Source organism: Phacochoerus africanus, chromosome 5, assembly GCF_016906955.1.
Source record: "Phacochoerus africanus isolate WHEZ1 chromosome 5, ROS_Pafr_v1, whole genome shotgun sequence".
NCBI lineage: Eukaryota > Metazoa > Chordata > Mammalia > Artiodactyla > Suidae > Phacochoerus > Phacochoerus africanus.
Genome location: NC_062548.1, coordinates 25,732,157 through 25,871,939, shown reverse-complemented (window position 1 = coordinate 25,871,939; position 139,783 = coordinate 25,732,157). Strand labels below are relative to the sequence as shown.

Below are 139,783 nucleotides of genomic sequence, written 5' to 3'. Positions count from 1 at the left end.
CTTTCTTTCTTTCTTTCTTTCTTTCTTTCTTTCTTTCTTTTTCTCTCTTTCTCTCTCTCTCTTTCTTTCTCAAAACATGTCCATGGTATTGCCATTTTTTCATGCTTGAACTGAGCTCAAGGAGTTTAGTTGTCTGGAGGCATCCAGCTAGCTACAGCAAGACTCGGCATTTGTTGGAGTTCCCATAGTGACTCAGTGGTTAACAAATCCTACTAGAAACCATGGGGTTGTGGGTTCGATTCATGGCCTTGCTCAGTGGGTTAAGGACCCCGGTATTGCTATGAGATGTGGTGTGGGTTGCAGACGCAGCTCGGATCCTGTGTTGCTGTGGCACTGGCGTAGGCTGGTGGCTACAGCTCTGATTTGACCCCTAGCCTGGGAACCTTCATATGTCACAGGAGTGGCCTAAGAAATGGCAAAAAGACAAAAAAAAAAAAAAAAGACTGGGCATTTGTTGATTCACAGAATTAACTTGTGTTGATTGTGCTCCTATAACATGCCACACATCATGCAGGGCCCTGGAGGCACTGGGAAAAGACTGATGAGGTTCCTGCCCCCAGACTCCAGTGTGGCAGACAGGTGATAAGAAAACAAACAAGCAGGTAAACAAATAACAGCCCTGCTGATTGTGATCAGTGCTGTGAGAAAAATAGTGATGGGACTGGTTGTAATGAAAGCTCTGCCTTCAGACCCTCTGAGGACTGTGGCCTTTGAGGGATATGATGTGAGAGCTATGCCATGTGATTCTGGAAGAGGAGTGTCCCGAGTGGCAGAAACTTCGAGAGGAAAGCTAGAGTGACGGGAAGGATTTGACCCAGTCAAGAAAGAAACAAAAAAGGAGGCCAAGTGAAGGAGAGAAAATAGAGTAAGAGATGAGGGCAGGAATTTCCCTTTGTGGATCAGCGGTAACAAGCCCAACTAGTATCCATGAGGATGCAAGTTTGATCCCTGGTCTCGCCCAGTGTTAAGGGTCTGGCATTGCTATGAGCTGTGGTGTAGGTCACAGATGCGGCTCAGATCCCATGTTGCTGTGACTATGGGGTAGGCGGGCTGCTGCAGCTCTGGTTCATCCCAGGTTAGCCTGGGAATCTCCATGTGCCATAGGTGTGGCCCTAAAAAGAAACAAAGAAAAGAAAAAAAAGAAGAAAAAAAGAAGATGAGGGCAAAGAGAGAGGTGAGGCCAGACAGCTCATGGCCTTATTGGCCAAGGTAAGGAATGTGGGTCCAGGAGTTTCCTGGTGGCCTAGTGGTTTAAGGATCTGGTGTGGTCACTGCTTCGGCTCAGGTCACTGCTGTGGTGAGGGTTCAATCCCTGGCCTGGGAACTTTTGCATGTTGTGGGCGTGCCCCCTTCCCCCCGCCCCCCAGAAAAGAATGTTAGTCTATACTAAGAAAAATGGGAAATTTGGAAGATTAAAAAAAAAAATAGCATAGTGACATGATCTGGTCAACTTAAAAAATATCACTTCTGACTGTTCCATGGACCAAACCAAGGAGGAGATGGTTGGACTGGGAGATTCTACTCCTTGTTGGCTGAGGTTACAGAGCTGAAGCACATAACCCTGAGCTAAACTGGACATCAATCCCCCACAAGATCCAGGATTGGAACCTCTTGGCCTGACCAGAGCATGATCCATCCAGAGTGCCTGAGTCTCTATTCCAGCAACTGGAGGAAAAGACAGTACACAGAAGAGCCTGAAGAATAAGATTCAGAATTTGGGAAGAGAGGGTGGGGCAGGGGCATATGGAAAGGAGTGGGCTGCCCTAATGGTTCCTATGAAATGAAAAAAGAGAGAAAAATTTCATGAAGTAAGCATCCAATTCAAGAGGTTGGGGGGGGGAATTCCCGTCGTGGTGCAGTGGTTAACGAATCTGACTAGGAACCGTGAGGTTGCAGGTTCGATCCCTGGCCTTGCTCAGTGGGTTAAGGATCCAGCATTGCCATGAGCTGTGGTGTGGGTCGCAGACGTGGCTCGGATCCCGCGTTGCTATGGCTGTGGTACAGGCCGGTGGTAGAGCTCTGATTTGACCCCTAGCCTGGGAACCTCCATGTGCTGTGGGAGCGGCCCTAGAAAAGGCAAAAAGGCAAAAACACAAAAAAAAAAAAAAAGGAAGTTGGGGGTAAAAGCAAAAGTATAATGTAAAATTCTATGCTGGCAAACTGGAAAATCTTGACGAAAGTCATGCTTTTCTGGAAAATAATTAGCAAAACTCCTTATAGAATATAAAATATTATGACATATTATAAGTATAAAGAGTTCCCATCGTGGCACCAACTTGGAACCATGAGGTTGCAGGTTTGATCCCTGGCCTTGCTCCGTAGGTTAAGGATCCGGCATTGCCATGAGCTGTGGTATAAGTCAAAGACAAGGCTTGGATCTGGTGTTGCTGCGGCTGTGGTGTAGGCTGGCAGCTGTAGCTCTGATTCAACCCCGAGCCTGGGAACCTCCATATGATGTGGGTGCGTCCCTAAAAAGAAAAAAAAAAGATGTAAGTATAATATAACCTTTAGAATATACTAAAATCTTAACATTTTAAATAAAGTAGCATCATGTTGAAGGATGCATATTCTGGTGCAAGATGGATGTGGATGCAAATCCAGTCTCCATCAATTACCAGCTGTGTGACCTTGGGCACCACTCAATTTCTTTACTTCTTTTTTTCCCCTTATTTTTTTATTAAATTTTTTTATTGAAGTGTATCTGATTTACGATGTTTCAGATGTACAGCAAATTGACTCATTCTTTTTCAGATTCTTCTCCATTATAAGTTATTACAAGATATTGGATATAGTTCCCTAGGCTATACAATAAGTCCTTGTTTATCTATTTTATATATAGTAATGTGTATCAGTAAATCTTAAATTCCCAGTTTATCCTTCCCCCGCCCTTTCCCCTTTAAGTTTATTTTCCATGTCTGTGTGTCTATTTCTATTTTATAGATAAAGTCATTTGCATCATTTTTTTAGATTTCCAGACATAAGTGGTACCATATGATATTTGTCTTTCTCTGTCTGGCTTATTTCACCTAGTATGATAATCTCTAGGTCCAGCCATATTGCTACAAATAGCATTTTTTCCTTCTTTTTCATGGCTGCATTCTTTGCTTCTAAAATGGGGATTAAAAACAGTCCTTGCCTAGAAATAAATGTAGCTAGGAGTGTGCAGAATGTGTATAAAGACATAACAAAAGTTCAGCAAGGGTATTTGAAGCAAGATCAGATGCACAGACTTAAAGAATTATTTAATCATGTCAGTTCTTCTTAAATATATAGGTTTGATGCAATTTTAATAAACATCCCCGTCTTTTTTTATAATTACTTTTATATTTGTTTTCCTTTGATGAGAAAGGGGAAAATTTGACAAAGTGACTCTAGCATTCAACCAGAAGAATGAATGGGCAAAATAGCCAAGAGCAATTTGAAAGCGAAGAATAATTAGGGAACACGCTGAATACAGATATTAAAATGGACTATAAAATTCCAAAGATTAAAATAGCATAGTGCATAAATATTGAAACATAGATCAATGGAATAGAGCAGGTAGCCCTGAGACTATCTTTCATGTACCTGATTTTATTGGATAATAAAAATGGCCATCCAAGATTATGGAGAAAGAAGAAATATTCAATAATGACACTAGGACAATTGATTAATATTGAGGGGGTAAATAAAGCAAAATTAAATCTTCACCCCACTAGACATTAATGGAAATTCCAGATTGATTAAAGAGTATAAAGTAATTTAAAAGTTAATTGAAACGAATAAAAAATCTAGGCATAGTTTTGGGTAACAAGACAACTTGATCACTTGATCATAGGAATCTAATACCTACCTACTCCTTTCTCCCAGATTCTCTTGTTTAAAAAAATAATACATGTACAGATGTTACATATTTTTTATATTATTACTTTTTTAAAAAATTAAACTGCAGTTGATTTACAATGTTTTTTTAATTTTTTGTCTTTTTCTAGGGCCACACCTGGGTCCAATCAGAGCTGTTGCCACCAGCCTACACCACAGCCACAGCAACGTGGGATCCGAGCCACGTCTGTGACCTACACCTTCAGCTCAGGGAAATGCCGAATCCTTAACTGAGCCAGGCCAGAGATGGAACCCACAACCTCATGGTTCCTAGTCAGATTCCTCAACCACTGAGCCATGACAGGAACCCCTACAATGTTTTTTAAAGAATGGGGCAAAGCCTCATCTGTGCTGACAGTTATGGCAGGCTGCCTTTCGTATATTTGAAAGTTTAAAATATTTATACGCCAAAATGATATGGATGGGACAAAATTTACACATGGATCTTTGGTGATGTTGGGGGTCAATAAAAAAGAAATAAATCTTTGGAGTTCCCTGGTAGTCTAGAAGTTAAGGATCCAATGTTGTTACTGCTGTGGCTTGGGTCACTGCTGCAATGCATGTTCAATCCCTGGCCTGTGAACTTTCATATGCTGCATGCACAGCAAAAAAAAAAAAAAATTTATCAATCTGATCAAGGAGAGAAAGAGAGACAAGCACCATTAAGAGAGAATTACAGTTCAGGAAAATAAATTTAAAATGAAGAATTATGGAATTCCTGTTGTGGCTCAGCAGTAACTAACCCAACTAGTGTCCATGAGGCTGCAGGTTCAACCCCTGGCCTCTCAGTGGGTTAAGGATCCAGCACTGCCATGAGCCATGGTGTAGGTTGAAGATGCAGCTCAGATCCCATGTTGCAGTGGCTGAAGGCTGGCAATTGCAGATCCTATTCGACCCCAGCCTGGGAACGTCCATATGCTGCAGGTGTGGCCCTGAAAAAAAAATTAAAAATAAAATGCAGAAGATATTATGTATAACTTCATCTTGATCAATTAGAAAATTTTGATGAACTAGATTATATTATAGAAAAACATATACAATGGCCAAAAACTTGATTCCAAAAGGAGAATTAAAAGGTCTAAGTAAAATAAAAAATCAAAGTGAGAAGTGAAAAATGAGTTAAAGAATGACAATTGGTCCAGTTGGTTTCATAGAAGAGATCATACATTTAAACAAACTGAAAGGAGTTGGCAGAACCTATACCTCTATGTGTTTTATTTTATGCTAAGGGTCCTGCTGGAGCCAGGCAGGCGACTTAGGAGGACCCTAAGGAGGACGGGAGACTGTGGTAAAATTATGCAGTTATGCCTCATTGAAGGGGCCAGATGCTACTCTCCTCCAACCCGTGGCTGCAGGCACGTGGGCCCATAATTTAATTCAGGGCAAAGCAAATTGTAAAACTAGGTGAGTATAGGAAAACAGCAACAGAGTGAGCAGAGCCAGTGAGCTACCTGTTTGCAAGTTCTCCTGGAAAGGCTATAAATACATAGGATTTAGAAAGAGATGACTCCGTAACATGGTCTGGAATCATTTTGAAAACTGTTTCTCAGAAAAGACACTTACCCCAATCAGTCCTTCAAGGGGGGATGTTTTGCTGAGTAACTCTGGGTCAGCACCAAGGCAAGCCAATTGAATAAAAGAAATATTTCATCTTTTGCCTCAGTCTGAGCACCTCTCAGATTGTGATAGAGGAGGGCTGGCTGATTCTGGAAGACTAATTTATTCATTTAATCAACAAATATGTATCAAGTACCAACTATGTGTTGGGTGCTATCACGCATGTGGGGATAGAGCAGTGAATGAAATAGAAACACTCTCTGCCCTCAATGAACTTTATGTCCTAGAGATTGTAAAAATAAACAATGAGCAGAACTCAGGGTCTTCTGGTCAGTTTCAACGTGAAGAACCTTAGTTTTGTAACAAGGACTCACCTGCAGGCATTCAGAAGCCCAATCCATATCTGGGACTTGCTTCAAAATAATTCAGTGGGGAGGGGCATATGAGACATAGAGATGAAAGAGGGTTGGTCATGGGTCAATGACTTGCAGTTGGGAATGGTACCAGGGCAGTCATCCATTCATTCTACTCCCCCCCTCCCCACTTTTATACATGTTTGAACATTTGCATGATGAAAATCCTTTTAAAGTCCAATTCAGTTGAAATCAAAATGTGAACCTCCTTCAATTCAAAGTCTTTCCTTCTCTCTGGTCCCAGCCTGACCATGAGTGGAGGGCCTCTGTGTGGGAGGGGGAGGGGGTTGGGATGTCCTTCTCTCCTACTCTCTTCTCTTGTTCCTGGCTCCTCTGGGGCTGAGGAGGGGAAGAAGGGCAGATGGGGAGGGATGAGTTGAAATTCTTACTTAGAGGGTGCCATCCATGGGTCTTTTTTGGCTTCTGATGCCCTCTGCATTGTTAGGATTCATATGCTGTTCTCTCGTGAGTATGGTCCCATGGAGAGAGTTTGAGCTCGGTTAATTTCCTCAGTCTCCACCTGTACCCAGTACATCTTTGCAACACCAAACCCTAGGAGTCAAGGCTGCCTTCCTGATGCCCTTTCTCCTCACCCAGCTAGCCTTTTGCCTTCACAGTTCTCCAGGCAGGAATCAGGTAGTAGCCTCTATGTTCATGTGTTCAAGCAAGTCCAAACACCTGACAACACATGTCGATTTCTCTCAAGTGCTCCTCCTGGTGCTGGGTTCCAGCACAGGCTGTGTTCCAGGTGCCAGCCTAGAGCCTCCACGTGGGAAAGCACTCACCAGGGAGTGAGGCATCTTTTTTCCTTCTTGCAAGTCCCTCTTGCCATCAATGGCTGGATTGGACCTCTTCTTCCTTGGCTTGATGGGGAGGATCAGATGAAAAGAGCCAAAGCACTTTCCTCTCCCAGGCTCATGGCTCCTTGTTTCCCCAACTCACTGAACTCCAGTCTTCAGTCCATATAATCTGGAGAGAGGTCATCAGAGGCAAGACTGCAGGACCTGTCTAGCCAGCTCTTCATGAGCCCTGGAGAGTCATTTGGCAGCTCTTGGACTCTGGATGTGGGAATATTTCATGCTTATTGTTTTCAGCTTTGGGGCTTTGGCCAATGTTCCAAGCCAACAGGAAAAGCCCTAAACCACATCCTGTTCTACTGATTTTAGGAAGGTTTCCAAAGTGGTTTTAAGCCTCTTAGTTATCTGTTGAGGTGTTTATCTCACCTCTCAATAAAGACACCTTTTGAATCTCCAACTGCCTCTTGGGTCATTTTGTTTTCCTGATGCTCAAGTCTCATGGAAAGTGATTAACCACGTAATAGTCAGCTGTTTGTTATTCTGAAGGAGGCAGATTACAACAAATCTCATTAAGAGAGCTGGCTTCTTTGGCATCATTGTTTTATTTATAGCTGCATTTGACATTTATTAAGGACTTGTATGTGCCAGGCACTGTTAAGCACTTATGTGTATTATCATATGTAATCCTCACTATACAATAAGGAGGTCTTATTGACTTTAGAAATAGGTCCTATTGTTTTATTTATGAGGAAATAGAAGCACAGAGGGATTAAGTAATTTTCTCAAGGTCACACAGCAAGTGATGCAAGTAGGACTTGAATCCAGGTTTCACTGACTCCAAACTCCATACGCTCTACCAATACTTATTGCCACGCACCAAGTACAGAACCTTATATCTCTTCTGTAGATACAAGGTTCTGTCTCCCAAACCTGTTAGGGATTAGAAAAGAACAAAGTCTCTTTCTCCAAGTTCTCTGGTTATGTTTGTCTGGGACCCCACTGGGGAGTCTCTACCTTGAGTTTGACCTCCTTATTTAGGTCTTGGAGAGAGAGAGGTGCTCCCCTCCCTCATACCTGGACCAGGAAGGTAGAAGGAAAGCAGATGCCCTGGGGAGGTTTGGGGCCAAAGACTCTGTGATTTTCTTGTCATCTGACAACAAACACCTGACAACACATGTCGATTCCATGGAGCAGAACCAAAGCTCTGATATATCCCTAAAATTCTACAAACCTCATCTTGTCACTTCCTGCTAAAACTTCACACGGTTTCTCATGACCTTTGGGGAAAAGGCATATTCCTTAACCATCTCTAGCCCAAGTTAATGCAACAGCCTCCTGATTTGTCTCCTGGTTTTCACTCTTGCCCCAATAGAGTCAAACCACTCGTGACTAGAGTGAAATTTCCAAAGTGAAATTTCAGATCACGTCCCTCCCCTGCTTAACTTGTGCAATGGCCTTACATTGTTAAGGAAGACCCAACCTGTTTACCCACTCCCTCTGTGTAATCTGGCTCCAGCCCACCTCCTTGATCTCTTTGGCTATGATTTTTCCTTGTGCTTATGAGAACCTCACCACCCTATCCTTTCTTTCCTTCAACAAGCCATTTCCTTCATCCTCATTTCACTTGATGCTTCTGCTGGGGATATTTTCCCCAGATCTTCTTCTGGCTGACTCCCCCTCCATAATTGACTTTTCTCAACTCAAATTCACCCTCCTTGACCATGCTCCTTAAAGCAGTCCTTCTTCTACTGCCCATACTACCCCATTGCATTACCTTATTTTATTCACAGTATTGATCACAAATTGCATTTTTTGTCTGTGTTCACTGGCTGTCTCCCTCACCTAGAATGCAAGTTCCTTAGGTGCAAGGAGTCTGTGTTGCTCACTAGTGCATCCTACAGCAGGGCCTGGTTAACAAGGGAGTCTTTTGTTTGTTTGTTTGTTTGTTTTGTTTTGCCTGCCCTGTAGCATATGGAAATTCCCTGGCCAAGGATTAGATCTGAGCTCTTGCAACCTATGCTGCAGCTGTGGCAATGCCAGATCCTTTAACCTACTATGTGGGCAAGGGATCAAACCTATGTCCTGACACTGCAGAGACACCAAACAAGTGGGAACGTCAACAAGTGAATCTTGATAGATATGTATTGAATGATCCAGCCTGGCTAAAGTGTCCTGTGTGACCTGACACCTACCTGTCTGCAGCGCACAGTGGATATTATTTTTTCCTTCCTTTTTCTGGTAATAGCACCTTCAAATTCCTCAAAGAATCACCCCTTTACCTACAATCAGTCCACATGGATTAAGATGAGGCTGATCTTCCTCCCAATGTGTCCAGAGATAGAATAAGAGCACAGACCTGAAAAATCAGTGAATCCCATTTCCTGGCCACTAAGATTGATTCAAGTGGGTCTGAACCAAATGGGTCAATGAGAAACCATCCCCAAGACATTTGTTCTAATGGTTGATGGAGATGTGTACTCTTTCTCCTGCTAGGATGCAAGCCAGAACTTCTCGGTAATTGATAAGAGAGCCAGGGTGAGAATGGAGACAGTGGTGAGGGAGATAGGGCTGAGATGGAGAGGCAGATCCATTGTTTGAAGCCCTGGATCCAGTAGCTCTTGAGCTCATCTACTTTTACACTTTTAAGCCACAGATACTGATTGATTGCTTTTGCTTGTTTTACACACCGTGAGTTGGGCTGTTGTCAGCTCCGATTAGAAGTTCCATGATTAGTAGATTACCTCTCTATTCCACTTCTCTTCATCTGCGTGATTTAGGAATTACCATTGATCCTAAAACAACATGGGTTTGATCTGCACCAGTCTACTTACATGGTTTTTTTTTTTTAATCAATAGTAAACCCTACAGTACTATACAATCCAAAGTTGGTTGAATTTTTAGGAGTTCCCATTGTGGTACAGCAGAAATGAATCCGCTAGTATCCATGAGGATGCAGGTTCAATCCCTGGCCTTGCTCAGTGGGTCAGGGATCTGGCGTTGCTATGAGCTGTGGTGTAGGTCACAGACATGGCTCAGATCCTGCTTTGCTGTGGCTGAGGTGTAGGCCAGCAGCTGTGGCTCTGATTCGACCCCTAGCCTGGGAACTTCTATATGTCTTGGGTTCAGCCCTAAAAAAGCAATAACAAACAAACAGAAAAAAAAAAAACAAAGTTGGTTGAATTTTCAGATGCAAAACTGGAAACTTGGATACAAAGGAACTGCATCTGTGTACAGGAGGGCGGAATGAAAGTTATTCATGGATTTTTGACTGAGCGGAGTGGTGGTACCCCTAATCCTTCCATTGTTTGAGGATATGTTCATCTGCTAAAATTGAAAAGGAGTGAAATAAATTAAGGAATCTATTTTTGTCATATAATTTTGGAGATAAGCAGTCCTGGCCTTGGATGATGGTTCGCATAATGCTATTGGAAATTCAGTCTTCTCCAAGTTTATTTAATTTCCAGCCATCTTAAACATGGGCTTTTCACCTTAGGTCAGCTGGTCGACCTAGGGCATGCGTTCCAGTTCCAGGTAGGAAGAAAGAGAAGGATAAGAGCAACACACTGTGGGTTAGCAAAGTATGACCACCAGTTCCCTTGAAGGAGATTTTACAGACTACATTTAAAAAACAGTGGTGGGATTTCCCATTGTGGCTCAGTGGTTAATGAATCCAACTAAGAACCATGAGGTTGCGGGGTTCAATCCCCGACCTTGCTCAGTGGGTTAAGGATCAGGTGTTGCTGTGAGCTGTGGTGTAGGTTGCAGACTCGGCTTGGATCTCACATTGCTGTGGCTCTGGCATAGGCCAGTGGCTACAGCTCCAATTCGACTCCTAGCCTGGGAACCTCCGTATGCTGTGAGAGTGGCCCAAGAAATGGCAAAAAGACAAAAACAAACAAATAAACAAGCAAAAACCAGTGGTGGACTCCCACTGTGGTGGAGGGGTTTAAGGATCCAGTGTTAAGGCAGCTGGGGTCGTAGCTGTGGCTCAGATTCAATTCCTGGCCTGGAAATTCCCATATGCCATGGGTGTAGCCAGAAAAAAAAATTGTGGTAAAATATATGTAACATAAAATTTGCCATTTTAAGTGTACAATTTAGTGGCACTAATTACATCCACGATGTTAGGTAACCATCACCACTATTTCTAAAACTTCTCATCACATGAAACAGTTCCTTAATCTTTAATCAATAACTCCCCATTACCCTCTCCTCTTAGCCCTGATAACCTCTAATCTACTTTTTTCCTCTACAGATTTGCCTGTTCTAGGTACTTATTATAAATGAAAGATATATTTGTCCTTTGTGCCTGGCTTATTTCACTAAGCATAATGTCTTCATTATGTCATCATGTCTTCAAGGTTCAATCATGTTGTAGCTATCCAAACTTCACGTTTTTTATATGGCTGAATAATATTCCATTGTATGTATAGAACACATATGTTTATCCACTTGTCAGGTGATAGACACTTGGGTTGTTTCCACCTTTGGGGTAATTTCCCACAAAACAACTTTTAATTTATGTTTTATTTGTCAGAGTTTTGTTGCGGGGCCACCCTTCTCTTCAAGGAAGACTGATAAATATGACTTTCTTTCAAGTAGACAAAGAGCATCCCCAAACACAGCCGGAATTTTATCAATTAAAATGAAATGCAGAAAGGCCATTAGGGAAGTAACTAGCATCCTCAGCAACAGTCCACCCCTTTGCCAGAAAATGCCTTTCCATACATAGAACACACTCACATTTTCCCAAAGGAGACAAACTCAAGACTCGTCCACCAAAATGGTAGGATCTTTGGACTATGTGTAGTCCTCTTCAGCAGGTCTGAGTGTATCTTCTCTTGTCTAAACGAAAATATAACATACTTGCTACAAGCACAACCATTATTCTATTGCACAGATGGACCCGGATAACCACTAAGAGCTTCTTTTATTTCTTTTTAAGATAGAATATGGACAGAGTTTCACATGTTTCCAAAAGGCCAAACAGAATGAAGTTCATACAATGGCAATTGGATCTGGTAATTAGGAGGCCTGTGGTGACCTTGAAGAAAATGTTTTCAATACAGTGTTGAGTTTAGAACCAAAATAAAACTTTTAGTCAGAGTTTTTGGTTTCCATTTAGACAGGCATCATCAATAAAAAGCGAAAAAGGGTGAAAGAAGGTGTAGTACTTTTCTATTGTCGTGAAGAGCTTCTTTTAAATGCAGAGATTGAGGTGCACAGAGCCGCCACGGGTTCATAGAAATTATCAAACCCAACAGAGCGGGAATAACAAAATAACAAAGTTTCCTAGATAGCAAGAAGGAACTCCCTTATCTATTACTTTCCTTCACCTTCTCTCTGCCCTCTGGAAGATTATTCTCTGTCCATTTCTCTCCCTGGACTCCTCTGAGGTAGAGTTTGGGGAGAACAAGCTTCCTATTGGGCTCAAGGATCTTTTAGGGATTTATCGGTTTAGAGGTGTAAGAGTCACAGGTTGCTAACCCAAGCTTGGGAAATATTTGGCAAAATAGTTTTTCCAAAAAGCTAATAAGCTTCTAATATTTTCTGGAAGCATATTCATGGTCAAACATCTCATCTGTACATAATACTCAACACAAAGAGTCTGCCACACTAACCCCACGTGACACTGCAGCCACATTCAACCCCTTAATTCCCTCAAGCCCATAATGCATCCTGAATTTTCCCATGAAAGTTCAGCTGCCTGGAACAGAGTTTTCCCTGATCCTCACTTGGCTACTCATCCTTGAGGCGTCGGTTTAAATGCAGCTTCCTCTGTGAAGCCTTTTTCAATGACCCCCCCCTCAGTGAGAAGAATTGTCCCTTACCTGCACTTCCCTTAGCAAGAGTGCTTACCAGCCCTCACTGATGTTTGAGGTAGAGTTTCCTAGAAGCCAGAGCCCAAGGCAGGGATTCAGAAGGAGTGCTCTTTAGGAGACATTTGTAAGGGAGAATGGAAGCTGGCATAAGGAGGGGCAGTGATCCTCCATTTTTGAGAACCACAGCAGAAGGGACAAAGTCTATTAGGGATGTGGTATTAGGTATTAGCTTCATCCACGGAGGACTCTGGAGCATTAATTGCACCTGCCTCTGGCAAGAAGGCAGGTTTTTTTGCATTCTGGACTCTAGGCTGTCCCTGTTGGGTGAGGCAGCTTCTTTAAGCTGAGAGCAATTCTCCCAAGAAGGGGCAAACCAAGGGCTGACCGAGGGGGTGGGGAGGTCCACGTTGGAGCTTCAAATGCACCAACTATGGAGTAGTATTCACAGCATCTACTCAATTGTCGTGGTTCAATTATCTCTGTGCTCTCTATTAGACTGAGAGTTCCAGATGATCAAGAGCAATGTCTTTTTGCTTATTTACTTACCAGTTCTAATGCAGTGTGTGAAATATAACAATTATTTATTTGGTTACTTGATTAATCAAAAGCTTATTGAGTGCCTACTATACCCTGGTGCTGATGCAGGGTCTTGTAATTTATTTTTAAAATTTTATTGGAGCGTAGTTGACTTACAATGTTGTATTAGTTCCAGGTGCACACCAAATTGAATCAATTATACATATACATATAAGGATTTTTTCAGGTTCTTTTCCCATATAGGTTTTGCAGAATATTGAGTAGTTTTGTCTGTGCTATACAGTAGGTCCTTGTTAGTTTTCAGGGTCTTGTAATTTAGATGTGAATTTTTTGCTCCAGTATGGAGGTGACAATAACACACAAACACATATACATATATATGTACATATATGCACATGTACATGGGACAATGTCAGATACTGATAAAGCTACAGAGAAAAACAAAGCAGAGAGGACAGGGAGAAGAATGAGGTATTATTTTAGAGCAATTAAAGAAAGACTGAGAAAGTGACATTTGAGCTGAGATATGAATGAAGTGAGGGGATGAGCCATGAGAAAGAACATCTGGTGGCAGCCACTTCTATGTAAATTCAAAATTGTTTCAAAATAAATGTTTTCTTATAAGAAGGATCTCTCCGAGGAGAGCATTCCAGGCACAGGGAATAGAGGGATGAATCACAGGAAACACCTGGCATTGCTATACTGATAAAGCAGGAGGGGGCTGGGAGAGATGGACAGGTGGCAAGCTTCTTACTGTTTTCATTTACTTTTTAATTGACTTTAAACATTTATCAACGTGTACATGCACAAGATTTTAAAAAATCAAATAGAATCAAAAAGGGCAGCTCCTGGTCCCACTCCAGCCCCTCTCTCCAAGGGGGTTACCACAGTTAGCCATTTCTGTCTTAGTTTAACTTACTTCACCCCAAATATCGTTGTTGAAAATGGTTCCTCTATTGGCTATCTTTGTAACTTCCAGTGACATAATCCAACCTCTGGTTCTTCCATCAACAATAGACAATATATCGTGGCTGTTCTCTGTGTAATATCAGGATGTGGCATCCTTACCATTCCCCCCATTACCTTCAACCATTCAACTCCTATCACTGTTGTAGACAGTAGGAACAGAACTTGCAAGTATTTAGGTATGATAGAGAGTATTTTGGTTACTAGAGAATAAGGCTAAAATTTAAGCATTAGGGAGTTCCCGTCGTGGCGCAGTGGTTAACGAATCCGACTAGGAACCATGAGGTTGCGGGTTCGGTCCCTGCCCTTGCTCAGTGGGTTAACGATCCGGCGTTGCCGTGAGCTGTGGTGTAGGTTGCAGACGCAGCTCGGATCCCGCGTTGCTGTGGCTGTGGTGTAGGCCGGTGGCTACAGCTCCAATTTGGCCCCTAGCCTGGGAACCTCCATATGCCATGGGAGCAGCCCAAGAAATAGCAACAACAACAAAAGACAAAAAAAAATAAGTATTAATATGAGAGTGTGTTTTATAACCATATTTCATTTTCAATGCTTTTTCTATAAAGTTGAATTTAAAAATGGAAAACTAATAGCACCAACACCAAGGGGGAGGTACAGGATGGCAGACGGTACACCATCAGTCCACATCTGCTTGGTTTTCATCATGTCAGCTCACACTCATGTGGATGATTTTATTGCAGAGTTTTTCTCTTTTAACTTACGTTTCTTGGAAGAAGGGCATAGACAAAGGTAAAGCTGGTTGGTACCACTGGAACCCAGCCCAGTTCTGCCTCTAGCAGAGGCTCCAGTGTCTTCAGAGGCCCTACATCCTGCCATGTTGCTGTCTCATTCATGACCATGTTTTACTGCTGAGTCCCTGGGCATCAACAGAATGGCTCCGAAAGTGAATCACATGGACCCTTTGTAGTAGTCTTTTGAGATGTCTCAAAAATTCCTCCTATCCGAGAATTGTTCTTCCCTCCCCAACTCACAGTGGCTGGTCCCAAAAACCACGTCTATACTACATGATCCTGTCTCTTTGACCATAGCCAGTTGGGCCAGGAAGCAGCACATAACACAGTCAGTTTGCCTCCCCTGGAGGAATTTTTTTTTCCCCCAGAAACTTTAAATTGAGACTAAAACTTCTCAGATGGGTTTGGGTGGATCTCTTGGATAGAGGAGACATAAAAACTCAAAATCGAGCTTCCATCTTGTGGCTCAAAGAGTAAAGAAGGAAAAACACTTTTTTTCAGTTAAAAATATGGAAAGAGGCAGAGATGAAAGATGGAGTGACTGTCGAGGCTCCTGATGGCTTTTATTCCCTGCTTTGGGCTCCTTGCTGAGGCCTGATAGTGTCTTTTCTTAAAGGTTTCTTGAAATAGCACCATATCTTCATAACAAATCCTCCAATTTTTTAAACAAGCTCCAGTGAATTTCCGCCATTTACGGTCAAAATGTACTAACAAAATATCCTCTATTATGTAATGGGCTCTTTGGGGAAGTAGGAGCCATATCTTTGTATTTTCCAAACTGCTAAGCAGAATGCCTTGTACACAGTAGGCCCACACGAAGCATTTATTGAGTTGAATCAGCTATTAGTACTCCTTCCTAAATGACACAACCACGATGAGGGGCACTTGACCTCTACTGAGGTGAAGGTAATTCTGACGTATGAGAGAATGAACAGAAAAAAAGCACAGATGAGCTTTGTTAGCTATGCTACTAGCTCAGAGTCGATGGCTGAGGGTGGGGGAGGGGAAGAAGCATTAATAACAGAATCAAATATCAGTTTCAAACTGTCTGAGTGCCTCCCAGTCTCCTGCCACATTAGTAGCATCAGAGAAGTTCATCACTAAACACAGAGAAAGAGCCTGGCTTCCTCACTCTAAGGAAAGATAGGGTTTGGAATCTCTTGGGTCCCTGATTGATCTGGTGAAAGAGTCCTCTAGTGGTAAAAATGAGCAATTACATCTAGGCGCTGACACTGATTCTACACACCCATGTACACACACCTACACATTCAATTGAATGAAAGGATGAGGTCACCCCCTAGTAAGTGGGGAGGCATCGCTGGGAACTAACTGCTGGCCTCCCTGCCTCTGCACTCCCACTTCAGTCAGGTGTTCTGACTCGCTCCAAATGCAGGTTCAGGACTTCCCATATTCTGTGATCAGCTTTGACCCTGAGCAGAAGTGGCAAAGGATAACTCTGCTTCATCAAGCCAAAGGCTCAGTATGAAGTTCCATTCTTATTATGTTGATCCTTTTCTCTCCTTCAGAAAAATTGTCGACATCCTGACCCATGACTATCACCTTCATCTGCCTGAGCATCTGACCCTTCTCCCCAACCCTGTACTATCTACCTGGATAATTAATTCCTTTTGGGGAACCACACCTTGCCTGTCTAGGCTTATACTACAGAGCCTAGGAAGTAGAGCTGGGGCTGCTTTTGTTTTATGGTGGATCTGGTGAATGAAGTAATCAGAGCACGTTCTCCCAGAGCCCAAAGCCCATCGACCTTCCAATCACATGATCTTGCTTTGGGAAAAGAACTTTCTCACTTCTATCAGAGGAAGGGAAGAAACAAACAGATCTTGGAATAGCTGCTTTAGTCATTGCTATTTCACATTATTTAAGTTTCTGAGATAGGGGAAAGAAAATTTCACTAATTTGGTAACCCTTCTCAGGTTTACTTTACCTCCATGTTATATATGGCTTTTTCCTTTAAAAAAACAAAGAAATACACTTTGCTGAGAGGAAAATTTTCTTTTCAGGAAGGCAAAAACCATAAGTAACTCATAGAAGGCCTTGCACATCTTTCCCCATTATTTCCTATCATTCTTCTGGGGTACAGCTAGCTGTGGTCTTGGCCCCAAGTTTATATGTTCCATTTTCATTTCATGGCAAATTTTCAAAATTTCAACCTCCTGCCTACAAATCAGTGTTTGTATTCCATGAGACCTACATATGTAAGTAAGTGCACACACATGCACAAACCTGCAGTATACCTACACTTAGGCATATACACCCACAAATGCACACAGGTATGCAATGGCAGCAAACAAAGCCTGTGACACCAAAAGCAGGTACAGTTACATATTTACACACCAGCTTTACTTCTACAACAAATTCCCAGGCACTCAGAACTCATAACTAAATTGAACACAGCACAGGTAAACATTCAAACATAATCACACAATGACCATATATTCAAACTTACACATGCATGTGCAGGAATATTGAACACCAAGAATGAAGCCTTTGAGTGAACTTAAGACCAAAAACAAATGAAGAAGAAGGAGGAGGAAGAGGAGAAGGGGAAGGAAGAAGAAGGAAGAAGGAAAAAGACGAAGAAGGAGGAGGAGCAGAAGAGGAAGGAGGAGGAGAAGGGGAAGGAAGAAGAAAGAAGAAGAGGAAGAAGAAGGAGAAGAAGCAGCAGCAGAAGGGGAAGAAGAAGGAGAAGCAAAGTCACCCAGAAGTTGTGAGCTGCACTTGAGAATTCTTCCATGCATTGCTGCTACTCAGTCATCTGGATAGATTCTCTCAGATGAAGAGCAAGAGATGACACCAGGGGACTGCATGTATCTGTGATTACCTACCATTATATTTTTGTCCAGTTAAATAACATTCAAATGTGACAGTTAGTTATGGACACATCTCAGGGACTGCAGAAACAACCCACTGCCTCAATTCAAAACACCCAACCTCTGGGTATCTGACTCATTATGGCATAGGTAAAAATAACGAGGGCATTCTGTGGATTGTTCTACTCAGTGTATGCTCAAGTATATCCCAGAATACATAGTAATAAGAGGCTGGTTAAATTAAATGCTAACCCTTTGCAAATTGACTATTTTCATGGAAGAATCTCACTAGCTTTCAGGTATACAATGATATGTGCCCTTTGGACTAACAAGGAAAGTAGACCTAACTTCATCTGTCTCCTGGTCTTAGACAGAAATGTTAACAAATGAACATCCCAGGGACATTTGGAGAGAATCTGACATTTTCAGCGACTCTCCTACATTGAGTCCATCACCACCACAACCACCCCCAAAAACGTAGGATTGTTAAAATGTGTAAGTGTATTCAGAGACCAATATCTCCCACCCTTGCCCCAAATCCCTGATTTTTATACAATAGAGTGTACATACTTCCAGCTTCGTTTGTCTTTTAGGAATGCATGTTCATTTGTATATGAACAGTTCCGGGTCTGATCTGAGCACGCTGTCTCCGGTGTAAACCAGGGCTCCAGAGAAAGGAGGGTAGACATATTGGTTTGTTTTCTGGGGAACCAAATTGAGGCAGACTCTACACAGATGTGCCTGTGACAACACTTTTTGCCCGCCCAAGCGAGCCATAGAACCATCGCCCAGAGTCGCTGGCCCCTTTAAGAAGACTCGGTCTTCCCCAATGGGCTCCAGCTGCGCCCGCAGCAAAAGGCAAACTTGCCTGGCTCATTGGTGAGGGGGGGAAATGCCGCGTTGGGTGGGAGCGGAGAGAGTGCCAGAGTGCGCTGCGGGCTCCTCTCCCCTACCCCTTTCCTTAACCCTTCCGAGAGCGGGAGCGGAGGAACAGGGTCGTGCTGCAGCACTAAGGAGCCGGGGCGCTGACTGCCCTGGGCTCCCGAAACTTTGCGCGGAGCGTGGGTTTGACTAGGCAGAGCCCAGACAGCTGCGTGGCCTGGGAAGGGACGGGGGAAGGGCGAGGGACAAGATCGACCCTTCAGCACCCCAGGTCTCTAGCCCCAGCGCCAGAAAGGCGGGGGTGCAGCAGCAGCGGAGGAGCTGTCCCTTCAGCACCACGGACCTACAGCTCGGGCTTTGGGAAGGCGGAGGCGGGGCAACAGGCGGGGAGCTGTCCCTTCAGCACCGCGGACCTTTGCCCTCCGCTGAAACCTCCGGTCCCCGCCCCAGGACTGTCTTTTCTCCAGTTTGAGCGGGGGTGTCAGGAGCAGGCGGAGAGCTTTCCTGGGAGGCTGGGGAAGCAATGAACACTCTTCTCAGCGACTCGCCTCCCAGCAGTGCTATTTTTTGCCATCCGCCCTCACCCCCAGCACACGCGCTCGCACACACACGCACGCACGCACACACACACACACATAGACCTCACTGGATTTCTTTGCCTTGAGTCTCCCGGGGCTGTGAAGAGCCAGGCGCATCTCCAACCGAGCTGGCAGCTCCAGGCTCCAGAGCCATGCCCTGCACGGACCCTCATCCTTACCAAGCTCCCGAGGAATGAAAGGGACCCAGGGACCTTCAGAAGGCAGCAGTGATGTGGACCAACCCCCTGGAGCCTGCACCCTTTGGAGGGCCATAGGAGACCCAGGGAACTGGCGAGAGCTCCAGACAGGAAACCTCAGCTTTCCCAAAGTCCCTGTGGATGCCGACAAAAGGAGATCCGAATTTTTGGAAGAGCCTGTCCTAGGTTATCCAGCTGCAGAGTGATTTTTCCCCTCTGGCATTGCACCTCCCTCTCCAACCCCCAGCCGTCCAGAGTACCATGAAGAATTATGAGGATGTGTGACAGAGGAATCCAGATGTTGATCACCACTGTGGGAGCCTTCGCAGCTTTTAGTCTAATGACCATTGCAGTGGGCACGGACTACTGGTTATATTCCAGAGGTGTGTGCAGGACTAAATCTACAAGTGATAATGAAACCAGCAGGAAGAATGAAGAAGTAATGACCCATTCGGGGCTGTGGAGGACCTGCTGCCTAGAAGGTATTTACAAATTCCTCTCAACGGTCCCAAATAATACAGTTTCTGACATTCTGCTATTCCAGTGTGTGGTTGGGGTGAGGGAGGCAGTGATGGGGAAAGAGGTATAGTTCAAATTATTGCTGAGAATGTGCAGATGTCCAGACTGTTCTAAGCAAGAATGAGCTGTATGGGATGAGGGGTCGAGTCTTGTTGATTGTTTTTGGTTAAGCTTCATGAAATGAAATTTTGTGGCACTCTAGGCAGCTTCTGCAGTTGAGAAAAGTCTTCAAATCTAAAATCCCTAGGCATATTGTGAACTGCTTTGATCTCTGGCTTGAGATGGGGTCTTTGGCTCTGCTTAAATTGCATTTCAGTGGGGGAAGGGTAAAGGAAGGGGGAGGGAGGGAAGGAGGGGGAGGGAGAAAGAGAGAGAGAGAGAGGTTGATTCTGACCTAGACTGGTGCACTCTGAGCTATTTCCTTATTTCTCAACATAGTCTTAGCAGTTTCTTCTGAGTTTGGTCTAACTAGATATTTTAATGAATATTGCCAACCAGTTTAAGACTAATATACAGGAAACTCTACACACACACACACATTTTAAAGAAAACTTAATCATGTTTCTCCACTTGGGTTCAAAGCAAAACTGAAGTCTTGGTATTTGATATCCACCTGTCTTCTTTCCTAAACATCTGAAAACCCAACAAATACATTTCTATGACATTTGCATAGGATTGGTTCTCCAAGAACTGCAGCATATCACTTCTAAATAAAAAAAATTAAGGATTCATTTTATTATAATGAAGAGATAGAGAAATTTTAGAATGCCAAGCCCTTGGGTAGCCTGCCTCACTATTCAACTTGCTTTCAGTATACCAGCAGTCACTCTCAACATCATTGGGCCATGCCTCGATGTCAGCAGGAGTGAACAGAAACATAACATGAGGAAATTAAAGCTCTTTAGAGTCTATATGCCTGAGGGAAGGCACTGGATTAGAGGGGAAGAAGGGAGTTTTCTCAGGCTTCTGAGGAATCTGTGAAGCTTGTCACATTGATGAGCAAGGAAATCTGGGTTTCCTACGTGCTATCTTGCCCTGCTTGCCATTGGTTCTTCATGCCTGCATTTTCACTGGCTGGCATTTGTCAGGGCTTCTTGAGAACTTGCATTTATGTAAATTGCTTAGGAAATCATGCTATGACATCACTTGCTAGTGTAATATTGCATCATTCCCTGGCCTTCCTCCCATGTCCTGACACTCTGAACAACTGCTCCTCTGACTGTAGCACTACTAGAGTGGATTCTGTTTCCAATGCAAATTTGCAACTAGTGGAAAGCCCGGATAGGAGAGGACTACTTTAAATGCAACAAGGATTACTTACTTGAAGTCTGAAGACCTGGGTAATGCTGCAAACTATTTGTGTGACCTTGGCAAAGACATTTACCCATCCCTCAGTATATTAATCTGTTAAATGATTGATTTGAAATAGGGGGGCCATGAATTAGCACTACACAATGCTCTTAGTGTATCCAATGAACTCATGGACATTCTCTCCTAAATACTGACAAAAATCTAATATCTAGGATTATTTGTGATCAAATGTGAAGTCATTAAGGAAATTCCAGAATTCACTTTCCTGTGTTGACAAGAAGGAATTGAGTCATCTTTTATAAAGCTGTGATTTGGTGGCTATTTTGATGCCTACAATGGTTCTAGGGATGGCATTAAAAAATCTGAGGCCCCTCCCAAGCCAAAAAATGGTACACATGTAGACCATGTTTCAGTTATTTCCAATTCTTCTGCTTCTTTGATGTAAACCTGGGAATTCGCCATTAAACTCAATTTGGCTTCCCCCATTAGGGCCTGAAATTCCTGAATCCTTGCTCAGAATTTCTCAACTGATGGTTTCTCTTTTCTCCAACATCATGTCCTACACCCACAGTTTGTATAATGCATTGGAACCCCACCCAGGCATTCTGTGTGCTTAGTGGGAGAAGTGAGAATTTGAATCAAGAAGGAACTGGATGACTCTAAGATTTGTTCTTAGTCAGGTGAATTCTTCTGAGAAAATTTCCTGCGGTGTCCATGCAATTTGGCCCAGCTATTTTTTTTAAACATTTTGAAGTATTAATACAGTAAGATGAGTACATTTTAATGAGCTACAATAAATTTTAGCTATGTGTCCACTCATATAATGAACACCTAGACAGGTCTGGCTGAAATCTGAAACCAAGATTTTCTTTCATGTACTAAACCTATTAAATGTTCAAGGAATTTGCAGGAGCCTCTGATTTCTGCATGGGAAGACACATGCAGTAGGCAGCATCTGTCCTTTGCTGGAATAAAAGTGTATAGCCATCTCCTGTTCAGTATCACCTGTCTTCCAAAGCCTCAGCATCCTCATTTTTCTGGTCCTTTAAGTGTCAAAAGATAATAAGGAGGGGGCATCCATACTTTTTAAGAGTCATGAGAGAATGTGGCTATTTCATCCAAAAGAAGAGACTGCTCCAGAGGGACATGACAGCTGTCTGCAAATATCTGATGGGCTGTCATATGGAAAAGAGATTTGAAATGTTCTATGTGGCCTCAAGGGATTAGAAGTAGGAGCTAGAAGAAAACAGGTTTTACCTCCATATAAGTAACTATCCAATATGGCATGGAAAACTTTCAGAGGTTATGAGTTGCTACCACCAAAGATATTCGAGTATAAGAAAACTACATCAGTGGTGTCCCAACTTAACTAGTCATCAGAATCACATGGGGAGCTTTAAAAAATAGATTATTAGGCCCCACAAGTAGGTTCTTTGCCTCCATAGGTCTGTGGTGGACCACTTGGAACCTTAATTTTCTCAAAGTCTTCCAAGCGATACAATATTAAAGCCAACACATATTGACTCTTTACTGGGAATGACCACATGTGTTAAGGAAGGATCAGGTCTCTCAAGTGATGAGAAGAGATGTTTCCAGCTTTCATTTCTACAAGTCACCAGAATGTCATTTATAGGTAGCCCTCGAGGTGCTAGGATTGTGCTAAGAATTTTAAAAAATTAACTCTTTCATCTTCAAAGGCACTCAATGATGTTGGAAAAGCAGTATACTTACTCATAGATGAGGAAACTGAGGCTGGGAGAAGTTACGTAACTTGCCCAAGGTCACAAACCTAAATTCAGCAGACACTACTTCACCTAAGCCATGTTGCTTCACCGAGCATTTGCTAGAGGACATTAATTCATGCTCTGCTGGATAGGTTGCTACTGGTACAAACATCAGCTGTGAGAATGCCCAGACACATGGGTTTTTCCATTCAGAAGCCCCAGATCCCAGAACACTCAGCATGCCTGTGCAGTGTCTGCAGGGGTGCAGGAACCACCAGACAGGCAAAAACTCAGAGGCAGAAAAGGACATCCTTTGAATGAAAAAGCAATCGACCTATGTAGAGACACCCACACTGAGAAACCCGAACAAATGCCTGACTCAATAGCTGGAAAGCACGCAAGGCATTCACAGAGCAGCACCGCAACCTGCTGTGTGCTTTCAATGGCAGCATGTGAATTTGAATGAGAACATGTTCGATACGTGATTCTCCCATTAAGAAACCTCTTAAAGTCCTAAATATAATTCAAGTGATGTATTTAGATAGTGGAAAGACCACGGGGCTAGTAGTAAGGAACCCTGAGTGCTACTCACATTTCTGTCTCCAACAGCTCTGTGAACTGTGCATGTTAGTTCTTCCTTTGAACCTCAGGTTACCTGGTTCTAAAATGAGAGCTTCAGATAACATTAGGAAATATCAAATCCAAATGTCCATGTGAACTCGGCTGGTAACATGTGAAACATACATTTCACAGTCCTCTTAACTCAGTTGTATTGGTTGGGGGTGGGGGGGTAATAGTGCGTTTGAGAAGATACATGGTAACCAAAACTTGGTCTCAATATGGGGGCAACAGGGAGTGGTGGGGACTGTGGCAAGTTGGAAACAATTACTATATGGCTTAATTTTTACTCTGGGGAAATGTGTACTAAGCCTGACCAAATATTCTGATTTTTAAAAAGCCAAATGAAGTGCCCCTGTGGTGCAGTGGGTTAAGGATCTGGCATTGTTGCAGCTGTGGTGCAGGTCCCAACTGCACCACAGGTTTGATCCCTGGGCCTGGAACATTCACATGCTACAAGTGCTGCCAAAAATAAAAAAATTAAAAAAAATTTTTAAGCCAGATGAGTTTAAAAACATATGCAACTAATTTTACTTAAAAAAAAAAAAACACAGTTCCAGCCAAACTTAACTCACCTTATAACTGAATCTGACCCATGGACTGCCAGTTTTGAGCCCTGGAAATTATCTAAAGGGCCCTTCAGATCCAAATTTCTGATATTTTTCATTTTGTATTACTACATTACTCTTTATTAGTTAATAATCACTTTTTCAATTCATTAAAAAAATTCCTACTAGAAAAGAAAGCCCACTTAAGATTTTAGGACCTGGAACTTAAAATTATGGAAAACAGGTTCAATAAACTGCTATTTCTGCTACAGATGGGCCTGGATGACATCAAACATCTGGCTAAAAAACTGAAAAAAAAAATTAGCCAGTCATTAGAAGTTCTCCCATATTTCCAAATCTCCAGATGGTTGACTTTTTCGGCCAGATGGGGTTCCAGCTTTATTTATGTGCTCAGAAGCCTTCGGGGAAGCTTCAATGATGTGGCTGAGGACAGGGGTGGGAGAAGGACATAAGTATTTCCTAGGGGCCAAGCCAGGGCTAGGTGCTTTTATATATATTAGCACATACTTTTCATATCTCCTATCTGCCCCCAGAAGAATAGAGACTCCATAAGGACAGGATTTTTTTTTGTCTGTCGGGGGCACTACTGTATCCCTAGAGAAACAGTACCAAGTAGTCACCTTCTGGTCTTCCTGTTCTAGACTTAGTGCTCCCTCTTCTCTTAGATGCGGGTACAGAATACATTAGAACTCTCCAACTCTCTTCCTACTCCTAACCTTCTCTTTGTTCCTTTCCCACCATTCTTATTCCTTGATCCTAAAGCCCAAGAGGCAGATAGAAGAGAGAAATGGGCTGGAGTTTTGAGGCAGGATGGGCAAGAGTGGCCATGACAGTGTTTGGGGTGGGGGAGGGTCAGGACTCGGAAGGTCCAGAGGTTGAGGTGTGAGCATGACTAACATTTAGCCAGAACACGTTTGTATAGACATACCCATTGTTAAAATGAAATACTTCCCTACCTCTTGGTTAACAGCCTCCAGTCCACGTCCCTTGCCAAACCCCTGCATTAGCCCTAGCCCTTCATGGAACCTCCCAAACAGCCACAAGATCCACCAAGTAAAAGGTTGAATCCTGGCTCAGCAGAGCCATCACAATCCTGTTTTAGCCCAAGGGAGGCATCCGTTCTAATGGGCTGGTCTTTGTCCTATTGGTGGTTAAATATATTTCAGCCGTACTCTTAGGTGTGTCATCCTTGATGGAAAGGACTTACTCGTCTTTTTTTTTTTCTGCTTCACATGTAGCCTTCCTCCTTCCAGTTCTAGGATTCTACTCATTTCATCCTTTGAAATTTTATCTCTGGACTGCAATAAAGGCAGCCACGGTTGGCTGACCAATATGGGTTGTTAGCATGGATGACTAGTGTGGGTTATCAGCATGCATCAAGAAAAACTAAAACTGGGTGTTCCCTTCATGGCTCAGCAGTTAACGAACCTGACTAGGATCCATGAGGATGTGGGTTCGATCACTGGCCTTGCTTAGTGGGTTAAGAATCCGGCATTGCCGTGAGCTGTGGTGTAGGTTGCAGATGTGGCTTGGATCTTGCATTGCTGTAGCTGTGGTATAGACTGGCAGCGTAGCTCTGATTCAACCCCTAACCTGGGAACTACCATATGCTGTGGGTGCTGCCCCTAAAAATCAAAAAGAAAAAAGAAAAAGAAAAACTAAAACAAGAAAAAAGGCAGAAAGATGAACGTATCCTTTTAATATTTAACGTCATAGAGCAGTGTCTAACGAGCTTACCCAAGTGGTCATCTAATTAGCTGGGGGAACGTAACTTTGTTTGCCTTAGCTTTTATTATAAATCCAGGCCCAGTTGTACAGTTAGATGTTTACTTGTTAAAAAACTTGGGAAGATGCACATATATTTTTTTGTTTGGTAGAAGTACAAACAATTACTGTTCACTAGAGGATTTAAACCCAAATCTTGTGGACTATTGCCCACCCTCTAGAGCATTAATCAGTTTTACGTATAACTTAACAATCTTAGTTCAGATTTTTTTTATTGAAAAAAACATACAACATCTTCCTTGGAATTAGCTTTGTCATTCTGCCGGTTCCCTCACTGATGCATTGACTAAAGTTTAACATGAGCTCACTGTGTATGTTAGAGGAAATTATTATTTTAACAATTTGAACATTATATTCTGACATGTGGAAGTACTCCCAATGAAACCAATGTTTCTGAGACTAAAGAGAAGCCTAAAGGTTGTTTTTCTTTCCCTCCACCCCACAACTCTGCCAGAACCCCCCCCCCCCCACTTTTCTTTTTTGCTTTTATTTTTGTTACGGCCGCATATGGAAGTTCCAAGGCTAGCGTCGAATCTGAGCTACAGAGAGACAGCCACACAGGATCCAAGTGGAGTCTGCAACCTAGACCACAGCTCACAGGCCATGCCGGATCCCCAACCCCCTGAGCGAAGCCAGGGATTGGACCCCCATCCTCATGGATACTAGTCGGATTTGTTTCCACTGCACCACAATGAGAACTCCCCAGAGCCCACTTTTTTAAATGGAAGAGCAAATGGGCCTTTCATAATTTATGGGAGACTACAGAGAATATCAGACAAGAGCAGGGGCTTTGAGGTCAGGTGCACCTTACCTTAATCCTGCCATTTACTGGCTATGAGACTCTGGAAATTGCTAAATTCCAGCACGAGTTTTCTTACCAGTATAAGGAAGGAGCAAAAATAGGAAGTGCTTTCATTTGTTTCTGTCTTACATCTTAGTTTTTCTTGTGATTCCTTCGTACCTCTAAATGACCTATTGACCAGTAGCCCTTGATTCATGCATTTTAGACATTTTACACATGGCTAAGACAAGTAGGTGTGTTTTTTTTACTTTTTAGCTTTTTAGGGCCACTCCTGTGGCATATGGAAGTTCCCAGGCTAAGGGTCGAACTGGAGCTGCAGCTGCCAGCCTACGCCACAGCCACAGGAGTGCCAGATCCAAGCCATGTCTGTGACCTACACCACAGCTCATGGCAACTCTGGATCCTTAACCCATTGAGCAAGGCCAGGGATCAAACCCACATCCTTATGGATACTAGTCAGGTTCTTAACCCACTGAGCCACAATGGGAACTCCAAGTTGGCTTTTTTTTTTTTTTTTGGTCTTTTTGTCTTTTTAGGGCTGCACCTGCAGCGTGTGGAGGTTCCCAGGCTAGGGGTCTAATCGGAGCTGCAGCCACTGCGGGCCTGGGCCACAGCCACAGCAACGTGGGATCCAAGCAGCGTCTGCGACCTACACCACAGCTCATGGCAATGCCAGATCCTTGACCCACTGAGCGAGGCCAGGGATTGAACTTGCAACCTCATGGTTCCTAGTCAGATTCGTTTCTGCTGTGTCACTACGAGAACTCCCCAAGTTTGCTTTTTTATACCACTGCTCTTCCTTCCAATATTTTTAGCTCCTCACTGAGTTACCTGTGATTCCAAGAAGAATCATTCATATAGGTTGAGGGTGGCTGGCATCTCACAACTGGATTGGATACCAGTTTAGGCCATCAGAGCTGCTCATCTGCTCTTGTGTCTATTTCAGCAATGAAGTGGGGAGGTAAGACCAGAACTGAGAGAGGGAATGGCAGCGGGGCAGCCTCTTTGGAAGGAAGGGGTCTATGAGTTGAGTGTATCTGGGGGTGGGTAGCCGAGCCTGAGCCATTTTGTCTGTATCCCTCTCAAGAGAGCAGCTGTTAGGCAAGGACACCCTGCCCAGGGCTACATGCTACTCATGAAGATGCTGCCCCTGCACAAGGCCGCCTGGCCTAGAGGTCAAGCAAGGGCAGGGTGTTTGTTGATCCAGAACTGAGTCCATCTAAAGGGAGGGTGGCTTTTTAAAAATGTGTACAGGGTAGGAGTTCCTGTCATGGCACAGTGGTTAACGAATCTGACTAGGAACCATGAGATGGAGGGTTCGATCCCTGGCCTTGCTCAGTGGGTTAAAGATCTGGTGTTGCCGTGAGCTGTGGTGTAAGTCACAGACTTGGCTCGGATCCCTCGTTGCTGTGGCTTGGCGTAGGCCGGTGGCTACAGCTCTGATTAGACCCCTGGCCTGGGAACCTCCATATGCCTCGGGAGCCGCCCTAGAAAAGGCAAAAAGACAAAAAAAAAATGTGTACAGGGTATTGTATGGACCAACTGCAGGCCTAGCCACTTGGAGTTGTAAGTTCTCAGTGATGGGAGAACTTACAAGGTGGGATGGGAAAGGCTGATCAGATTCAGGTATTTCATATCAGGGAAGGAAGCTGCAGTGGGAAGGCCCCACAGGGCCCTCCAGTAACTGATGCATGTGCCTCCTAGAAAAATCAACATCTCAGAGTTCCTGTTGTGGCTCAGTGGTTAACGCATCTGACTCGCATTCATGAGGATGAAGGTTCAATCCTTGGCCTTGCTCAGTGGGTTAAGGATCCGGCATTGCCGTGAGCTGTGGTGTTAAGTAGCAGACCTGCCTTGGATCTGGCATAGCTGTGGCTGTGGTGTAGGCCAGTAGCTGCAGCTCTGATTTGATCCCTAGTCTGGGAATTTCCATATGCTGCAAGTGCAGCCTTAAAAAGCAGAAAAAAAAAAAAAAATCACCATCTCAACTTCTGCATTCAGAAAACCCTGATGACCTGTTAGCTGGAGGAACAGTATCAATGAACAATAAAGGTCTGCACCTTTACTGTGAAAGATGCAGCTGACTGAAGTTACCCAATGAAATGAATCGGATTTGGGCCTTTTTATTCTTCCTGGTCCTAGCCACAGCACACGGCACTTACTCCCCTCTGAAAGAAGGAGGGAGAGGGATACAGGTTTACAATCGGGTATGCACGTGGAAGTTTTATTCACCAAAAGTGACTGCAAAGATGTGAAACCTTCCCAACATATCAATAAGGAAATGAGGGATTGGACGTAACACAGTCGAAAGCCAAAATAAAACAGATGCCTGTTTATAGGCCCCTCAGAGGAGATATATCAAGAAACAGGGTATGTGTCATCATGCTTTGTCTCTAAAATTCTAAAAGTTGAAAAATTCAGTGAGGTGTATGTATGGTGATATGTAATTATATCTCAGGGGTTAGCCAAGTACTGCCCATGGGCTGAATCTGGTCCATGACCTATTTTTGTGAAACCCACAAGTAAAGAAGAGTTTGTACATTTTCAAATGGTAGAAAAAAAAATACTATCCAAAGATATTTCATTACATGTAAAAATGGTAAGAAATTCAAATTCCAGCATCTGTAATTCTGACTCTTGTCAATTTTAAAATTATGCAAATTTGTTTTTCCCTACTATTGTATTAATACCTTCACGGTATCCTCAATTCTGCTGCTTGGCCTGCAAAGCCTAAAATATTTACTGTCTGGCTGTTTAAATTTTCTGTAGATTTTTCGGTAGATTTTTTGCTTATCCCTGCTGTATCTCAAAGCAGAGAGGTAGGAATCTACAACTGCATTATTTCTAGAAGTCCCTCTGTTTTCCCAAGAGTGTTGAATTGCTTTCTTTTTTTTCTTTTTTTTTTTCACCATTTGACTTTATCATAGACTCTTCACCTGATCAGGTACCCTGTTGGGTCTTCTTTTCTTTCCTGAAGCACTCTCACTTAGCTCTTTGCCAGGCCGTCCTTGTCTTCCTCCAGACTCATGAAGAGGTTAAAAGAAAGTCAATGACACATGGATGGCTAGTAGGCACGTGCAAAAGAGCTCAACATCACTAATTATTAGAGAAATGCAAATCAAAACTACAATGAGGGCGTTCCTGTCATGGCTCAGCAGAAACAATTCTGACTAGTACTCATGAGGACACAGCTTCGATCCCTGGCCTCGAATGGTGGGTTGAGGATCCAGCGTTGCCCTGAGCTGTGGTGTAGGTTGCAGATGTGGCTTGGATCTGGCATTGCTATGGCTGTGGCTTAGGCTGGTGACTACAGCTCCAATTAGATGTCTAGCCTGGGAACCTCCACATGCTGTGGGTGTGGCCCTAAAAAGACAAAAAAAAAACCCCCAAAAACCCAAAACTGCAATGAGGTACCACCTCACACTGGTTAGAATGCCATCATTAATAAGTCTACAAAGGGTATGGAGAAAAGGGACCCCTCCTACACTGTTGGTGGGAATGTAAAGTGGTACAGCCACTATGGAGAGCAGTATGGAGGTTCCTTAGAAAATTAAATATAGAACTGCCATATGACCCAGCAATCCCACTCCTGGACATACATCCAGACAAAACAATATTCAAAAAGGTACATGCACCCATTTGCTCATAGTAGCACTATTCACAATAGCCACAACATGGAGGCAACCTCAATGTCTATGAACAGATGAATGGATTAAGAAGCTGTATATATATATATATATATGTATACACACAGTGGAGTACTACTTAGCCATAAAAATAACAAAACAATGCCATTTGCAGCAACATGGATGCAACTAGAGATTATCATACTAAAAGAAGTAAGTAATAGAGATCCCATCATGGCTCAGTGGTTAGCGAATCCGACCAGGAGCCATGAGGTTGCAGATTCGATCCCTGGCCTTGCTCAGTGGGTGAAGGATCCGGAGTTGCCGTGAGCTGTGGTGTAGGTTGCAGACGCGACTCAGATCCCACATTGCTGTGGCTCTGGTGTAGGCCGGTGGCTACAGCTCTGATTCAACCCCTATCCTGGGAACCTCCATAGGCCACAAAAGTGGCCCTAGAAATGGCAAAAATACCAATCAATCAATCAATCAATCAAGTAAGTAAGAAAGAAAGAGAAAGACAAATACCATGATACCACTTATATGTGGAATCTAAAATATGGCCCAAATGAACCAATCTATAAAACAGAAACAGACTCTTGGACATAGGGAACAGTTCTGTGGTTCCCAAGGGGGAGGAGGGGAGGGAGAGGGATGGATTGGAAGGGAGTTTGGGGTTAGTAGATGCCTACTATTACACTTAGAATGGATAAGCCATGAGGTCCTATTGTTTAGCACAGGGAATTATATCTAGTCTCTTGGAATAGACCTTGATGAAAGATAATAGAAGAAAAGGAACATATACATATGACTGGGTCACTTTACTGTGTCGTAGAAATTGGCACAACATTGTAAACCAACTATACTCTAATAAAAAAAGAAAGAAAGTTAATGAGATCTTCCTCTCTCTAAAGGTTTCTAGCCCCTGCCTGTATACATGGGGAACAATATATGTTGGAGCTAGCAAGAGAAGAAAGTTTTGGTAGCCAGTGTTCTGAGGGCAATTAAAAAAAAAAAAAAGACCTACAGACAGATTGAAGACAGATTCGATCAGACATGCCTCCTTGGGGGGGTGAGGATGAAAAAATTGAGGTCCATAACAGGGAGTTGGTATTGGGTCTCTAGATAAAGGTACCCATCCATGTAGTTTTATGGATGAGGTTCATATGAAACTTCATGAAAAATACCCTGTGAATGGGCATTTTTTTGGGAGGGGGAAGGGTTATCTGTTAAGAATCACTGATACAGGGGTTAGGACACAGATGAAGCCTGGGTTGACCCTTAGGATCATCCAAGCATAGATGGTAATTAAAAACAGGAAAACACACAAGACGTGCCAGAGAAAACCCAATGACTAGAAAAAAGGAAATTGACAGAACCTTAAGCAATATTAACACTACGGGACTACGGGGCAAGGACCGGAGGAACCTATGAAAACTGAAAAACAGCAACAAGAATCCAGAAACAAAAAACGGAAACAAGATGAAGGAGGAGAAAAAATTCAGGATTTAAGGATCATTTTGAGGGTCCCCTGAAGTTGGCTCCAAAATAGTGCAGATGAACAGAAATGTCTGGCACTAGAATCTCTCTGGCTTAAGAGAGCTCCCGGAAAGGCAGAGACTCACCTGTGGCCTCCTTCCTGGGTCTGCATGAGGGCACTGCTTCCGGGGGAGGTCTGCCCTTTGGTCCTGGGATGGGTGAGCAGGTGAGATGCCCTTGGGGATCCTGGGGGTTTCTTCTGAGGAAGCTGCAGCCGGAGAGACTGGGTCATGAGAACCCCAGAAAGAGGTGCCAAGGAAATAGTAAAAATAATAATTAGCTAACACTTAATGAACACCTTCTGTGTGCCAAGCTATGATTACTGGGGCAGATTGAGCATTCATTTCTGGGCTAAATCCTGAGCATTTATTTATTTAACAGACACCTTCTCTATGCCAAGCTCTATGCTAAGTGAGCACTTGACAAACATTATTTAATCCTCAGGGCTTCTCCAGAAAGTGGACACTATTATTATCCCCATTTTATAAATGAAGGCATGGAGACCCAGAGGGCACATGGTTAGTCAGAGGCAGAGCTAGGATTCCAACCCTACCCTGTACTGCCTTTCATGTCTGTACGACACTTTCTGGGATAAATACTTAGTATAAACAGATGCAATCAATTCTCATAGTAGCCCTGTGCATAGCTAGCAAGTCTGTTCTACCAATATGGAGACTGAGGCTTGGAGAATTGCAGTAGCTCTACTTCAGCTGAAATAGCATGAGATCCACCTGCAAGGCGGTGGCAGGACTGGACTTGAACCAGAAACTTCATCCTAATCCCCACACAGCACTGCCTTAATTTAAGAGCCCAGACCTGGTGGGGGCCGGGTCTTCTCTACTTTGCCCACTCTTGCATCCAGGAGTTTGATGTCTGTCCCTGGCTCTGAACCATTCAGCCACAGGAACTGCAGTGAAAAATAATTCACCCAGCCTCTGCCAATTTTTATGCCAAATCCAGAAAGCAAGGTCAAAGAAAAGATAGGGTAAAACCAGCAAGATTTTGGAGTTCCTATTGTGGCGCAGTGGTTAACGAATCGACTAGGAACCATGAGGTTGCAGGTTCGATCCCTGGCTTTGCTCAGTGGGTTAAGTATCTGGCGTTGCTGTGGCTGTGGTATAGGCTGGTGGCTACAGCTCTGATTCTACCCCTAGCCTGGGAGCCTCCATATGCCACGGGAAGTGGACCTAGAAAAGGCAAAAAGATTTAAAAAAAAAAAAAAAAAAGCCAGCAAGATTTAGACAATGTAGCAGGAGACAGCAAAGAAACACCACCTCTAGAGATCAAAAGTAAATTTAAAAAAAAAAGACAACAGCAATCATTTGGAAGAGCAGAGTTTCTTTTCTAAAGAAACTGGATGCAGGTGAGCAAACTATTGGAGATCCTTGCATCTTCTACATTGGATTTGGGGTGTTTCCAAACTGGAGGGTGCCATTAGGTTCGTGGCTGTCCCACTTTTTTTTTTTTTTTTTTTGCTTTTCTTCCAGCCAGATCCACGGCACATGGAAGTTCCCAGGCTAGGGATCAAATTGGAGCTACGGTGGCCAGCCTACACCACAGCCATAGCAACTCAGGATCCGAGCCACGTCTACGATCTGCACCCCAGGTCACAACAACATTGGATCCTTAACCCACTGAGGAAGGCCAGGGATCGAACCCGCACACTCGTGAATGATAGCTGGGTTCATAACGCGCTGAGCCACAACAGGAACTCCTGTCTCACTTCTTGAGGACTAGACTTGGGTTTATCATTTATGTGACTTCTTGGAGCTTCATACTCTGTGTCAGGCAAGAGTCAAGTTTTCTGGCTTGGATAACTCTAGTACTTAGGGATCTGCAGCCTGACTTTCATGCAGCACTTAAAACCAAATACATCTTCAAAGAGCACCCAACCCCCACCTCCTCACCCCACCCCCACCTCCTCACCCCACCCCCACCCCCACCCACCAGACTTGCCATAGTCCAATGCACCACCAGGTCTGGTTCTTAGTGACCTTGGGCCTAAGGAGGCTAGTTGGGGAAGGCAAGGTTTAACATCACCTTTCCACCTTTTAACCTGTATGTTCTTTTTTTTTTTTTTCTTTTGTCTTTTTGCCTTTTCTAGGGCTGCTCCCACGGCATATGGAGGTTCCCAGGCTAGGGGGCTAATCAGAGCTGTAGCCACTGGCCTACGCCACAGCCAAAGCAACTCGGGATCTGAGCCTCGTCTGCGACCTACACCACAGCTCATGGCAACGCCGAATCCTTAACCCACTAAGCGAGGCCTGGGATTGAACCCACAACCTCATGGTTCCTAGTCGGATTCGTTAACCGCTAAGCCACATGGGAACTCCATAACCTGTGTGTTTTAAGAAATATTATCACATATCTTGTGCCACCCAAATACTCTATCCGCCACATTTCCCTGAACAACTAGTCTTGAACCAGAGCCTGGCACATAGTAGATGCTTAGTAAGTATACACTGAATGCTTGAGGGTGGGTAACTTAATTACCTTAAGCTTCTCTTAGCATAATCCACGCTAATCCCTAACAATCATTGTTCTGCTCTTAAGTGCTTACAAACTGCTTTTTAAATAATAGATCCTCTAATTCCTGCCACAATGGATGGTAACACAGCAGCCTGCATTTTGAGCACTCTGACTGGAAGATCTCAACATTGCTTGTCCATCCCTTATTTTCCATTTTTTTCCCCTCAAAGATTACCCAGAGGCAGTTTAACAGTCTCCTTTAAAAAATTCCCTCAATACCTTGGGTGCGAACTTGGGGAAAGAATAAAGAAAATACATGTTGTAGGGGACATATTGTGGACAGATCCAGCAGGCACTGTCTCTCTTCTCTGTGTTTCAGATGCTGAATGTATTCGGTTACCTGCACGTTTAGGAAATGGAATTTCCACTACTCTGTATTCTGCAGCAGATGCTATCAGCATCATGCATTGCTGCCTTGGAATGTAATAATACCTACCTGTTAAATTAAAGTGATTCAAAAACTCAAGGGTAACTGTTGAGGTGTCTTCCATAACCTCATCTATTACAAAACTCTACTGTCACCTGTGGAAATTGATTTTGGCATTGAGCAGTTAATACAGATGCATATATACCACAAATCATTGTGACCCTTTGCAAATCACAGGACAGCCGAACCAATTAGCTGCATATCGGTGTACAGTGCCTTAAAATATATCTTACCAAGGAAGTCCTGGTTTTTCAAAATATTGCTTTTCACCAAAGACGAATCTGGCTTGCATTCAAAATGCCCTAAGTGTTTGGAGAAAAATAAAAAGATCAAATCAAGAGGCAGTGATGTTAATCTGAGTCAAAGGTCTGACGCACAGCATAATAATTGCTCTTTTCTGCGATTTCACTCTGTGGTGAGTGATGGCTTCGCTCTGAGCAGTGGGGACATGGCAGGGGTTGGGTTCTAAGAGATAATAAGGTCTGAACCAAGGCAAATTCAATCTGGGCCACCCCCAAAGATGATTTTGCAGGTGGAGTCCCTGGGGCTAAACCTAGGACATGAAGTGTCCTCACTCTGGACCGCAAACTTTTTCCAAACTCTCCTAAAGCAGGTGGGGAGGGAAGGGGGATGCAGTTGTAGGTAGTGAGGTCAAGGTTAGCTTCCCTGAGAAGGTGACGTGTAACCCCAAAGCTGAAAGACGTATGGAATCAAGCCAGGCGGGAAGCGCCTTCCTTCCAGGCAGAAGGAACAGCCGGGGCAAGGGCTCGGAGGTGGGGCTGTCCCTGGGGTGTTTAAGGAGCAAGGGAGCCAGTATGGCTGAGCAGGATAAGCAAAGGAAGAAAGGAGACCAGGTGAGGGTGTTGGAGGCCAGGCGGAAGCTGTAAGAACTTTGGACTTTGCCTGACCTGGAAGCCTTTGGAAGCGTTTAAGCCCGGGGAGTGACGTGTTCTTGACTTTGCCCTGTCTGAGTCTTCTCCACAACGGCATCATTTGCTGCTTGATAGAAGGGGCACTTTGTCCTGTGAGCTTCCTGCATCCTGCAGGCAAGACCTTCAGCCCTAGCCTCTAAAGCTTTCATTTCACCTTGCCTTCCTGCTTCTTTAAGACTGAGCACAGTGGAATAGCGTCTCTTCAGCATGGTCTTCTTTGCTCCCTGAAAACAAGTCGTTGGCCCTTACTGTTTTCAGGATTGCGTTTCTCATTGTGGGGAAGTGGGGTTTAAACAACATGACAAGGATGTGGAAGCTTCTAATGCTTTACGGTATCGTACCAAGCTCTTGGAGTCATCATTCCTGTTGGGCAGCCCTTTCTCAAGCTGGCATCTTCTCTGGTGCTGGCCCCTCTTCTCAGCCTGGAGATGCAATAGGAGCTGGGCAGTAAGCAGTTTGCATTAGTGGGGACTGGCCCTCCACCTCCTGCTCTAGGAGGGCTTACTTAGCACCTATGTGCCAGACCTTGCATTGGGGGCTGAGAATTCAGCACAGAATAAAGTAGACAAGGTCCCATTTTTGATAAGTTCCAGTTGTATAGGGAAGATACTGAGTGGACCCTGGTGAACAGTGCAGGATGCTCCTTGGGCAGAGCGCAGGGGGACCTCAATAAGTCAAGGCGAGAGGCCACATGTCACAGAAACATCTTGGGGCTTGTGTGTCTCCAAGGTGCCCAACTTCCAGTAGGTGCCCAAAACACATTTGTCAAATGCACCAAAAGGCTGGTGAAGGGCACACGGAGGAGAAGTGACCTCTCCCAGGTGCTGGGGGCTGGAGGAGAAATGAATTCAGAGCCTCAGGCTTCTTATCCTTAAGCAGAGGGGAAAGACAACAGAAAAACAGACTTTCTCTAGAGGTCCTTGGAGACAAATGGAGTGATGACACATGTCTCTGTCTTTTTAAATTTTTTGAAATTTCCTTCCTTCCTTCCTTCCTTCCTTCCTTCCTTCCTTCTTCTCTTCTTTCTTCTTTCTTTCTTTCTTTCTTTCTTTCTTTCTTTCTTTCTTTCTTTCTTTCTTTCTTTCTTTCTTTCTTTCTTTCCAGATAATCCTGGATATTTGACTTCTGTCATGTTGTTTCACATGGCGTATCTTTTCCTATTGTATTTTCTTAATTAAAACACTTTTAATATAAAAGGAATACAAAAAATCCAGTCTCAATATCAATTTTTAAAATAAAATAGATGAGGCAAGGCGTTCCTCTGAACTCTTCTTTTTTTTTTAATGGCCGCACACACAGCATATGGAATTTCTAGGACCAGGGCTCGAATCTGAGCCTCTGCAGAGACATGAGCCATTATAGTCAGGTTCTTAACCCACTGTGCCACAGAGGGAACTCCCTCCCCTAGACTCTTACAGCGATCTCATCCCCTTGCTCCCCAAACTACGACAATGCCCAGTTTGGTGAATCTCTAATAAATATCTTTTCCCTGGTTTTTTGCTCTACCGTGTCAAGAGATTAGAAAGGGTATATTTTTCTCTTCCCATACCAATTATTCATAATTTACTCAAAAGCTTTTAAAAATATGTTACAATTGATTAAGACATTTAATCATACACCCTATTAAAATATCAAATCATATTGAAGGGCTTTTACATAAGCATCTGCCTCAAGGGGGTTCACCTCGCCCCACTCCAGCTCCGTTTTTTTGTTTTGTTTTGTTTTGTTTTTTACCACACCCAGAGCACGTGGAAGTTCCCGGGCCAGGAAATTGAACCTGTGCCACCGCAGTGACCCAAGTCATAGCAGTGACAATGCCAGATCCTTAACCCTGTGGGCCAGCAGGGAACACAAATGTTGTGGGGTTTTCTTTTTTTTTTTTTTCCGAACCATTTCTGACTTGGTTCCCCTGGTAGTTATATCCACATCTCTAAATGATATGTCTATCTTCTATTTCTTAATTTATAATCTATTGACTTCCTGCCTTAATAGTTGAGGATTTAGCCAACTCACTCCACCCTCTGAATTGATTACCTTTCTAATTTCTAAAAATAATATTAATCTTGGTTTCTTTTTCCAACTACCTTGGGTAGAATGTCTTTGCTTCCCACTTTGTAGAATGAGGATGTTTGCATAGCCCCCACTCCTACCTATCCATGTCTGTTGGTGGTATTTTTACTTTTTCAAGGTCCAAATTCATTCAATTTGCATTCTATTCTATAAATATGCTAATGTATCCCATGCTGGGGCTATAGATTGATTCTGGAATTTGAAAACCAATGAATAGAGTTCCCATTGTAGCTCAGCAGGTTACAGATCTCACTAGGATCCATGAGGATGCAGGTTTGATCCCTGACCTTGCTCAGTGAGTTAAGGGTCCATGGTGCCATGAGCTGTGGTGTAAATTGCAGACATTGCTCAGATCCCACATTGCTGTGGCTGTGGTGTATGCTGGCAGCTACAGCTCCAATGTGACCCCTAGCCTGGGAACTTCCATATGATGCAGGTGTGACCTTAAAAAAAAAAAAAAAAGACTTAAAAAAAAAAAACCCAGCAACAAAAAAAGGAAGAAAACCAATGAAAAATATAATGATTATGAAGGTAACGTTTGATGCAAAGCTAAGTTGTCTTCCAGGATTACATGTTTTTCCTTATGATTTCAATGTCATTGCAATCTCCTGAGTCATTCAAAGACAAATGTCCACATGGAGTCTCCATTCTAACACTTACTGCCTTGTTCAAAATTACGCCATGTATTTGCTTGGTCCAGTTTTCATTTTTCCTGGAGTTTCTGATTGATTGACAGGGTTTTTTAAATAGGTCACTTCAGAGCCAAATTAGACAGAAGCCCTGTGGTGGGGAAAGGAAATTTTTGGAAAATGCCCCACCCCTTTCTTTTTCCTGCTTCCTCAGTATGGTGTAGTTGTTAAGAACTCAGCCTCGAAGGTCAGATTGCTTGGGCTTGAATCCCACGTCAACCACATACACTCGTAGGACTGTGGGCAGGTTACCTAATCTCTCTGTGTTTCAACTTCCCCATCTATAAAATGGGGATTACTGCATATACTCATAAGGTTGCTATAGGGATTTATTGAGCTAGTCTTTGTATAGCACTTAGAACGGTGCCTAGCACACACACGTAAATACTAATTTGGTATTGGTTGTTATCCATCTTCCAGACAGAACCTTCCCATTTGCATTATCCTGCCAACAGCAAGGACTTATCCAGTTCTGTTAGTCCCCAAGAAGTTTTTGCTTCCCTGAACCAATGATTTGATTGATGGAGACCTTACCAGGAAACGAGATTCATGCTCTTTGGTGATACATCTTCGGCCCGATTCCTTTCATACTGGTTGATGAAGGTGGTCCAAACCTTAGGGAATATGGGAGGTCCTGTTGTGGCTGAGGGTAATAAATCCGACTAGCATCCATGAGGATGTGGGTTCAATCCCTGGCCTTGCTTGGTTGGTTAAGGATCCGGTGTTGCCATGACCGGCATGCAGGGTAGGCTGAAGACATGGCTTGGATCTGGCATTGCTGTGACTGTGGTGTAGGCTGGCAGCTGTAGCTCCTATTCAACCCTCAGCCTGGGTATGTCCATAGTCTGCAGGTGCGGCCCTAAAAATAAAAAAAGAAAAAAACTTTAAGGAATATGTATTCTAGAATATCCTCCAGCTGAGTCCCATTGAGCCATTAACACTTGATAAATAACAGTAGCAAGGGCATACTGAGTGCTTGTATGCTTATCTCACTTAGTCCTCTCAAGAGCCCTATGGGGTATTACGCCCATTTTACTGGTGAGCAAATGGAACCTAGAGAGGTAACAGTCCCAAATTCTCACAACTTCATGAGTGATGGTAGAAATAGGATTTAACCTCGGGTCTTTTAAATTAGAAAACGAATGCCTTTAATGCAGATGTTATAGCCTAGGTTCTCAAAGTCTGTTCTTTTAACCTCAGGGGTAAGGGGACCCTCCCAAGACCATTTCACAAGGGTCTGCAAAATCAAAACTATGGTGTAGGGGTAATAAGACGTATTTGCCTTTTTCACTGCGCAGATGATGCAAAAGCAATGGTGGGTAACACTGCTGGGAGCCTGATCATGAATAATGTTGATGGCGCCAAATCGTCCAAGGGTCATCGTCTCCACCACCACCACTCACAGCGAAAGAAAGAGCTGATTTCACTCTGAAGTGGCCTGTCCCAGTGAAGTAGTGAAAAGGCATTTGATTCTATTACATTGTATTAAGTCTTGAACTTTGTATGTAACAAAATGGGAAGGACATGTAAAGCACTTCCGCTATAAACCAAAAGGCACTGCCCGCCTCCAGCAAAAGCATTTGTGCAACTGAGTTGTGAGCTGAACTTTTTTTTTTTTTTTTTTTAACCGTGAAACACCATATTGACTTGAAAGAACGATTGACAGGCAAATTATGGTTATTCAGGCTTGGGTGTTTGGCAGATATTTTCTCAAAAATGAGCTAAGTGAGCCTGTCACTTCAAGGAAAGCAACTGACAGTGTTTATTGCCAAGAAAAAAAAGTCAAGGTTTCAAGTAAAAATTACAATTTTGCTTTGATCTGCCCCCGTGAGTGAATGGACTTTTTGTTTTCTCTTGTGCAATGACATGGGCCACATTTGGAAGCTCTGTGTGTAACTCCATAAGTGGATATTTTCCAAATGACCAGTGCGTTGATGTTAAAAATGCTTCTTGGGTAAAAGATTCATGCGAATGCAGGATTAGAAAGAGCAATGGATTTTAAGGTACTGCAACACAAAAATTCACAGATATGTTTTCAGATTCCATGTTGCAACTGGCCATGAGGGAATGATCACTGGTTGAGTTTTGGTATTATCAAAGCACAATATCCACCATTATCTTCAAAGGTTATTCAGATGCTTCTATCTTTGCCAACCACCTATTTGCATGAAACTAGGTTTTCTACATAAACTTCAACAAAACTACATTTGGCCGCAGATCAAAAGTAGAAATAGGTATGAGGATCTATCTGCCTTCTTATGAAGCTAGACACCAAAGAGGTGTGCAAATATAGAGAACCAAATGCCACTTTTCTCACTCTTTTTGTCTGAGACAAATCGCTACTTTTCTCATAAATACGTCACTTAGGTTAACATGCAATTGGGTCTATCATTATTTTCAAATGAGTTTTTTAATATTTTAAAATTTTTGGTTTTATTTTTCCTTTTTTAATGTTCTTATTTTTAAAAGATTTTTATTTTTTCTGTTATAGTTGATTTACAATGTTCTGTCCATTTCTTCTGTACAGCAAAGTGACCAAGTCATATATATATTATATGTGTATATATATATATATTCTTTTTCTCACACAATCTTCCATCATGTTCCATCACAAATGGCTAGATATAGTTCCCTTGCTATATAAGCAGGATCTCATTGCTTAGCCACTTCAAATGCAATAGTTTGCATCTACTAACCCCAAACTCCCTTCCAATCCATCCCACTCCCTCCCTCTCCACCTTGGCAACCACAAGTCTGTTCTCCAAGTCCATGAGTTTGTTTCTTTTCTATAGTTAGGTTCACTTGTGCCGTATATTAGATTCCAGATATAAGTGGTATCAGATGGTATTTGTCTTTCTCTTTCTGACTTACTTCACTTGGTATGAGCATCGCTAGGTCCATCCATGTTGCTACAACAACTTGATACTTTCCGCAAGTTTATACAAAGGAGTCCTGATGCCCCCACATTGGAGAATCTCTCTACAGCTGAATTTTCACTCTGTTGACAAACCTCAAGTGGTTGAGGAGAGCAACTAAAAGAGCCCTTTTCATACTTTTGTCAGAAGATTTCCTTCTAGTTCTGCCTTTTCTTCTTCCCTGGGAACTGAAACCCAGTCCCTTGGGGGTGATCTCTTTAGTAGCAGCTAAGCTCAGCCATTGTTCTGCCATCACTGGGATGTAAGAGGCTATGTGAGAATCCAGCCGGCGTTGAAAGAGGTGTTTTTGATTAAAATGCAACCCTGCTGGTATCAAGTTTGACAGGGCCTGAAGGATTCATTGCGTCTTGTGCCTTTGTCACAGACACCGCTAAAGCCTAACTACGTCTCCTCAAAGGGGCGAAAGCTTGGCATTTGTGGTGAGATTCCTTACATGTCAGACAAAGAACAGGGTAGGAAAACTGAGCTGGGTTTTTGTGGATGGGGCTTTAAATTGATCGTCTACCTTCTACCTCACATTGACAAGAGAATGGGTGTGAAGATGGAAAGTTTAGAGAATGGAAGAGATGGTTGAGTGGTCACCAAACAAGTCTTGTGCCTAGTCCCAGAGCTCGGCACTGGGAAACAGAGAGAAATGGGGGATCCAAGAGAGGCTTGGGGATGCTGCCAGGAAGGTCTGTTCCTGTTTGTGTGTTGCGTGGCAACCCCACATCCATCCTCCTTCTTCTGGTAACAGGACTCTGATTTTCTTTTTTGGTGACCACGTCACCCTGCCACTCTATTTTCTCCCCATGTGGTTTGGGTGGAAGTGACTCCAGCCTGGCCCATGGGATGAGCATGTGACCCAGGAACAACCTTGAGGATCATCATAAGGCATCAGGAGTGTAGACTAAACCATAGTCCTCCATAGGGGCTAATTTTGCCCCCCTGGGACATTGGGCCATATCTGCCAACATTTTCAGTTTGTCACGACTTGGTAGGATGTGGGGGAGTGCTCCTGGCATCCAGTGGCATCAGGGATGTTGCTAAATATTCTGCAATGGACAGGACAGCCCCCACAATGGAATTTTCCAGGACCGCATGTCAACAGTGCCAGGCTTGACAGCCCTGATGGAAAGGGATTGAGAAGCCATTGAAGGGTTTTAAGAGTGATGTGATTTGAACTGATGCTTTTCAAATTAAAGTCAGGTGTCATGTAGAAACAGATTTTAAAGATTTGAATGGAAGAGAGAGATACGCCAAGGGGGCTATTTCCATAGGACTCAGGATGGTTGGAAGGAAGTTTGATCTGGAAATACGCATTAACAAATCATCAGTGGCATATAGGGTAAAACTGTGGGTGAGAATAAGAGTATCGAATAAGGGTGTGAAAAGGAAGAGACTAGAACCAAAGAGAGAGCTTTGGGAACCATCCACGTATGGTGCTAAGATAATGGTAATATCTAGGAGTTCCCGTCGTGGCTCAGTGGTTAACAAATCCAACTAGGAACTACGAGGTTGCAGGTTCGATCCCTGGCCTTGCTCAGTGGGTTAAGGATCCGGCGTTGCTGTGAACTGTGGTGTAGGTTGCAGACGCGGCTCAGATCCCGCATTGCTGTGGCTCTGGTATAGGCTGGTAGCTACAGCTCCGATTGGATCTCTAGCCTGGGAAACTCCATATGCTGTGGGAGCGGCCCAAGAAATGGCAAAGAGACCAAATAATAATAATAATGGTAATAACTATTATTTGACAGTTTATGTGCCAGCCACTATGCTGAGTGACTTACATGATCACATTTGATGCATTTCACAGTGCTGGAGTTCCTGCTCCGTGGTAATGAACCCAACTAGTGTTCGTGAGAATTCGGGTTCCATCCCTGGCCTCGCTCAGTGGGTTAAGGAGTCAGTGTTGCCATGAGCTGTGGTGTAGGTCACAGACATGGCTTAGATCTCACAGCATTGCTGTGGTTGTGGTGTAGGCTGTCAGCTGTAGCTCTGATTGGACCCCTAGCCTGGGAATTTCTATATGCTGTGTGAGCGGCCCTAAAAAGCAAACAAACAAAAAACAAGAAACAATGCTTATCATCACCATTTTACAGATTAAAAAAAACTTTAGGCACAGAGAGGTTAAGTAACTGGCCCAAGGTCACACAGCTAGCTATTGTCAAGATAGAATTTGAACTCAAATTATATTGACTGCATAGCCTTTTCCCTTAACCACCAAACTGCCTCCATGGACTAAGAATTTTCCAAAATAAGAATTACAGTTCTCACATGAACTGAAGGATGAATGAGAGTTAGTGAGGTGAAGGGGTGGGGTAGTGCTCCAGGGAAGAGGGAACAGCGCATATGGATGTCTGGAGGCTGGAGAGAGAATGGCATATGAGGGGAACTAAAACATTCAGCATTAGCTAGAGGAAGGTATTCATTCCCAGGTGGGGTGAGTGCAGAGAATGGCAGGGCCCATGTTATGCAGATCCATGATTAGACTTTATCTTGGGGCATCACGAATCCTTTGGAAAGTTTAAAATGGGAGTTTAAAAATCTGACATGGAGTTCCCATCGTTGCACAGCAGAAACAAATCCGACTAGGAACCATGAGGTTTTGGGTTCGATCCCTGGCCTCGCTCAGAAGGTTAAGGATCCGGTGTTGCCATGAACTGTGGTGTAGGTTGCAGACACAGCTTGGATCTAGTGTTGCTGTGGCTGTGGCATGAGCTGGCGCCAAGAGCTCCGATTGGACCCCTAGCCTGGGAACCCCATATGCCACGGGTGCGGCCCTAAAAAGACAAAAGACAAAAAATAAAAATCTGATATGAGGAATTCCCACTGTGGTGCAATGGGTTCGGTGGCATCTTGGGACACAGGTTTGATGCCCAGCCAGGCACAGTGGGTTGATGGTCCAGAGTTGCTGCAGCTGCAGCTTAGGTGGCAACTGCGGCTCTAATCTGATCCCTGGCTAGACAGCTGCTGAGGGGTGGCCAAAAAAGAAAAAAAAAAAATCTGACCTGATAAAGTTTTCATTTGTGAGGCTCATTGCAGACCGAGTGTGGACAATGGAGGGGGGAATGGAAGAAGACTATTTGAAGGCCAGTTGAGAAGTTGTTTTTTTTTTCTTTTTGCCATTTCTTGGGCCACTTCCGTGGCATATGGAGGTTCTCAGGCTAGGGGTCAAATCGGAGCTGTAGCTGCCAGCCTACGCCAGAGTCACAGCAACACGGGATCCGAGCTGCGTCTGCAACCTACACCACAGCTCACGGCAATACCGGATCCTTAACCCACTGAGCAAGGCCAGGGACCGAACCCACAACCTCATGGTTCCTAGTTGGATTTGTTAACCACTGAGCCACGATGGGAACTCCAAGAAGTTTTAATGCAATAATCCAGGAGCAATAATGGATTCCCCTAACAGGGAGGTGACCATGGTGTTTGGAGAGGTTGACCGTCGCTTTGGGAGGCGGGTAAAAGCTGGAATCAACTGAAATTCCTGTTTGTTGTTTGTCAAGGGTGAGGAAAAATAAAATCAGGGGACTCTGGTATTTCTGGCTTTCACCTTTGGTTGGGCAGTCATGCCTCTTACTGATGGAACATTTGGAGAGGGAGATGGTGAGTTAGGTTTTGAACATGTTGAATTTACAGCTTCCTGTTTAACATTCAAGGAGGGGGTTAAGAGGGTCACTGGATACTCTGATCCAGAACTCACACGACAGGAGTTCCCGTTGTGGCGCAGTGGTTAACGAATCCGACTAGGAACCATGAGGTGGCGGGTTCGGTCCCTGGTCTTGCTCAGTGGGTTAAGGATCCGGCATTGCTGTGAGCTCTGGTGTAGGTTGCAGACACGGCTCGGATCCTGCGTTGCTGTGGCTGTGACCTAGGCTGGCAGCTATGGCTCTGATTAGACCCCTAGCCTGGGAACCTCCATGTGCCAAGGGAGCGGCCCTAGAAAAGAAAAAAAAAAAAAAAAAAGACGGAACTCACACGATATTTCCTGTCAAATTACTTCCCCACATACGTAGCCGTGCTTTTTGATCAGAAAACAAACATGTCCATTCCAACCTCTGCTGATTCTAGTAGAGGCAACCAGTGACAGGTCTTTAGATGAGGTTCGATGTGTTCAAAGTCTGAAGGCAACATCCGGAGGTCACTGCCAGTCTAACTGGGCACAGACAGAGTTTACTGGGTCACGGGAAGTGTGTGACCATCCTTTCAGCCCCCACTCTCTTTCCGTTTCAGACTTGTCATAGGGTTTGGGGTGAACATTTAAGAATCTTTCCATAAATGGTGACCTTTTGAAATGTGAAATGATGGTTTCTGGTTAATTTCCATTCCAGCCCTGCCTGAAGGTCATGAGCTCGAAGCTCTAAACTTGTCTCTAGCCCCGTGCTCGCAACCAGAATTGGAAAAGGGCAGTGTTGTTTTTATCCTTAAAATGCCCATCATTTGGATAGAGGATTGTCATTCATAATTGTGTGATCACACACTGAGGATGAAAAAGTGCTGAGTTTTTGTTACTAACAAGATCCAGTCTGCTCTTTTCTGGAGAATTGGGGAACGCCATGTTTGAGGTCACACCATAATACTATTGTAACAATCGTATTATAATAATACTGCAGCATCACCTAGAATTCATTCAATTGCAAGTGACAGGAAACCCAATTCTAATTGACTTAAGGAAAGAGATAGAGAGAGAGAAGTATCTACTGGCTTATATACCTGGACAGTAAAGGTATGGCTTGACACATCAGATTGACAAATACACTGTTTCTCTTACCATTCTTTCCCCTGCTTCCTCTCTGTTGATTGCAGAGTGATGGATGAGAGATTCAGAAATAAGAGATGCATAACAGCAGCTCTCAGGGCTATATACGTCTATGCTTGGATCGACAGAAGAATATGAGTTTATTTCCCAGCAAGTATGTCTCATTGCATTTCGTTGGCTCTGATTAGATCCATGTCTATTATTGAACCAATCACTGTAGACAAGGGATCCCCAGGGGCTCATTGGCTTAGCCCTGAGTCATGTGCTCCATCCTTGGAGTTGGAGAAGCATAGATCCCCAGAGATAATTATGATGATGAACAGCAAGCTCCAGTGACTACTTGTCAGCACTGTTCTAAGCAGTAGGCATGCTTTTTCATTTACTATTTGGAACAACCTTTGGGGTCGTACTACTGATATCACCTTTTTTCTTTTCTTTGTGTGTGTGTGTGTGTGTGTGTGTGTGTGTGTGTTTAGGACTGTACCCACGGCATACAGAGATTCCCAGACTAGGGGTCAAATCAGAGCTGCAGCTGACTGCCTACACCACAGCCACAGTAACATGGGATCCAAGCCTCATCTGTGACCTACACCACAGCTCATGGCCACACCAGATCCTTAACCCACTGAGCAAGGCCAGGGATTGAACCTGCATCCTCATGGATACTAGGCAGGTTTGTTACTCCTGAGCCATGACAGGAACTCCTGATATCATCCTTTAAATGATGAGGGAAGCCCACATACAGTGAAGTTAAGGAACTGGTCCAAGGACCTACAGTTTAAAGGACAAAATCCAGGTACAAAAAAGTGGAGGAACATTCTCCAAATTCCACCAATGGTGGATGATAGAGCCACAGTGCAACAAACTCAGGCAGCTTTTCACCACAGCCTGGCTCCTAAGTCCTGTGATAACACCCTAAATTAGGGTAGGGTTGTGAGATGTTCCCTACCACTCAACACTTCACTGTTACAGAGAGCTTTCGTATGGAGTTCATTTTCCCTTACGTATGGAGTTCATTCACAGCTTAATGAATGAATCGGGACCTGCGTGCCTTATCCCCATTTTCTGATGCAGAAATTGAGGATCCCGTTACCTGAGTGATTTGCTCTAGGTCCAACATCAAGTAAATAGTGGAAGGGGGATCTGAATCCCATGCCTGCCCTTTCTGACCCCGCATTAATGTAGCCTGAAGGGTTTAGTAATGTTTAGGGAGCCACATATTGGGCCTGGAGACTCATCTTGGGCTCATTGCAGGCTGATTCTGAGGACTCACCCCTCAGCTGCCACCATGTGAATTTCCTTCTGTCTGTTGTAGGCAGATGGAAGAATCCCAAGAACCTGGATGCGAAGTTGCCCTCCATAGTTAAACTGCAGATTAACCTATTGATGAAATAATTCTTCCACATTGAATTGACTGGTGACCTTTTTCTTTGACTGCATTCACACACACATGTAAATGTACGGGCACGCATGCACGCACGATGGATCTGTTCTGTTTCTGGACTTTTATTATTTATTTATTTATTTATTTATTTATTTATTTATTTATTGTCTTTTTGCCATTTCTTGGGCCGCTCTCGCGGCATATGGAGGTTCCCAGGCCAGGGGTCTAATCCGAGCTGTTGCTGCCAGTCTACGCCACAGCCACAGCAACTTGGGATCCGAGCTGAGTCTGCAACCTACACCACAGCTCACGGCAACGCCGGATTCTTAACCCACTGAGCAAGGGCATGGATCAAACCCACAACCTCCCAACAAACACATGAAAAAATGCTCAACATTGCTGATTATAAGAGAAATGCAAATCAAAACTACCATGAGATATCACCTCACACCAGTCAGAATGGCCATCATTAATAAATCCACAAATAACAAGTGCTGGAGGGGCTGTGGAGAAAAGGGAACCCTCCTGCACTGTTGGTGGGAATGGAAACTGGTACAGCCACTATGGAGAACAGTTTGGAGATACCTTAGAAATCTATACATAGAACTTCCATATGACCCCGCAATCCCACTCTTGGGCATCTATCCGGACAAAACTCTACTTAAAAGAGACACGTGCACCCGCATATTCATTGCAGCACTATTCACAATAGCCAGGACATGGAAACAACCCAAATGTCCATCGACAGATGATTGGATTTGGAAGAGGTGGTATATATACACAATGGAACACTACTCAGCCATAAAAAAGAATGACATAATGCCATTTGCAGCAACATGGATGGAACTAGAGAATCTCATCCTGAGTGAAATAAGCCAGAAAGACAAAGACAAATACCGCATGATATCACTTATAACTGGAATCTAATATCCAGCACAAATGAACATCTCCCCAGAAAAGAAAATCATGGACTTGGAGAAGAGACTTGTGGCTACCTGATGGGAGGGGGAGGGAGTGGGAGGGATCGGGAGCTTGGGGTCATCAGACACAACTTAGAACAGATTTACAAGGAGATCCTGCTGAGTAGCATTGAGAACTTTGTCTAGATACTCCTGTTGCAACAGAAGAAAGGGTGGGGGAAAAAATGTAATTGTAATGTATACATGTAAGGATAACCTGACCCCCTTGCTGTACAGTGGGAAAATAAAAAAAAAATTATGTAAAAAAAAACCCCGCAACCTCATGTTTCCTAGTCGGATTCGTCAACCACTGCGCCACGACCGGAACTCCTGTTTCTGGACTTTTAAATTTTATTTTATTTTTGTCTTTTTAGGGTGGCACTCACAGCCTATGGAGGTTCCCAGGCTAGGGATCGAATAGAAGCTATAGCTGCTGGCCTATGCTACAGCCACAGCCATAGCCATGCCACATTTGAGCACCATTTGCTACCTATACCACAGCTCAGGGCAATGGCAGATCCTTAACCCACTGAGAGAGGCCAGGGATCGAACCTGCGTCCTCATGGATCCTTGTCAGATTTGTTTCCGCTGAACCAAGATAGGAACTCCTCTGTTTCTGAACTTTTTATTCCTTACTTTTAATCCATACTTCTGTTTCTGAGGCGCTATCATACAGTTGTTTACATTAACACCATAGGTTTTTAAGACTCTTAATACCAGAGGGGCATGTGCTTCTTTACCAATATGATCTTAGTTCTTTTGCTTTTCCTAGTGAATTTCCTGACCCTTCTGTCAAGTTGCCAGATAAATGGAATATTAATAAAAATGTAATTAATAGAATTTCTTGGGCACAATCGACCTCTTTGGAATAGCGAATCCTCCTCCTTTAAAAAACATAAAAATCTCCTGTGTATTAACATTTCTTTTTATGTCTTTTAAAGAAGTTTTGCCATTTTCTTCATTCAAGACTGTATATTGATTGGGTATATTATTTTTATTATTTTTGGTTTTTATTTTTATTATTTTTGTTTTTTTAGGGCTGCACTTGCAGCATATGGGAGTTCCCAGGCTGGGGGTCCATTCTGTGTCTCTGTATCCCTCTGTCTCTCTTTCTCTATCACACACACACACACACACACACACACACACACACACACACACTCTAAGGCTTTGGAATCAGACTTTCTGGGTTTGAATTTCTGTATTTCTGTTCCACCACTTCCTAGCTGTGTACCCTTGGGCAAATTACTTTGCCTCTCTGTGCCTTCTTTCCCCATTTGGAAGTAATAGCGGTAATTGAGTCGTAGGGTGGTTGTGACATTAAGTTAATTAATATAAGTGAAGTGCCCAGGGTCTGGTGAATAGTAAGCACTCAGTAAGTGTTAGTCATTATTGTTAATTAATTAATAGGAACATAGAAATAAGAAAAAAAATACTATCAGAATCTCATTGCCCAGAGATAATCATTCTAGAAAAATATGTTTGGAGATTTTTCTTTCTTTTTCTAAATTTTTGCAGCTTTATTTATTTATTTATTTATTTTTCACTTTTTAGGGTCACATCTGCGGCATATGGAAGTTCCCAGGCTAGGGGTCAAATCAGAGCTACAGTTGCCAGCCTACACCACAGCCCATGGTAACGCCGGATCCTTAACCCACTGAGCGAGGCCAGGGATCCAATCCCGCATCCTCTTGGACACTAGTCAGCTTCGTTAACTGCTGAGCCAGGAAGGGAACTTCAGGATATATTATTTTTAGGTAGTTTTTATATTCCTGATTGTTAATGGGTAGTGTTTTCCAGGATATTTTCTCAATGGTCAGTATTACTGATATGTGAGGAAGTTATTGATCTGTAATTATCAATTTATTTTTTATTTTTTGGTCTTTTTTGTCTTTTCTAGGGCCGCACCCGAAGCATATGGAGGTTCCCAGGCTAGGGGTCCAATCAGAGCTGTAGCCGCCAGCCTACGCCAGAGCCACAGCAATGCGGGATCTGAGCTGCGTCTGCAACCTACACCAGAGCTCATGGCAACGCTGGATCCTTCACCCACTGACCAAGGCCAGGGATCGTACCTGCAACCCCATGGTTCCTAGTCAGATTCGTTAACCACTGCGCCATGACAGGAACTCTCCCGGTCACATTATTTTATTTGCTGTTTGGCTAGGGGTCCAATCGGAGCTGTAGCCACTGGCCTACGCCACAGCCACAGCAACGTGGGACTGAGCCAACAGAGCCATGAAGGGAACTCCCTGTGATTATCAGTTTGCCAGCAGCTTGAACTTCCTTATTGGTGCCAATTGCTTTGTCATTAATTTCACTTGGTTTCCCAAGTAACAGTCATATCGTCTGCAGATAATATGGAACTTATTTTCTTCCTGCTGTCTTTCCTTTGAGCCTTAGAGAATCGTGGTCCAAAATGGTGGTGCTTAAAGATCACTTCGCCTTTCTCCTCACTGTAGTTGTGATAACTATGGACCGTGTTTCTCAAAGTGTGGTTACAGATCTAAGTTCCAATCCTGGAATTTAGGCAAACCTAGTCATCGGCATTTTAGCAACCCCCTAGGGGGATTCCTGCTTCCCTGAAGTGAACAGCTGTTAAGGGTTTCAGCAAGAAGCATGGTACTGGCTATTGGTTTAGAAAGGTTTGCATCCTCATGCTAAGGGAGGCATCTATCGGATGTCTAACTAAAATTTTTAATGGGGTATGGAAGTTTATATTTTTGGATCACGAGCTTTTTCTCCTTTGGTTCGTTAATAAGGTAAGATGTGTTCATCCCTTTCATAATGGTCGCTTTTGTAACAAGTGCTTTTGAACTAGATTTTATTCTTGATAGTACAATGCTGAAAGAGATCCGCTACTATGTAACTTAGAACTTTTCTCTATATCTGTCAATAACATTTTTCTGTAGTTTGCCTTTCGTATGCTATTTGTGTTAAGTTTTGATATCAGAGATGCAGGAGCTTGTTAAAATGATTTTGTGTGCTCTGAAATAGATTCAACAGCATGGAAACTTTCATGTAAAACCCTCTGGTCCTGGAGCCTTTTTAAAAGTCGTTTCTTTGACAACTTCTTTTGTATCCTATTTGTCTGTATCTGGAGTCATTTTTGTTTCCTAGAAAATCATTCCCTTCATAGAAAAGAGTAAATGTTTTGGTATAGAGTTGAAGAGTGTCATTGCTCATAGATTATGTTCTTCCAAGTCTATCTGTTTTCTTTATTTTCTCATTTTGTCTCCAACTGCATTTACAGTTGGTGTTGTGGCTTCCAAGATTGTGCCATTGAGTTGTCTTTCAGCCTTCAATTTTTAAGCTCGGAGTTTTCATCTCTTTCCGGGTTTTTATGTATTTTTTAAGAAGCTGGGAAAAGCTGTTTGAAGGCATCTAGCCAAATGCATTTTGAGCAACATGCTTTTGCCCTTGGGACTTTTTAACCCAGATTTAAAGTTTTATCTTGTTCGGGTTGGCAAGTTTTAATGCGAAGATGTCCTTTTGGGGATCCCAGCTCTCATCCAGCCAAGGCACTGGAGTTCCCAGCTAAGTGTCATTGGCCAGTGTGATTGACTGGAGGCCACTCCAATTCGCACAGAGGCATTGATAAAAGGATTGAAAAGAAAAAGTTCAAGAACATAGCTCTGTGGTAATAATAATAATAATAAAAACCACGCTAGTTTAAGCATGGTCATCATCAGAAGACTCATCTGCATATAAACTCACTTCAAGTTCAATGAGCGCACTGAACAGCCAGAGCCCCGAATGCTAAGTAATAGCTGAGTAAATGTTATTCACTCATATTTCACACCCACTGAGTAATCTCTCTGGGCAAGGAAAGCACCTTGCTGGTCTTAGACATACAAAGTGGAAAAGATGTGACCCCTTTCCTTAGGCACTTAGGCTGTGAAGAAAATCCTTCCTCAGTTCTGGGATTTCCCAAGGTTACTTCGCACCATTATTTTTTGCCTTACATCTACAAACGCAAATTAAGTCCCCTCTTCAGAATGCCAAGATTAATGTGTTTACTGGCACCAGTGAAATTATCCAAAAATGGAAAGAGAAGAAGTAATAATATACCCTGTTCTGTTCCTACCCTGCCCCCATCCCACCCACTCCAAAGTAACCAATGTTCATAGCTCAATATGTTTCTTCCACATTTTCTGCACCCTCAAAACACACACATACAGGTACACAGAGTGGGCACGGTCTGATTTTTAAACTGGAATCACACTGGAGATATTATCTGTCTCTTGCTTTTCTCCTTCAAGACATCACGGATATCATGCCAGGTCAACAGACACAAATCTAACTCAATCTTTTTAATAACTACATAAAATTCCATAGAATGGAATCACTTCAATGTATTCAACCATTTCCCCATCAATGGACATTCACCTTATTCCTGGTTTTGCTTTGTTTTGGTTTGGTTTGGGGCATTCTTCTGCACGCGTGCTTATATCTTTTATAATAAAAGCACGTGTTTTATTTTTATAGGCTAGATTATCAAAAGTGAGTGGCCGGATCAGTAGAGATATGGGCTTATAATCTTATGTGATACTGACAGATTATTATCTTGAAAGAGGAGTTCCCACCATGCAGCAGAAGGTTAAGAATCTGACTTCAGGAGCTTGGGTTACTGCAGAGGCACGGGTTTGACCCCAGGTCTGGTGCAGTCGGCATTGCTCCAGCTCTGGTGTAGGTCACAGCTGCAGTTCGGATTCAATCCCTGCCTGGGTATCTTCCATATGCTGCAGGTGTGGCCATAAAAACAAATAACAAAATTGAAAGATTTTAGCAAGTGGGGTGGTTACCAAGCAAATATCTTTGCAGTTTATTTTTTGTTTTGTTTTTGCCACGCCTGGTGGCATTCAGAAGTTCCGGGGTCAGGGAAGAAACCCAAGTCCCGCAACAACCAGAGCCACAGCAGGGACAACAGCGGGTCCTTAACCTACAGAGTCACCAAGGAACTCCCCAAAAGTCTTAATTATTAAAATAAAAAGCCAGCCCCCCACACAAATTCAAATACTTTTGCTTTGAAAGGAGACTCACTAGAGTGGGTTGTGTGCAGAAACAGCCCCGAGGGTTCCCTAGCACCAGCTGTTGCCTCCTCCATGCAGCCCTCCAGGGGGCAATGCTCTGAGAATAATAAAACAATAGCAAAGCCATTTACTGAGTGCTTCCCAGGCAATCAGCCAATGCCTTAAGTGTACATCTTTCACTTCACTCTCACGGCTATAGAAGAGACTGATGCTATTCACTGCCATCCTCACTTTACAGAGATGGAAACTGAGGCTTAGAAAGTTCAAGTCACTTACTCAAGCTCATACATCAAGGAGGTGATGTAGCAGGTAAGGCTCCCGTTCTGCACGACGCCAAGACCTGTGCTCGCAACCACTGTGTGGGATTTCTTCCAAGGATGTCATGGCCCAGACTATTTTATGAGAGCCCCCAGGGGCCATGAGCTTTGACATTCACCTTGAAGAGGTCAAGGTGTGCCTCCTGCTAGGAAGGAGGAACACGGAAGGAAGTCAAACCTCTAGTAAGAGGCCCAATTCAAAAGGAGCTGAGTGAGCTCGTGGCCTCCCAGGACAGGAGATGGACATCTGTTTGCCCCTGAACACAACTCCAAAGCCAGCTTTCTCCTCTTCTCTCTCTTCTCTCCTTGCCTCCCCTCCCCTCCTTTTTCTTTCTCAAAACAGAGAATTGAGGAGTTCCCATTGTGGTTCAGTGGTTTAAGAATTCAACTAGTATCCAGGAGTTCCTGTCCTGGCTCAGTGGTTCACGAATCCAACTAGGAACGATGAGGTTGCGGGTTCGATCCCTGGCCTTGCTCAGTGGGTTAACGATCTGGCATTGCCATGAACTGTGGTATAGTTTGCAGACGAGGCTTGGATCTGGCATTGCTGTGGCTGTGGCGTAGGCCAGAGGCTACAGCTCCGATTCGACCCCTAGCCTGGGAACCTCCATGTGCTGTGGGGTCAGCCCTGAAATGACAAAAGACAAAAAAAAGAACTCAACTAGTATCCATGAGGATGCAGGTTCAATCTCTGGGCTTGTTCAGTGGGTTAAGGATCTGGCATTGCCATGGACTGTGGTATAGGTCACAGATGCGTCTCTGATCTGGCATTGCTGTGGTTGTGGCCGGCAGCTGCAGCTCCGATTTGACCCCTAGCCTGGGAACCTCCATATGCCACAGGTTCGACCTTAATTAAAACTAACAAACAACAGAGAACTGAAGCAACTAAGAGAACCTGGGGAAACTTTTGGCCTCTCTCCATCTCTCACCATAGCCAACAGATAGTCCTGGTTAAAAGTGTTGACTTTGGAGTCAGGATGATCTGGGTTAGAAACCAACTGGCTACCCTTAAGCATATTTCATGAGACGCTCAAAGTCTCTTGGTCTCCCTGGCAGCATCACCATCCCACTCAGTGTCTTGTCTTACCTATTAGAGCATTAGCTCCTTGGGGACCCGTCAATGTCGGTGCATCTCAGTTTACAAGTCCTGAGGGAACCTGCATGATGCTGGGCAAATATTGATTCTCAAGACCTGAATTCAATGATGTTTTAAAGTATGGCTGAGGAGGAGTTCCCCTTGTGGCTCAGCAGAAACGAACCCGACTAGAATCATGAGGATGAGGGTTTAATCTCTGGGCTCGCTCAGTGGATTAAGGATCCGGCATTGCTTTGAGCTGTGGTGTAGGTGTCAGAGGCAGCTCAGATCTGACATTGCTGTGGTTGTGATGTAGGCTGGCAGCTGTAGCTCCGATTCGACCCCCTAGCCTGGGAACCTCCATAGGCTGTGAATGCAGCACAGTCTTGGGATTTAGCAAACATGAACTCAACTCTGTGAAGTGGGCATCATGAGTCCCATGGTAGACAGGAGAAAAATGAAAGTTGGCAGAGTCAGGATAATTTTGCAAGGATTTCAGAGCTAGAAATGATGGTGGTGGTGGTGGTAGCTACTATTTCCTGAGCATCTGGTGTGTGTAGGAACGAGGCTCAGTCCTTTGTTTGTACTGTTATGTAATCAAAACAACCACCCAACAGGCAAATTCTAGTCTTACCCCCTTTTACACATGAGAAAACTGAGGCCCCCAAAGGTTACGTGACATTTCAAGGGCACTCAATTAGTACGTGTGGGAACTGGGGTCTGAACTCAGGTCTTTTGGATTCCTTAGGTGTATATCTTGGAGTTCCCTGGTGGTCTAGTGGTTAAGAATCCAGAGTCATCGCCGCAGTGGTGTGGGTTGGATCCCTGGCCAGGGAACTTCTGCATGCCTCGGAGGCAGCCAAAAAAGAAAAAAAGAGAAAAAAGAAGGCATGTCTTGCTCTTGCTTCGTTAGTGAAGGCCTGGGTGGCAGTTATTCAAGGGGAAACATTCAGCTTCTTGGACCATTTCCGAAAGGAGGGTCATGCAGCTGTACTGAAGGCCAAGCCTTTTGGAAGACGCAACCAGATTCCATCCCATCCATCATCATTCCTTCATCTTCGGTGGTGTGTGGGCATCCTTTGCATGGCAAGATTCTGCATCCTGTCGCGTGGCCACGCGGACCGTCTGCGCTTGGCACAGCCTGCTGCCTCCCTGGAACATCTGTGGCTCCCTACTACTGTGAGTGATTCTATTTTGCACACATCTCCGGCTCGTTCGAAAGCAAGGCTCCTATTTGTTGGTGGATGTTTGCAATCTGAAGCCGAAACACTGCAAAATGATGATTGAGCTGATTCACACCAGGGGAGAGTCTGTGACACATAAACACACACACTCACACACACATACATACACGTGTGTGAGACACTTCATTAGTGAGGACTGAGCTAGCACCTGGTCCAGTGGGTGCAAAAACATTGTCCACTGAGGCCATCTGGCTCCGGGTGACAGTTGCTAAGCTGGAAGCTTCTCAGGTAGCCATGGTGGTTGGTCTTCCGTGGTCAGGGCTGTCATCCCAATGTCCTCGGGGCCGCCAGACTAGCTGAAGTGTCTGTGTCCTAGAGAAATACCCTAGGACCTGTCACCTAAAGTAGTGAAGGAAGCTGAAATAAACAACATCCACCCCCAGCAGACCCAGGGCTCAGCAGAGAAGAAAGAGCTTCCCCTCTGAACGCATCTTAGAACTTCCTCGGTGTTCCTCCCAGATTCTCCACTTCTGGTCTTTGGCCAAATGCAATCTTTTAAAAATACACATTTGGCAAGAATCTGCGAAAAAAAAAAAAAATCCCTTCAGATTGTTATATGATGGTGGGGAAAAGACACATTTTTTTTTTGAACTCTAAAAAAAGCACCTTAGCATTTGTAGGCTTTTATAATTCTGAAACAGCTGAAATGCTAAAACTTTCAAGTTGGCAGGATTGAAGCTGAAATCTGCAAAGCCGGTTCAATTTGACAAGAGTGGGAGCCTTGCGTTTCAGAGGGATTTGATGAAGGCTGTAGGCCTGAGCCATCAACACAACGGGTGGCCACCCACTCGCAGGGACCCCTTTGTGCCTGGGTCCTCGCCTCGCTTCCGGCTTCCGTCAGGGCTCATTCTCAGGGGCTTAGTCCACCAGGGCTGCCTGGCTGCCCTCTCGGAGCGGCTGGGAGCCCAGCACCGTACTTAAAAATTTGGGCTGTGGGAGTTCCCGTTGTGGCTCAGTGACAATGGATCCAACTGGTATCCAAGAGGATGTGGCTTCCATCCCTGGCCTCACTCACTGGGTTAAGGATTGGCATTGCTGTGAGCTGTGGTATAGGTCACAGACGAGGCTCGGAGCCTTCATTGCTGTGACTGTGACATAGGCCAGTACCTTGTAGCTCCAATTCAACCCCTATCCTGGGAACTTCCATATACCACACATGTAGCCCTAAAAAGAAAAAAAAAAAGATTCAGGCTGTGAAGCCAGACTGCCTGGATTTGCCATGCTGATTCCGCCACCTACAAACTGTGGGACCTTACTAAGATTCCTTAATTCTTCTGTGCCTCAGTTTCCTCATCTGGAAAATGGGATTGCTGTGAGTTATGTTTTGAAAGTGTCTTAGCACAGAACCAAGTCCACAAGAAATGTTTAATAATGTTGGTTGTTATTTATTAGCAGAGAAAACTCAACCACACAGAAAGATTTGTGATCGTGGCTAAGAATGGTGGGAAGCCCGCTGCTGGGGGATTAGATAGGCTTGGGATCTAACCAGTCAGGAGCAAAGTTAGGACAAAAGTCATCATAGATTATAATCAGGCCCTACTATGTGTCAGAAGCTCTCCAGGGATTCAAAATGATATTTAATATATTTGTTGACTTCTAGCCTTCTTCCAGAAAGAACTTAAGGCAGTTTCTAGGTACACAAAATAAGAGAGATCCAATTTTTCAATTGACCCAAGAAAGAAAAAATGGGGACAGGACGGAGCCAAGCCTGAGAGTAAAATGCATCTCATAATGAAATATGTTCTTGCCAAGGGTCGTTTGTAAGGCTGCCTGTCAACCAGGCTTCATGGAAGACCCTGGACTGGGGGAAGCCAGGTAAAATGCATGGCCACAGAGCTCAAAATGCAGGTCAGCTCTAAGCAGACCTCCAGTCAGGCCCCCCTGGGCTCCCAGACAGGCTCCATGGCTTGTCTCTAGGCATATGACTTAATCTCTCAGAGTCTGAGCTCTTTAACCTGTCCTGGGATAACATGTGTAGTCATGGGGTGATTCCGGGGGTCAAGTGAAATAATAGATGGAAAGCATTTATCACAGAGCCCGCCACTTAGTGTTTGATACATCACTGTTAAAAGCAAGAAATTTCTGCTACATACCACTCTCTTTGGTACCAAGAACCGATAGGAACATCTTCCTATCCGTCCCTCAATGCAGACGGATGGCACATCCCCAAAGCCACGGAGCACAGCTGAGGCGCACAACCGAAATACAAGTTCACGTTCAAGCTCTACGGCTTCCTGGCAGTGTGACCTCGAGCAGGTCGCTTCACTTTTCCTGGACTCAGGTTACGTGTCTGTAAATGGGCAGAACAGGAGTACCTCCCTTTTATACAGTGGTTATGGAAATTAAATGAGATAATCCTTGAGAAGGTTCTGGGCACAGTTTGGGCGTGCAGGTAGCGTGCTACGGCCACGCTGTGGTTTGCTGCTGATGTTGACAGTGGGGGGATTCATCGGCGCTGGTCTGGCTTCATCCAGCGCGACACGTGGCATACCCGGGAGATGGAAGGTCTGTGTATCCTTCCGCCCTTGTTGGATATTCTCCTCTGCTTGAGGACGCCCTTCCTGCCACCACTTTCAGGCGAACGTTGAGCTAGATTATCTTGTCAATGGAGGACAAACTGGATAGGCTTAAATACTCAAGCGAGGGGTAGAAGAATCCTTCAGGAGATGACCCTCTGAGGCCCTGGCCTGAATGAAAGGCCATGTTTGTATCCTACTTGGACCGAACGATTGGGTTGGTGAAAACTGGCTGCGCAGGGTTGAGGTATTACGGCTTCACGGTTAGGAAGGAGCATTGCAGAAGGGGTCAGACTGCTCTGGGTTCAAGACCTGCTTCTGCCACTTACTGACTGTGTGACCTTTGACATGTGACTTAACCCCTCTGTGCCTCAGGGGCCTCATCTGTCCAGTAAAAGGGGAGAGACAATAATAGCACCAACCCCACATGGTCATGATAGGGTTAAGCGCTTGGTTAAGCACACGGAAGAGGCATCGATCAGGCGCACCAGTAAAACCAGCCTCCGTGCTAGCTATTATTATCACAGAGGGAATGCAGGTGAGAACCTGAAGAGGGTACGGTGGTGGAGGAAAGGGTTAAGGAGGTTGCCCTTCCGAAGGGAAGCAGAGTGGTGTTTCAGGGTGAGCCGATGGAGAGAGATTTGGGTAAATGAGGGGAGGTTATTGATGAGGCAAGGACTTGGGGGCGACAGACGAGACGGTCTCCTGGGCACAGGTGGAGCGGATAATCGGGCATGCGGAGGTGGAAGGCATTCAGGATGAGCAAGGTGGCAGCTAAGTTTAGCTCTGGAAGGGAGGGATTTGAATATGCATGAACTGTCCTCCCGCTGAGCCAAAGGAATGGCTGGGTTTCTCAATCATTCCTCAAGGGGACTCATGAATGGGGGAACAGAGTCAGCAGGAATCCCTCACGTGAAGGGTTCTCTGGGTCAATTTCTTCTGGGGGCTGGCTTCCTGCATCCCACCCCCCTTTAGGAGACCAGAGTGGGGATGCGCGAGGAGCAGGGCATCCTCTTGGACATTAACCAGCTCTGGTCTTGGGTGGTAGCTTGAGCGCGTCCAGAAATGGGGAAGGGTCCTGGCTCATTTCCCAGCATCTTCTGTGGCGCTCCCATCCCCCTCCTCCCTGTCCTGCCCCCACCTCCTCTTCTCTCCCCCACCCTCCCCCAGCCTCTCTCTTCTCCCCTTCTTCCTCTCTACCCCTCTTCTCTGGCTCCCTCTTTATCTCTCTCCCACAAATCTATATTCAGTTTCTGTCTTCCAAAAAGAAAAAGTGAGTAGGAGGACAAATTGTTTAAAAGCAACGCATCTATTTTAACAAAATGCTTTTTCCTTTGAGTCAGTCCTAAGAAATTTGGGTATAATCTAAGCCAGAAAGAACCAAACAATAATCCTGAAAAATGAAATGGGATAGGGGAAAGAGCCTCAATGCCCCCCCCAAAGGATGGGGAACAAGGAAGGACGAAGAAGATGTCCCTCTAGGGTGTTGGAGAGGAAACCAAGCCAAGGTGTTTGATTGGAAGACCTGAGTATCAGGGAGAGCGTAAAACATCTATCCAGTCTTTGGGTTGTCAGGTCCATCTGGTGCCAAACATCCAAGCTCTTGGAAACATTTGGATGATTTGCTTGTATAGACCTGACCTTTCAGATCTTGGCCGCTCTGGACGTGGGGCCCCATCCAGGTCAAGAAGTCCTTCTCCCCTGGATTTAGTTTCATTTGTTTCATTTTTTAAAAAAAAGTTTTATTGAAGTGTAGTTCATCCACAGGGTTGTGATTATTTCTGCTGTACAGCAAAGCGACCCAGTCATACCTTTACACATATTCATTCGCTCTCAGATGCTTTCCCCACATAGATTATCACAGAAGACTGGGGAGAGAGAGTTCACTGAGCTAGATACAGCAGGTCCCCACTGGCCTGGCATTCCATATACCTCAGCGTGCATGTGCCAATCCCAAACCCTGATCTTGGTGCTGTCAGGAAAATATTAAAGTCTTCCCCAAGTTCCCATGAGGTGCAGTGGAAACAAACCCAACTAGAATCCGTGAGGATGCAGGTTTGATCCCTGCGTTAAGGATCTGGCGTTGCCATGAGCTGTGGTGTAGGCTGGCAGCTGTAGCTCTGATTCTACCCTAGCCTGGGGACTTCCATATGCTGTGGATGTGGCCCTAAAAAGGAAAAAGAAAAGAAAATATTAAACTCTTCTCTATTGGAAAATCCAGAATCTTTGTTCTAGTCTCAGCTCTGCCCCTGCTTTGCTCTGTGCCATGGAATAAACCATGCCCCTTGGGAGCCCTGTTTCCATCTTTACACAATGAGATGCTTAGGCTGGATGACCTCAAGGGTCCTCCAACCATCCCCTTTAGTCTCTGGTTCTCTGTGACCTTGGCACTCCACTTGACAGCCAGTTCAGAGCATGGACTTTGGAGCCATGCCGCCAGCATTTGAATCTTATCTCTATCCCTGGCCGCCATGAATCTGTACAAGTTACTCTGAGCTCTCAGCATCCTCGGTTTTCTCATCTGCAAAATGGATAACCGGGGGTTGTTGACTCCACTTGTCTTTCCTGCTCCACTCCGAGAGCATATCAGAAAGCAACTGAGTGAGAACAGGACCTGCCTCAATTTATAAAAATAAAAAGTACATCCCTTGCACATTTTGGGGCTTACACTGCGATTGGTAACAAGATTCTTGGGGTATCCTCTACAGTCGGCAGTGAAATATTCTGCAGCTGAGGTTTGCTGGCTCCCCTGATTGGGTTCCCTTTCAGTTTCAGCTTGAGAAAGGTGGGGACCAGAGAGACAAAACTATTTGCCCAGCATTGGCCAACAGATGTTTTTGAAAGCTGGCTGAGAGGGCCAAGGGAGAGCTAGAAAGTAGAAGTTCTCATTCCTAGACCCTGCATCTGGTTCTGGGATTCCTATTGGAAACATTACTGGAGGTGGGCAAAAAAAAAAAAAAAAAAAAAGACCCTTGAATCAAGAGCTTTCCAGTCCTCCTGCCTCTTATCCCCATCCATCTGTTCTTCTGCTGCTGCAGGAATGTGGTCCCATAGAAAACTGCTCTTGCCTTATCTCCCTTCTGAAAAAAATTCATTGCTTCTGAGAAGATATATTCTTCCCACAAGCTCTGTTTTGTGCACCTTGGTGAGAGATGTGGGAGCAGGAAGTCAGATCTAGGTAAGTAAAATTGCTTCCTTTTGCTCCTCTGCAAACTCTTAACTTAGAGAGGACATTGGAAGAAGACACCAGAACATCTTTCCTCCAGGCAGCTGGACCAGAATCCCCTTGGCTTGGGAATGAGAAATCCCCTGAATTAGCCAGCATGAAGGGACACAGCACCATCCCTGCTGACAGCAGAGCCACCTGTGCCAAAGCCCCAAGGTTCCCAACCGCTGTTCATTAAGACTGCCCACAGGCTTCAAGAGAAGTCTGTCTGCTCTGATGGGCAGAAGGTCCAGGTTCCAGGGCAATGGAGGAGATAATTGTCTTTATAGCCAGGGGATGCTTGGCAAGGAGGTCAAATGACTTTACACACTCCCAGAAAGTCTAGGCGAATGACGGTGATGAAACCATACTGTCCTTAACTCCTGGCAAAACAAACAAATGAAAGGTATTTTGGAGGCAGCGTGCAATAGCAGAAAGAACAGGGTGGGGTCTGAGACCTGGGATATTGCCAGTTATGAGTCGGCGCTGGTTTATCTGGCTAAATGAGGTATATAACCCTTGTGCTGCCTATTTCCTAGGGCTGTTAGGAGAATTAAATGAGATACTAGGTATAAAGCATTGCATGTGCTTCGTTGTTCATTTAAGTGATGGATGCTGAGTGTCAACTAGATGCCACGCACTAGGGACAAGGTGGCACTTGGCGATACCTTCTCTCACGTGCAGGTGGGGGAGGCAGGTGTGCTCTGCAGGTAGGAGACGAGGCATGGTTTCTCCAGAGCACCCTCCAGAGGCCAAGTTCTTGCCCTTTACCTGCCAGGGTAGCTAGGAGTCCAATTTCTTTCCTCGGGTCTTTTTCTAAGTCTCCTGGTTTCTTCCTGGCATCCCAGGGGTCACTCAGGTTTCTTCAGACTTGCAGCCAGATGTACTTCCTGGAGGTGCTGCTGTATCCCAGCTGCCACTAGAGATAGCAGCTTCAAAAGGGACCTCCATACAACCATGCCACCCAGCCTGCTACTGGATTCTCAACTTGCTACTCCTGGCACAGACGGCAGCCCGATCAGAGTCCCCAGAGACAGTGCAATTTCTACCCAGGCTGCTGTGATCCTTTAAGGTGTGAATAAGGAAAACAATTGACGTTTATTGAGTGATTCAGCAGTTTATGGACTGGGTATGATTCTAAGCGTATTTCATACAATAGCTCATGTAATCCTTAAAACAATTCTAAGGGGGAAATATTAAGATTATCCTCGTTTCACAGATAAGGAAACTGAGGCTTAGAACTGTTAAGTAACCCTCCTAGGTCACAGCTGTGACAGGGCCAGGATTTGAACCAGCACCATCACCTCCAACCACCAAGCTCTAATGGTGGAGCGAAAGACAGGAAGAATTCTGCACAAGGTGCATCTCACCATACAGATCCATAGATTCAAGTTCAAGTCTGCCCTCAGGATGGCAAGGTCGGGATTGCTCCCAGTGTCCACCAATCCCTGACTGTCGTTCCCCGTCAATGACCTCCATCTTCTGCCTGGGGTGACTTCCATCTAGGGGTCCACCCTGCCCTCCTGCAGCACCTGCAGGACCAGTTTGCACCGAAGAGGGTTCCCCAACTTCTCACTTTGGTCTCCCGCTGTGAATTGGTCCTCTGAATGTGCAGCTCCTCCAGAACCACAGACCAACTATTTCTCTTGCAGAAAACAAAATCTAACCTCTTCCTTACCAGACACCCAGCTGTGCACACACACACAAATTAATCAATTACTTTTGAGATAAGAGCTGCAAAGGAGAAGCTCAGGGGGCCATGGCAATACCGCTGCTATCTCTAAAGACACTCCTCAGCTATTCTCTGAAAAGGGAAGCTGGGTTTGCTGGGGAATGTATGCTCATTCTAGTGGATGTTTCTTTCTTTTTTTTTTTTCCTGTTCTTTTCTTTTTTTTTCTTTTTGCTGCACCGGTGGCATGTGAAAGTTCCCGGGCCAGGGATTGAACCTATGCCACAGCAGCAACCCAAGCTGCTGCAGTGACAAAGCCAGATCCTTAACCCACTGAGTCACAGGAGAACTCCCTGGAGGATGTCTCGAGATCTACAGGCTCCCCCATAAAGTCTCTCTCTCTCCCTCTCTTTCTCTATCCCCCTTCACTGAAGATATTAAAACATTAACTCTCTTGTTCCCTGATGTATATGACAACTACTGCTATGTTATAAAACCAGGATCCTCCGGAGTTCCCATTGTGGCTCAGCAGGTTAAGAATCCGACTAGCATCCATGAGGATGCGGATTCGATCCCTGGCCTCACTCAGAAGGTTAAGGATCCAGCACTGCCGTGAGCTGCTGTGTAGATCACAGATGCGGCTCAGATCCCACATTGCTGTAGGGTCTACAAATGGCCCTCAAACAGGAGCTGAGAGCACAGCTTGCAGCAGTGTCCTCTGTCCTGGACACACAGATGATGAGCCAGGAGGTGCTTAAAGGTACCGATGCCTGCTCCCCCCTCCTGCCGTCCCCAGACCTGATTAAGCTTGAATCTGAGGTACCCGCTTGTTCTGAAGCTGCTCAGGGGATGGAAGGGGGCGGCCGGGCTGGGATGAGGACCACTGTGCTATGGGAGCAAGTCCTCCAAAAGCCAGAGGCAAGAGCTTCTCAATTAGAGAGAGGGATGCATGCTTCATCATCTACCCAATAAGAGTTTATGGAGATCCTACAAAGAGTCCCCCAGACTCACCTGCCTGAGCAAACCTCTCTGAGGCCCAGGACTCTGAAGGTCGTCCCAGATAGGACCCCAGAGAGATGGACAAGGAGGGGCTGTGGGAAGATCTCTGTAAAGTTCTGGAGCCGCTCCACCCCGTATATGCCCTTTTGTCCCGTTTCCCAGATGTGTTCAGCCACAAAACTCTGGCACTGAAAAGACCTCCTTGTGTTTTTCTAGTTGCCTTGAGAAAGGGAAAGACTGGATCTGGCCCCATGGCTGCATGACCGTGGGCTGAGTGAGAGTCCACACTCTGGGTCTGAAAGCCTGTGGTTTTTCACATATATAATTATACATATATTATAGTATATATTATATTATTGTTATATTAATATATCATATATTAATATATCATGTATATTTTTTATTATATGTCTATATAACTGCTTTTCTTTGTTACTCTAGAAGCAATGTATCATTCACTATAGAAAACGTAGAAAGTAAAAATTTAGTTTGGGAGTTCCCATCATGGCTCAGTGGTTAATGAACCTGACTAGCATCCATGAGGATTCAGGTTCGATCCCTGGCCTCATTCAGTGGGTTAAGGATCCGGCGTTGCTTTGAGCTGTGGTGTGGGACGCAGACGTGGCTCGGATTGTGCATTGCTGTGGCTGTGCTATAGGCCGGCAGCTGCAGCTCCCCTTAGACCCCCTAGCCAGGGAACCTCCATCTGCCGTGGGTGTGGCCTTAAAGAGACAAAAAGATAAATAAATAAATAAATAAATAAATAAATAAATGAAAATAAATATTTAGTTTGAGGAGTTCCCATTTTGGCTCAGCAGGTTAAGAACACAACTAGTCTCCATAAGGATGTGGGTTCAAGGATCCTTACTCAGTGGGTTAAGGACCTGGCGTTGCCATGAGCTGTGGTGTAGGTCAGACGCAGCTCAGATCTGACATGGCTGTGGCTGTGCTGTAGGTGGGCAGCTGCAGCTCCAATTCAATCCCTAGCCTGAGAGCTTCCATATGCTGCAGAAGCAGCCATTAAAAAAAAAAGACAAAAGCAAAAAAAAAATTAGTTTGAAAGTAACTCGATCCCTGACCCGGGAAAACTTGGTATGCCATGGATGCCGCCAAAACCAAAACAAAACCGTAAGTAATAATAATTATCCTGATCTTCTAGCTCAGATCCAACCCCCACTGAGTATATATATTTACATATTCTACTCTATATAGTTTGCCCTTATTTTTAACCCAAATGGCATTATCCTCTGCGTTTTTTGTAATGTACTCTCTCATTTGCTAAAGCATAGTAACCATCTTTTCTACACTGACAAATGTTTTCCTGCATCATCTAATGACTGGATAGTATTTCATTGTACGAAGTGCCATAACTTATTTAGTTAATCTCTTATTATTGGATATTTAGTTAGCTTCCAATTAAAAACAGTAACACACACACCATTGCACACCATTGTAAATAAATTCTTGCATGCATTCATTATAATTTCCTTATGATAGAATTTCTAGAACAGAAATTACTGAGTCCGAAGATGAGTACATTCATAAATAAATGTTTTACTTAGCATGGTTTTTGATTTACAGAAAAGCTGCAAAGACACATAGCAAGTTCCTGTGTACCCCGCATTCATTTTCCCCTGCGGCTAAGATTTTATATTACTAGGATATATGTATTCCAACTAATGAACCAATATTGATACATTATTAACTAAATCCCATACTTTATTCTGATATCTGTAGCTTTTACCTCATGTCCTTTTTCTGTCCCTGGATCCCTTCCAGGTTGTCATATTATGTTTAGTCATCACATCTCTCTAGGCTCCTCTAGATGGTGACAGTGTTTCCACGTTTTTGATGACCTTGAGAGTTTTGTGAACTACTGACATGGTATTCTAGAGACTGTCCCTCAATGTGGCTTCGTCTGATGTTTTTCTCATGCTGACATCAGGGGTAAGGGGTTTGGAGAGGAAGACCACAAAGAGCGCCATTCTCATCACATGTCAAGGGTACGTGCTGTTCACACGACCTCAGTGTTGATGTTGACCTTGATCGCCAGGCTGAGGTCGTGTTCATCCGATTTCTCCATTGTGGAGCGATTCTCTCACCCCTCCCCATGTTATTTAGAAGGAAGTTACTCTGTACAGCCCACACTCGGGTTGGGGAGCTCTGCCTCCCGCTTCCTTGAGAAAGCAGTATCTACATAAATTATTTGGAACCCTGCTGTACAGGAGAACGGCCCTCCTCCTCCATTCATTCATTCACCCATCCATTCATTCCTTTTCATCAGATGGACTCATGTATGTTATCCTTTGAGTTGCAATCCATCCCTCCATTATTTATTTCCTTTCTCCCACTGGCCACTTGGGCTGTTGGCCCATTCACTTGGCTCCTGTGTCCCCTTGATCTTCCTCCGTGGCTTTGGATATTAGCACATCCTTATCTTCTAGCCTACAGGATGCTCTGGGCTCATCCTGTCTACTCTCTGCTTGGAAGAAGTCATTTTCCTCCAGGATTCCTGATTCCTTTCACTGGAGGATGGGATTAGAAACCAAGACTGTGGGCTGGTTATGCTCATTGCTGTTTACTCCTGGGCCACTTGGCAGACGGAGCTTCGAGAGGAATGTGTGTGTGTGCAGTAAGCCATGTTATAGACATATCTGTAATTGTTTCTGTTTTTATCTATCTGTATCTATTTTAAATTCAAAAGAGTTCACATTCATGTCTCCGATTCTAATCCCATATGACATGATTTAGTCTAAACTTCTTCCTCCTTGAAATTAGCTATAGCTTTTTTTTTTTTAGGGCCGTACCCCATGGCATATAGAAGTTCCCAGGTTAGGGGTCAAATCGGAGCTGCAGATACGGGCCTACGCCAGAGCCACAGCCATGCAGGATCCGAGCTGCGTCTGTGACCTACACCACAGCTCACGGCAACGCTGGACACCCCACCCACTGAGAGGTCAGGGATCGAACTTGCAACCTCACTTTTGGATACTAGTCAGATTTGTTTCCGCTGAGCCACAACAGGAATTCCCTGCATATGTATTTTTTAATTGAAATATAATTGACATACAATCTTTTGTTAGCTTCAGGTGTACTACATAATAATTTGACATTTGCATACATTATGAAATAGTCACCATTGTAAGTCTAGTAACCATCTGTCCCTACAACAAAGTTATTACAGTATTATTCACCATATTCCTTATGCTGTATATTACATCCTTGTAACTTATTTTATTTATTTATTTAATAATTTTCTTTTAACCACTGCACCAGCAGCATAGGGGTCGAATTGGAGCTGCAACTGAGCCCTACACCACAGCCACAGCAACCCTGGATCCTAGTCACAACTGCAATCTACACGGCAGCTTGTGACAACCCCAGATCCTTAACCCACTAAGTATAGCCAGGGATCAAACCTACATCCTCATGGACGCTATGTGGGGTTCTTAACCTGCTGAGCCACTGCAGGAACTCCCCTGTGGCTTATTTTATAACGGAGATTTGTATCCCCGACATGTATTTTGCCCCCACCCGCACCCCGTCCCTTCGGCAAATCTTTTTTTTCTCTGTAGCTATGAGTCTATTTTTGTTTTATTTACCTGTTTGCTTGTTTTTTAGATTCTACATATAAGGGAGATCATTTTGTGTTTCTTTCTCTGACTCATTTTACTTAGCACCATACCCTTCAGATGGATCCATGTTGTGCAAATGACAAGATTTCTCTTCTTCACATCTGAGTAGTATTCCATCGTCTACCAATACCACGTCTTTATCCATCTATCAAAGCACAGTTAGGTGGCTTCCATATCTGGGCTATGATAAAGAACATTGCTGTGAACCCCGGTGTGCCTATATCTTTTAGAATTTGTGTTTTTGCTTGGAGGATAGCTATATTTGAAAGGCCTTCCATTTTCATGACCATACTGCCTTCCACAACCTTCTTTTTTGGAGCATGAGAGGAAGACAGGCGTTAAAGCCACCTATTTGCTGCCCATTGGGTTTTAACAAAGTTGATGGCACGCGCGCGCAGGACAGTGTGACGCATCCTACGCGCGCGCAGGATAGCGTGACACATCCTAAGGTAACCTTTCTCATTCTCTGTAAGGGATGTACCGTGCTTCAAGCTTGAGGAGATCAAAATCTGAAAGTACTTGTGTGTGCAGCTCTTCCACTTTGAGAACCAGAGACCACTAACATCAGAGAGGTGCTCCAAGTGGAAAGCTATGATTATTCCTACCCGCATTTCTCTCTTTGTAGAGCGCTTTTTTGAGTCATGACTGCGATCTTTGATCTGAGTGGCTTCTAAACTGCTTTTAAGTCCAGATAAAGAGGTGCATTTTTTGTTCCCAACTTGCGGACCCAAGACCTCATGGGGCAAACAATGGATTCAAAATCTGTCGACAGAGTTGCAAAATGCAGGTGCCTGCAGAGCCAGGGGTTATACATGAGGGAAGTGGCAATGGCCAACTGGAAATCTCATGGCCTCTTACAGAAAGGTGGGCTAGTGTTTGCCAGGTTCTCGGAGTTTTCGGAAGAAGCCAGACACCTAGATTTTTGGGGTGAACCCTACAGTGTTTAGACATCAGCTATGATTGGCAATCTTTCCAAAACTCTTTAAAAGCCAACCAAAAGGAGTTCCCATGGTGGCTCAGCAGGTTCAGAACCTGACACAGTGTTCAGAACTTGAACCTGTGAAGATGCAGGTTCGATCCCTGACCTCACTCTCAGTGGGTTAAGGTTCTAGCATTGCTGCAAACTGCAACACAGGTTGCAGATATGGCTCAGATCTGGTGTTGCTGTGGCTGTGAAGCCCACAGGCCAGCAGCTGCCACTCTGATTGGACCCCTTGCCTGGGAACCTCCATATGCTGTGGGTGTGGCCGTAAAAAGAAAAAGAAAAAAGAAAAAAAGAAACAGAGCCAACAAAATATGTCCTCTGGCAGGAAATAACCTTCAGAACCCCTGTTTGGGATCCTGGAATTTGTGCTCGCATGTTCATAGAAAAACCATAACAACTCAATCATGTGGAAATCCCTGACCCTCTTTTTATATTATAAAACCAAGTTTGAGTTACTTTGCGTTACTTTGTCTTGCAAAAACATTCGTTCGCCTTTATTTCTTTCGTGGGTCAATGAGTTTCCAGACAAGTTAGCATCCAGATTCTCTGGAGGATGGGGAATTAATACCAGAACAGAGCAAACCATCAGCAGCAGGACAAGCCAACTTCTCCAGACTGTGTTGGGGCAAGCACGACGTCTCACTGCCCAGCCTTGTCACAGCGAGTGTGTGAGCAGAGAGGGACCTCTCCCCACCCTGTCAAGGCATCTCTCTTGTCCCCCGTGGTCTTCGTTGTTTCTTTTGCTTTTCTAACTCATGACTCTCTCAGGGCTGGGGGACTGGTTTGAAAGCATCCCGCAAGGCAGGGAATGGGGCTAGGGGAACTATTTTCCATCTAGTAAGATTAAGCCTCCAAATGAAAACCATACCTTTTTCGTTCGTCTTGGCACGCAGATTCAGTTCTTTCACCCAAGAGAACGCTATTAGTTGGCAACGAAAGAGGTGAGATGTTCAGAATCATTTTCTTATCGTTTAAAACACTATATGTTCTTCCAGTTTTCTGTGCTTCCCCAGATCTGCGTCTCCTTTCTGTTCTCGGAGATCCCAGGGGTTGGGGAATAGATCTGGGTTTGAAAGTCATGGCTTAGATGAGTTAGTGCTCACGGAAGAGTTCTGAGTGTTGAATGAGATGACACAGGGATTCTAGACTAAAGCCTCTATGTTCCTTTCCTTTCCTTTCCTTTCCTTTCCTTTCCTTTCCTTTCCTTTTCCTTTCCCTTCCTTTCCCTTCCCTTCCTTCCTTTCCTTTCCTTTCCTTTCTCTTTCTTTCTTTCCTTCTTTCTTTCTTTCTTTCTTTCTTTCTTTCTTTCTTTCTTTCTTTCTTTCTTTCTTTCTTTCTTTCTTTCTTGTCTTTTTATGGCTGCACCTGCGGAACATGGAATTTCCTTCCTTCCTCCTTCCTTCCTTCCTTCCTTTCTTTCTTTCTTTCCTTCCTTCCTTCCTTTCCTTTCCTTTCCTCTTCCTTCCTTCCTTCCTTTCCTTTCCTTTCCTCTTCCTTCCTTCCTTCCTTTCTTTTTCTCTTTCTTTCTTTCTTTCTTTTTCTCTTTCTTTTTTCTTTCTTTCTTTCTTTCTTTCTTTCTTTCTTCCTTCCTTCCTTCCTTCCTTCCTTCCTTCCTTTCTTTCCTTCCTTCCTTCCTTCTTCCTTCCTTTCCTTTCCTTTCCTTCCTTTCTTCCTTCCTTCCTCCTTCCTTCCTTCCTTCCTTCTTTCTGTATTTCTGTATTTCTTTCTTTCTGTCTGTCTTTCTTTCCTTCTTTCTTTCTCCCTCCCTTCCTTCCTTCCTTTCTTGTCTTTTTATGGCTGCACCTGCAGAATATGGAATTTCCCAGGCTAGGAGTTGAATCGTACCCACATCTGCAACCTACATCACAGCGCACAGCAATGCCAGATCTATAACCCACTGAGCGAGGCCAGGGATGGAACCCAAATCCTCATGGATCCTAGTCGGATTCCTTGCTACTGAGCCACAACAGGAACTTCAAGCCTGTGTATTTCTAATCTCTCTCCTGCTGCTATCCCCACACCCAGAATCTCCAGAGCTTTAGGCACATGGAAAGCAAGAAAAGTCACTCAGCTTTTTTCTTTTTGTCCTCATCTCATATTGTCTGGTATCCACTCTTTTCTCCCTCCAGTTCGTTTTCTTCATTGTCGCCTGAGTAATCTTTTGAAAGCACCTATACAGTTGAGCTCTCCTTTTGCTTAATACTCTCCAGTGGCTTCTCATGGCTCTTTAAACATAATCCACCTTGGAAGTTCCTTTGAGATGCAGCTGCTGAAGCATCTGGTGTTGCCTCGGCTGTGGTGCAGACCCCAATGTCTGCGAGAGTTTGATTCCTGTTCTGGGAACTTCTGGTGTGGCAAAAAGAAAAAAAAAGAAAAAAAAAGTAAGCTTCCTTATCCCAGCCCAAATCCTTGATTCTCAAAGTGTGGTCCATGACCTGAAGCATTAGCATCATCTAGGAGTTTGTTAGAAATGCAGCAGCTAGGAGTTCCCGTCGTGGCTCAGTGGTTAACGAATCCGACTAGGAACCATGAGGTTGCGGGTTTGATCCCTGGCCTTGCTCAGTGGGTTAAGGATCTGGCGTTGCTGTGAGCTATAGTGTAGGCCCCAGACTGGGCTTGGATCCCTCATTGCGGTGGCTCTGGTGTAGACCAGTGGCTACAGCTCCGATTAGACCCCTAGGTTGGGAACCTCCAAAAAAAAAAAAGAAAGAAAGAAATGCAGCAGCTAAACCCTAACTACTGAGCCAGAATCTGCTTTTTCACAAGACCCTCTAGTGGTTGGGATGCACGTCAAAACTGAAGAGCCTCTGGGCTTCCAGGCACCACACGAGTGGTTCTCAAGCCTGGCTGCACATTGGGTCACTTGGGAAGTTTTCTTAACACACAGCTGGGAGCTTCCTGGTGGCCTCGTGGGTTAAGGATCTGGCATTGTCACTGCTGTGGTTCGGGTTCAATCCCTGGCCCAGGAACTTCTGGATGCCATGGGGTGAGGCAAAAAAAAAAAAAAAAAAAACAACCACACCCCTGCCTGATCCCCACCCCTCTGTGGTGGGTTCTAGGCACTGATTTTCTTTTTTTCTTCTTTTTAGGGCCTCACCTGTGGCATATGGAAGTTCCCAGGCTAAGGAATGAATCTGAGCTGCAGCGGCCGGCCTACACCACAGCCACAGCCACACCAGATCCAAGCCATGTCTGTGACCTACATCATAGCTCGCGGCAATGCTGGAGCCTTAGCTCACTGAGCGGGGCCGGGGATCGAACCTGTGCCCTCATGAATACTAGTCAGGTTCAGTTCCACTGAGCCACAAGGGGAACTTCAATGCTGGTATTTTTTAAAAGAGCTCTCCAGGTGGGTATAAGGTACAAGTGGGAGTGAAGAAATCGTGGACCCTCGCTTGCCTCTCCAGATGCATCCCCCTTTCCCCAGCCCATTTCTGCTCCAGCTGCACGGATCCTTTTTATTTTTTTCATTCTCTAACAAACGCCCTAGTCCCTAGCCCTTGCCTTCCTGCTGCCTAGAAAGCTCTTCTTCCTCCTCTCCTCATCCCCCTCCTCCTTCTTCTTTTTTATCATTACAGTCAATTTACAATATTGCATCAATGTCTGTGGTACAGCAAAATGACACCATCATACACATATATACATTCCTTTTCTTATATTACCACCCATCATGGTCTATCCGAAGAGATAGGATATAGTTGCCTTTGAGGTACCACGGGACCTCATTGCATATCCATTCTAGATGGAATAGTTTGCATCTACTAACCCCAAACTTCCTGTTTACTACTCCCACTCCCCTCTCCACCTTGGCAACCACCAGTCTATTCTCCATGTCCGTGAGTCTGTTTCTCTTCTGTATATAGGTTCCTTTGTGCCGTATTTTAGATTCCACGTATAAGTGGTATCATACAGTGTTTGTCTTTCTCTTGGAAAGCTCTTCTTGTGGTTGTCTTCTCCTTACTATTTAAGACTCTACTTAAGGGGCATTCCCTCGTGGCTCAGTGGTTAACGAATCCGACTAGGAACCATGGGGTTGCAGGTTCGAGCCCTGGCCTTACTCAGCGGGTTAAGGATCTGCCGTTGCCATGAGCTGTGGTGTAGGTTGCAGACGTGGCTCTGGATCCTGTGTTGCTGTGGCTCTGGCGTAGGCTGGTGGCTACAGCTCCGATGAGACCCCTAGCCTGGGAACTTCCATGTGCCTCTGGAGCGGCCCAAGAAATGGCAAAAAAAAAAAAAAAAAAAAGACTCTACTTAAACATCAACTTCTCTGGGCCCTTCTGGGGCTATTCCCACTGTCCACCAGCTCCACATCCCACTGCCCCGTTTGATGGCCTTCATAGTATTTATCACTACCTGCAGTTAATGTGTTTCTGTATGAATTTGCTTGTGGAATGGCTGCTTTTCTTCATTAGAATTTCAGGAAGACTGAGCTCTTGCAGGTTTTATTTACCCTCAGGTCTGGATTCATGGCAAAGTAAGCACATGTTTTGGGCAAGAACATGTGGTGGGAGTGAGAGAGAAAAGGTTTTTTTATTTTTTCCTGGGACAGGGATCAAACCCACCCCACAGCAGTGAGCTGAGTCACAGCAGTGACAACGCCATATTTTTAACCTCTAGGCCACCAGGGAACTCTGAGAAAAGGTTTTTCTTTTTTTTTAAATGAGATTTGATATTTCAAAAACTAACAAAAAATAGAATCTGTTGTACGTCCTTATACATATTTGAAGATAGTTTTTAAAAAAAATATATACATGGGGAAAGGTACCAGTCATCTTTTTGTTACCTAGAGCTATACATTTTTTCCACTTAAAAAAATCAAATTGTGGAGTTCCCGTTGTGGCACAGTGGTTAACAAATCCGACTAGGAACCATGAGGTTGAGGGTTCGATCCCTGGCCTTGCTCAGCGGGTTAAGGATCCCGCGTTGCCGTGAGCTGCGGGGTAGGTGGAAGATGCGGCTTGGATCCCAAGTTGCTGTGGCTGTGGCGTAGGCCGGTGACTACAGCTCCGATTTGGCCCCTAGCCTGGGAACCTCCATATGCCACGGGAAGCGGCCCTCGAAAAGGCAAAAAGACAAAAAAAACAAAAAAAACAAAAAAACAAACTGAATTGTGCATGCAGAGCAGTGCACAACTGAACGTGCATGCAGAGCAGCTCAGATCCCGAGTTTCTGTGGTTCTGGTGTAGGCCGGCAGCTACAGCTCCCATTGGACCCCTAGCCTGGGAACCTCCGTATGCTGCAGGAGCGGCCCAAGAAACGGCAAAAAAGACAAAATAATAATAATAAATAAATAAATAAATAAATAAAATAAATATAAATGAATGTGTTAGGCTCAGAGTCGACCTCAATCTCCTTTTGGATGCCAGGCAATGGATGGGGCTTCTTGTATTTTGCACCATGAAAGCTCAGGCTTCCTGTTCTTCCTTCCGGGCTTTTCATTTTTTTTTCCCTTCTGGCTGAGGAAGCAGCCGTGCTGAGAAATAAGAAAGGTAAAAAGGTTGAGTGACAGTTTCAGAAGCAGAGAGGTTCTCTGTGCAGCAGGTGTGTGGGATGGAGGAGGGCACTGGTCCTGACCTCAAAAGACCGGGACCACCCGGCAGTCCGAGGCCACCTTCTCACCACTGTGCTATTCACCATGCCTTCTAGCCGTTTGCGCCTCGCCCACTCCGCACCTTTGTGGTACCATGGCCAGGTACCATGGGGTCTGCAAAATTCAATTGTCCCCATATGGAAGATTTCCTGGATGCAAACCTTTCCACGCCTGACTCCCGCCCCTCCCCCACCTCCCAAACACACACACACACACACACACACACACACACACACACACATGCCATGATTTGCATTCAGTATGATATTCTGCATATGAGGCATAACAACAATCTCCCATAACATTGCCATGCTCTGTGCTAAAAGCTTCATCTGCGGGCCCCTCCTTTAGCCTTCACCCCAGCCCTCTGATGCATCCCCTGGCCTTGGCTCCCTTGTTGGGGTAGATGGGGCTCCTGGAGCTGGACTTATCCAGTGTGTCTCTGCTAGTCAGCGGCACAGCCGTGATGGACACCCCCAGTCGGTTCGACCTGAATGACAGATGCCCCGAGGTGCCCTCCTCCTCCAGCTGCTGGACACAGCCCTTCACAGCTGGAGCCCCTCTCTGGAAATTGCCCTCAGCCTCAGGAGCTGCCTTGGCTAAGGTCACGCAGCCCTTCTCAGGGGCACCCCACCTCTGATGGCTGCTCAAGGTGGGAGTCCCAAGACCCCCCCCCCGGCTTTCATTCAGGACATCTCTAAAAGCTATCTCAGCTCCCCAGTCCCCGTGGCCCAGACTGAGCCCACATGACGAGGGCATCGCAGTTCCATTCACCCTCTGGCCAGCCCTGCCTCCCTCACTCCCCCACCGGGCCGGGATTATTCCCCACAGCCCATCCCAGGGAACCTCAGGCATGCAAATCTCTAGGATCTGTGTCATGGGAATACACACGAAGACAACGCCCAATCACATATGACCGTCCAGACTCTCCTATAAATGATACCCCATCCCAGTGCCCAGCAGACAGAGATGGGACAGACAGCCCAAGCCTGCCTCTTCTCTGTGCACCTCTTGGAAGAACTGGAGGTCCCCACACAATGGCTGTAGGAAACGGTATGACCAGGGAAGGAATCCTGCCTGGGGTGTGACCGGCAGGGACTCTCACTGCATCATCTGCCTGACTCATGGCTCTACTTCTGGTGGTTGGCAGCATCTCCCAAAGCCGGGGGTGGGGTGGAGAAGCCGTGATTCCCCCAGCAGCCCCAGGCCTGCAATAGAAGGAGTGCTCAGCGTCCGTCTAGAGGTGTGAGTCTTTCTCCGATCTGCACCTTGCTGCTGCAGCCGCTCCCCAACTCCACGCTGAACTCTCCAGTGGGCTGTAAGCGGCTCCCACTTATTTGCATTATAAACTCCAGGGCCGTTGATTTCGTGGACACTCAGACCACATGGCTTGAGTGAACAGATGAGCCAGGGACCCAGGATGAAGGCCGATAAATGTGGCATGTCCACACAGGATGGGGGGTGGATGGGGGGTAGATGGTGGGTGACCCCCGCCAAAGCCGTCTCTGTTCCATTGATGATAATTGTCTCCGCCTCTATGGAGCAGGCTCAGATCCACGCCTCATGGCTTTGCATCTGGATGTGGCTGTTCCTGAAGCCATCTGCTCCACCAGGGCTGGCAGCAGTCAGGGCCGAGGAAGAATGCCCACTTCCCTCCTCTGCCCTTGAAAATCTTCATGGTGGGAGTTCCCGTCATGGCTCATGGGTAAGGAACCCAACTAGGATCCATAAGGATGCAGGTTTGATCCCTGGCCTCGCTGGTTGGGGATTGGCGTTGCTGTGAACTGTGGTGTAGGCTGGCAGCTGCAGCTCCCATTCGATCCCTAGACTGGGAATGTCCATATGCTGTGGGCGCAGCCCTCAAAAGCAAAAAAACAAAAAAACAAAAAAGGAAAAGAAAGAGAAAAACTGCACAGCCTGTGCAACTTCACTGGCTGGGCCCTTGTGTCTTCCATTCCATCCGTCTTCTCTACACACTGTCCTTGCAGCTGTCCTGTGTCTTTCCTGCCTCTGTATTCCCACATCTTCCTGTCCAGCCCTAGCTCACGGTAAGCGCTTCATTGATTAATATTACCAGTGGTAGTTCCCGCTGTGGCTCAGTGGAAACGAATCTGACTAGCAGCTGTGAGGACACAGGTTCGATCCCTGGCCTTGCTCAGTGGGTTAAGGGTCTGGCATTGCCGTGAGCTGTGGTGTAGGTCACAGATGCAACTTGGATCTGGTGTTGCTGTGGCTGTGGTGTAGGTCGGCAGCTATAGCTCTGATTCAGCCCCTAGCCTGGGAACCTCCATATGCCACAAGTGCAGCCCTAAAAAGCAAAATGAAAAATATGTAGATATAGATATAAAATCAGTGGTAAAAGCCAATAGTTTTTAAGCATTTACTTTGTGCCACTGGCCTAAATACCTTTCCTGGATGGGCTTGTTTAACCTTCACAACAGCTCTGTGTTCTCATTCTGCAGTTGCAGAAACTAAAGCACAGAGATGTGAAGCAACCCGCTGGAGGCCACACAGCTAATCAAGCAGTGGAGTCAGGGTCTGGGTGGAAGCACTTCACCACCACTTTATATCTCTCCAACATGCACAAAGTTAGGGCATTTGGACAAAGAAAAAAGCACTGATGAGTAAGTAGGGTAAAAGAAGACAATAAACAGGAGTTCCTATTGTGGCTCAGTGGTTAACAAATCCGACTAGGAACCACGAGGTTGCAGGTTCGATCCCTGGCCTTGCTCAGTGGGTTAAGGATCTGGCGTTGCCGTGAGCTATGTTGTAGGTCGCAGACGCAGCTTGGATCTGGCATTGCTGTGGCTGTGGTGTAGGCCGGCAGCTATAACTCTGATTAAACTCCTAGCCTGGGAATCTCCATATGCTGCGGGTGCGGCCCTAGAAAAGACAAAAAGACACACACACACAAAAGAGGGAACTCCCAATGATGAAAATAGCCATCACATAGCGTTTACTGTGTGCCATTCCAATGACTTACCATATATTACCTGTTCATCCTCACAACCACCTGAGGAGGTAGGCAATGTGGTCATTCCCCATTTACTGATGGGGAAAGCTGAGGTACAGAGAGTCTAAGTGACTTGCCCAAGGTCACACAGCTAGTGGGTGGCGGTGCTGGGATTTGAACCTGAGCTCTGTGATTCCGGACTCCATGCACTGGTATTTCCCCTCGGATTCCTCCCCTCAAAGAAGAAAGTTCACAAAGCAGGGGGCTTCTGGGCTCCCTTCACCCTGCTGTGAGCTGTCAGTGTGCACAGAGCGGCTCAGTGGAGCTTCTGTCTTGGGGGTGTTTGCACTCAAATGGAAGCAGACACTCCTCCTGGATTTACTCCAGGCGATGTCCCTTCAAGATGCAAAACCAGGGACTCCACAGGGCCCTGCTGCCTGACCCACTCTCCAGCATGAATGCAGGGGCATTTTCCAGGCCTTAGGGCATTTTCAAGCTGTTTCCTGGAGTTCCCTTTGTGGCTCAGTGGGTTAAGAACCTGACTAGTATCCATGAGAATGTGGGTTTGATCCCTGGCCTTGCTCAGGGGGTTAAGGATCCAGAGTTGCTCCATTCAGCCCCTAGCCTGGCAACTTCCATATGCTGCAGGTGCGGCCCTGAAAAGAAAAAAGGAAGCAGGGAAGCTGTTTCTCTTTTCCATGTCAGGAAGCAGGAAGCCAGCCGCAGGACGCTTGGGTGGCCTCTCTCGGCCACAATGTGAGGAAAAATTAAGAGCAAACACTGTACAGAGAGAGTACGAAGGCACATTACTTGACCTGTCTGGGTCTCGACTTTCCCATCTGTAGAATGGGGACAATATTGGTTATCATTATACAGTTATAATGAGAATATATGTGTGTATGTATAATGCTATTAAAAGGTGTTTGGGAGATTCTCGGAGTTTTTTAAGTGTGTGTGAAAGAAATAAAATGTGGTGGGGAAGGGCACAGAAGAGAAGTAAGGCTTCCCTAAGCCCACACCATCATCTGAGAAGATCACTCACAGTTTCTGACACTGGACCTGACTTATTTGGGGGTTGATTTGGGAAAATGTTCAGGTCAGCCGTCAACACACCTGCTCTAAATATGAAATCAGAGCCAACAAAAAGGAATAGAGAGGAGTTCCCACCACGGTGCAATGGGAATGAACCCAACTAGTATCCATGAGGATGCAGGTTCGATCCCTGGCCTCACTCAGTGCGTTAAGGATCCGGTGTTGCCGTGAGCTGTAGTGTGGGTCACAGATGCGGCTTGGATCTGGCATGGCTGTGGCTATGGCGTAGGCTGGCAGCTGCAGCTCCGATTCGACCCCTAACCTGGGAACGTCCATATGCTGCGGGTGCAGCCCTAAAAAGACAAAAAAATAAAAGAAAGAAGAAGGAGGAGGAGGAGGAATAGAGAGACCCAAATGTTAGTGGCTGGGCTGGACTGTACTAGGCAGTGGGAAAATATAGTTTATAGGACCTGAGAGGCTGCAGGTCTAAAATGGTGTGAACGCAGCTCAGCATCTCCTCCTGCCCCATCAAAACAATCTGTGTCCTGCCTCAGTGTGGGTGACTTTTGTAACAAGGAGGAGTCCAGCATGCAAGTCCAGAGCCAGCCCACCTGGGTTCAAAGCCCAGCTCTGCCGTTTGCTTTCTGTGTTGCCTCGTGCAATTCACTTACATTCTTTGCACCTCAGTTTTCCCTTCTGTAAAAACTTGGGCAATAATAATATAATAATATGTATCTTATGGAGCTGTAGAGAGGATAAAAATGAAAGTATGTTTCTAGCACGAGTTAACTACTGAATACATAACAATGGCAGTGTATACAACAATTTGCCTTTTTTAAAAAAAATAATAGTAACTCGAATTCATTATTCTAAGAACTTAATATTAGCTCACTTCTCCTACCGATCCTCTGAGATAAAGTCAAATTTTTTTTTTTTCAGGGCCATACTCAATGGCATATGGGATTCCCAAGCTAGGAGTCAAATCAGAGCTATAGCTGCCGGCCTACATCATAGCCACAGCAAGGCCAGATCCAAGACGCATCTGTGACCTATACCACAGTTCATGGGAAGGCCGGATTCTTAACCCACTGAGCAAGGCCAGGGATCGAACCCACATCCTCATGGATACTAGTCAGATTCTTAACTTGATAAGCCACAATGGGAAATTCCAAGCCTATTATTATCTCCAATTTATAGATGAGGAACATGAAACTCAGAGAGGTTAAGCAACTTGCCCAAGGTCACACAGCTAAAAGTGTCAGGGTCAGGATTTTTTTTCCTAAAGATTTTTTCTTATTATAGTCGCTTTACAATGTTCTGCCAATTTCTGCCATATGGCCAAGTGACCCAGTCACACATATATATACAATCTTTTTCTCACCTTATCCTCCATCATGCTCCATCACAAGTGACTAGATATAGTTCCCTGTGCTACATACACAGCAGGATCTCATTGCTTATCCATTCTGAAGGCAACAGTTTCCATCTACTAGCTCCAAACTCCCAGTCCATCCCACTCCTTCTCCCTCCCCCTGGCAACCATAAGTCTGTTCTCCAAGTCCATGAGCTTGTTCCTTTTCTGTAGAAGGTTCATTTGTGCCATATATTAGATTCCAGATATAAATAATATCATATGGTATTTGTCTTTCTCTTTCTGACTTACTTTACTTTGTATGAGAGTCTATAGTTCCATCCATGTTGCTGCAAATGGCATTATTTTGTTCTTTTTTATGGCTGAGTCATATTCCATTGTGTATATATACCACATCTTCTTAATCCATTCATCTGTAGATGGACATTTAGGTTGTTTCCATGTCTTGGCAATTGTGAATAATGCTGCAATGAACATACGGGTGCATGTATCTTTTTCAAGGAAAGTTTTGTCTGGATATATGCCCAGGAGTGGGATTGCTGGGTCACATGGTACTTCTATATTTAGTTTTCTTAGGTACCACCATACTGTTTTCCATAGTGGTTTTGCCAATTTACATTCTCACCAACAGTGTAGAAGGGTACCCTTTTCTCCACACCCTCTCCAGCATTTGTTATTTGTTGACTTGTTAATGATGGCCATTCTGACTGGTATGAAGTGGTACCTCATAGTAATTTTGATTTGCATTTATCTAATAATTAGTGATGCTAAGCATTTTTTCATGTGCCTGTTGGCCGTCCATATGTCTTCTTTGGAGACATGTCTATTCAGATCTTTTGCCCATTTTTCAATTGGGTTGTTGGTTTTTTTGCTGTTGAGGTGTATAAGTTGTTTGTATGTTTTAGAGATTAAGCCTTGTCAGTTGCATCGTTTGAAACTATTTTCTCCCATTCTGTAGGTTGCCTTGTATTTTTTTTTTTTTATGGTTTCCTTTGCTGTGCAAAAGATTGTAAGTTTGATTAGGTCCCAATGGTTTATTTTTGTTTTTATCTCTTGGGAGACTGACCTAATAAAACATTTGTACGGTTGATGTTTGAGAATGTTTTGCCTATGTTCTCTTCTAGGAGTTTTGCGGGGTCTTGCCTTAAGTTTAAATCTCAGGTTGGAGTTCCCGTTGTGGCTCAAAGTAGGGAGTTAAAAGCAGCATATATAGAAGTCCCTGTCGTGGCGCAATGGTTAACGAATCCGACTAGGAACCATGAGGTTGCGGTTTGATCCCTGCCCTTGCTCAGTGGGTTAAGGATCCAGCATTGCCCTGAGCTGTGGTGTAGGTTGCAGACGCGGCTCAGATCCCCCGTTGCTGTGGCTCTGGCGTAGGCTGGTGGCTACAGCTCCGATTAGATCCCTAGCCTAGGAACCTCCACATGTCACAGGAGCAGCCCTGGAAAAGGCAAAAAGACCAAAAAAAAAAAAAAAAATCTCAGGGTCAGGATTTGAACCCAGGGGTTCTGGCTCCAGAGTCAAGACTCAAATCCCACACTAAGAGTGTTTGTTGTTGTTTTGTTTTGTTCTTTAGCACATCTATATTTTTAAACATCTTTATTTTTCTACACCTTTTAGGATCATCTTAAAAAAAGATGAGAAATTCCTGTTGAGGCTCAATGGGTGAAGGGCCGCACATAGTGTCCATGAGAATGCGGGTTTGATCCCTGGCCTCACTCACTCAGGATCTGGCATTGCCACAAGCTCTGGGGTCACAGATATGACTTGGATCCGGTGTTGCCATGGCTGCAGCTCTGATTCAGCCCTTAGCCAGGGGAACTTCCATATGCCACAGGTACAGCCATTCATTAAATATATATATATATATATATATATATATATATATATATATATATATCTAGCATGTCTTCAATGCCCCCAAAACAGAGTTCTTCTCCAGATGTAGGTTACTGGTGTATGAACAGGAATAGATCCACAATGTAGTGGATTCTGTGCAAAATGAAAATGTTTTTCATCACTCCAAAAATATTTAAAATTTCAAGGCAGTAAGAACAGAGCCTTCAACCAAGCCCAGGACTCTTCTGAGCCAGGGACGCTATGGGACTGTTCTGTGCCTACATCCCCAAAGCTGGTCCTGATGCTGTGGCCTGGATCCCCTCGGCCCCCAGGCCCGCCCAGGGGCCTTGGCTGAACCTCAGTTGCCTGAGGGCTCTGCGTGGCCTTGACCTTTAGCCTCAGGGTATCAGGATGCGGAGAAGGTAGGAAGCCTTGCCCTCACGGAGGAGTCTAGAAAACAGACTCTTCCTTAGGTCCTTACCCAGAATTTACTTATTTTTTTCCTTTTTTGGCTGCTCCATAGCATATGGAATCTCCTGAGCCAGAGATCAGACCTGCTCATAGCTGCAACCTAACTTCAGCAACGCAGGATGCTTAACCCACTGTGCCAGCTGGGGATCGAACCTGCCTCCCAGCACTCCCAAGGCGCTGCCGATCCCATTGCGCCACAGCAGGAAGTCCCCTTACCTAGGATTTATTAGCCATCAAAATATTCTACCTGTGTGGACCGCCCCAATCCTCACAGTGTAGACATAGAAGAAATCCTTGTGTTCTCACGAATTCCTTAGCAACTGTGTAGCAGCTTCAATCTGAAACCTGGCAACATCTCCAAAGACTCTCCTACCCACTCCTTCCTCCTCCTCTCCCTCCTCCTCTTCTTCCCCCTCCTCCTCTCGCCAACCCCACCCAATCTCCCTCATCTTCATGCTATCCAGAAGCTTCCCCCTTTGCAATCAGGAACTCCACATAGGATGGAAGTGGAAAATAGGAGCCGTGGGCTCTGAGCATTTTGTGATTGAGACATCAGAGAGTTTGCAAGGCTGTGTGAGGAAGCTGTGGGCTTGTGCTGGCTGCTTTTATTCTCTGCCAGGGTCCCCCATCAGTGCCTTGGCTCAGGCCCAGTCTCAGGCCTTCCTTCTCGGCCCTGCCCCAGTGTCCATCCCCCTGGGAGCTCTTCGGATCCCCGAGCACGCCTTCCGGCTGGATTCCCTCTTTGTGAGTCTGTGCTTCTCTCACCAATGAGACAAAGCTCCTGAGGGAAGGTCCTGGCCTGCTTCCCCGTGTCCCCACAGAGCCAGCATGGCACCATGTTGCTCGCTGGGGTGACAACTGAATAACCCATCTGTGGCTTCGTTTTGCTCTGGCCAGCTTCCCAGACCACCTCCCAGCAGCCGGGCTGAGACATCCGAGACTCTATCCCCCCCCCCCGCCACCCCAGCAGCCCTGGAGCCCCCCAACCCTGTGCAGCCTCTGTCCTGTCTGCCCTTGGTTCCTGGGACAGTTTGATATCCCCAAGGTCCTGGTATGGTGGCCCCAAGAGCAGTGGAAACAAACGGACCTGGGTTCAAAGTCCAGTGTCGCTACCTGGCTGGGTCATCGAGCCTTCCTTCGCTTCCCAGATATGTAGTCTCCTCACCAGTGAAATCTGGATAAAAATGCACCAATAGGAGTTCCCTTCATGGCTCAATGGTGAACGAACCTGACTAGGATCCATGAGGACGTGGGTTCAATCCCTGGCCTTTGCTCAGTGGGTTAAGGATCTGGTGTTGTCGTGAGCTGTGGTGTAGATCACATTTGGGGGTGCAGCCCTAAAAAGCAAAAAAAAAGGCACAAATAATTTTTTAAATGCACAAGTGGTAACAGAGTAATCTACATAACAGGGGATGTGCCTGATAGAGTTCCAAGGACACAGATATCGCGACAATTAGGGCCAGCTTCTGAAACTAGGGAATGAATGAATGTGAATGAAGGGATCCCACAGGGACCCACCAGGCTGCAGAGTAACCATTGTCCTGCCTACTGTCCAGAGAGCCTCTGCCCAGAGAGGCTATGTGCTTTATTTCTATTATTTAATTGGCTATTCTAACGTTCTAGATGAGGAACCTACAACTTGGAGATGCTAAGACGTTTGAACAAGCTTGTAGGGGCAGAAAGAGGCAGAGACAGCTTCGACTTGGGGTTGGCTATGCCTGAGATCTTGTGTGTGTGTGTGTGTGTGTGTTTGCATGCATGTGCACATGCACGCGTGTGTCTTTTCGGGGCCACACCTGCTGCATATGGAAGTTCCCAGGCTAGGAGTTGAATTGGAGCTGTAGCCACAGCCACAGCCACAACCACACCAGATCTGAGCTGCATCTGCAACCTACACCACGGGTCATGGCAACGCCAGATCCTCAACCCACTGAGCGAGGCCAGGGATAGAACCCATGTCCTCATGGATACTGCTGAGTCACAATGGGAACTCCCCCTGAGTTCTTCACCAGAATTATCCTGCCAGGCCGGCTCTCTCTGAGGCCCTTAGGTTACACCAGGGCATCGTGGAGGAAGCAGATGTTGGGAGCAAGGTGGAGAGAGCAAAGGGCTGGGTGTCTTCGGCAACCCGTTCCAGGGACCACAGACAGGACTCAAAGGATGCTTGAGCCCTGAGGCCCAGGTCTTATTACCTTGGATCCCAGAGTCACCACCTGCAGAGAGGGAGTCTCCTTGTTTCTGCTCAGGCCAAGGCTGGACTCTGGCAAAGTGAGGGCTGGAGAGAGAGAGCACACAGCCTGGTTTGGCATCTGGAGCACCAGGACTCCAGATTTGGAAACTGGAAAGACTGCACAGCCCCATCACCCTGGGCAGGGAAATCTGTGTTTGGCAATGAAACACAATGGCTGTCAGAAAGTGAGGAGCTTCCCCCAAGGGGCATGTTAAAGGGAGTGGGGGGTGGTGGGGAGCAGGATGGAAAGACCCCAGACCAGCAGCCTTCAGCAACTCCTGGGAGCTGGTTAGATATGCAGAACCTGGAGTTCCCATTGTGATGCGGAGGAAACATATCCGACTAGGAATCATGAGGTTGTGGGTTTGATCCCTGGCCTCGCTCAGGGGGTTAAGGATCCAGCGTTGCCTTGAGCTGTGGTGTAGGTCGCAGACATGGCTCAGATCCCGCGTTGCTGTGGCTGTGGTGTAGCCCGGCAGCTACAGCTCTGATTGGACCCCTAGCCTGGGATGCCACAGGTGCAGCCCTAAAAAAAGGAGACATGAAGGGAGGAAGCCCAAATGGGCAAAGAAACATCTCATGTTTAAATTTTTCATCTTGCCATAAAATATGAATTGTATTTCATCACAGGGTTAAACTATGTTGCTATGTTTGTTCCCCATTTGTGTGCACACCACGAATCTAAGTTCCTTTGGTGATTTTTCATACTTGGGTACTATTATCTCTGTATTTGAAGTCTTCTTACTGATGGAGTTCCCGTCATGGTGCAGTGGAAACGAATCCGACTAGGAACCATGAGGTTGCAGGTTCGATCCCTGGCCTCACTCAGTGGGTTAAGGATCCGGCATTGCCGTGAGCTGTGGTGTAGGTCAGAGGTGGCTTGGATCTGGCGTTGCTGTGGCTGTGGTGTAGGCCGGCAGCTACAGCTCCGATTGGACCCCTAGCCTGGGAACCTCCATGTGCCGAGGGTGTGGCCCTAAAAAGACAAAAAAAAAAAAAAAAGAAAAGAAAAAGAAAAAGAAATGCAGACCCTCAGGCCCACCTCAGACTGGCTGATCAGAATTTCTAGAGAATGCGCTAAAATGCACAAGCCCTCCAGGAGGTCCTGTATTCCTGATGGTTGGGAAGCCCTGCCCTGGAGGGTTCCAGCCTCTGGGCCTTTGCCTTTGTTGGTCACCCCGCCAGAATGCTCTCCCTCTTATTCTTGGCCCACCTGGTTCCTGTTCAGCCTCCAGCCTCAGCTCAGACTCTCCTTCCAGAGCCTGTGACTGGCTGTCACAGCATCTGGCTGATTTCCTTCAGACCATGGTCCCCAAGCGGTAATGAGCTTCTTCCTTCTTTTTCTCTCCCCCGCATCCACCAGGATGGAGATTTTGTTTATCCAGTGTTCCTCTGCCTCCCTAGAGCCGGGGGTGATGCTTAGCACACAGTAGGCTCTCTGTAGATCTTTTTACAGAAGACTGAACAAACACACCCCAGCTTCCTACCTGGCACCAGCTTCCAAGCTCGCTGCCCCCTGGTTATTATGTGATGATTTCCTCAAGGCAAAGTCTTGGCAACACAGCCCCAAGGGCCTTACTGATCAGAAGGAAATTGCCAGTTACAGATGGGATAGCGTGGCTTAGGGCAAACTCTGGCTGCTGTAACCATGTCAAGAGCCCCTATGAATGCTGTTTATGGAGCCGTCGAAAATCAGTGCCACCCAACCCAGACGGAGGGAGGGGTTACCTAACCCTTTCCTTCTACCAGGGGGTATCTTATAGCCCACCCGCAAGAGGCGCCCATATGCCCATGTTTCAGAGGGCACCCACCACCACTGATGCCTGGAATCCGGGCACAGCATTAAATAACCTCTCATGGCACGGCGAGAAAGCTATTTGCTTTTCAATTTCACAGGGTGTCGCTGGAATTTAATAGCATCATTTTGTTTTCATTGTGTTTATTTTCACAGTGGCCTTCTATTTATGGTCAGAGATAGTAGTTTTCCATTTACAGTCAGGTTATAAAGGCTCTTTGTAAATAAATTTGAGTTTTAAAAAAAGTGAGTTGATTTAAAGAGTCACATCAGGCAAATACTAAAAGGCAATAGAAATGTAGGGAGATAAAATCAGGGGAAGCTGTGCTTTGCCATAGCTGTAGCTGTAGTCCTATACTCAGATGCATTTTTAAACATCAGAAGGTTTAGGATTTGAGAAAGGGAATAGGCATAATCTCTCCAGGGCAGCACCCTGTAATCCGATGCATTAATTGCAGCAAAACTTCAAAAGAGTTGCAACAAGTGAGATCCTTAAAGACCATGGACACTTTCTCAGCTCAGCTCAGGGAAAGTTTTGCCATCAACGGAGTCAAAGTGATAATCTCACAGTGTTGTTTCTAAATAAATAGCAGGGACTTTTTCCTTTTTTTTTTTTTTTTTTTTTGCAGAGATTTTTGACCTCAGAATTTGGGGGAAGGGATTGTGTGGACCTTGGAAAAAATACTCATATAAATCCTAGGTGGGAGCGAATGAGTATTTCACCAAGTGGCATGTTTCCCTTATTTGATCTCATTTAATCCTCATGGCAACCCTAAGAGTGGAGGACTGTGATTATACCCACTTCCTAGATGAGGAAACGGAGGCCTCGAGTGGTAAATTCACATGCCAAAGTTACACAGCTGGTACAATGGTGGGACCAGAACCACAAGGCAGACCGACCAGGGGAGGGGGGCAGAATGGCCTGGAACTCAGATGTATCCATCCCACGCCCTGCTGTTGACTCCTGCCCTCCTGCTAAGACTGAAACTCTCACGGTGGCATCAATGCTTAGCTAGGTGAGAAAAAGGAGCCACCCTCTCCAGGGGCCCCAGAGAAGCAAGCTCAGCCAGCACCTGTGAACAGCTCTAGGATCTCATTAACACCTTGAAGGAGCGCTGGTTACCCTTGGGTACCTGCCAAAAATTTCTGAGACAAGCTGTGAGCTTCACGGCCGTGGTAGCCTTTAGACTTCTGACCTGTCCTCCCCATCAAACTTACTCGCAATCGCCTCTTTCCCCCCTTGGGTTGCTATTTTTATTGACCACACAAGCCCCATGCCAGACAGTGATCAGTTCATCACTTTCTCATACGTTACCGCTGTTTATAGAAGATTTTTTTAAATTTGAAAAATACCCACTGTGGTGCAGTGGGTTAAGAATCCAACTGCAGGAGTTGTGGCTCAGTGGGTTAAAAACCCAACATAGTGACTCTGAGGATGAGGGTTCGATCCCTAGCCTCACTCAGTGGGTTAAGGATCCAGCGTTGCCACAAGCTGCAGCATAGTTTGCAGATGTGTCTTGGATTTTGTGTTGCTATGGCATGAGCCAACAACTCTGATTTCACCCCTAGCCTGGGAACTTCCATATGTTGCAGGTGCTGCCCTAAAAAGAAAAAGAAGAATGAAAAGAAAAAGGAAAAGGAAAAGAAAAAAAAAAAAAGAATCCAGATGCAATGGCTCAGGTGAATAAAGAGGTGTGGTTTCAGAGTTCCCATCGTGGCTCAGTGGTTAATGAATCTGACTAGGAACCATGAGGTTGAGGGTTCGATCCCTGGCCTTGCTCAGTGGGTTAAGGATCCCGCATTACAGTGAGCTGTAGTGTACGTTGCAGACGCAGCTCGGATCCCACGTTGCTGTGGCTGTGGTGTAGGCTTGCGGCTATTGCTCCTATTCGACCCCTAGCCTGGGAACCTCCATATGCTGAGGGAGTAGCCCAAGAAATGGCAAAAAAAAAAAAGGTGTGGTTTTGATCCCTGGACCACAGCAGTGGGTTAAAAATGATCCAGTGTTGCTGCAGCTGTGGCTCAGATTCAATCCCTGGCCCGAGAACTTCCATATGCCATGGGTGTGGCTATAAAAACATTTTTTAAATAAAATAAAATACAGGAAAATGGAGCAAAAAAAAAAAAAAACCCTCACTCCTCATTCATAATCTACTTTAACAAATTAGCATAAGAGACAAAGTGATCTCCTCCATTCTGTCACTCAAATTCCCCACCCCATCCTATAGATGTAACCACTGTTGAAAGTAACTTCAGTCTTTCCCTATTCTTACTGAAACATACCTATGCCCGGATCTATATCCACGACTGTTTTTTGTCCAAATTGATAGTTATCAATCCAGGTGTTCCCATCGGGGCTCAGCAGAAACAAATCTGACTATCACCCACGAGGATACAGATTCGATCCCTGGCCTTGCTCAATGGGTTAAGGATCTGGTGTTGCTGTGGCGGTGGTGTAGGCTGGCAGCTGCAGCTCCAATTGGACCCCTAACCTGGGAATTTCCATTTGCCATGGGTGTGGCTCTAAAAAGACATACACACAAAAACCTCTCATTGCACAAAATATCGTATATATGGTTGCTCAGGTGGTGCACTGCTCAACTCATTCACATACACTGCCTCAAAATCCACTCACACTTATGTTTTTATTTTTATTTTTAAAATCAATGAATTTTATTATATTTATAGTTGTACACCCATCATCACAACCTGATTTTACAACATTTCCATCCCAAGCCCACAGCCCCTCCCCTCCCCCAACATGTCTCCTTTGGTAATCATGTTTTTCAAAGTCTGTGAGTCAGTTTATGTTCTGCAAATAAGTTCACTGTATTCTTTTTTTAGATTCCACATATAAGTGATAACATGTGATGTTCATATCTCACTGTCTAAGTTCACTTAGCATGATAATTTCTATGTGCACCCGTGTTGCTATAAATGCCATTATTTCTTTCCTTTTAATGACCGAGGAATATTCCGTTGTGTATATGTCCCACATCTTCTTTATCCACTCCTCTGTCGATGAACACCGAGGTTGCTTCCACGTCTTGGCTATTGTGTGTAGTGCTGCAATGAACATTGGAGTATATGTATTTTTTCCGAGTCATGGTTTTCTCTGGATAGATGCCCAAGAGTAGGATTGCTGGATCATATGGTAATTCCATTTTTAGTTTTTGGAGAAATCACCATACTGTTTTTCACAGTGGTTGCACCAATTTACATTCCCAACAGAGTAAGGGGATTCCCTTTACTCCACACCCTCTCCAGCATTTATTGTTTGTGGACTTTTTGATGATGGCCATTCTGGCTGGTGTAAGGTGGTACCTCATCATGGTTTTGATTTGCGTTTCTCTAATAATGAGTGATGTTGAACATCTTTTCATGTGTTTTTTGGCCATCTGTGTGTCTTCTTCTTTGGAGAATTGTCTATTTAGTTCTTCTGCGCATTTTTTAATGGGGTTGTTTGTTTTTTTTGGTATGGATCTGCAGAAGGTGTTTATATATTTTGGAGATGAATCCCTTGTCAGTCATTTCATCTGCAAATATTTCCTCCCATTCTGTGGGTTGTCTTTTCATTTTGTTGAGGGTTTCCTTTGCTGTGCACAAACATTTGAGTTTAATTAGGTCCCACTTATTTATTTTCGTTTTTATTGTCATTACTCTAGGAGGTGGATCTGAGAAGATACTGCTGTGGTTTATGTCAGAGAGTGGACTATGTTTTCCTCCAAGAGTTTTATAGTAGCCAGTCTTATGTTTAGGTTTTTAATCCATTTTGATTTATTGTTGTGTATGATGTTAGAGAGCGTTCTAATTTCATTCTTTTCCATGTAGCTGTCCAGTTTTCCCAGCACCACTTATGGAAGGGACTGTCTTTTCTCCATTGTATTCTCTTGCCTCCTTTATAACAGATAGTCAATCATAGGTGCATAGGTTTAATTCTGGGCTTTCTATCCTGTTCCACTGATCTATATTACTGTTTGGGGGCCAGTACACTCACACTTATTTTTTGCCTTTCAAAAATGAGATGAGCTTTCATAGTAAACTGCACCTTCAAATATACATATATCCCTATGGAACTTCTTTCTTGGTCAACCCACATAGTCAGGGTAATGGCTGCCTGATAATCCATAGTATGGTTTCCTATCTCAAGGAATATCTATCATTTCTCAAGGAATATCTTCATTCCTATCTCAAGGAATCTCATCCTTCCCATCATTATGGTCACGTCAGATGTTTCCTGGCTTTTGAGCTCTTACATTGTCCCTTTAATATTCGTAGCAGCCCTCTGAGAATGGCATCATTGTACCCATGTTAAGCTATGGAAACTGAAGCTCAGAGAGGTGGGATAATTTGCTCAAGGATGAACGGTTGGTAAGTGGCAGAATTAGGAAGCCTTCCCAGGTCAGTCTGACTCCATGTTTATCTAAAGCCCTTGATGCAGAGCATGGGTCAAGATCAATCCACGATGGAGACTTGACTGCCAAAGACAGGAAAGAAAGCTCAAATAAGTCAAAGGGAAGAAAGCTCAACCTAACTTTTACTTAGCATCAGTATGTGTCCAGCGGCTTGTTGGAGGCTTTATGGACATCACTTTATTGAATTCCCTCCGAGACAAACAACAACAACAAAGCCTTTTAGAAAAATACTCCTGTCCTCCATTACAGGAAACCAAAGTTTAAGCAAGGTCACCCACCCAAGGTCACACCGGAAGTCGTGGAGCTGGGATTCCAACCTACTTCATCTTTGCTTCAATTTCTAAAGAATCCAGGTCTCAGCTCACAAACCCAAGCCTACATGAGCACAACTGTATTTTTTTCTGTGAGCAAGTTTACTTTCTTCATTTCCTTCCGAAACCTGCTCCTTGTCCAGTTTTCCCATCTCATTTCCTGGTACCACTATTTACCCCCTTAGACACCCTCGATGCCTCATTCCTCACATGACATCCAGCTCACCAGATCGGCTCTGCCTTCAAAGACAGCATTAGCCAAATGTTAACCCGCTTAGTCCAAGCCACCATCAACCATCGCTCTCACCCAAGGATGCCATGGTCCATCTTTCTTCTTCTCGCTCTCAAGACCGTCCTCCACCTGGCAGCCCGAAGGATCATTTTTCAAACGACCATCCAGTCATAACCTCCCTCCCAAGTCTGCCATACTTGGAGTCAGTGCTGTTCTGTGGTCCACAGCTCTCCCTCTCATGGCCCTGGCCTCCATCTCTTTCTCCATCTACTCTCCTTGTTCCCTGCTGGGATCTCCTTGCCCCTGGAGCTCCCAGTTCCTTCCCACCTCGGGGCCCAGCGCTTCCTCTTCCCACTGACTGAGGGTTCCTCCATTCTAAGTGGAGCCCCCATTCAGCCCTCAGGCCACACCCCCTCAGAGACACCCCCAAAGGTCACCCTCCATCACTCCCGGAGGCGACACCTCTTCCTGCTTGAAATTCTTCACAGCTCTGATCACTGTCTGAAATCATCTGTTTCATGGTCTTCCTCTCCCCCTATAAGGGTCCCAGAGGTACTCTCTCTGTCACGGAACAGTAATGCTACCTGGCATCTAGCAGGTGACTCCTAGCTATTTCTTGAGAGATGGGAATGGATTTCCTTTATGAGCCCTGTTCCCCTGGGGGCAAGAGGCAGGAATTTCATCTCAGCCAATCCCTTTCCCTGAAGGCCGCTTGAGCTCCGAAGGGCAGGAAGAGGCGGGGGGGCGGAGGGGGGGGACATATGGTCTGGGTCATCTTGTGTGCATGCTGGCATCTGCTGAGGTTTTCTCATTCCCTGGGGCAAAAGAAAGGATTCTGGGGGAAAGGCTTGGGAGACATCAGTTAATTTATCACAAGAGTCACCAGTTGCATGGCTTTATCCCGATTTATTCCTCCACACGATAAGGACCAGTGCGCTCGAGACCCAGCACACTCTGCAGCCCGGGCTTTCCCTGTCTTGAGTCCCAGTTGCCAGATCCCAGAGATACACAAGCCTCGCCCACACCAGCGAGCTCTGCTCCTGGGGAAGGATGCTCGGCACCATTCCTGTGCCCATCACCTCGCTCGTTCTCACCGCAAGCCTGAGAAGCAGGCAAGGCAGGGCTGTTGATCCTCATTTACAAACGTGGACACCAAGACCAGAAATGGTTATGTGAGTTGCTGCAGATCTGCACTGCGGGCTTGGGGCAAAGCTGAGGCGGGGAGACCCATGTGTTTGGCTCTGGCTCCACCAAGTCTCGTCAATGGATAGCTCTCCAGATAGTTGCTGGAAGTGGAAACCACAGAGGAGTGATGAGAGATCAGATCTTACTTGAGATCCTGGATCCAGCCATGCCTGAATCAGCTTCACCTCCTGAAAGTCAGTAACTTCCAAGTGTCAATCCAGTCCTTTCGGCAGGAGGCACACTCGCCCATCTATGCAAGAAATATTTACTGAGTGGAAAGGAACAGCATCTGGATTCCTCAGATCCCCTTTCATCCTTAGGAATCCAGATTCTGTTCTGGGTACTGAATCCTTGGTTGGTTAATCACAGGGAGCACACTGAGATTTTGGAGTCAGAAAGACCTGCATTTAAGTTCTGAATATGCCCCTCACAGGCTGTGTTAATTGAGTACGATACCTACCCTCTCTGAGCTTCAATTTCCACACTGTAATAAGGTCATAACAAGAGCTGATCTCTTTTAAGTAGTATGGTGTGAGGATGAAATAATCTGTAGCAAACATTTCGTATAGGAAAGAGAGAGGCAAAGCAGGATGGTGATACATGTGCAGACTTCCTGAATCTGCCACAGGTCTGATGTGTCATCTTGGGCAAGTGACATATTTCTCCATGACTCAGTTTCCTCATCAACAAAAGAGTTGCTATCTCATAGAGTTAGACCGAAAGTACTTAGAACTGGGCTTGGCAAATAATAGGATTTTTACCTGTGAAATCAGATTGTTATGATCATTATACAACTACAGATGTGATAAATTCATCTGAGTAATACAAAAAATAAAAAATAGGATTTTTAATCTGTCAATATATAATAGTTACTACTGTTCCAAGAAGGTGATCCGATATTTGTGCAGTCTCTCAATTACAAATTACAGAAACCCATCTCAAATAATCATCATCAGCCTGAGGCACTTATGTAACAGAAATACCCAAGGGTTATTTGATTCAGGTATGGCTGGATCCAGGGGTTCAAATGACGTCACCAAGATTCAGACCTCCAACTTCTCTCAGTTCTACCTTTTTGTCTTGGTTTCGCCCTCAAGCTGGTCCCCTCCAAGAGGGGCCCCTGCCAAGCTCCAGGTCCGATCTGCCACCTTAGCTACCCAAGAGGAAAGAACATTTTTCTTTCTTAACAGTTTCAGCCTAGGCTCTAGGACAATCCTTCCCAGAGCTACTTGGTCACTTGCCCATTCTGGAACCAATCACTCTGGTCAGAGGTGGAATGTGTTGATTGGTCAAGTCTAGGTCATGTGCTCTCCCCTTTAGCCAACCACAAGAGCCAGGCCAATTTGGAATTGTGATTGGTCATCACGTGCCCACCTCTAAGCTAATAATGGGTGACCTTTCTCCTCTCTGCCAACACACAAACTGAAGTGGGAGAGAAATGATTTCCTCCAGTGGAGTTGGGGTGCTGTTACCAGATGGGAGAATGGACACTCTCTGCCCCCTAATCCTGAACGGGCTGCTGACTGACTGTAGTCTCCAGGCCTGAGGCTGGCTGGCCACGCTCAGGAAACAGCACTGCCAGCTGAAGGGGCCACAGTGAATGTTCCATGGTCCTTGGCATCCACCTCCAAGGAGCAGGCTTGGCTTGAGGACTCCCAGAGAAAAACCACAGTCCTGGGGGAGGGATGAGGAAAAAGGGGAAATTCAAGTGCCCAAGCTCCAAAAGGCTCTGGAATAAGAGGATCTCAGACAGCAAAGAGATGCTAATACAAAAAAAAAAACTGGGAGGAGGAGTTCCCTTGTGGAGAAGGATGCAACATTGTCACATTGTCACTGCTGCAGCTCAGGTTGCTGCTCTGGTGCAGGTTCAAGCCCTGGCCTGGGAACTTCCACATGCTGTGGGTGTGGCCAAAAAAAAAAAAAAAAAGAAGATGAAGCTTCAAGAAGAAGTCAGACTTGGAGGAGATACAATACATATCCTTTCATTTACTTACTTGTTTATTTCATGAGCTACTGTGTGCCAGACACTGGGAAGACAGCAGTAAAGAGGGAGGCGATGCAATCCTGGAATTTATGGTAGCAGAGACTAAACAGACATGTAATTCAACCCATAATTAATTATTAATAATATGTCCCCTAAAAGAAAATCATGGGGTGCTGTGAGAGCAAACAATTAGATGGCATCAGCCTAAAGATGGGTGGATGGTAAGCTCTTAAGGATAAGTAGGCACAACAGAACAAAGGGAGAAAAAAAAATGTATACATGTAAGTGTAACTTGGTCTCCATGCTGTACAGTGGAAAAAAAAATAAATAAAATTAAATTTTAAAAAAAAAGGATAAGTAGGAATTAGTCAAATGGGAAACGGACAGAGGAGGATATATGAAGCAGAGAGAGTGTAGGTGCAAAGGTCCTGAGGCCAGTGAGGAAAACAAAGCTGGTGCAGGAGGAGTGTGAGAAGAAGAATCTGGAGATTGGACAAGGGCCAGATCACCCAGGACTTGGTAGGGCTTCTGTCCTTGTCCAATAGGAAGTCCCCTGTCTAATAGGAAGTCCCCTTGTCTAAAATTCCCTCAGATGCAACACACAGCAGACAATATTTGATAAATACGTATGAATCATCTACTACGTACCAGACTTGGCACAAGATGTTTGAGATAGAGTAGGGCTTATATTCTAGTGAAGAAGTCAGAAATTAAGGCAATAAATATAAACAAGATAATGAGCACACTGACACATAATCATAAGTGTGAGAAGGAAGTGACTAAACGTGTTCCAGGCAGGTAGAGCTCTAAATGCTAAGAATGAGGAGTTCCTGTTGTGGCTCAGTGGTTAATGAATCCGACTAGGAACCAGGAGGTTGCAGGTTCGATCCCCGGCCTTGCTCAGTAAGTTAAGGATCTGGCAGTGTTGCCATGAGCTGTGGTGTCTGTTGCAGACGCGGCTTGGATCCCGCCTTGCTGTGGCTCTGGCATAGGCTGGCAGCTATAGCTCTGATTAGATCCCTAGCCTGGGAACCTCCATATGCTGTGGGAGTGGCCCAAGAAATGGCAAAAAAAAAAAAAAAAAGAGACAAAAAATAAATAAATCAATTAATAAATGCTCGAGAATGAGACAGCTCCGTGAAGGGTCAGGAAAAAGTAGTCCAGGCAGAGAGCTGGGATTCTCAACCTCCTGCCCATGAAAATTACCTGAGGGAGCATCTAAGAAAGACTGGGACCCATATCCGGAAATTCCCATTCCGCTGGTCTGCAGCAGGGTCTAGGCAGCAATAGTCTATTAGAGCTTCTAAGGTGATTCTGGGGTCAGCCAGGACTGAGAACCCCTGGGCCAGGCCAGCAGCATTCATACCATCTGGGAGCTGGTTAGAAATCCCACAAGGGGCAGCAGACAGAAAAGACAATTATCATATGATATCACTTATATGTGAAATCTAAAAAAAAAAAAAAATACAAATGAACTTACTTGCAGAAGAGAAATAGACCCATGGACATAGAAAACAAAATTCTGGTTATTAAAGGAGAAAGGAAAACAGGGACAGGATAAATTAGGAGTTTGAGATTAACGTATATATATACTTTCTGTATATAAAACAGATAACCAACAAGGACCTACCGTATAGCACAGGGAACTACCTTCAATATCTTGTAATAGGAGATCCCATTGTGGCGCAGTGGTTCACGAATCTGACTAGGAACCATGAGGTTTTGGGTTCGATCCCTGGCCTTGCTCAGTGGGTGAAGGATCCGGCGTTGCCCTGAGCTGTGGTGTAGGTTGCAGAATTGGCTCAGATCCCACGTTGTTGTGGCTGTGGCATAGGCCAGAGGCAACAGCTCCGATTCGACCCCTGGCCTGGGAACCTCCATATGCTGTGGGAGTGGCCCTAGAAAAGGCAAAAAAAAAAAAAAAGAAAAGAAAATCTTGTAATAACCTACATGGGAAAAGAATCGGAAGAATATATACATGAATATTCTTTTATACATATATATTACACACACACATATATACATGTATATCGGAATCACTTTGCTGTACACCTGACACGAACCCATTGTAAATCAGCTATGCTTCAATTAAAAAAAAAAAAAAAAGAAAGAAATCCCAGAAGAGGCAGAATCTCAGTCCCCTTCCCAGACCTGCATTTTTACAAGGTGCCCAGGCTACTTATGTCCATGTTTGAGCCTGAGAATAGCTGGTCCTGAAAATAGTGAGCAGGAGGGATGTGAGTAAGACAAGGTGGGACTGGAGACGATGAGATGCGTGCTCCTCTCAAGGGGTTTGGTTTCATTCCAGGTCCAGCACAGGTACGAATATACCGCACCCCAAAACACACACCCTCAGCAGCACACAGACAGCCTATCAACACATGGGCGCCAGACCCGTTCATAGTCTCTGCTTATCTAAAATATATTTGCATCCACCTCTGACAAGCTCTATGAGCCTCTCAGGGTAGGTAGGGGGTGTCCTTGCCCTATCTCTCTCTCTCACACCCACCCACTTGCTCTTAGGCTCATCCTACCTGCCTGCCTCGCCCCCATCATATCACAACTCAGAAAGACAATGGTAGGTAGTGCGCAGGGAGAAGGGGGAATCTAGAGGAGGCAGCACCCCCAGCCCCTCACTTCTTTCTCCTGCCCAGACAAGGCAAGAAGAGGTCTGGAGGGCAGCTCAGATTCAGGGGAGAAACCATGACGTCCACCCCACAGGTTACAGGGAGGCAGCCAGGCTCTTTACCTTGCAGAACTAAATCCCAGGGTGGTGTTTGCTCGAAACGCCAGAACTATTCCTGGGTGTCAGGTGCAGTTAATGGTTGCCATGGCAACTGCCCATGCTTAATGAATAGAAGAGAGTTAAAGATGCTGGATAAATGTCAGGGCCTGGGATGGATTTGCTTGGGAGCAAATCTGTTAGCACTGGGCAGAGCTGCCCAGTGAAGGTTGAAATGAGCCGTCCAGGGTCATTGGAAACAGATCCAGGAGACTCGCTCTCCTCCGTCTCAGACTTAAAGAGTCAGAATGGCACAAAATGTCCAAAAGTGGTGTGGCTTTGTATATGAACAGATTAAACACAGACTCCAGGTTTGTGGATTTGATCCTGAAACATGTTCACAGACATTGCAAGGGGGAGAAGTCTGTGCCCACATCTCTCAAGTGTTAAAAGGTGCCAGTTCCCAGGCCAGGAGTCAAATTGGAGCTGCAGCTGCCAGCCTACACCACAGCCGCAGCAATGTGGGATCCAAGCCACATCTGTGACCTACACCACAGCTCACAGCAACACCATTGGATCCTTAATCCACTGAGTGAGGCCAGGGATCGAACCCACATCCTTGAGATACTAGGTGGGTTTGTACAACGAGAGATAGATAATATTTTTAATGAAGAACATGCGGAGTTCCCATCGTGGCTCAGGGGTTAACGAATCCGACTAGGAAAAATGAGGTTTCGGGTTTGATCCCTGGCCTCACTCAGTGGGTTAAGGATCCGGTGTTGCCGTGAGCTGTGGTGTAGGTCGCAGACATGGCTCAGGTATGGCGTTGCTGTGGCTGTGGTGTAGGCCGGGGGCTACAGCTCTGATTGGACCCCTAGCCTGGGAACCTCCATATGCCGCGGGTGGAGCCCTAGAACAAGAAAGAAAGAAAGAAAGAAAGAAAGAGAGAGAGAGAGAGAGAGAGAGAAAGAGAGAGAGAGAGAGAGAGAGAAAGAGAGAGAGAGAGAGAGAGAGAGAGAGAGAGAGAAAGAAAGAAAGAAAGAAAGAAAGAAAGAAAGAAAGAAAGAAAGAAAGAAAGAAAGAAAATGCCCAACTATAGTTAAAAAAATAAACTTTTAGGAAGACAATGTCAAGAAGATGAGAAGGCAAGCAAAGACACATCTGATAAAGGACTATCCCTCCAAATACACAAAGAACTCTTAAAAACCAACAATAAGACTATAAAGAACCCGATTTTAAAATGAACCAAAGGGGGAGTTCCCCTCATGGCTCAGTGGTTAACGAACCTGACTAGCACCATGAGGATGCGGGTTCGATCCCTGGCCTTTCTCAGTGGGTTAAGGATCCAGTGTTGCCGTTAGCTGTGGTGTGGTTTGCAGACACAGTCAGAGCCCGTGTTGCTGTGGCTGTGATGTAGGCCAGAGGCTACATCTCCGACCCCTAGCCTGGGAACCTCCATATGCCACAGGTGCGGCCCTAAAAAGCAAAAGAAAAAAAAATTAAAATGTAAAAAATTACAATAAGCATTCCTGTAGTGCAATGCAATCAGTGGCATCTCTGCAGCACCAGGATGTAAGTTCGATCTCTGGCTGGCACAGTGGGTGTAGGATCTGACGTATGTCACAACTGCAGTTCAGATCTGATCCCTGGCCTGGGAAACTCCATATGCTGCCGGGTGGCCAAAATAGGAAAAATAATAACATTTTGAACCCCACATAGTCAATTATTATATTGCACACATGCCATTTACACATTGCTTACAAGAGTTAAAGAACAAGTGAGCAGCTCCAGTAATGAGGTGTGCATTCCCCAATGAGTGCGCCTCAGGTCTGTCGGTGTATTTCTGTGACCACATGTAGAGCCGCGTTTGGGAACGATGCCGGAGTCCGCTGGCACCTGGGAAACTGAAGGCCAAGTCCAGGGGACAAACTGCTCTGAACTCACGGCCGCGGACAGGGACGCAGGGCTCTGCGATATTCACTTGTTGAGAAAAAAGCCTTGTACAGCTTCAACCTCAGTCATGTAAGAAGGAATCCCTTGCCACAAACCCGCCAAAGCCCCAACTGGATCTGTTCCCTCAGCCAGGTGTTTGTGCGTGTGACATTGACCATGTGTTCATCTGGCTGGCGATTGCAGACTCCAGTGTGCAGCGGAATCCTGGTGGAGCCTTCTGAAAAGCCGTTTCTGGAGTTCCCATCATGGCGCAGCAGTTAACGAATCCGACTAGGAACCATGAGGTGGCAGGTTTGATTCCTGGCCTTGCTCAGTAGGTTAAGGATCCGGCATTGCCATGAGCTGTGGTGTAGGTCGCAGACACGGCTTGGATCCCGAGTTGCTGTGGCTCTGGTGTAGGCTGGCAGCTACAGCTCTGATTCGACCCCTAGCCTGGGAACCTCCATATGCCGCGGGAGCGGCCCAAGAAATCGCAAAAAGACAAAAAACAAAAAATAAAAAACAAAAAAGCAAAACAAAAAAAAACTTGAAAAGCCATTTCTCACACTCTACCTAATTCACTGCATCTGGGAGGGAGCCCAGGAATGCACTTTTTTTTCCTAACGAGGGGCTCAGGTGATCCTTAGGTGGGTCCAACTTTTCCAGGCACCTCTGGAGGGGAAATGTCACCACTTACAAGCAGGAGAGATGAAGGGGTCATAGGCTTCCCCCAACAGCCACTGCCAAGGTCAAGACCACCTGTGTGGTCTGGAAAGAGATGTGGCCTCGACTCCCACCAATGCTTGCCAAGGCAGGATTAAGGTGATTTTTATCTTTTTTTAATTTATGTATATATACTTTTCTTTTCTTTTCTTTTTTCTGGCTTTTTAGGGCCACAACTTTGGCATATGGAAGTTCCAGGCTAGGGGTCAAATGGGAGCTGCAGCTGCCAGCCTGCACTACAGCCACAGCAACGTGGGATCCAAGCTGTGTCTGTGACCTACGCCACGGCTCTCGGCGATGCCAGATCCCCGACCCACTGAGCGAGGCCAGGGATTGAACCCGCATCCTCAAGGATACTAATCGGATTTGTTTCTGCTAAGCCACAGCAGGAACCCCAAGGTGATTTTTAGAAGCACTAAAATGATGACAGGACTACCCCACCCTCATAGATAATCCAACATTAAAATAATAATGCTGAGCTATTACATAAGGAAGATCAGCACATTCCGGATTTTTTTCTGTGTTGTTCTAATGCTCTTTGGTAACAGTCAAAATCAGATAATTTCCAATTCTCATTCTCTCTCCCTCTGCACCCCTGCTTTCCTGTTACTCCAAACACTTGGCTTTTTCTGCCTAGTTGGTTAAGTTGCTGGCGAAGTTCCAGTTCCAGGTTGGGTGCCAGGCTGCAAAGGGGATCTGGAACATAGAACTGGGTGGAACTGCCTTCTTGGCTAGGATGGGTGGGGCTCTTGACACTGTGCTCTAGGACCAGCTGACATAGGCTTTGGGCTAGGCTCCAGGGCCACACCTTCGGCATATGGAAGTTGGGCCTGCCATTAACCACATAATTCAGGACCAGGGAAAGCATTTTACCCCAAAGCCACCCAATGAGCTGATCACGCAAAATGCCCAACACCAATCTTTTCAGAAATACATCAGGTGTTGGAGTTCCTGGCGTGGCTCAGTGGTTAACCAACCCGACTAGTTTCCATGAGGACGCAGGTTCAATCCCCAGCCTTGCTCCGTGGGTTAAGGATTTGGCATTGCCATGAGTTGTGGTGTAGGTTGCAGATGCAGCTCAGATCCCACGTTGCTGTGGCTGTGGTGTAGGCTGGCAGCTATAGCTCTGATTCAACCCCTATTCTGGGAACCTCCATATGCCAAGGGTGCAGTCCTAAAAAGACAAAAAGACAAATATATATATATATATCAGGTGTAGAAATAGATGCAGAGAAGAACAGGTATCACCCACAGTGCCCTCCTCTTAGCTCAACTTCCCACAGTTGGTTCCAAGGCAGGACCCTCTCTCGATGGAGCATCTTTCTCTGGGTGAATGTGGCTAGACTCTGGCTGGGTTTCCATTCCTCTCCTACCACCAGTTTTGTCTGCAGAAGATTCAGGATGGCTTGAATGATTCCTCTGAAGATGCTCTTCCCTGCCTACCGCCCTGCAAAGCCCCTGCATCTTCTGAGTGATCTTCTAAAACTAAAAATCAGACCGCATTGCTCACATGCGTAAAGCCCTCCAGGAGCACAGACCACACGCCTTTCCAGCTTCCGGCCCTGGGCCGGAAGTCACTCTGTCCTCTGGCTCCTTCCTGGACCTGGTCTTATTCCACCTCCCCCTCACGCTGCTTCCTACGCCTCCCTTTATTCCAGAAACACACTAAGTGTTAATCTTCCCTGGGATCTTTGCACTTGGGATGCCCCCCTCATAGAAAGCTCTTCTCCCAAATCTTCCCTTGAGGGACTTCATCCTGTCACTCAGTCCCCTTCTCAAAGGGGCTATCCATCCAAACTCATGATCTGCCCCCCCAGACACCCTCTCTCCAGGGCTTATTATTTTCATGGCATTTATCCCTCTTTGAAATTACTTTTTTCCTTTTTACAGAAACCTTTGTTTCATGTATCACTCTTTGACATACACTTTTCCTTTTTTTTACAGAAATCTTTGTTTCCTTTATTTATTCGGTCCCTGTTATCTTTCCTCACTAGACTCTCACGGTCTGGAGATCCGGAACCTAGTCTGTTTCATTCACTGATGACTCCTCTGTGCCCCGGACTCTGCTGAATGCAAAGCAGGCACCTCAGTAGACGTCTGTTGAGCAAAAGACCGAATCAGGATGTGTGCGGACAGCAGTTCAGGAACATCAGAAGAGGCTGTTTATTTCCCCTTAACTCACACACTCCTGTGGGTCTCTCATTAGGAGCTGGGAGCTGTAATTGCTGTGCCCCCAAGTGCTCCGTCTTGCTCAGAGAGACCAAGTTTGGTTCAAGGTCCTCATTATCGATGAATTTATTATCCGAATCCCTGTACATGCAAGGTTGCTAGCATAAGCTGGCAAATACCATCTTCATAAGAATATGTGCATTCATGGTCTGACCATTTATAAAACCAGTGGGTACTCAAACACCGCCCCAACCCCGTTCCACACCCCCACTGCGTTTAATATCCTGCGATTCACAGTCTTTGGCAGGCAGCCCTTCTGATGGCGAGCTTTTGTCAACACGGGACCACAAGATGCACATATGAGGCCAAAACAATCACAAAGTAAGATTGTGTAGCTCACAGAATGCACAGGGCTTCATGAGCTGGATGTGGGGAGGGTTGGGGAGTTGGTTGGCATGACGTGACATGACATGCCAGCCGTGGGTGGCCAGAGCCAACAGAGAGGCACCGGTTAACAATGGGGGGAGAGAAAACGAACAAGAGTGATGATGGCATAGACACATCCAGTGATTTGAATATCAAAGGATTAAGAGAAGCCCTTGAGAAAATGATGACATTGCTCAAATTATTTTTGCAAATGACCCACTTTGTGATCTTGCTCTGAAACTCAGACTTTATAATCCAGCCAGGAAAGTTAAGGATTTCATATTGGACCATCATGCAATTTTATCAAAGGATGCTCCCTCCACCAAAAATCCACACAGCTTACTTTTCTCTTCACACTAGTGCATCGTTAGAAAAGACAAACATATTCTTGTAAACAATCATTTCATTGTCAAGATAAGGTTGGAAATACAGCTTTGCACTCTATTATTGCTATGAAATAATGGTCCCTACTTTTAAGGGGACTCCCTTGAAGACTGTGGCTCTCAGTCTTAGCTGAATAGTTAGACTTATCTGGGAAGTTTGGAAAACTCCAGAGGACCAGAATAATTAAGTAAAAATCTCCAGGTATAGAACCAAGCATCAGCTTTTTCTAGCCACACCACCAGCCCCCATAATCCCCACTTGCAGCCCATGTTGAAAGCCACTGGTTTTTTTTGGTTTGGGGTTTTTGGGTTTGTTTTTTGGTTTTGGGTTTTTTTTGTGTGTTTGTTTTTGTTTTTGTTTGTTTTTGTCTTTTTAGGGCCACATCTCTGGCATATGGAGGTTCCCACGCCAGGGATCAAATTGGAGCTGTAGCCACTGGCCCACACCACAGCCACAGCAGTTCCAGATCCAAGCCACGTCTGCGACCTACACCACAGCTCACGGCAATGTCAGAACCTTAACCCACTGAGCAAGGCCAGGGATCGAACCTGCTTCCTCATGGATGCTAGTCAGATTCGTTTCCACTGAGCCACGACGTGAACTCTGAAAGCCAGTGCTTTATTACAGAGGCATGATAGAGGCAGGAACCCAAACATCCTTACTTTTTGCTTTCTTAACACAAGTATTCCCAGGGCACACACACACACACACACACAAAACTTGATGTGTGTTCTTTCCTGATTTCTCAAGGCAGATTCACCACAGTGGGGACTTAACTAAAGACCCATATCATTGGACCCAGAGTCCTGGTCTCCAGTGTGCCTTGGTTTTAAGCTCCAAGCTGGACATTGGGGGCCTATCTAGCATTTGGTTGCCACATCTGGACTTGTGGCTGAGATGTGGCTGCCCTACCATCCACCCTCTCTCAAGGTCAAATCCCTGCTAAAGAAGGGGCAGCCTCTGTTTCTCCAGACTGAAAGACCCTGACTCGTTTGTAAAATTTCCCTGCAAGGCAGCCTAATCCCCCACTTTGTGACTGTTGATGGTCTTTTCCTGGCATCAGGCTGGGCCCGCACATTGCTTGGATCTGATGGAGACGGAGCCAACAAACTCGGAAGTACGGCTTTCCCTCCAGAGAGGGGACAAGGGCTTTAAGAGTTAAAAACACGAGGTCTCGTTTTCCAGGCTCCCTCTCCACTCCACTGGCTGCCTTCTTTGGATATCTGGCAGCCACTCAGGACCATGTAGGTCCTTTAGGTGGCCCTAAAGAAAGAGATGGAGTTGACATGGGTCCTTGGGCAGCCCAACCTCCTAGATATTCCAGAGACCTCCATGCTGAAGGGACAGGTAGGAAGGCAGTTGATGGGCTGGGTGACACCACCACAATAAGCCCTTTTTCACCCACTCACCTCCCTTCTGTTCCCCAAACTAAATTCATTCCCAACTCTAGAGCCTGTGCCCTAGCAGTGCCCACAGCCTGGAAAGCTTTGCCCTGGCTTCATACAACAAGCTCCTTCTTTTTATTCAGATCTGAGCTCCAAGGTCCCCCTGGACCCCCTCCACCCCAGTACCAAGTCGCCATCCCTCCTTTGCAGGTTTCCTCCAAAGCACAGCTGTCTTGATCTTTTATTGACTGGTTGATAGACGCTCTTTCCTGGTGAGAATATAAGTTCCAAAGACCAGAATCTTGTCTGTCTTGGGCACTCGTCAATTCCTAGGACTTAAAATAGCCCTGGCTCAGTGTGGGTGTGTTTGATAAATGGGAGGGAGGAAGGAAGGAGGGAAATAAGGAAGGAAGGAAACAGGTTGAGCCAATCCAACTGCACAGCCCAGTTCTCATATCTGCCCTACCCCCAGGTTCCCATGACCTTTTCACCTGTCCCCAGTGACCCCCAGATCTGTCCCCCAGACCAACCACCATTCATCCTCTGAACGCCTGAACTACTCCAAGACCCCTGATGAGTTTTTCTCTCATTCCCACCCTCTCATCATCTCACATGCTCTTCCACTCTAATGCCTTGGAGCAAAATACCTCCCTCACTCTGATGAACTTTTCATTAACCTTCAGATCTCAGCTTAGATGTGATTTCACTCAACATTCATTTAACAAAAATCACTCTGTGAAGTTATCAAGTGGGAGAATTTTCAGTGATGAGGGAAGCACTTTTCCCTTCATCTCATGCCTTTCTCCATAAACTGTTTGAATTTTCTAATGACGTATGTATATTCTTTTAACTTAAAAGGGATTATCTGAATGTGGCATAATGGACTGCTTCTGAGTTTCTTTGTAACATTTCTCAGCTTTGAAAAAATAGCCTAAGAAAGGTTCTTTTCAAATGTCGATACCACAATGACTTAATTATTACAGCTTTATCGTGTGGTTTCATATCTTACAAAAAGCCACCTTCCTGACTTCTTTCATTCATTTTCATTTTTTTTTCTAGCAAATTGCCTCCAGCTTTGCAAATAAACTATTCTATTACCTGGGGAAAAATGATAATTTTACCCTATATTTTTCTATTGCCCATAACTCAATTCTGTCTTATTTCCTCCTGCACTGGATCTTGTAGAACCATCATAAGTAACAGCGGCGATCGTGGGCATTCATGTCTCATTCTTGATTGTAACGTGATTATTTCTAGGGTTTGACCTTTGAGAAGGATTGTTGGTTTACAGGAAGTGCCTTCCTCATCGAAAGGAACTATTCTTCCATTGTTTGAGCCAGAGATGAACCAGTAGCACAATCTTCTCTGCCCAGGCTGAGGCTCACTGTCACCCCGAAGCCAGTCTCTGTAATTACACTTCAACCCTTCAGGAAATCTCTCCTGGCTCTACCTGCCATTTCAAACCTCTTCCTGAGGATCCTGGGGTCTGTGGCTTCTCACTAGCTCTCTTACCTGCTCTACCTTGGCTTTGCATCACCTGTCACCTGGAGCCACGGCATCTATCTCCCAGACCAACCACCACCTTCCTTCTCTTGGTTCACCACGTTCCTGGTTTCTGCTTCCCTCTGCCCCGGTGCCTTAAACTGTGCTGGGATGGTGCTTATCTCTGTATCCTGACTTCATCATTGCAGGCTCCATGTTTTCAGCATCTCTCTTGGCTCCATCCTCTGCAGTTCGTGGGCAAATCCAATCCCATCCTCTTTTTTTGAAATTTACTGATGTGGGGACACACTCGTGAGAAAAAGTAAGGGAGAAAAGGAACAGCATGATCTCTATTTTATAAAACCGTGTGTGTGTGCAAGCCTGGGGGGAAGGGGGCGTCTGGAAGGAAGGACACAGACGTGATAAAGAGTGGTTATTTCTGGGAGCTAGCAATATGCTACTTAGGTGAATGGCCGAGTTCACTTTTTGATGAGTGTAAGACTTACGATGCCGACAGCTTCAGTCTTCCTCGGGGAAATTCTTGATTCCCTTTCCTTTTATATTGCTTTTTAACATCTCACCCTGGCACCCATGTGTCTTTTCTGGTCCTAAAATACCTACCCAAACCAACAGTAGTAATTGCTATAATTTATTGAGTTCTTACTACGTGCCAGGAGCTGTGCTAAGTGCCTTGTGTCATTGCCTGATTACAAGAGTCCTGCGGAAACTGCTGAGCACAACGCCGGTGACTGCAACGTCTCTTACAACTTCAATGAATTCTCCTGACAACCTCATGAAATTAGTATTGGAGAGGTGATTCTCCGTAGGTACCGCAAGTGGTGTAGGGTCTGCTGGGGACTTTGGCCAACTAGAGAGCTTGTACCCACGCTAAAGGGGACTGCTGATGCCCAGCTGCTCGGGGTAGGTTTCACAAGGAAATGTGGGACAGAGGTCCCCATTTTTAAAGAGAAGCTGCAAATCAGGTTTCATGTAACTATATTCTGAACTTTAAATTGTAGCAACAGGAGTTCCCATCATGGCACAGTGGAAACGAATCCAACTAGGAACCGTGAGGTTGCACGTTCAATCCCTGGCCTCGTTCAGTGGGTCAAGGATCCGGCGTTGCTGTAAGTCATGGCGTAGGCTGACAGCTACAGCTCTGATTCGACCCCTAGCCTGGGAACCTCATATGCCACAGGTGCATTCTTTTTATTTTTATTTTTGTCTTTTGCCTTTATAGGGCCACACCTGTGGCATATGGAGGTTCCCAGACGAGGGGTCTAATCAGAGCTGTAGCCACCAGACTACACCACAGCCACAGCAATGCAGGATCCAAGCCAAGTCTGCAACCTACACCACAGCTCATGGCAAGGCTGGATCCTTAACCCACTGAGCGAAGCCAGGGATCAAACCTGCAAGCTCATGGTTCCTAGTCGGATTCGTTTCTGCTGCACCATGATGGGAACTCCCACAGCTGCATTCTTAAAAAGACAAAAAGACAAAAAAAAATTTTTAATTGTAGCAACATTTTTAATTTTTTTTTAATACAGGAGTTTCCCAGTGGCTCAAAGGATTAAGGACCTGGCATTGTCACTGCTGTAGCTCAGGTCATTACTGAGGTATGGTTTCAACTCCTGGTCTTGGAACTTCCTCATGCTGTGGATACAGGAGAAAAAAACAACAATGAACAAACAAAAAAACAATAAGGGAGTTCCCATTGTGGCTCCCTTGTAATGAATCCAACTAGTATCCCTAAGGACGCTGGTTCCATGCCTGGACCCTGTTGGTCCAGGATCTATCCAGCATTGCTATGAGCTGTGGTATAGATCACAGACATGGCTTGGATTTACTGTTGCTGTGGCTGTGGCGTAGGCCAGCAGCTACAGCTTGGATCCAACCTCTAGCCTGGGAACCTCCATATGCCACAGATGCGTCCCTAAAAAGACAAAAAATAAAAATTAAAAAGTAAAATACTGTAAGTAAAAAACAAACAAAATGAACAAAAACACCAAAAAAAAAAAAAAAAAACCCATTCCACGACTCAGATTTTCCCTTGATGAGCCTTATCTACATTAGAAGCACCAGCCTGAATTACATCCTCCAAACTCAAGAAGGCTCAAATTCCTCTTCACTCCCCACTTTTGCCCTCCCAGAGTTTGTGCTACTGCCCAGGACAGAAATCTTTAGATCAGCAATCAGCAAAATTTTCTTTAACCAGGAAGTCCATATTTTTGGCTTTACTGTCTCTGCCACAACTACCCAGCTCTGCCATGTGGGCACAAAACCTGTCAACAAATGGGCATGGTTGTGTTTCAATACAATTTTATTTACAGACACTGAAATTTGAATTTCCTGTGGTTTTTTTTTGCATGTCACAAAACAATATTCTTCTTTTGATTTTTTTCCAACCATCTACATATGCAAAAACCAGCCTTGGCTCGTGGGATGTACAGAAACAGGTGGCGGGCTGCTTTAGACCATTTAAAATTAGTGACTCTTTCTCCAGAAGCTACTGATGTTTGCTGGCTCCACGTCCTAGTTTCAAAGCTGCCTTAAGCCACCTTAGGTAAGGCCCATTTCACAAGCAGATGCAGGCATATGTGTTGTTCCTTCTGCTCACATGGTTCTGACTGGTCGGTTTCAGTAGCATTCATGTTAAATCTTCAGCTGAACTTTTCCTTCCTGTGATAGCTTTCATGGAGAATGTAAAACAGCTAATGATGGTTGGTCCCATAACCTTGGTCCTTGCTCAGCTCGGTGGCCCCTGATGTATATCATGGGAAAAAGCATGGTGGATGGAGAAACCAACTGGTCCAGTTCACTGCCGTGATTGATTACAAAGCCACCTGGCAAAGGACTTTGCTTGCAACTCTACAGCGTGTTGATGAGAATGCAATTCTTAGTCATGGTTACGAACTTGGCTTTGGAGCCCAGAAGACTTAACAATTGAGTGTGCCATTTCAGCTGTGTCCTTAGGGAAATCACTTACTTCAGATTTCCTCATCTGTAACATAGGGCTCATAATACCAGCTCCCTCACCAGGCTGTCTGGAGAGCTAAAGAGGATAAAACATATGACGTGTTTAGAATGACACGTGGTATGTGGTAACTGCTTCCTGCGTGTGATTTATTCTGATGTGTTATCCAGCCAGCTGGAAGAGGATGGGGCTTAAACACAAATGAAAACATGTGAATGAAGCTCTAAAATGGAAACAAGAAAAAGGAAGGCCTTTTGAAAGGGAGGAGTTCTGAATCCGCCTTTCTTCCAAAAATGTCCTTGAGTCTTCAATCTTCAAGCCTTCTCTAAGACACTGCTTTCTTGGTTCTGAGTCCCTTCTGTGCCTGGTAAGCAGAATATCAGAACCAAGAGGATGGGTTCGTATCCCATTGAATTTATTATGAAATGCCTCTGGTTTAGAGTCTACTTATAGTATGGGTTAAATACATGGCACTCTTCAAGACATGGAAGCAATCTCACTTCTGGGCATATATCCGGACAAAACTTTCCTTGAAAAAGATACATGCACCCATATGTTCATTGCAGCACTATTCACAATAGCCAAAACATGGAAACAACCTAAATGTCCATCTACAGATGAATGGATTAAGAAGATGTGGTATATATACACAACGGAATACTACTGAACCATAAAAAAAATAATGCCATTTGCAGCAACATGGATGGAACTAGAGACTCTCACACTAAGTGAGGTAAGTCAGAAAGAGAAAGACAAATACCATATGATATCACTTATATCTGGAATCTAATATACGGCACAAACGAACCTTTCCACAGAAAAGAAACTCATGGACCTGGAGAACAGACTTGTCGTTGCCAAGGTGGAGAGGGAGGGAGTGGGATGGGCTGGGAGTCTGGGGCTAGTAGATGCAAACTATTGTATTTGGAGTGGATAAGCAATGAGATCCTGCTGTATAGCACAGGGAACTATATCTAGTCACTTATGATGGAGCATGATGGAGGATAATGTGAAAAGAATGTATATATGTGTGTAACTGGGTCCCTTTGCTGTGTAGCAGAAATTGACAGAACACTGTCAACCAGCTATAATGGAAAAAATAAAAATCATTAAAAAATAAAAATAAGAAAGAAGATGTGGTATATATATATATATATATACACAAACACTCACACACAATGGAATACTACTCAGCCATAAAAAAGAATGAAATAAAGCATTTGCAGCAAAATGGATGAACCTAGACATTATCATACCAAGTGAAGTAAAAGTCAGACAGAGAAAGATAAACACCATATGATATCACTTATAGGTGGAATCTAAAATATGACATAAACAAACTTCCATGAAACAGAAACAGACTCACAGGCAGAGAACAGACTTGTGGTCGCCTGTCTGTGAGGGGAGGTGAGGGGGGTGGGAGAGGGATGGATTGAGAGTTTGGAACTAGCAGATGCAGACTGGTCTATATAAAATGGATAAACAACAAGGTCCCAGTGTATAGTCCAGGGGACTATATTCGATACTCTGTAATAGACCATAATGGAAAAGAAACAAAAACAAACATATATATATAAAATATTTTTTGTTACCATCGTTACAATGTGCATATTGCCTTGCACGCATCATTTCCTCTTCATACATGGGCGTGTTTAATTCTTACAGTTACTGCTCTGTGTGTGTGTATGTGTGTACCTGGATCACTTCTCTGTATGGCAGAAACTAACACGGCATTGTAAATCCACTCTCTTTGAATGAAATAAATTTTAAAAATACACGCATTCATTATTATGAAGCCATAATAGACAGCATCATAATGGCTGCGATTCATAGTATAATGTAAAGCTCAGATTCACATATTGATTCGTCACCTCACCAGCTGTGACAGCTCTCTCCTCTGTGATCCTTTGATGCTTCATCATCAAATGTCAGTATGAATAATCCCTACCTCCCAGAGCGGTGGACAAGCACACATGAGAGAAGAACGTAGGTTGCAGCTCTGTGCCTAGACCACTGGAAGCAGTTAAAAAGTGCTGGCCGTTCTGATGATGTGCTTATCGCTTGGCAAACATTATCTCCTCTTCAAATATGGACTTATTTAATTCTTACAGTTACGGCTCTGAAATATACACCCAGCTATATGCGAATCTAAACCTTGTACGCGTCCACGACACCCCCCCTGCCGCTCACCTCCACGCCTTCTCTACAGGCAGGGAGAAAAACAATAATGCATAATTTCATGCTGTGTTGTGAGAGGTTCTGAAATTGTGTGTCATTTACAAGACCTGGCAGGGCCGTGAGCTGCCCCCGAGATTGGTTAATTGGCTAGTTAACCAACACGCACCATTGTGAAACACCCACAATGCGTTAAGCGGATGTTGAGAAAAGAAAAGGAAAGAAGATGCCGACTGTCATTTTGCCCAGGATGGACCCATGCGTCCTGAAGGCGTGAGGCACACGGCAGAACCCGGCAAGCTGTGACCCTGGGGGAGGGGAGCACCCTGTGTCAGATATGAGCATTTATCGGGGAGAGTGGCTTACTCCGGAATCCATGCCTGGAATCCACAGAGAAGTTCACAGACCCTGATTGGAATTCTGGCTCTACCACTTAGGCCTATAAGCTCGAGCAAATTCTTTTTTCTTTCTTTTTTGGTCTTTTGCCTTTTTAGGGCTGCACCTGCAGCATATGGACATTCCCAGGCTAGGGGTCGAATCAGAGCTACAGCTGCCAGCCTACACCACAGCCACAGCAATGCCAGACCTGAGCCTTGTCTGTGACCTACACCACAGCTCAAGCAGCACCGGATCCTTAACACGCTGAGCGAGGCCAGGGATCGAACCTGCATCCTTCTGGATCCTAGTGGGGTTCATTAACCATTGAGCCATGATAGGAACTCCCTCAAGCAAAATTCTTAAGCCCAGTTGCCTCATTTTAAAAATGGGAATATAAATTAATATATATATAATATAATATATATTAATATATTATAGCATAAAATTATAAATGTATAATATATAATTAGTGTAAATTACAATACATAATATGTTATTAATATATAATATATAAAATATTATTAATGTATAACTCATAATCTTTTTTTCGTCTTTTGTCTTTTTTTAGGGCAGCGCCCACGGCATATGGAAATTCCCAGGCTAGGGGTCAAATTGGAGCTACAGCTGCCGACCTACACCACAGCCACAGCAACACAGGATCCAAACCACATCTGTGACCTACACCACAGCTCACGGCAACGCCGGATCCTTAACCCACTGAGCAAGGGCAGGGATCAAACCCACATCCTCAGGGTTCCCAGTCGGATTCGTTTCCACTGAGCCACAACGGGAATTCCCATAATATATTCTTAATGTGTAATATAATATATCATTAGTGTATAATACATATAATGTGTGTTTATATGTGTATGTGTGTATATATACTCCACTTTCTTTTTCCCTCACTAATTGTTTTCCCAATTGCATTTATTGTGCAATTTCCCAAAGGAAAAATGTAAGACAAGGCGATTCTTATAAAGAATGCTTATGCGTTCTAGCTCTTTGCCTGTCTAAATAGCTCTCAACATCATGTAAAATCTAGGAAGCAGAAAGGTTCTGCCGTGGTCTTTATTTTTTGATTATTTTTCCCTCTACTCGTCTCCTTTTTGTGCCTTAAGAAAGATGCTGATGGGCAGGTGGAGGCAGAGGGAGCAACCACAGCAACCCTGAAGGCTCTTCGCCCTGGGGCTGAGGAACAGGCTGGGCCCCAGAGGCTCTCTGTGTCCTCCCAGCTCAGGGGCCACCTTTGTTTCCACAGGGGCGTTCCGAGGTGTGTGCAAGAAAATCGATCATTTCCCTGAAGATGCTGACTACGAACAGGACACGGCTGAATATCTCCTGCGTAAGTTCCCCTGTCGCAGGTCTCCCCCGGGCGGGGGGTGGTGGTGAGGAGGGGTGCCCCGCAGGTGCCCAGCTGCCTCTGAGTGTGAGGCTTCCCAACACCCAGCCCCAGAAATGGATCTGTGTACAAACAGCTTTGGGAAAAGCTTTTGCTACTAGACAGAGACATACCGGAGGCTCTGATGCCGGAGTCCCTTGAATTTCAATGCACAAGACATAGGGGTGGCGGGGGGGAGTGAGTCAAAACTGAAAAGTTCTTGAATGCTTAAGAGAAAATCTAAGGAATTTTCGGAGTTCCTGTCGTGGTTCAGCCGTAATGAACCCGACTAGAATCCATGAGGAGGCGGGTTTGATCCCTGGCCTCGCTCAGTGGGTTAAGGATTTGGCCTTGCTGTGAGCTGTGGTGTAGGTTGCAGATGCGTCTCAGATCCTGCATTGCTGTGACTGTGGTGTAAGCTGGCAGGTGTAGCTCCTATTTGACCCCTAGCCTGGGAACTTCCATATGCCAGTGAGTGCAGCCCTAAAAAGCAAAAAAAAAAAAAAAAAAAAAGACTATGGAATTTTCTTCAACTTGAATACACGTTGTCACTTTCCCAGAGGGCAGATTCGAGGTGCTAATGGGCAGAGTGCTAATGGGTGAGGTGCTAACGTGAATAAGGTGCTAATGGGCAAGGTCCTAAGGGGCAAAGCTTGAAAGAATTAAAAGCAAACCAAGGTTCGCCCCTCTTCAGTTCTAGTCCGACTGGGGAAGAGCCAGTGTCTCCCCTGAGATGGTCCCAAGGTCAGTAACCCGGATGTGACATGGAACTGTCACAAATGCAACATGTGAGAGGCAGCAGTGTGCTGGCTTAGAGCAAAGGGGTCTGGATTCTGGTCAACCCAGGCTTTTATTCCTGTCTGATGCCCTGCTAGCTGGGTTGGGCCTGGGTCAAGGTGCTTTACCTCTTGTCTCTCACCTTTCTTTATAGTCAGAAGTGAAGTTTACCGTGTCATCCACCTGACAGGGTCATGAAAATTAAATCAGCTAACACACACTCACACAGCCCCAGGCCAGCAGGTACTCATGAAGCCACAGGTGCAAGTTCTTTTTTTCTTTTTTTTTTTTTTGTCTTTTCCTTTTCTAGGGTCTCTCCCGTGGCATATGGAGGTTCCCAGCCTAGGGGTCTCATTGGAGCTGTAGCTGCAGGCCTACACCAGAGCCACAGCAACGTGGCTGCAACCTACACAGCTCCCGGCAACACCAGATCCTTAACCCACTGAGTAACGCCAGGGATCGAACCCGCAACCTCGTGGTTCCTAGTTGGATTCATTAACCACTGCGCCACGACGGGAACTCCCTGGTTCTTTTTTCGTGGCATGGGATGAGCAATGGTGAAGGCCAGTTGCAGCCACTGGCCTGACATTGATCCAGGCACAGAGAGAATTTGGGATTGAATGTAATTGAAATAGAATTCCTTCAACAAGGGTGTGTATCGAGTTCACTCAAAAGAAAAATTCTATGACATTGATTAATTTACTGTTAGGCAGGGTTAAATGTAAGAGCATTTTTTAAAATGCTATTATAAATAAAAACTTCAAAAAATTGTACTATTCAGATGATGCTTGTAACTCAGAGCTCAAGAAGAGTGTTTTTGGGAGCTCCCGTCGTGGCGCAGTGGTTAACGAATCCGACTAGGAACCATGAAGTTGTGGGTTCGGTCCCTGGCCTTGCTCAGTGGGTTAACCATTCAGCGTTGCCGTGAGCTGTGGTGTAGGTTGCAGACGCGGCTTGGATCCCGAGTTGCTGTGGCTCTGGCGTAGGCCGGTGGCTACAGCTCCGATTCGACCCCTAGCCTGGGAATCTCCATATGCTTCGGGAGCGGCCCAAAGAAACAGCAAAAAGACAAAAAAAAAAAAGAAGAAGAGTGTTTTTGGAGTTCCCATGATCGTGCAATGGACATGAATCTGACTGGGAACCATGAGGTTGCAGGTTCAAGTCCTGGCCTCAATCAGAGGGTTAAGGATCTGGCATTGCCGTGAGCTGTGGCGTAGGTCACAGACTCAGCTCAGATCCCACGTTGCTGTGGCTCTGGCGTAGGCCGGCAGCTGTAGCTCCAATTGGACCCCTAGCCTGGGAACCTCCACGTGCCGTGGATTTGGCCCTAAAACAAACAAACAAACAAACAAAAAGAGTGTTTTTATGCTCAGCGGGTTAAGGATCTGGTGTTGTCACTGCAGTGGCTCTGGTTACCGTTGTGCTGCCATTCAGTCCCTGGCCTGGGAATTCCACATGCCACAGGAGTGGCCAAAAAAAAAAAAAAAAAGGAAGAAGAGTGTTTTAAGTAAAATCATGTTCAGAGAGTTCCTATTGTGGCTCAGCAATAACCAACCTGACTAGTCCATGAGAACATAGGTTCCTTGGTCAGTGGGTTAAGGATCCAGCATTGCTGTGTGTTGCCATGAGCTGTGGTGTAGGTCACAGATGTGGCTCAGATCCCAAGTTGCTGTGGCTGTGTTGTAGGCTGGCAGCTGTAGTTCTGATTGGACCCCTAGCCTGGAAACTTCTATATGCCCCGAGTGTGGCCCTAAAAAAAAAAAAAAAAAATCATGTTTAGCTCTACTGATGCTTCTTAGTCTTCCGACAGGGTCTGCAGATGGGCTGTGGGTTCTACATCTGAGCCTTTAATCACATAACAATGTCTCGTGGTGCAGGGGGCCAGTTTGAAAGAAACAGTCATTTCTAAGCTAAGGGCAATACCCAATCGGAGCCACATCTGCAACCTACACCACAGCTCACAGCCACATCAGATCCTTCACCCGCTGAGCAAGGCCAGGAATCAAACCCGCAACCTCGTGGTTCCTAGTTGGATTTGTTAACCACTGTGCCACGACGGGAACTCTTCATGATGTCTTTTATGTGCTATGTAATGTCGCATCTGCTCCAGCATGTGGATGCTCAAGGGGAGAGTGCATAAGTTTGCAGGTGCCTAGTGCTTGCACCCAACTGGACTCTCCCCATGTCCAAGCCCAGGCCCTCGCCAGGAGCCAAGGGTGGCAGTGGTCAGCCTGAGCTGGGAGAATGGACAGCTTGAGGACCCATCCCAAGGAGAGGGGGAGTGGGGAGGCGGTGGGTGGTACGATGCCACAGGCGTCAAGGCTCTAAGCCTGCAGCGCATGCTCCTCGGACCCATCAGACTTACTTCTAAAACACAAATTCAAAGATAAAATCATTGGCGTTCCCACTGGGACGCAATGGGATCAGCAGCATCTCTGGAGCCCTGGGATGCAGGCTCCATCCGCAGCCCCGGCACAATGGGTTAAGGATCCAGTGTTGCCGCAGCTGTGGCGTAAGTTGCAACTGTGGATCTGATCCCTGGCCCAGGAACTCCATATAGTGGCCAAAAAAGAAAAAAAAAAGCAAAAACAACAACAACAACAAAAAATAAAATTATTAAGAACATCAGGATGGTGACTACAGAGCATTAACCCCAACAACAGGGCCCTGAGCCACAGCCCTGGTCTCACACCTGTTTTTTGTTTGTTTGTTTTGTTTTTTGTCTTTTTGCCTTTTCTTGGGCCGCTCCCATGGCATATGGAGGTTCCCAGGCTAGGGGTCAAATCGGAGCTGTAGACACCGGCCTACACCACAGCCACTCAGGATCCAAGCTGCGTCTGCAACCTACACTACAGCTCACAGCAATTCTGGATCCTTAACCCACTGAGCAAGGCCAGGGATCGAACCCGCAACCTCATGATTCCTAGTCGGATTCGTTAACCACTGTGCCACGACAGGAACTCCTTGCACCTGTTGTTAAATGCAGTGTTTGTCCTTCTGCTCACATGCTGTGCCCCAGCCAGGCACCCCCAGGCCAGGGAGGGTGGGTCCTGGGGCTGGCTGGGTGCAGGCGGGAGCCTCTCTGCTTGTCTCCACAGGGGCTGTGAGGGCCTCCAGCGTCTTCCCCATCCTCAGTGTCACGCTGCTCTTCTTCGGCGGGCTCTGCGTGGCAGCCAGCGAGTTTCACCGCAGCAGACACAACGTCATCCTCAGCGCGGGCATCTTTTTTGTCTCTGCAGGTGAGCATCTGAGAGCTTCACAGGTACCACACCTGAGCCGGGACCACGGGGACAAAGCAATATGATTCAGGGTCCCCTCCAGGGAAGGAGCAAGGACATGTTCAAATTGTGTGTTAAGAATGAGAACCAGGAGTTCCCGTCGTGGCGCAGTGGTTAACGAATCCGACTAGGAACCATGAGGTTGCGGGTTCGGTCCCTGCCCTTGCTCAGTGGGTTAACCATTCGGCGTTGCCGTGAGCTGTGGTGTAGGTTGCAGACGTGGCTCGGATCCCGCATTGCTGTGGCTCTGGCATAGGCCGGCGGCTACAGCTCCGATTCGACCCCTAGCCTGGGAACCTCCATATGCCGTGGGAGCGGCCCAAAGAAATAGCAAAAAGACAAAAAGAAAAAAAAAAAAAGAATGAGAACCAAAGACTTTCATTAGAACCAAAGATTCTGACACTCTAGCTGAGGGTGCATGGAGGGAACATGAGTGTAGCTAGGGGTACCTAGCTCAGCTCAGAGAGTGGGAGAGAGAATGATTAATAAGAGTGGCATGTAGGAGTTCCCATCGTGGCTCAGTGGTTAACGAATCCGACTAGGAACCATGAGGTTGCGGGTTCGATCCCTGGCCTCACTCAGTGGGTTAAGGATCCGGCATTGCCGTGAGCTGTGCCTGGCTCGGATTCTGTGTTGCTGTGGCTGTAGTGTAGGCCAGCGGCTGCAGCTCTGATTCGACCCTAGCCTGGGAACCTCCATATGCCACGGGAGTAGCCCAAGAAATAGCAAAAAGACAAAAACAACAACAACAACAAAAAACCAAAGAGTGGCATGTATATACCTACACATGGGGGCACGGGGCATATATGACATCCATCATGTGACCTGAGAGACGGGTTCAGTGCATTTTAAAGGGGTCCAGGAATTCCAATGTGGCTTAGTGATAATGAACCCGACTAGTATTCATGAGGATGCAAGTTCGATCCCTGGCCTCACTCAGTGGGTTAGGGATTCGGCGTTGCCGTGAGCTGTGGTGTAGGTCACAGTTCACCTCGGATCTGGTGTGGCTGTGGCTGTGGTGTAGGCCAGCAGATGCAGTTCTGATTCAACCCCTTGCCTGGAAACTTCCATATGCCATGGGTGTGGCCCTAGAAAGACCCAAAAATAAAATAAAAATAAAAATAAATAAAGGGGTCCTACTTTCTGTTCACTTGGACACAGTCACGCATGCTCTCTGGCCCTTGGAGACCTGAGTTTGCTGGTTAACTCTTGTTCACAGCTCTTCAAGGGCTCAAATCCTCCTACTGCTCCCAGCATCTCTGGGAACAAGGTAAGAGCCAGCAGCCCCAGATGTTCTCAGGGACGACCTTATCATCAGTAACAGCCTTGTCGCTCGAAGGTGACCGAGGGCGGCAAGGAGGATGAGTGATGGGCTCCAGATGGGGTCCTAGTTCTGCCTTCTCTCTTCTCCCTTCATCTCCATCCTTCCTCCTCCTTCCACGGCTTCCCCTCTTTCCTCTGAGTTTCCACTCCTGCCTCTTTACCCCCTCTTTGCACCCCACCCCTCCATCAATGCTACCTGGACAAAATGCTTTAGAGACACAAAGAACGAGGTGAGAGTGAGAGAGAGGGGATCTTGGTTCTTTGGTACGACTTCCCACCTTTGACTAATAACAGTATTTCCTGGGGTGGAAACAGTGGGAAAGCATATTAAATGGTGGATAAGGAGTTTCCGTCATGGCTCAGTAGTTAACGAATCTGATTAGGAACCACGAGGTTGCGGGTTCGATCCCTGGCCTTGCTCAGTGGGTGAAGGATCTGGTGTTGCCCTGAGCTGTGGTGTAGGTCACAGACACGGCTCGGATCCAGAGCTGCTGTGGCTGTGGTATAGGCTGGTGGCTACAGCTCCAATTCAACCCCTAGCCTGGGAACCTTCATATGCCACAGGAGCGGCCCCAGAAAATGGCAAAAAGACAAAAAAAATATTTTTTTTAATTAAAAAAAAAATGGTGCGTAAGAGATGCTTACCCTCCTAGATTTGAATTCTGCCTCTACCCTGGGGCCGTGGGAATGTTACCAACTCCCTACAACTTGGTTTCCTTGACTGTAAAATGGGAAATAACAGTATTATTTCTGTCATAGGGTCTCTAGAAGGAGGTTGAACATAAAATGCACAGTATTATTTTCTAGCATTGGAAAAGCAACACCGTATACCTCCAAAGCTGGAAGCCCAGCACCCCGGTCCCTCTAAGACCTTGCTCGGGTTTCTTCCCTACGGCTTTCCCTTCTTTGTTTTTTGTTTGTTTGGTTTCGTTGGTTGGATTTTTTTTTTTTTTTCTTTTTACGGCTGCACCTGCAGCACATGGAAGTTCCCAGGCTAGGAGCCAAATCAGAGCTGCAGCTGCTGGCCTACACCACAGCCATAGCAAGACAGGATCCCAGCCGCATCTGTGACCTACACCACAGCTCAGGGCAATGCCGGATCTTTAAGCCACCGAGCGAGGCCAGGAATCAAACCTGCATCCTCAGGGATACTAGTGGGATTCATTTCTGCTGCACCATGATGGAAACTCCTTGCTTTCCCTTATTTGAAATGGAGAAGGTGGACAGCATCCCAGCTCTGAGTCTCTGGGAACCGAGTCAGGCACCTTGTCAAGAGAATAAGATCAGCTGAAAGGTGACACGGTGGACAGAGGGTAACAGCTGGCAACCCCAGAGATTTGTGTAGCTTTGAGCCACTCTTTAGGGGCCGGTGGGCTATCCAGACCTCCTGGGCTCTGATGGACCCAGAGGATGCTGTGTTGGGCTGACATGAGAGTTTCCTAAACAGGAGAAGATCATTTATTTGTCTGCCAAGGGGATTGTTAGGGGAGAGTGTGTCACCAGCCACTTTCCTTGAGAAAGGGGTTTTGTGAGAGACGGCAGGTGGATTAGACACAAGGGAACAGAAAAAACACAAGAGACAGTAGCAAAGCCCTGAAGGGAAGCCAGAAGCTGGGAGGGGGTCTAATCCTAGATATCACCCCACCACGGATCTTCCGAGGACCCCAAAAAGCCTGTTTTTCTACCTACAAAATGAAGGTTTGGGAGGAGTCAGCATTGTCTAAGGCTCTTTGCTTGCTCAGCTATTCTAAGGTTCTGGGGTGTCAGGCAGGCAATCAACAACCCTTTATTAAGCACCTACTATGTACGAGGCACTGGGCATGAGGCTCCAGACCATGGGCTCTGAAGCCAGGCTGCCCTGGTGCAAAGCGTGGCTCTGTCACTTCCCAGCTGGGTAACCTCAGCAAGTCTCTTAACTACTCTGCCCTTCACTTTCTCATCAGAAAACTGAAGACAATAATGGTTCTACCTCTTAAGGCTGTTCAGAGGAGGAACGGAGCAGGTATATGGAAGTGTCTAGAACTGCATCCAGCATGCCCATCACTGCTGGATACATAGTAGCTGCTCCTATATACATTGTACCCCTTAATTCTTGTGCCCACTTACCTCAAAAATATACATTGTGCTCTGGCTTTGGGTCAGGCTCTGGGTAAGGAGCTGAAGCCATATCTGTGAACAAAACTAGCCTGTCTGCCCTCAGGGAGCTCACAGTCTTGGGGTTGGGAGAAAGCACCCACTTACATCCTATTCTTCCTAAATGTAGTGACTGGAACTCAAATCCACCTGTGGCTAAGAGGCAGTCCCAGGTTCAAATTCTACCCTCACCTTTTCCCAGCTGTGTTGACTCGGGAAGTTACTTCTCTTCTCTGTGGCCCAGTTTCTGCCCCTGTAAAAGAGAGGAATTTTTTTTTTTTTTTTGGTCTTTTGCCTTTTCTAGGGCCGCTCCTACGGCACATGGAGGGTCCCAGGCTAGGGGTTGAATTGGAGCTGTAGCCACCGGCCTACACCACAGCCACAGCAACGCGGGATCCGAGCTGTGTCTGCAACCTACACCACAGCTCACGGCAACACTGGATCCTTAACCCACTGAGCAAGGCCAGGGATCAAACCCGCAACCTCATGGTTCCTAGTTGGATTCCTTAACCACTGAGCCACGATGGGAACTCTGAATTTATTTATTTTTTTAAAGTGGGCCTGTTGCAATGATTAATTGAGACTCATGCCTATAAAGTCTTTGCCCAGTGCCTGGTAGATAAGCCACGCCCTAGAAATACACAGCAACTCGCTTGACTTTTTGCCTCTTTAAGCTGGTCTGACATCTGAGCTTCTTTCTTTGAGCTTCTTTCATTTTTTTTCCCAGCAAGACTTCCTTTGGGGGCTTCTCAAACTTTGCCTCCAAAATTTCCCTGAGGGCAGAGGAGAGCAAAAACATGGCCCTGGGGAGTCAGGGGGCATCACTAGAAGCCGCCTTCTTTGAGCCAAAATGTCTTTGAAGTCTCTCTCCCATTTATACTTAAAAATTCATGTGAATTCTGCTCTCTCCTCCTTATTATATCCCTGTTCATTTTAATATAAAAGAATGTGTCTTCTCTACTCATCTTCAAGCCAAATTGACGCTCCAGAAAGAGGAGCCATTTTTCATCCTGTGGTTTCCTGCCACCTGACACAGGGCTGGCTGTGTCAACTCCCATATTAAGAAAGAGTTCAGGGATTAGAACTCACTGCCTACCTGCTGAATGCCTGGGCTGGGTGATGCCCAGAGGAGACAGGGAAGAAGCAGACCCTGGCCCTGCCCTCTAGGGGCAAATCCGTGATGGACTATGGCCAGAGAGTATATTCAAAATACAAATTCCCCTTAATACCTGTGCACCAGCCAATCTGGGTAACACTGGGGAGCTCCCACTGTGGTGCAGTGGGTTAAAAGATCCAGCACTGCTGCAGCTGTGGCCCAGGTCACAGCCATGGCTCAGATTTTCCATCCCTGGCCTGGGAACTTCCATATGCCAGGGGCACAGCCATAAAATTAAAGTAGAGTGGGGTGGCCCTTGCTAGAGATGAAGCTTTAACCCTTTGGTTGCTGGGCTAGGGGAAGGCCTTGGGGATCCACAAGAAGAGTACAGGGCATTGAAGGAATGAAGAGAATACTTAGGAGGCCATTGGAAGTTATTTACCAACTGGTGCTATGACCTGTAATGAGGGGCAGCCTCCATTTAGAACCACCCTACAGGAGTTCCCGTCGTGGCACCGTGGTTAACGAATCCGACTAGGAACCATGAGGTTGCGGGTTCGATCCCTGGCCTTGCTCAGTGGGTTGAGGTTCCAGTGTTACCGTGAGCTGTGGTGTAGGTTGCAGACGTGGCTCGGATCCCATGTTGCTGTGGCTCTGGTGTAGGCCCGTGGCTGCAGCTCCGATTAGACCCCTAGCCTGGGACCCTCCATATGCCATGGAAGCGGCCCAAGAAATGGCAAATACACACACACACACAAAGAACCACCCTACAGGTGGCCTGAATTTGAAGACAAGGAGATGCCAGCAGATGTACCAACCTCCACGAGTCATTATTGATATCAAGGGCCAGTTGAGGCCTTTAAAGAAAAAGAAAACAGAGACATTCCACCGTTGGAGCAAAAATGTGAGAGAACCCAGGCCCTCGGGTTCTATTGTGTCTTCTTACTACTCACTAAAGAATCAATTTCTCTCCAAGATTTCCAGGGCTATTCCATGGACACTTGGGGACACCAAGTCAGCAGTCCTTGATTTTGGGGACAACAGCTTCATGTTCCCCAATTCCCGAAGCTCCAACATCTTTGTGTGTGTGTATGTGTGTGGCTTTTCATTTTTTTAACTCAATTTATTTTATTACATTTACCGTTGTACCACGATCATCACAACCCAATTTTACAGCATTTTCATCCCCAACCCTATCAAACAACATCTAATCGAAAACGTTGGGAGTCCCCTAGTGGCTCGGCAGATTCAGGATCCAGCGTTGTCTCTGCTGTGGCTTGGGTTCGATCTCTGGCCCTGGAACTTCCAACTGCCATGGGCTCAGGCAAAAATTAATAATCATCAAAAGCATTATCGTATTCTGTGCAGATAAAAGGACAGGGTTAGCTGTTGTACCTTCCCCATGGGCTCATTAATTCCCCAAGTATAGCCCCAGACCCACATATGCCACTGGGATGCTACATTTAGACAATAAGCATTTCCAATTCAATGTATCCACAAACATCCTCTTCTCTAAGCCTGTTCTCTTTGCTGCCTCTTTCTGATGTACTTATTTACTTTAATTTTGCAGCTGCATCTGCGGCGTATGGAAGTTTCCAGACCACAACATGGGATTCTTTAACCCACTGCACAGGGGACTGAACCCCTGCCTCTACAGAGATCTGAGCGGCTGCAGTCAGATTCTTAACCCCCTGCGCCACGGCAGGAACTTACCCTGCTGCCTCTTGTTTTAGCTCAAGATGCCACGAACTTCCCCATCATCACCGTACTAGTCACTCATTCTCAATTCCCTAGTCAACCTCCTTTCATCTCCTCTATTCAATGTTCAGACCCAGCTCAAATGTCACCTTGTCTTCGGAACGAGGTGGCTCAGTCATTCTCTCTCTCTTTGCTCCTGAACCATTTTACATGTGTGTCTGGCACAGGCTTTTTTGCACTTTGCTGTAATTGCATTTACATGTCAGTTTCTCCTCCTAACGCTAAGAAACTCAAAGGCTTGTTCGTTTTACCTCCCTCATGACTTAGTGCTGAAGATGAAGTGTCGATGGGCTGAATTGCTTCTAAAGGAACACACAGGCATTCTGAGTTCTACTGCACTTGCTGTAGGAGTGAGTTCTGTTCTCTAGCTGAACGCCCTCCTCCCCTAGGATGTAGTGGCAGAATTCTTCATTTCCCAAGAGACAGACCCTGCAGGCAGAGCTCCGCAGCTGGATGTCCTAGACATAAATCCATCCTCCTCTCTCCCTGTCACCTCCACATTTTTTAAAAATAAATATTCCAAGCCCTAAAAGTGACCGTTACCTCCATTTATACAAGATGTATTTTTTTCCCCTTCTCCATAGGGTTAAGCAACATCATCGGCATCATAGTTTATATCTCAGCCAATGCTGGAGACCCCGGGCAGCGTGACTCCAAAAAGAGCTACTCCTATGGCTGGTCCTTTTATTTCGGAGCCTTCTCTTTTATCATTGCGGAAATTGTGGGCGTGGTTGCCGTGCACATCTATATAGAAAAACATCAGCAGTTACGTGCCAAATCCCACTCGGAGCTCCTGAAGAAATCCACCTTCGCGCGCCTTCCACCCTACAGGTATCGATTCCGGAGGCGGTCAAGTTCCCGCTCCACGGAGCCCAGATCCCGAGACCTGTCCCCCATCAGCAAAGGCTTCCACACCATCCCTTCCACCGACATCTCAATGTTCACCCTCTCCCGGGACCCCTCCAAGATCACCATGGGGACCCTCCTCAACTCCGACCGGGACCATGCTTTTCTACAGTTCCACAATTCCACACCCAAAGAGTTCAAAGAGTCATTGCATAATAATCCGGCCAACAGGCGCACCACGCCCGTCTGAACTGACCTCTGCCCTCTGCCCTCCACCCCGGCTCAGCCCCAGGGGACGTGGGCAGAGGCAGCTCTGAGGTTGCATGGCATGGTCCTCGTGATGGTATTACTTTTTACAAAGAATGAAACCAAATGGACTCGGCCCCCTCTCCCCTACTTTGCCTCGCGCCCAACCCCCAGGTCCCGCCCCTCCGCCCCTGCCCACCTTTTCAAGCCAATCCCCCCCCCCATGTCGTTTCTCTCTCTGTGGATCTGTGCCAGATGTTCTCCTTTCTTCCTTCTTTACTGGAAGGACCTCCACATTCTTCCCTCCGTCGAAGAGGACTTGACGCAAAGTCGCAGGTGGTGGCTGGGGTTGGGTCTCGGAATCCCCAGGTGTGTGCGTCGTGGCCCCCCCATTGTCCATCCATCCAAATCCTCAGGACACCCACTGCCTGGGTGGCCCTGGGGGGAGGCATTCACCTTTCTGTGTTAGAAAACCATGACCAGAAATCAAAGATGTCAGAGCCCCAAAGCAGCTAATGTAATAAGCACTCATGTATTAAAGGTTTTGCCTTGTCGTAACCAACCGAGCCGGGGTGCTTTGTTTCTTCCTGGTACTTCCTGCACAACCTCACTGCCCTGCCCTCAAAATGACTCACGTCTGTGCCGGAAGCCGAGCTTTGCTCGTCATCCACACCCCAGCCCCTGGGAAGGATCCTCTTTTACCTCTTAAAGCCAGCAAGGTGCTCCCACCAACACCAGAGTCTTTGGGCCCCTCACCTGAATCCTTGGAAACGACCAGGGATAAACCTGTGTTCCAGAATCTGGCTCTGGCACCCAGGAGCTCCAGGACCTTGGGCAAGTCCCCTTGACCTTCAAGCCTCAGTCTCCTCATCTGTAAAATGAAACATGGTCCAGAACTCTTCATTGCGGAGTTGTGACGCTTAAATAAAATGATTAGCGGAGTTGCCATCATGGCTCAGTGGTTAACGAATCCAACTAGGAACCATGAGGTTGCGGGTTCGATCCCTGCCCTTGCTCAGTGGGTTAAGGATCCGGCATTGCCGTGAGCTGTGCAGACACGGCTCAGATCTGGTGTTGCTGTGGCTCTGGCGTAGGCTGGTGGCTACAGCTCCGATTCAACCCCTAGCCTGGGAACCTCCATATGCCATGGGAGCAGCCCAAGAAAAGGCAAAAAAGAAAAAATAAAATAAAATAAAATGAAATAAAATGATTAGCACATTGCAAATAATCAATAGGTTTTGTTTTTTGTTTTTTTTTTTTTTTAACTTGGTAATGAATGCTAAGTAGAATGAGCATCATCTGAATTAGAGCTGCCATCACAGAGGTGATAGATCGACGTGGCTAAAACAACAGAGGTTTGTTTCTCACAGCTGTAGAGGCTGGAAAGTCCAAGGTCAGGGTGCTAACAGATTTGGGTCTTGGTGAGGGCTCTCTTTCTGCCCGGCAGACTGCCACCATCTCACTGTGTCCTCGCAGGGCAGAGCCACTTACTCCATCACAAGGGCCCTCCCCTCATGATCTCCTCGTCTAACCTTGATTACCTTCCAAACCCTAATTACCAGGGCTCAATTATGGTCACATTAAGGGTTAGGGCTTCAAGACCTGAATTTTGATGTGTTGGGCTCATTCAATCCACAGCAAGGATGATTGCAGGAAGATAGAGACCAAATGCAATTTTTTTTTTTTTTTTTTGGCGGGGGAGCCCTTGAGGCATATGGAGGTTCCCAAGCCAGGGGTGGAATCAGAGCTTTAGCTACCGGCCTACACCACAGCCATAGCAACCTGATATCCAAGTTGCATCTGTGAATTTCCACCACAGCTCATGGCCATACAGTATCCCTGACCCATGCATCCTTAGGGATACTAGTCAGATTCATTTCCATTGTGCCACCACGGCAACTCCACAAACTATTCTTTATTGGGAGGAGGGGTGTACTTTGCACCAGCTCTGAGGGATGTGGAGTGGGGGTGGGTGGGAAGGAGGTGGCAGGGCATTTGGATATTTTCAGAAAGCATGAGTGATCAATGTCACCTCTGCCCACAGTGACTCCTGCAGTGCTTGTGGCACACACCAGCCCCTTACACTTCCAGAGAGCATCCCACGTGGGGCTCCAGACACTCAAGGGGGCAGAGTTAGGGTCATAGGAGCTCACACTGACCTGGCACCAGGTTGTGTTTTAGGAAACTACACGTGGCATCATTTAATGGTCCCAGTAATATACCCATTTTTCCAAGGAGCAAATTGAGGCAAGAGAGGGTATGTGAGGAGTTCCCGTCGTGATGCAGTGTAAACGAATCCAAGTAGTATCCATGAGGATGCAGGTTCAATCCCTGGCTTTTGCTCTGTGGGTTAAGGATCTGGGGTTGCCATGAGCTGTGATGTAGGTCGAAAATGTGACTCAGATCCCGAGGTGCTGTGGCTGTGGCATAAGCCAGCAGCTGCAGCTCTGATTGGACCCCTAGCCAGGGAACTTCCATATGCCATGGGTTCAGCCCTAAAAAGCAAAAAAAAAAAGGGGGGGGGATGCAATTGTCTGGACTTCATCCTCACTACAGCTCTAAGTCGTGGCAAGCCAGTCACTTGCCCACACTCACACCCACACTGAATTTTTATTGTAAAGCACAGACTTGTAACAATTTATGTTGTTTGACACTTGAGCATCAAGGCATGCAAGTTACACATGCACATTCAATCATCTCATGGAATCCTTAAAACAATCCCATGTGCAGCAGGAATTACCATCCACATTTTGGCAGGTGATGACATAGAGGCTCAAGAGTCTTAGGTGCCGAAGGACAGACCCAGCATTTAGAGCCAAGTGTCTGCTTCCTAACGTGACGGATCTCCTCCCTCTGCCGGCATTTCCCAAACCTCAGTCATTTGAGTTCAGCTCTTCTGAAGTGTCTCACATCCACGTACCACCTCGACCATTATTCATTTAATGTTTCTCTTTATTTATTTTATCTTATTTTATTTAATTTTTGTCTCTTGTCTTTTTAGAGCTGCACCCGCGGCACATGGAGGTTCCCAGGCTAGGGGTGGAATTGGAGCTGTAGGTGCCAACCTATGCCACAGCCACAGCAATGCGGGATCTGATCCATGTCTGCAACCTACACCACAACTCAAGGCAATACTGGATCCTTAACCCACTGAACGAGGCCAGGGATCGAACCCAAAAAACCTCATGATTCCTCGTTGGATTCGTTTCCGCTGAACCACGACGGGAACTCCTTACGTTTCTCTTTAAACTGATTTGCTTTTTCCAAAAATAAAGATACCTTGAAAGTGAATTTTATACCACCACTGTAAAAAGAACACTGGGATTTCTTGCCATAAGCAACCGATAGCTGGGAAAATAAATACAGTAAAAAAAAAAAAAAAAGATCATACTCTATTCTAGCTACTGCCTATTCTAAGCTGAAGGCTGGCTGCCTGCTCCTTGCAAAAAAAGGGAAAGCTTGGGAGTTCCCGTCGTGGCTCAGTGGTTAACGAATCTGACTGGGAACCATGAGGTTGCGGGTTCGATCCCTGCCCTTGCTCATTGGGTTAAGGATCTGGTGTTGCCATGAGCTATGGTGTAGGTTGCAGACGCAGCTCGGATCCCGCGTTGCTGCACCTGTGGCGTAGGTAGGCCGGCGGCTACAGCTCCTATTGGACCCCTAGCCTGGGAACATCCATGTGCTGTGGGAGCAGCCTAAGAAATGGCAAAAAGACAAAAATAAAATAAAAATAAAACAGGTTTGATTACTGGCCCAGAAACTTCCACATGCCATGGGTGCGGCCACTAAAAAAAGCGGGGGGGGGGGGGGACTTGGAAGTTCCCTGATGGTGCAGTGGTTTATCTGGCATTGTCATTGCAGTGGCTGGGGTTGCAGCTGTGGCACCGATTGGATCTCTGGCCTGGAACTTCTGTATGCCATGGGCCTGGCCAAAAAAATTAAAAATTGGGGGAGTTCCTGCTGGGGCGCGGTGTAATGGGTAGCATCTCTGGAGCACCGGACGCAGGTTTGATCCCCAGACAAGCACAGTGAGTTAAGGATCCAGCATTGTGGTAACTGCAGCTCAAATCTGATCCTTGGGAGTTCCTGTCGTGGCTCAGCAGTAAACGAACCCAGCTAGCATCCATGAGGACACAGGTTTGATCCCCAGCTCAGTGGGTTAAGGATCCGGCGTTGCCATGAGCTGTGGTGTAGGTTGCAGACGAGGCTCAGGATCCTGCATGGCTATGGCTGTGGCTGTGGTGTAGGCCGGCAGCTACAGCTCGGATTGGACCCCTAGCCTGGGAACCTCCACATGCTGTGGGGGCGGCTCTAAAAAGACAGGATAAAAAAAAAAATCTGATCCCTGGCCCAGGGAGCTCCATGTGCCAAAAGGCAGCCAAATTTTTTTTTAATGAAAAAAATTTTAAAATAGGAGTTCCCATCGTGGTTCAGAGGAAACGAATCCGACTGGGAACCATGAAGTTGTAAGGTAGGTAGATCCCTGGCCTCACTCAGTGGTTAAGGATTCCGTGTCGCTGTGAGCTGTAGTGTAGGTTGCAGATGCGGCTTGGACCTGGCGTTGCTGAGGCTATAGCTCCAATTAGACCCCTAGCCTGGGAACCTCCATATGCTGCCCATGAGTCCCTAAATAGCAAAAAAAAAATAATAATAATAATAAATTAAATTAAATAAATAAATAAATAAAAATTTGGGATTTAAAGTGATAAAGCAAATGGGGCAAGATGATAGCAACTGGTGAATCTGGATAAAAGAAGCTGTTTTTTTCTTTCCTTTTTTTAAAATTGACTTAAAGTTGATTTATAATGTGTTTTTTCTTTTTTCATTCTTTTTTTTTGTCTTTTTTAGGGCCACACCCACATCATATGGAGATTCTCGGGCTAGGGATCTAATCAGAGCTAAAGCTGTCTGCCACAGGCACAGCCACAGCCACAGCCACACCAGATCTGAGCCAAGTATGCAAAGTACGCCACAGCTCAGGGCAATACCGGATCCTTAACCCACTGAGCAAGGCCAGGGATCGAACTTGCGACTTCATGGGTGGTAGATTCATTTCCACTGAGTCCTGATAAGAACTCCTCTTTTTTTCATTCTTGTAATTTTTTCTATACACTTGACATCCTATCAAAATTTAAAGTTACCAAGTAACAATAAAGGGAAAATGGGAACTTATATAAAAGCCAGATTTTTTGTCTTCCCCCGAAAAGCAGAAATCTGGGGAAACTGGGTCTATATTTCTGCAGAAAATAAAAAGTAGATCCAATAGTAGTGCCCAGACCTCTGATCAAGTACTTTCAAGGCATCAGCATCGTTACCTGGAGCTCAGGTGAGTCTTAGAATCAGCCTTGGGAATCACTCTCTGGAATCCTCTCCACTTTGATTCAGTTTCTCCCATCCTGTTGCATCCTCTTCCAGCCTCTAAGTATAGCTTGGATTATTTTCTGCCAAACCCAGCACCTTGCACTTGCCCACACTGAAACGCGTCCTTGGCAGCTCCCCTGCCCACTCACACAGCCTGGTGAGATCTCCCTGTGACGTAGCGCCAGCGGCTTGGCATTTCACTACCTGGCACAGCGAAGTGTCATGGGCGCATGTGGCGCTCTCAGCACTCACTCCTCCAGATCAGTCAGGCAAATGTCAACTAAGACCAGACCGGCATTGACACTCCGCTGTGCTCAATTAATTAATTAACTAACTCCCAACAACCCAACCAGGTCTCCACTTGCAAGCAAAAGAAGCCAACTGCGGTTAACAGAAGCAACAGGAATTCCGTGTTAAGTCAGAGCTTCTCAACAGTGGTGTGATTGACATCCGGGGCCGATGACTGTTGCCCGGCCTGTCCCGCGCATAGTAGGATGTTTAGCGGCACCCCTGGCTTCTACCCACTGGATGCCAGCAGCACAATTGCCCTCCCCTCGCCCCAGGTTGTAACAACCAAAAATGTCTCCAGATATTGCCAAATGTTTGGATTGTGGGGGTGGAGGTGAAAGTTGATCCCAATGGAAAGCTGAAGAACTAAACCTTAGAAAAGATGGCAGTTTGAGATGCAGTAGGGTTCTAGACAGCAAGGACTAATAGATGATTGAGTTTGAATCCAGGCTCCACCATTTTTTAGTGGTGTGACTTTGGACAAGTTACTTCAGCTCTCTGTGCCTCGGTTTCCTCATCTATAAAGGGAGATAATCAGGGTAAATTGAGTTATATGGTGGAAATAAATAACCCCAAATATCAGCAGTTTAAAATGCACACTATAGGAGTTCCCATCATGGCTCAGCGGAAACAAATCTGACTAGTATCCATGAGGACGCAGGTTCGATCTCTGGCCTCGCTCAGTGGGTTAAGGATCCATTGTTGCCATGAGCTGTGGTGTAGATAACAGACTTGCTGACTTGGCTCAGATCCCACGTTGCTGTGGCTGTGGCATAGGCCAGGGGCTATAGATCTGATTCGACTCCTAGCCTGGGAACCTCCATATACAGCAGGTGAGCCCCTAAAAACAACAGCAACAGCAACAACAACAAAAACCACAGGGTCACCTAGGGTTTTGCTTATGTTGCCAATTCCAGAACACACAAGCTGGTAGAGGGGTCCACCATCAGGACATCACTGGTCAAAATGACAAGGAGAAAAGAAGGAGGTGATAAAGTGGCTCTTAAACATTTCTCCCTGGAAATGATACATATCATTCTGTTCATAATTCATTGATCAGAACAAGTCACGTGGCTATACTGAATTTAAAGGGGACAGCACAGTAAAAACCTACCGCATGCCCAGAGAAAAGAGAAGAGGAAATATTGGTTGATAAACAACACTCATGTTGGGAGTTCCTGTCGTGGCTCAGTGGTTGACGAATCCGACTAGGAACCATGAGGTTGCGGGTTCAACGTCATGGTTGAACCCGCTCAGTTGCCTTGCTCAGTGGGTTAAGGATCAAGCGTTGCCGTGAGCTGTGGTGTAGGTTGCAGATGCAGCTCGGATCCCGTGTTACTGTGGCTCTGGTGTAGGCCAGAGGCTACAGCTTGGATTCGACCCCTAGCCTGGGAATCTCCACATGTCATGGGAGCGGCCCTAGAAGAGGCAAAAAAAAAAAAGAAGAAGAAGAAATTCTGCCTGTGGACAGCAGCATCAGCTCCTGCCCAAGAGTTTCCAGGCTGCCCTCCTAACAGCCTGCACTATGTTGCCCAGCCTGGGAACTCTCGCTGTGGCTTAGCAGTAACAAACCTGACTAGTCTCCGTGAGGGCATAGGTTCAATCCCTGGCCTCGCTCAGTGGGTTAAGGATTTGGTGTTGCTGTGAGCTGTGGCGTGTTCACAGACATGGCTTGGATCCTACATGGCTGTGGCTGTGGTGTAGGCCAGCAGCTGTAGCTCTGATTAGACCCCTAGCCTGGGAACCTCCATATGCTGCAGGCGTGGCCCTAAAAAAAGAAAAAAGAAACAGCTGGTGTTAAGAGAGACACTTTGACCCTTCTCTGTGTCTCTCTGGAAGCAGGAAATAAACCTAAAAGTGTCTGGAGGTAGAAGGGCACCCTTATCATCAGAAATGGGACATTGGGGGTAAGAAAACTGTATTAAAATAGCTTGCTAATTCTTTACCTTACTACCCTAAGCCCAAGCTCTGTTTAGATTTTTTTTTTTTGTCTTTTTGCCATTTCTTGGTCTGCCCCCACCGCATATGGAAGTTTCCCAGGCTAAGGGTCTAATTGGAGCTGTAGCCACCGGCCTACGCCAGAGCCACAGCCACTCGGGATCTGAGCCACGTCTGCGACCTACACCACAGCTCACGGCAACACTGGATCCTTAACCCACTGAGCAAGGCTAGGGATCGAACCGCAACCTCATGGTTCCCAGTCGGATTCATTAACCACTGAGCCACAAAGGGAACTCCTAGACAAATACCAAGGCCTAATTTTCTTTGTCCTGTCAATTCCTTGGACATTGATGGCGTTTCTTTGTTTAAAATGTACAAAAGCTGCCTGCTTTTGAAACTGACAATATTAATGGCCCGAACGTAGCCAAAACCCAGATGGGGACTTGAACCCACGTTTTCACTCACCCACTGTCTGGACTTAGTGAGGTTCTGGTTCTTTATGGCTCTGCTCAGAAGGAATTCAGTGAGAGACAAAGTGATAGGCAAGAAACAGATTTATTAGGATAGAACAATGGTGAGAGATGGAAGCAGGCAAACAAGAGGGCTCTGCCTCCAGGATCCGGTGGGCTACGATTTTATCATCCGAGGGGAGTGGGGATGGGAAAAGCCTTCCTCTTCCTCTCGGGAGTACTAGCTCCTCCTTGGTATAAGATAAGATGTGTATTCAAATCTGCAGAAGGAAGGTCCTCAAACTCTGAATATGAATGCAGGTGTAATCCCATCCCCCACCCAACGACCTGAGGCAATTCTCTCGGCTCCACTCATGAAGCGAGCCTGCCTTGTGCTGATGGTTTTCTTGAGCAATTTATTAATTTACAGGAATCTCCCAATGCCCCCTGTTTCCCTCTTTAAATATGGTCCTCTATCAGGACATCTACAATCTGTGGCTGCTCTGTCCCCATCACTTTGACTGCGTCTGAGGTCCCATTTCTATGAGCCGTCTATGCACACGCTTTAAAATATATTTCTTTTTTTCCTGCTATTCTGTCTTGTGTTCATTTCCTTAGGAGTCCAGCCACAAGAACTCACGAAAGGTAGGGGGGAGATCTCCCCCTCCCTGGCAATGACCCTGACCGCATCGCCTTGCACTTGAAGCTCTGTCTGCTGCCCCACCTTCCCGATCAAGTTTGTGCTCTGTGACTTTAGGCAAGTTGCTTTCCACACTTCGGTTTACTCAGCTGCAGGAGGGGATCAGGATATACCATCGCGAAAGATGCCACTTCGGCAGAAGGATTATTTTGAGCTGAAGGCAATCAAGAAACAGCAGATGCAGAGAAAGCTTTTCATCCTCCCCCTTTCTGCCTAATAGTCAGGCATAAATTTCCCTTTGTGAAGGTGTTTGCCCCACCCCCAATCCTGGCAGTAGCGTCGACTTGAATTTGCATGAAGAAACCGAACTGAAATAACCCTGATCTTCTCTCACGTCCCCCAGTATACTGCCTCTAGAAACCCAACCTCGTTTCCTTTGTCCTGACACCTCTCTACACTTTGTAAAATTATATATAAGCTCTCAGGCTTAACCACTTCTTCCAGTGCTTACTTCCTTTTCTGTGAGATCCCCTTGTACAGGTAAAACAATACCATATTAACAGGAAGGAGTTCCCGATGTGGCTCAGTGGGTTAAGGACCTGACTAGTACCCATGAGAATGCGGGTTCGATCCCTGGCCTTGCTCAGTGGGTTAAGGATCTGGTGTTGCCATGAACTGTGGTATAGGTTGCAGATAAAGCTGGGACCTGGTGTTGCTATGGCTGTGGCGTAGGCTGGCAGCTGGAGCTACAATTCAGCCCCTAGCCTGGGAACTTCTATATGCCACAGGCGGGGAAAAAAAATGGTATGTCTTGTAGGGGAGCAAAATTTGCTACCCCAAAATATGTCTCTTTGGCATGAGGATTAATGATTATTAGCTTGACTATTTTTAAGAAACAGAACACTCAAGAAGAAACTTTGACCTCCCTCTTAGCTGCCTAAAAAAACATAGATAAAAGGAATTCCTGTCAAGGCTTAGCAGGTTAAGAACACTACTAGTAGGAGTTCCCATCGTGGCTCAGTGATTAACGAATCCGACTAGGAACCATGAGGTTGCAGGTTCGATCTCTGGCCTTGCTCAGTGGGTTAAGGATCCGGCATTGCCATGAGCTGTGGTGTAGGTTGCAGACTCGGCTCGGATCCCGAGTTGCTGTGGCTCTGGCATAGGCTGGTGGCTACAGCTCCGATTCAACCCCTAGCCTGGGAACCTCCATATGCCACGGGAGCGGCCCAAGAAATGGCAAAAAGAAAAAAAAAAAAGAAGAACACTACTAGTATATAAGAGGACTCAGGTTTGATCCCTGCCTCACTCAGTGGGTTAAGGATCTGGCATTGCCTGGAGCTGTGGCGTAGGTTGCAGATAGATGCAGCTCTGATCCCGTGTTGCTGCGGCTCTGATGTAGGTCGGTGGCTGCAGCTTCGATCTGAACCCTAGCCCGGGAACTTCCATAGGATACAGATAGGGCACTAAAAAGACCAAAAAAAAAAAAAAAGGAGAGAGAATGTAGATAAAAGATCTGTAGATAAAGTACTCTAGCTATCACTATAGATCACTAGAGTAAGATCTCTTAGGTTTGTGGATAAGGAGGAACGTATCATGGTCTGTTGTTAAAATTCCCACTCTCCGCATGGACCAGTAAACATTTTCTAGACATTGGCTTTTCCAGGTCCATGTGAACTCTCTTCCTCGCTTTTGAAGTCCCAAAGCACCACAACAGCGCAGGATCTCACATCTGGGACTCGTAGCCTTGAGGATGTGTGTTTGATCCCTGGCTTTGGTCCGTGGGTTGGGGATCTGGCAGTGTGGTGAGCTGTGGTTGTAGGTCGCAGATGAAGCTCGGATCCTGTGTTGCTGCGTCAGGCAGCTGCAGCTGCGATTCGACCCCTAGCCTGGGAAATCCCATCAACCTCAGGGGTGGCCATAAAAACCAAAAAAAAAAAACAAACCAAAAAATTGAAACACTTTATTCAAGCCAAACGGAGGATTCAAGCACAGTCATGTAAGTTTTTGAGACAGAGGGCTATATATTAAAGGATGTATTATTGACTATTTACACAATCTAGACCTAATTGTACAAAGGGGGCAATGTGTTAGGGGTCACTGTGGGTCCTTATAGGATTAAGAAGTGATAGGGATAGAATAGGATAGTCAAGGAGTTCCCGTCGTGCTCAGTTGTTGACAAATCCGACTAGGAACCATGAGGTTGCGGGTTCAATCCCTGGCCTTGCTCAGTGGGTTAAGGATCCGACATTGCCGTGAGCAGTGGTGTAGGTTGCAGACGCGGCTTGGATCCCGAGTTGCTGTGGCTGTGGTGTAGGCTGGTGGCTACAGCTCCAATTCAACTCTAGCCTGGGAAGTTCCATATGCTGTGGCAGCGGCCCCAGAAATGGCAAAAAGGCAAAAAAAAAAAAAAAAAAAGTAGGATAGTCACACAGGTTATGAAGGAGCAGATAGTGTTGTAAGCTTGATGTCTGCTGGAAGAACAGGGAAAAGGGCAGTCTTTTCCCCCTCCCCTACTTTCTTTGGATTGTAAAATGCAGCCTACCTAAAGCTGGTTTGCATCTCTTGCAGGAGTCCTATCTTTTTTTCTTTTTTTTTCTTTTTAGGGCCACACATGAAGCATATGGAGGTTCCCAGGCTAGGGGTTGAATTGGAGCTGCAGCTGCCAGCCTACGTCACAGCCACAGCAACTTGGGATCTGAAAGAATCTGCAGCCTACACCATAGTTCACAGAAATGCCAGATCCTTAACCCATTGAGCGAGGCCAGGGATCAAACCTGCAACCTCCTAGTGACTAGTCAGGTTCACTACTTCTGCACCACAACGAGAACTCCCAAGAATCATATCTTAATAAACCTGTTTCTTGCCTATCGCTCTGTCTTTCACTGAATTCCTTCTGCACTGAGATGCAAAGAATTTGAACCTCATTAAGTGCAGACACCAGGCGAGTGATTCTGTAGCCAAATAGAAACAAGAAACAGTTTTTGAGTAAAGGAGAAAAAGATAGCTTTATGGCTCTGTCAAGCAAAGGGGGCCAGAGCAGGCTAATGCCTTAAAGACTGTGCCCTCTTAGGAAGAGTTTAGGAGGTGGCTTTATAGTGGGGGGAGTGGAAGACAGTGACTCAGATAAGGATCAGGGTAAAGGCAAGCTTGTATTGCCTTTTTTTTTTTTTTGTCTTTTTGCTTTTTCTAGGGCCGCTCCCTCGGCATATGGAGGTTCCCAGGCTAGGGATCGAATCAGAGCTGTAGCCACTGGCCTACACCACAGCCACAACAACACCAGATCCGAGCCACGTCTGCGACCTACACCACAGCTCACGGCAACGCCGGATCGTTAACCCACTGAGCAAGGGCAGGGACCGAACCCGCAACCTCATGGTTCCTAGTCGGATTTGTTAACCACTGCGCCACAACGGCAACTCCTGTATTGCCTTTTAAAGGTGGTATTTTAGTGGCCCCCAGGACTGGTTCTGATAGGGATGGAGTAAGCACAGGCAGTTGTAGAACTCCCAATAAAGGACGGTAGATAGAGACGGAAACCTAGGCAGCTTTGGGAGATCACTGTTAAGTTAATAACTGCTGAAGAAAGCCATCAGAACAGGGCAGGCTTGCTTGACTAGTGGACGCATAAGATTTGCCAGGTCCTTTGGTGGAGGATGGGGTTGGGTGGAGGGTGGGATGAGGCCTGCATTCAGGTTCAGACCAATGACAGGAGTTTAAGGACCACCTTTCTGCTGATTTGAATACCTGATGCCAAGGAGGAGCTACTATTCCCAGAAAGGAAGAGGCAGTCTCTTCCCACCCGGACTGTCCTTAGATGATAAAACTGTAGCCCACCGAATCCTGGAGGCAGAGCTTCCTTGCCTGTCCTATCTTAATAAATCTATTTCTTGCTTAGCAGTTTGTCTCTCACTGAATTCCTTCTGCACTGAGGCACAATGAACCTGAGCCTCCGTAAGTCCAGGTACTGGGTGAGTGATTTGAATTTAAAACAGTGGATTCAAGGGAGTTCCCCTAGTGGCGCAGTGGAAATGAATCCGACTAGGAACCATGAGGTTGTGAGTTCGATCCCTGGCCTTGCTCAGTAGGTTAAGGATCCAGTGTTGTCATCAGCTACAGCGTAGGTTTGCAGACGCGGCTTGGATCCCGCGTTGCTCTGGCTTTGGTGTAGGCTGGTGGCTATAGCTCCGATTCGACCCCTAGCTTGGGAATCTCCGTGTGCTGTGGGTGTGGCCCTAAAAAGACAAAAAAATAAAAAATAAAACAGTGGGTTCAAATCCCAATCTGGGTTCTAGCCGGGTTCAGCCATTAGTGCTGTCAGTTTCAGTTCTGGTGGTCCTCCCTTCTAGGAATGAAGAATGCTCCATCAAGCAGTTGTTCATGGAGGGTTTTCATTCTGCAGAAAGGCTCAAAGATAATTGTTATGTATATTCCTTGAGGAGGAGCCAGGGCCCTACCCCCAGGCTGCACTATTGTCTCCGGACCGCTTCTCCCAGGTCTCTGCATCCCCTCCCTTCCCTGATGAGCGACTAGGCTTTGCAACTCATGGAAAGTCCTGGATGCTGAGGCTGATTCTCTTTTAACAACACTCAATGGAGGACACAGAAAGGCTTGTGTGCCTAGGAGCCCCACAGGACACTAGCTTGGTTACAATTCTAATTAAAAACAAACAACGACAAAAAAACATGGATGCAAGTCCCAATCTGGGTTAGGCTGGGTTCCAGTCTTGGTGATAAGGATGGAGTAGGCTCAGGTAATGGTACAAAGTCCCAATAAACAATCATAGATAGCGAGGGAAATCTAGGGGACTTTGGGACATCACTCTAAGATAATAAATTGCTCAAAAAAGCCATCAAAACTGGGCTGGCTTGCTGGACTAGTGGAGCTGCCAGACATTGGATTGGGGATGGGATGAGCCCTGCATTTGAGTTCAGAACAAGGGCGGGAGTTTGAGGACCGCCCTTTTGCTAATCTGAATACACACCTTACCGGATACTAAGGAGGGGCTGCTGCTCCAAGAAAGAGGAAGAGGTGGTCTTTACTGACCCCCATTCCCCTTGGAAGCTAAACCTTTAGCCCACTGGATTCTTGGAGCAGAGCTTCCTTGCATGTCTGCTTGGATCTCTCACAAGCATCCTCTCTTAATAAATCTATTTCTTGCCTCTCACTTTGTCTCACTGAATTCCTTCTGCACAGAGACATAAAGAATCTGAACCTCAGTGAGTCCAGATGTCAGGTGAGTGCTAATTTAAAACGTGGGTTCAAGTCCCAATCCGGATTTTGGCTAGGTTCCGGCTGTTAGTGCTGTCAATTTCATTGGCACACGGGTTCAAGGCCCAATCTGGGTTTAGGCTGCGTTTAGGTTGGAAGTATTTGGGTTTCAGCAGGAAGGTTATCTCTTATGCTGTCTCTGCGAAGGCACAATACATGCTAAAGGGGAGGGAGGAGATCCAAAAAGGCAAAGAAACATTTAATGTTAAATTTTTCGCGTCTTGGAGTTCCCATTGTGGCACAGTGGAAACGAATCCAAGTAGGAACCATGAGGTTTCGGGTTCGATCCCTGGCCTCACTCATTGGATTACGGATCTGGCGTTGCTGTGGGATGTGGTGTAGGTTGCAGATGTGTCTCAGATCCTGCGTTGCTGTGTATGTGGCATAAGCCAGAAGCTGTAGCTCCAATTCGACCCCTAGCCTGGGAGCCTCCATATGCCTCCATATGCGGCCCTAACAAAAGCAAATAAATAAATAAATAAATTTTTCTCATCTGGCCATTAAAATATGAATATTTTATCACTAGCTCCCCACCTCCACCCGCAGCCCTGGTATTTTTGCCCCTCAAGGTCCCAGGACAATTTTGAGAAGGGAGAACAGCTGAGCCATAGAAAGGCAACCAATTTTATTAACCCCAAGGAAACTGGTGTCGACAAAATTAATCAGGTGATCGAAGAAAGAAATGGAAAATTTTATTTGGGCTGAACTGAGGGGTAAAACCCAGGAAGAGCAGATCAGAAAACTCCAAGAACTCTTCCACTTAGAAGTAAAGGCACAGGTATACAAGTTTTATTGAGACAGAGGCTGTACATTAAATAATGTATTATTGGCAGTTTATACCATCCAGATGGCCATCCCTGACAAGATCCAGAAGAAAAGTTATCTTTTAAAGACTTTGGTGCTAGGAGACTGTCATGCTTTGTAATCAAACAGGTACTTCTGCTGGGGGTGGGGTGGGGGGCGAGATTTGGTGGATGCAAGATGCAGATACACAATACACAGCATGGGGGAGAGAGAAGGCCTAAGGGCAGAGAAAACTTTTTATGATTAGATTGTACTTGTCTTGCCATAAAATGTGCATTTTATTTCACACCGGCAATCTCCACTCCCACTCTCCCAAGAAGGGGCACTTCTACAATCCAAATTTTTTTTTTTTTTGCTTTTTAGGGCAGATCCCATGACTTATGGAAGTTCCCAGGCTAGGGTTCAAATCAGAGCTGCAACTGCAGGTCTACACCACAGCCATAGCAACTCAGGATCTGAGCTACGTCTGCAACCTGTACCACAGCTCATGGCAATGCCCGATCCCCAACCCACTGAGCAAGGCCAGGGATCAAACCCACATCCTCATAGAATCAAGTCAAATTCATTTCTGCTGTGCCATGAAGGGAACTCCTACAATCCAAATCTTATCCTCTTTTCTTTCTTTCTTTTTTTAATGGCCACGCAGGCGGCCTATGGAAGTTTCCAGGCTAGGTAGGGGTCGAATGGGAGCTGTACCTGTCGGTCTACACCACGGCTACAGCCACGTGGGATCTGAACCACATCTGTGACCTACACCCCAGCTCATGGCCATGCCAGATCCTGAGCCCACTGAGTGAAGCTAGGGATGGAACCTGGATGCTAGTCAGGTTCTCAACCCACTGAGCCACAGTGGGAACTCCTTACCATTTTTTTTTTCTTCAAACCTCCTCTTTCTCATCATGCAAAGAGACACTTCTTTTAGCAGGAAGCCCGAGGGAGCTGGGTTCAGTCTCCCTACCCCATCTACTCTCAGGCATCCTGCGGTCAATGTGTCAATACCGCCTTCCCAGCT

At 45.8% G+C, this 139,783-nt stretch overlaps 1 protein-coding gene across 1 annotated transcript; it reads left to right on the top strand.

Annotated features, from left to right (window-relative positions):
- The first annotated feature begins 18,284 nt into the window (after positions 1 to 18,284).
- Positions 18,285 to 124,575, top strand: CACNG3 (calcium voltage-gated channel auxiliary subunit gamma 3). Its single transcript, XM_047779145.1, has 4 exons — positions 18,285 to 19,672; positions 112,441 to 112,524; positions 116,436 to 116,576; positions 123,510 to 124,575. Exons 1-4 carry the CDS (start codon positions 19,462 to 19,464, stop codon positions 124,019 to 124,021), a joined length of 948 nt encoding a protein of 315 aa, XP_047635101.1. The 5' UTR covers positions 18,285 to 19,461; the 3' UTR covers positions 124,022 to 124,575.
- Positions 124,576 to 139,783: the final 15,208 nt, after the last annotated feature.

What these genes read in the sequence shown, in the direction of transcription:
- CACNG3 (XM_047779145.1), top strand. Translation starts at nt 19,462, where the DNA reads ATGAGGATGTGTGACAGAGGAATCCAGATGTTGATCACCACTGTGGGA. An exon ending in GAGGACCTGCTGCCTAGAAG is followed by an intron (nt 19,673 to 112,440) that starts GTATTTACAAAT and finishes TTGTTTCCACAG; the next exon opens with GGGCGTTCCGAGGTGTGTGC. An exon ending in CACGGCTGAATATCTCCTGC is followed by an intron (nt 112,525 to 116,435) that starts GTAAGTTCCCCT and finishes TTGTCTCCACAG; the next exon opens with GGGCTGTGAGGGCCTCCAGC.